Source organism: Artibeus jamaicensis, unplaced genomic scaffold, assembly GCF_021234435.1.
Source record: "Artibeus jamaicensis isolate MK-2021 breed Jamaican fruit bat unplaced genomic scaffold, CSHL_Jam_final contig_558, whole genome shotgun sequence".
NCBI lineage: Eukaryota > Metazoa > Chordata > Mammalia > Chiroptera > Phyllostomidae > Artibeus > Artibeus jamaicensis.
Window position 1 is genome coordinate 6,751,039 of NW_026521886.1, and position 144,179 is coordinate 6,895,217.

At 41.4% G+C, this 144,179-nt stretch overlaps 1 protein-coding gene across 3 annotated transcripts; it reads left to right on the top strand.

The window, feature by feature from the left end:
* Window positions 1-8,523: 8,523 nt before the first annotated feature.
* Window positions 8,524-85,380, top strand: KLF15 (KLF transcription factor 15). 3 transcript variants are annotated; one of them, XM_053670242.1, is made up of 4 exons: window positions 8,524-8,740; window positions 13,193-14,287; window positions 72,780-72,847; window positions 85,047-85,380. In XM_053670242.1, exons 2-3 carry the CDS (start codon window positions 13,218-13,220, stop codon window positions 72,838-72,840), a joined length of 1,131 nt encoding a protein of 376 aa, XP_053526217.1. In that variant the 5' UTR covers window positions 8,524-8,740; window positions 13,193-13,217; the 3' UTR covers window positions 72,841-72,847; window positions 85,047-85,380. The 3 variants fall into 3 exon arrangements, with proteins under 3 accessions (XP_053526217.1, XP_036992896.2, XP_036992895.2); XM_037137001.2 differs by lacking the exons at window positions 72,780-72,847; window positions 85,047-85,380 and adding exons at window positions 12,197-12,254; window positions 21,168-22,417; XM_037137000.2 differs by lacking the exons at window positions 72,780-72,847; window positions 85,047-85,380 and adding an exon at window positions 21,168-22,416.
* Window positions 85,381-144,179: the final 58,799 nt, after the last annotated feature.

Consider the following 144,179-nt stretch of genomic DNA (forward strand, 5'->3'; position numbering starts at 1 on the left):
GGGAGGAGGGCAATAAAAGGGAGGAAAACAAATGAGAAAACTGTAATAACAATCAATAAAATATACTTTAAAAATAAAAAAATTAAAGTCTATTATGTGTGATATAACTGTTGCTACCTCAGCTTTCTTTTTATTTCAATTTGCGTAAAATCTTTTTTCATTGCTTTACTTTTTTTTGTGTCTTGTGATCTGAAGAGCATCTCTTGTAGGCAGCAAATGTAAGGGTCTTGTTTTCTTATCCATTCAGCCACTCTGTCTTTTGACTGGACCACTTAATCCATTTACATTTAAAGTAATTATTGATGGGTAGGTAGTTATCACCATTTTATTTTTCATATTTTTTATTTCTTCTTCCTTCCCCCTCCCCTCTCTTCATCCCTTCTCTCCCTCCCCCACTCTTCCCCTCCTCTCTCTCCTTCTCCTTCTTTCTCTTCTTCATCTTCTCTTCTTCCTCCTCTTCCTCTTTTAAGAAGTCCCCTTATAATTTCTTGTAATACTGGTTTAGTAGTGATGAACTCCTTTAGTGTTCTTGTCTATAACTTTTAAGGCTCTTTTGTATGCATGATGTCATAGATAGAACCAGGGATGAAATTAATTTGAAAGTAAAATATGTTAGAAGTTTTTACCACAGAAGAGAAATGTTTCTTTTTCTTCACCATCTCTGTTTTGTAGAGCACTGCTTGACTTCTTTCTCTTCTTGGTAAGGAATTCCAGTAACAGATTCTCCCCAATATATTGGAGAGTTTTTTCTTTGTAGGTATGGCCTGTATAAATGTTGTGTCTAGATGTTCAGATGCACCTTCATCTACTTAGGCTACCAGTGTCTTTAATCACTTATTTATTTACTCAACACAAGTTTACGGAGTCCCTACTATATTTCAGGTACTATGCAAGAAGGACAGGCATGTGACACCTGATCTGTCTAGCCTAGAGGTAGGAAATTAGGTTTGTATGAGACTATGTCCCCTCAAAAGTTAAGTATGAGATGATTTCTGAAGGATGAATAGAAGTAACTGGGCCAAGATGAGGGGGCTGGAAAGAGAAGGAAAATGAATCTGATAGGCAGCATCCTATACAAAGACAGTCCCTGGAAACTAGCATGGGAGTGTTCCACGTCCTCTTTTTCAGGAGAACTACTCTTCTAATTTCTCCAGTGACCAATTTCTTTAACCTGTCTGGGTTGGATTCCTCAGCCCTATTTAATTTCTCTTAAGTTAGACTCTGTTTGCTTGAAGTCTTTCAGAAATTCATTAATTTAACAATTGAGCAATTACTGTGTGCTTGGTGCTGGAGGTGGAAGGGAGCAAATGAACATAAATAAGTGCTTTGGTGGAGCTTACATTCCATTGGATAAGAGCAAAAATCAAATAAATTAAAATGTAAAATATATAATACATTAACAGAGAATAAGCACAAAAAGGAAAGTTGAACAGGTTAGGGACGTAGGAAAGACTAGTGAAAGTGTTAACATTTCAATTGGGTGGTTGAAGCGGGGCTTCCTGAGAAAGTAATGTCTGCTGTGAAACAAAATTCAACTAGATATTCTGTCATAAAAAGTATTTATTCAGGCCCTGGCTGATGTGGCTCAGTGGATTGAGTGATGGCCTGTGAACCAAAGGGTAGAGGTTCAACTCCCAGTCAGGGCACATGACTGGATTGTAGGCCAGGTCCCTGGTTGAGGGTGTGTGAGAGGCAACCACATATTGATGTTTCTCTCTCTCTCTTTCTCCCTCCCTTCCTTTCTGTCTAAAAATAAATAAAATAGTTGTTTAAAAAGTACTTTTTAGGAAAAAGAAAGGATTGCAATCTAGTACATGTAGATATAAGCTATGTGTACAATGTTGGATGAATTACTTCATAGAGGGAAAGAGGGAGTTTAGGGGAGGGGCTGTTACAACTAAAGAGCTCTGTTGTACACATGAGTTCTTCCTGTAGGACTCTCACAATGATATAGGTGTGATAGCTCTTCCTATGGCCCTTCCTGGTTTCTGTCCAGGTTAAGGTCTTTATATTAATTTTCCCCTTTTTGATCAAGATCTTTCTCTGAAAGCAATGCTGGTCAATAGTCAGTTCTTCTGATTTTAGCAGATTTTTGTCCCATGTCCAGAAGGACCTCTTCTGGATGTCATGTCTTATGTTGGAGGGAAGGTGCATTAATTGAAAACAACTCATCTCCAGGATTAATTAATGAGCAACAGATGCAGAGCTTAAAAAGAATACAATGCAAAATTTAAAACAACATAATAAACAGTTTAAATGGTGATTCTAAACCTGGAGCTCAAACCTGTAGGTAGTAAAATAAAGGTCATTATTGGACAGATCAAAGTTCTTGATGTCATATCCAATAACCAGAAAAGTTTTCCCTTTCATATTAAATTAGGAAATGTAAACAAGGATATTTTTCTTCCAAGAAAGAGAGAGAACTAAAGTAAGAAGCAACAGTAAAGAAAAGATTTAGTTGTTTTGGGAAAGCTCCAGTTGTTTTGGGAAAGCTATCTCTTCCACTAACCATCTGCTTCAATTTTTGACAGCTTTAATTTCAGATTACAAGTCTGTGTTAAATTTCAGTGAGATTTTGCTTGCTTCTTTAAATGTGACACATGTATCAAGAGTCTATCCCTGAAGTTTAGCAGTCAACAGTACCTAACTGGAGCCCTTCCAGCAAGGCTGGAGGGAATAATAATATGATAATAATAATAATTATTATTATTAATATCTCTTCCACTCAAAAGAGGTGAATCTGAGATTTAAAAGGACCAGTTGCAATGCTTTTGGCCATGGTATTTAGAGGGTTGCTGTAAATTTTGTCAATTGAATCTGAATAATGCAGTTAGTATGTATGAGTAAACCTGAGACTGAGGATCATAAGCACAGTGAAAATGTAACACTGGCCACGCAGCACAAACTTGTCAAAGTTGACTTGTAAAATGGGTTGCTCCTTTGCTATGGAGTTTGTTAGGGGTTCCTCTGGGAGGGATAATCTTTTCTAACAGAACTTTAGCCACAGAAGAGGCCTGTATACAGGGATATCTTCAGTCCAATGAGAACACATACAGATCATGACTAAAACATTTATTTCCATGAGACAGAGGAAGCTGTATGAAATTCATTTATCAAACCTTGAATGGTCCTGGTGTCATGCAAATATGCTTCCCTTTGTTGTGGAATGTTAAAGAATGCACTGCGTAAATCAGTAAAGAACTTACTTCTAATTGGGATGGATGTTAGTGTATAAGGGTTAGGAAAACAGAGTTTTAAGGAATAATAATGTGATTTATTGCTGTGAAGTAAACTTTCACACTCCTTTCTTTGGCTTTCTCACAGGTAAAATGAGAGTGTTAAAGGGACAGAATTAATATATTATATGTTTTATACTTAGAAGAGCCTCTTTACCTATGGGATATTGATCAATTCTGGGCAGGGGTTTTGAAAAATCTATTTGAATCTTGATAGGAGATGGTGTGGTAGTACACTATGGATTTTGCCAATACCAGTTGAAGATTTTGTTCATAAAAAGGAAACAGCTGATCCATTAAGGACAACTGATTGATGCTCCCAAATTCAGCGATAGCATCCCCAAAGGTGGAATAAATAAAAGATGTTGAAAAGTTATTTAGTTCACCTGAGTGGCTATTTGAATAGCTACTGTCAAATTCTGGTTTTTTTCTTCCTTATGGGAGAAAGAGATTCAGAGTGAAACTTCTCTAGGAAGTCTTGGCCTAATAATGATTAGGGCATAAAAACCAAGGAGATAATATCTCTCAAAGTGCCTAAACAAGGAGGGATAGGTTCAGAGACAGAAACCTGTTAAAGTTTATTTGAAATCCCTATTATTTGAACTGTTTTAGTACTCCAAGGCAGGGGCTGGTGTCATAAGGACAAAAACAGATTCATTACCAATTTGAGGAAAAGTTTCTCCAAAATGACTAAGAGGGAGGATTGGGAAAAGCCTGTTGTTCCATGAAGCCCCATCATTGGGGATTAGGACACCTTTGGAAGCCTGGAGAGAAGACTGAGCATGCCTGAAGTGCTGAAATTTGCCATAATCCCTTTCTCAATGTCCTTGCTTTTGGCGATGATAGCAGAAGCTAGGGGATTTTTGGTTTCATATAGGAGCCTTCATATGCCAGGGCTAAAAAGTAAACATCCTCCTAATCTTACTTTTAGATGAACTGTGTAGAGTATGAGTAAACTGACTGGCCAAATTAACCAAATCTTGGGCGAACATGGTTTCCTATTTAGTTCTGGTCCTTTTAACTAAAAAGGAAAGGTATGAGTTCAGCCCCTTCATAAACAAAGGCTTTTTGAAGGTACTCAAGTGAAATTGACATCTGAAGGAAGACCAGAATTTTCCTTATAAATGATCTGAAATCAAGTATAATAACCATGAACAGACTTGTTAGATTTTTGTAAGCAAGTCTGAATTTTGCTCCAACCAACAGACTTTTAAAAAGCTACTGTAATTGCTTGGAAAATGCTTGAGCGAGTCCTGTAGCTTCTTTCCAAAAAGCAGAGGCTTGTTATTCTAAACCCCTCCCAGGATGTTCTCATTGGGCAGTTTTTGTCCAATACCAAGGCTGGCCTTCATCAGCTAACATATGAATTAGCTGATATAAATCAGAAAACCCAGGCTGATAGGTCTGAATAACTATATCAAACTCCTCAACAAATCTGTGAGCAACCTCAATTACCTCAGGAAATTCTTTAACAATGGCTTTCAATTCAGCTTTAGTCCAGGGGACATATGAAACTTGAGGTATATTAGGATCCTCACAGGGCTTAACTTTAAAAGGACAGGTACTGATATGTAGAGAAAGAGGAAATCAAAGAAAGTTCAGAGGAAGGCAACACCAGAGGCAAGGCAGGGAAGGCAGTTAGCTTGAAACAAAAGAGGTTGGGGGAAGGGCAAGACAGCACTGAAAGTGAAGATCATGGTGGTGAAGATGGCTTTGGAAACCATCTTTTCTCTCTTTAAAAGTTTAGTAGTTCCAGTTAATTCTATAAGTTTATTTTTCAAAGAGGCAACCTCAGATTCTTGGTACCATTTGGAAGCCTCAAAATACCACTTGGGACAAGTATTCCTTTCATCTTTGCTGGTTTTAATGATAATATTGTCTAATTAGGTTTTAAGAAAAGTAAGTGTGGGAATCTCAAAAATTATCCATGGTGGCCATTGATATTCTGAATGACTTTTGGTCAGATATGCTTATTTAGTTAGACAAAGAATGTAGAGTGGCCATGGCTTTTAAACGGGATTTCAACAGGAGTCTCTGGAGTATATTATCTAAATACTTAGATAACTGAGATCCCATTTTCCAGAGACTTCTCTTAGAGCAAGGGCCCCAAACAGCTTGAGTAGCTTGAGCAACCTGCAGATTAGACACTGGCCAGTCTAACTCTAGAACACCCTGATTGCAGAGGTGTCAGGCCAAAATTAAAAAGCCAGTTGTAGTAGAACAGTCTGATCTCAAGATAAGTCAAAGACTGATGAGACACAGCTTCCATTGGAGCAGTCTGGCTCTAAACTGAATCAGACCAGAACCTAGCCTGTTTCTGTGGAAACAACTCGGTTTCAGGTGGAATCTGTCAGAAAGCTAATGCAGTTCAGGAAAGCAGCCTGTTGCCTCTAGGGAGTCAGGCCAAAGTGTCAGCTGAGCTCACAAATGAGCAAATAAAACAAAACAAACAGACAAACAAAGACCTTTAACAACAACAACAAAAACCCCTCTAAAGAGTCCCAGAGAGCTTCAGAATGCAAAATCAGAAGCCAGGTTCCAGCAGACCAAGCCTAATCCTCAAACCCAGAGAGAAGTGAGCCAAAGTGGTTCTGTGGGGCACCAGCTCCTGTTTGCTCACCTGCCCTGAAAGCTGTCAAGGTTAATGCTCTGGGATCTCCCCAAAAGGTTGACCATGAAACAAAATTTGACTAGGTACTCTTGTCACCAAAAGGATTTATTCAGGAAAAAGAAAGGATTGCAGTCTAGTACCCATAGACATGATAAGCCATGTGTACAAAGATGGAGGAATTACTTTATAGAGGGGGAAAGGGAGTTTAGGGGAGAGGCTGTTAAAACCATAGAGCTCTTGTAAACATAGAGTTCTTCCTGTAGGACTCTCACGATGACAGGTGTGATAGCTCTTCTCATGGCCCTTCCTGACTTCTGTCCAGGTTAAGGTCTCTGTCATAAATTTTAACAGTTAATTTAACATTTAACAAAATCCTGAAGGAGGTGATAGAGCCATGTAGTTTGTGGGGAAGACTATATAGTCAGGTAGAACAAGTGCAAAGACCCTGAGTTGGGATTGTGTCTGGTATGTTTAAGGCACCACAAGGTGGCCAGTGTGGCTGAAGTGATGTGAACAAAGGAGGAGAGGAGTAGAGGGTATGGTCAAAGATGTTAAGGGGGAGCAGACCTGTAGGTACAGCATTGCAGGCTGTGGTGAGGTGGGAGCCACTGAAATGTTTTGAGTCAAGAAGGGACATGATCTGACTCAGGTTTTAACAGGAGCATCTTGGTTGTTCTTCAGGCCCCGCCCCCACCCCCAGTTTCATTAAGATATATTTGATATACATCCCTGTATCAGTAAGATATATAATATAATGATCTGACTTACATATATCATAAAATGATTACCACAATAAATTATCATTCATCCTCTCATAGTTATAATAAAAAGCAACAAAGCAAAAAACCCCACAATTTTTTCCTTGTGATAAAAACTCTTAGAATTTAACATTCCTATACAGCAGTGTTAGCTGTAGCCATGCTGTTGTTTATTACATCCCTATACTTATGTATGTTATATCTGGAAGTTTGTACCTTTTGTCCAATTTCCTCTAATCCCTCTCCACCCAACCCTGATTTGTGGTAGCCACAAATATAATCCTTTTTCCCTATGAGTTTGCTTATTGTTTTTTTTAGATTCCACATATAAGTAAGATAATTCAATATTTATCTTTCTCTGATCCTTATTTTTGACTGACCATGTGACAGATTCCTTGTGTGCTGAAGTTGCTATAAATGTCTTTGTTTCCAAGCTTCTTCTGACATTTTGGTGCGGTTTTCATTCAGGGGGTGGGGAACATTGGACTGGAGAGTGTGTTAGGAGTGGAAGGATGGATAGTATGCAGGCAGATGGATAAATGCTGTGAGTGTGCTGGGTTCCTACCTTCACAGAGACAAGATAAGGAGTCACTGAACCATCCACACCTCTGCATAAAAACTGTTGAAGTCCACCTGTTCTGCCAATGCCAGCCAGGGCTGTCACATAGGTGGAGATAGTGCAGAGCATCTCATCACCATCCTCATCCTCACACACGAGTCTCTTCTAAACCGGGGTTAAGCCTGGGTTTGGGTCCTGGTGCCAGCAGGAGCTGCATTCTGGCACTGAGAAGGTGCACAGGGCAGGCCCCAGGATCCAGGGGATCACTGGGGGCATAGCCCCCAGCATTCTAGAGTCCTAGCTATGAGTTCCTGAGTTCCATCTTTAGCAATGATCTCAGGGAGGGGGAGGAGAGGGCTCTCCACCTCCCAGGCCTGAAGGGGAAAGGACGTGAGCTCTCTGCCTGTGTCTCGGGGTTGTCTGGAAGATGCCCTCCTTGCCTCACCCTCTTTTCTCTCCTTACGAGCTGTGTGACCCGGAGTGGAAATTTTGACTTCTCAGAGTCTGTTTCTTCATCTGTAAAATGCTTGGCTGAGGATCCAACAGCAGTGTGGGTTAAAGTGCATAACCCTCAGCTCATATGTTTCTCTGGGGTAAGTCACCCTGAGCCTCCCTCTTCCTATCTCTGAATTGAATGCAAATGCCTCCCGGGATTGCTGCAGACTACAGAAGACTGTGCAGCACGATGCTCAGTTTTCAGTAAAATGCCCCAGAGACGGGTGTCACAGATTTGACGCAGGGACCAGCGGACTTCCTCGCCTCAAATTTCTCAGACAGGTCTAGTGGCAGTGCAGCAAGCTAGCAATTTACCGGGGTAACTGATTCCTCAGCAGAACTGTACCGTATCTCTCCAACAATACGCTCTCCAAAGGCAGGTGCCCTACTTTATCTGGCGCTCAACGTGGAGACGCTGTGGCCAGTCCTGGGCTGCTGGTGGGAGTGGGGTAGAGGGCAGGCCTGGCTAGGGCTCAGGGCTGCCCCCGTCCCCAGTGCTCCCCTCGGCCGCCCTACTCCGTGCAGACGGCACTTCCGGGCTCTCTGGGGGTTCTGGCAGGTCCCGAGGCCTGTCTCACCTTCTCACTGGGGGACTAAGGTTTAGAAGCCGACCCCCGCGGACTCTGCGAGTCCACCGCTAGGGCTGGGGAGCCGGGATGTGCCCTGCGGGGGACGAGCGCCGGACGCACAGCTGCGGAGCTTGCAGGGCAGGTGACTCGGAACGCCAGGCGCGCCGCGGCACTGGGCCCCGCCAGCAGCCAGGGGTGGGGCCGGAGGCGGGGCCGGGGCGCGTGACGCTCCACGCGGGCCAATCGCGCGCGCGCCCGAGGCCGAGCCTCCTTCGAGCCTTCTCAGCGCCTGCGGCGTCACGTGAACGGAGGGGAGTGAGAGCCCAGCAGGCAGCGCCAAGCTAAGTGGTCCGCTGCGGCTACTCGCGAGTCAGCGGGCGAGTGAGAGTCCGATCGGCGGCTCGGCCCGCGGCTGCCGCCAGACCCGGAGCCAGACCGTTGCCCTCAGCTCAGCCCACTGGGCCTCAGGACCGCCGGGGCCTGGTCACCGGCCCGGCGTGAGCCAAGTTCAGGTGGGAGAGGCGCAGCGAGGCCGGACGGCCGCGTGGATTCGGCCCCAGGCATTCAGGGTGCTGACCGGGACGGGGAGGGGGGGCCCTGGCCCGCTTCTGGGCGTATGGCCGGGCGCCCGCGCCCTTGTCCCAGGCTCCGCCAGAGCGTCCGGGGAGATGTCGGAGGAGCCGACTGACCCTCCGCGCCGGCCGTGGGGGTCGGACAATCTGGAGGGAGAGTGACTCCCAGTTGCCCACGGCAATTTTCCGGCTCAGGTTCGGGGCACCGCCTCGGCGCCTGGCCCCTCGGGTCTGCTCTCGCCTTAGAGGCCTGCCCTTCCATATGGCGGGCACTCAGTGGGGCCTGGCCAGAGGACGGGGTAGGCGGACGTACGGGCCGCCCGGGCGGGGGAGGCGGGGGATGGGGGGCCTGAGGCGGAGGGGTTACTGTCGGTCAGCAGCCGCGGCCTGCTAGGGTGGGAGCGCGGGCCGAGGGCGTGGTGCCCAGGGGGCAGCGCTCGGAGGCTGTGTCCAGGGGTCTGATCGGGCTCCCCAACCTCTTCCTTTCCCACACACATTCACACACGCAAACACTCGCGTGCGCGCGCGCACGGGTACCCACGCTGTCTCCACGCGCGTGTACGTCGCAGGCACACTCCCACACAGGCACACCGGCTGCGGTGCACCACGCCCGCACACATACAGTCACACGATAAGAATTCACACCCCATCTTGTACACTCACACTTTCACACATCTCTTAACTCTGACTCCCCACTCAGTCTCCTGGCCAGTTCAACATTTGCAGAGCAATGGCCGAGGAATGGCGATGGGGGGGGGCAGATTTGAGGCCACCCGCACCCTCCCTGGGTCCTGTCCCCTCTCCGCTGTTATATTCCCTATGGAACCCCTGCCCGACACCCTCCTCCACAACACACACACCTCTCCCTCCAACACTCTTGGGCAAAGAACTGTTTTCTCACCCAATCTCGGAGTGGGAGGGGGGTGACAAAATTACCAAATGCCTGAATCCCTCAAATCATCTCCCTCGTTAAGGATGGGGTGGCTTGTGGGGCCACCCTACAGGTGACAGGATGGGGAGGAGGGGGAGGAAGGCTCAGGGGCTCTTGGTCCTGCTGGCTGGTCGGGTAGCAGGGACTCTTATTTTGAAGGGCGGCCCCCTCCTGTCACCCCCGTGATTTGCACGCTGACCCAATGGCAAGCCCTTGGCCAGCGCTGGGCTTGTTATCAATTACATGTTGTTCCTGCAGCCACTGTGTCCCCGGGAGGATAAACAGCAGGCCTGGCGGGGCAGGGGGGAGTGGATGGGGGGGCCGGAGTCCGGGTTACTCGCCTGGACAGTGCCCGGAACAGTGCGTCCCCTCCCCCTGCAAGCATACTGCACCCCTGGCCTCCCTGGCCATGCCACGTGCTGCTGTGTTTTAGCTGCTAGAGCTCCACTCTGGCGTACCCTCTCTGGACATCTCCTAGGGCAGGTTCAGAAAGTCCCTTCTAGTCTCTAAGTGCCACAGGGTCCAGCCCAGGCTGCTGAGCCCTTCATTTATGACCGTGCTGCTGATTGACCCTGGTGGTTCTACAACAGGTCTCATTCTATCCCCCAGAACCCTCCTTCCCCCACTTCATGGCTCCCTACAGTAGCACCTTTCCCTCACTCAGTCAGCGAAGTTTGTCAGGTCCTGTTCTAGTGGACTGAACAGTCAGAGAAGCTTATATTCTGGTGGGGAGGTATAAGATAGTTTCCCACCATGGCAACTTCTAATAACAATATAATGTGGAATGATGTAATGGTGAATGGGGGGGGGGTCCCCAATCAGGAGTGACTTCTGAGCTGAGATGGAAATAAGTAGGGTACTTTTACTTGGAGTGCCCGGGGGAAGAGGAATCCACAAAGAATCCTCAGCCAGGGTAGTGGCCTGAGGCCCATGAAGCTGGTGAGCTTGGTGCACAGCTAGTGTGGAGTGGAGCAGGTGGAGGTGAGATATGGCAAAGATGAGCAGGGTCTGGGTGCTGGGTGCTGGGAGGAGGCTGAGTCACATTTCTTTGGGAAACTGTTGAAGGTTTCCTCCCACCCCACCCTACTGCACTTACTTATTTCCCTCACCTTTTCTTTTTATATCATTTCATCTGTGAATTTCTCAGTTTATATCTGGAAAAGCAGGGCCTCATTTAAAAAGAATGTACCAACTTCGATACCATCATCACGCTTAAAAATATTAACAGTAATTCCTTAATATTATGGAATATTCAGTTGGTGATCACATTTCAGGGGAGAATTTTAAGTGGTCAGGAACATGGTCTGATCTGCCCTTTCCCACCTGTCATTGCCTCATCCCAGGTTCCAGGAAGGCTGGAGTCCCCTGGATTCCTTAACATCACAGCAGAGGGTCAGAAAGACCATATGTTCCCCCCCCCCTTTGGAGGCTAATCCTAATGACTGATATTGACTAGCCCTGTGTGCATGCCACCCCTATAGTAACTGCTCAGCATATATTAGTTCATTGGACTCAAAACAGTCTGGGAACTAGGCACAATTGGCAGCATCCCCAGTAGACTAAGACAGACACAGAGACATTGTGCCACTTGCCGAAAATCATTCACTCTGCTGATGTTGCAGATAGGAGCGGAGCCCCTGCTCAGAGAGTGGGTGACAGGTAAGGAAAGTCTAGGGTCAGATATGGGTCTTGCCTGGCTTCATTAGCCTTTGCATTATTTGGTGCTTTTATTCCTTCTTAGCACCTGATTTGGTGAATAGTGTGTATTTTAAAACACCTGGTTTTAAGTTCTTAACTGAGTTTTTCAACCAAAAGCCAAATGTCCTGGAAAAACTGCCCAGGAATACAGACTTGTCAAGGGTATCCACCTTGCCTTGTTTCCTGGAGCTCTGTGAAGCTTCCTAGATTAGTGGGGAACTAAGGCCAAAGGTCCTGGGATTATTGGGGGTATGGAGCAGATGGGGAAACTGAGATTTGGGGAGAGCCAGGACTTCCTCAAGGTCATAGCTGTTGATAACTGGCCCTGAAAGCTCTCTGCCCGGGGCTGGGCCTCTTGAATATTGGGCAGTGCTGGGTGCTAGTCCCAGTTGTGGTCCTGGAGACAAAGCATGGGGGTGGGTGCAGAGGCAATGCTAGGCAGCAGGGAATCTATGGCTTCAGGTGCAGAATATCCCCAACTTCACTCAACACCTAGTCATGGCTACTGGGTCCTCACAGGTAGCTCTGTCACAGACTGACACTGTTGACTCTCCTTGGACACCAGACCTAGCATGGCTTTCAGAGGACACAGCTTTCCCCTCTCCTTTCTGTTGACATTTTCTGATCTCTTCCTTGGCACCAGCTGCCACACTGGAAACTGGGGACGCAGAAGCCACTCTACAGTCCAGCCTGCCATCATGAAAAGTATGATCTAGTTGGGACACAGGAATTAGCTGAGTCTTTCTGAGTTTGTGACTACTCCATAGGTGCAGGCCAATGGGGTCTTCTCTACAGGCTCACTAGATGGTTGTGAAGTCACATGAGGTAAGATCTGTCCCAGTGTTTTGGGTCCACCTGTGCTCCTCTGAGTTCTCCCAGTGGGTAGGACCTTGTTCTCCTGGTGGTAGAGCCTCAGTAAAATGTCTGATTTTTCAGGCCTGTCCCTCCTCTCTCCTTTCATAGAGGAAGAAGCAGCCAAGCTCAGAGGGGTCTGAGAGCTGGAGGGTAGATAAGCCGCCTGCTTCAGATGAGGAAATGGGTGGCGAAGGCTAGCATAATGGGTGTTTAATTCCTTGTCACAAACTAGACTTGCCTAATTAAAATACAGACTGTCCAGTTGAATTTCAGATGTAATATTTTAATTAAGTCCCATCTAATATTTGAGATATACTTACATTAAAAATTCAGAGTTGTTCATTTTTTTAAATCTGAAATTCAAACTTAACTGGGCAGCTTGTATTTTAATTTGCTTAGTCTGGCAAACCTACCTAAGCCCCAACAACAGAAGGGTCAAAGGGCAAATGGTCATTCTTCTTCCCCCTCCAGTGACTCAACAGGAATGAAGCTGAGGTCAGATTCCTTAGAAATGCAGCACCTCTGATAACTGGACAGGGTTTCCCAAACTTGGCTGTTCTGAGGTCCAGAGAACCCCCTCACATACCCACTTTCTTGCTCACATGCACTCATACTTATTAATAGACATACATGTTCTTTCCCAGAATTGTTCTGGAAAATCTGTTTGAAAGCAAAAGTGCCCCAGGTTGTGCAATGGGCTTAGAGAGCACTCTTGTAAACAGGTGGTGCAATTTCAGAAAACACTCTTGGAGACAGAGTTATCCCAGGGTGTGGATGGAGGCAGGATGCAGGCATTTGGCAATGGGCGATGGTAGGCAGGATGGTGGTGGTGGTGGGGGTACAGGCCCACAAGGTGGCAGGCGAGTTTGCTGTCCTCCTGATTCGCCCTTCATTGTTCCTCTCCACAGCCACCAGTGACACGGCCAGGTCAGCATGGTGGACCACTTGCTTCCAGTGGATGAGAACTTCTCATTGCCAAAGTGCCCAGTTGGTTATCTGGGAGATAGGCTGGTAGGCAGGAGGGCGTACCATGTGCTGCCCTCGCCCCTCTCAGAAGATGACAGCGATGCCTCTAGCCTCTGCTCTTGTGCCAGCCCTGACTCACAAACCCTGTGCTCCTGCTACAGCAGTGGCCCAGGCACTGAAGGCCAGGACAACATTTTAGACTTCTTGCTATCCCAGGCTACACTGGGCAGTGGTGGCAGCGGTGGCATTGGGGCCAGCAGTGGTCCTGTGGCCTGGGAGGCCTGGCGAAGAGCACCAGCACCTGTGAAGGGAGAGCATTTCTGTTTCCCGGAGTTTCCTGTGGGTGACCCTGATGATGTCCCAAGGCCCTTCCAGCCCACCCTGGAGGAGATTGAAGAGTTTCTGGAGGAGAACATGGAGCTGGGAGTCAAGGAGGCCCCAGAAAGCAACAAGGACCCAGAGGCCTGCAGTCAGTTCTCAGCTGGGCCACACAGGAGCCACCTCCATTCTGGGTCTGGGAGAGAACGCTGTGCTCCCCAACCAGCTGGTGCCAGTGTGGGTGACACTCAGGGCCCAGGTGGGGGGCCTGTACCCGATGGCCCCATCCCCTTGCTGCTGCAGATTCAGCCTGTGCAGGTGAAGCAGGAATCAGGCACAGAGCCCTCCTCCCCTGGACAGGCCCTGGAGAGTGTGAAGGTAGCCCAGCTCCTGGTCAACATCCAGGGGCAGACCTTTGCACTCCTGCCCCAGGTGGTGCCCTCCTCGAACTTGAACATGTCCTCCAAGTTCGTGCGCATCGCCCCTGTGCCCATTGCTGCCAAGCCCATTGGGTCAGGACCCCTGGGGCCTGGTCCCACCAGCCTCCTCATGGGCCAGAAGTTTCCCAAGAACCCGGCGGCAGAACTCATCAAAATGCACAAATGTACTTTCCCTGGCTGCAGCAAGATGTATACCAAAAGCAGCCACCTCAAGGCCCACCTGCGACGGCACACAGGGGAGAAGCCCTTTGCCTGTACCTGGCCAGGCTGTGGCTGGAGGTCAGTATAGTGGGTTACAAGCTGGGTGGTGAACACTGCTCCTTATCTCTATTCCTTTGGGTGTGTAGCCAAGGCTGAGTTCTTCACCATTAGGTAAGACTGATGGGGAAGGGGTTATGGGTAGGGAGGGGGCAGAGCTAGAGCTAGCATGGCTGCTCAAAGATTTTCTTATTCCTCATGATCATTGAAGCCAGAAAACAACTGGTCTCCAAGCAAGGTTGCTGGATCTTGTTCTGAGAGTGAGGAGGCCGAACCAGGGCAGATGGGCTTTCATACTCATAACGCGGACAGTTGAGAGTGATAGGGCTTGGGCTATGTGCCAGAGGGATTTCAGCTGTGTATGTATGGCTCCCTCTGCCTCTCAGTACCCCAAAGGATAAGTACTACCTTTACTCCCATATTACTGCTGAGCAAATTGAGGTTCAAATCAGCTAAATAACTTGCCCAAGGTCATGCAGCTTTGTAAATGGGATTTGAACCCAAGGAGTGGTTATCAGAGTAGTCACATCCTGAAAATGCTGTTTCCCAACCAGAGGGACCAGCTTTGCTTATAGCCACCTCTGGTCACTTGGGCTGGGTCCAGCCCTTCCTCCCCCAGGGGACCTAAAGGTATGTTAGAGAACCCACAATGGCCAACCACAAGGGAGGACCCAGCTGGGTGTGCTGACCCAAAGGTAGAAGACTAACTTCCAGGTTATACTGCATGTGGTACAGTGGGAGAAACCAACTCTCAAAAGACATGGCTCTTTTCAGGGTTATCCATCACTCAGGCAGCATAGCTGGATGGGACCCAACAGATTTCCCTCCCCTGGGCCCCAGGTGCCACTCACCTTCTTTAGGAGAGTATGTCTACTTTCTCCTGAAAAGTAGGTAGCCAGCCAGGAGCTCAACCAGGAGCTTGAATGCTTAGGGGTGCCACAGCTGGAGTTTCCCCAGTTTAGGATGCCCACCCCACTGGAATCTGACTGACATACCTGGGAAGGTGGATGTGCTACTGGCACATCCCTGGACTTTACTGCTGTGGCTGATGCTACATGTGTGAGTGTGTGAGAGAGTGATGTGGCATGCTCATCTTTGTGCAGAACTGGATCTTACAAGTGGACATGTGTATGCGCCTTGGCTTTTCTCATGTGTGTCTCTGCATGCTGCATGCCCATATGTATCTGCGCACATTGTTTATGTGTACATCCATGTTGGTGTGGCACACAGGAAACAGTTTGCAGCTTTTGTTTTTATGACCAGACTTTTGTCTGAGAGCTTGTGAAAGTTGGTCCTGGGGTGGAAGGTGCTACTCCTGGAGTCCTGGCTAGAGGAGGACAGGAGTTGGGACTGGAATGTTTGATGTGATGCTAGCAACCCCTTCCCATAGGTTGCAGAGCTGACCAGGGAAGGGGCTTGTCCCAACAGTGTCTTGGGTTATGGAGGCCCTTCCTGTGGGCACCCCCCACCCACAATGTCCCAAAGGCGCCAATCAGAAGACCCACAGGGCTTCTCTGGTAGCCCATGCTCCAAACACACAGCCCTAGGTGTCAGTGCTGGTGTTGCGTGCCTCTCTGAGCCTTGTGCCACAGTCTGTCAAGTAGGCCCTCGGGTAACAGGTGCACTTGCAGGGCAGCTTGTGAGGCCTGATGCTATAGCATGTATGCAGTGTTGGGTAGTCAGAGCTTGGGGCAGGGAGGAGGCCAGAGACATGGGGCTTCAGAAGCAGGTGCTGTACTGCAGAAGAGAAAGGCATTGAGATGCCTTGTGTTGAGGGCAGCTGGCTGCAGTGGTTGGAAGCCCCAGCCCTGGTCAGTCTCCAACTTGCTGTGTTCCCTTGGGGTGGTCCTCCTGCCCAGGCCTCAGTTTCCTCATCTGTAAAGTGGAGGGCCTGCTCATTACTTGAGGTTCAGGGGTGCTCAGCAGCACCCCCTTCTTATTGGTAGTATTGTCACTTTCATACAAGGCCAGAGTCTGAGAAGGGAAGGTTTTCTGCTTGGCCTTCATTCAGGAGGTACCCCAGCTCAGAGGTACCCCAAGACTTACATGGATTCCTCTTGGATACATTCTCTTGGTGGGGAGCAGGGCTAGAAAGAGGTTGGGCAGCTTGGCCGAAAACTGGTCTGACTCTCATGATGGGCTTATCTTCCTGGGAAGCATCCCCTGGCTGCTGCTGACTGTTGGCAAGTGGCCCATCCAGTTGAGATAGGGCTAGTTGGGGTCACAGAGAAGAAGGGTGCAGTCTTTGGTGAAGGCTGCCTAATTGGCCCACTCCCCCAGGAAGAGGCGATCTGCCTTTTTCAGGCTGTCTCAGAAAGCAGATAGTACCCTCAGCCCAAAGTACATCTGGAGAGGCAGATCTCAGCCCCACACAGTCCTTATGGGGTAGTAAGTTCCTCATGGCAGGAAGCGAGCAAACAAGAGTGGGAGTTATGGAGGGAATTCAGTTCTGTCTAAACCTTGGCATTGGTCATCTTACTCAGAATTCACTTGATGGGGGAAGCCGTGGTGGGTGCCTGGCATGGTCAGGTCCCTGGGGAGTTGACCCTGGATTCATCCCTGCCTCCAGCCACTTCTAGGGCTTCAAAGGGCATTCTTAGCTTCTCCTAAGGTCCCCCAGAGTAGAGTCTGGCCTTGCAGCATACACACATGGCAGAGGCACTGGGAACCAAGAGTGCCTGCTTCTTGGGAGGGCTGTGTCTCGGAGGATTTGAGAGTCCCCAGTTGGTCTTCAGTAATTCTGATGCCCTGGGGATGTACACAAGACATGTCTGTCCCTTATACATGGTCATAGCCTTCAAACAAGGGTCAGTTGTAGCAGTCAGGTAGAGAAACAGACCTGGCTTGAGGCAGTTTGGTCTAGACAAGGCAGGAGAAATAATGATAATGATGATGAGGTATCATGTATATTAACCACTTAGTGTATGCTAGACACTCTTCTAAGGTTCTCAGAACTGGAATCCCCTCCACAAAGTAACCTTGGTTGTATACCTCCTGCCATGGGGAACTCATTACCTCCTGCCATGGGGAACTCATTACCTCACGAGGCTACTCTGGCCTTTATGTGTACTTTGGTGCATTTAAGCTTCTATTTGAACTCTCATTCTGGTCCATAGGCCTACACTTCTGCCTGCTGACCTCTCCTTTGCAAGGAAGGCTCCCACCTGGACCTCGGCCCTCTCTGTGCCTTCTGTCTCCAATGCTTTTCTCTCAGTGGCACTATAGTTGGTCTTATGATGGTCTCTGCTTTGTTCTGCATGTCACAAACATTAGCTCACTGAGTCCTCACAATAGCCTTGGAACATATAAGCACCAATCTGCATTTTACAAAGGGGGAAATGGAGGCTCAGAAAGCTTTCAGGGACAGAGCTAGTGAGTGTGGTTCTGGGTCCATCCCAAGGCAGTGTCTCAGCCCCACCCTGACCTACAAATGGTATGGGAGGCATGTCTCTCCCGCCTGGAGACACCTGCAGCCATGGGCTGGCTTTCCCCTCATTTTTTCTCTCTCTCTGCACCTGGTATAATGGCTACTGTCTTCTCTCTGCCACAATGCCATCAGCTCTTTCAGGTGTTAATGCCATAGTTGAGGGAAAAAGAGCAAACAGCAGCAGCAGTGATGATAATAGTAGCTCCTTATCTGTGTTAGACACTGCTCTGAATGCACCAAATACAGTAACTCATGTAATGCTCCAAACAATTCCATGAGGTATATATCAATATGTTGTCCCTATTTTACAAAGGAGGAAATGAGGCACAGAGCATTTAAGTAATTTCTCCATGGTCACACAACTAGTAAGTTGCAGAGTCAGGAAATCACCTTGGGTTGTCTGTTCCTAATCCCCCATCCCCAGACTGAGGACCTCGCTCCAGCCCCCTATGCAAGTTTCCAATGAGGTGTGGCCTGCTAGAGTATTGACAGGACCTCCACCTGCAGCTGGCCTTCAGGATGGCACCCCTGCACTCTTGCCTGCCTCCCCATGTGGGGGGCACCGCACCCCAAGGCTGCCTCTCTTCTTCCTGCTGGCCCTGGTAAGCAGTTTTCTCTTCCTCTTACCAGGCTGGTTATGGACCTGGCACTGTGTCCTGTGCCCTACTCCGTGTACCTATGTGTGATGAACAGTCTCTCCTTGCACCCCTCTCCCTGTTGTCACTTGCCCAGGTAGTCAGCTCCCACTTCCTTCTACTCTTGGTCCTAAATCCAGTATTCCCTGTTCTTTTTGTGGTGTGGTTCTGGCTGGCACCCTTGACAGGGCTGAAATGAAACTTTCCCTATTCTGAGCTAACTGGGAAGTGGCTGTTTGCCTGCCTTCCTAGAAGTTTCCTTGCTTCACTCTGAGACACAGGTCTTCTTTGTCCCCTGCAGCAGAACATCCTGTTCCAGAATGGTGAAGCAGTTCTGTCCAGAAAGAATCCCTTCCTGATACAGCTAGTATGAATATTAATAACTTTCAGCAGCCCTGTGTGATAGGTACTGTTGTCATTCCCAGCAGACACAGAAGGCCCAGAAAAGGAGAATTACAGGCCTGAGGCCATAGAGCCAGGAGGTAACAGGGATAGGAGTCAAGCCCAGTGGTCTGGCTGCTGGCCTGCTTTCTTGGCCTGTGTCACTGTTAACTCTACTTGATAAGGCATTTTCTGACCCCATCCCTGCAGTTAACAGAATGTCCGAGTGTGGTTGAACAGGTTGTGCACTACACAACTCTAGGGGGTGTCATTGTCATTCAGATCCTTGAGATCTAACTTTGCAATCATAGCTTTCTGGCTGATGGAAGGGATGCCTTTTCACTAAGGTGCTCTGTGTGCTAGTGGCGGTGCTGATGTTATAAGCTGCTCAGAAGAGTTACCTGGACCTCTTTGCTTCCCTGACCTGTACCTCAGCAACACAAATGAGGGGTAACCACCCCCACACTCCAGGCCTCATCTCCACAACACAAATCAGGGGTAACCACCCCCACACTCCAGGCCTCTCTAGTCTCAGTTTCCTCATCTGGCAAATGGGCTGGGTGGTCTTCCTTTATTCTGAAAATATGCAGAGAGCACTGCTGTGTGCCCCCCACAGTTGGTGCTCAGGGATGGGGATAGAAGAAACCTGGTCATGCTCTAGGGGCAGGGCCCTGTGCACCAGGGGTGGCCGAGCCAGGTTGAGGCACTTGTCTTCCCAGTCTCTGGGCCCAGCTGCCCATCTGTGCTTAGGTTCTCCTGCTGCCCACCTGAGGCTTCCTCAGGACTTGTGCTGGTGGGTCCTCCTGCAACTTGGCAGGCTGAGGGATCAAGGCTTCCACCCATAGGGTCAGGCCAGAGATAGGCCATCACCCCCAACTCATTGGCAGGGTTGAGGATGGCTGTTCTGAAACACCACCTAACCTACCTCTCACTTTGTTGCCCCAGGTCCAGGACTGGGGCTATTGGGCCTGGCATTTCTGTGTGTGCATGTGTGCATGCATGTGTTCACACACCCCCATGCAATGTGTGCATGTGCACACATGTGTGTGCAGCTCTGGAGTGGTCAACATGCATATGCGTGTGAGTGTACATGCACGCACATGGCATACACATCTTGTGACGTGTGTGGCATGGCACACACATGCACGTGTGTGTGCATGGATATACTAGGGCTTGAGATCACTGTCCTCATGATAGCTCTTCACCCTCCTGTAGGGTGCCCACTCTTTCGTGTAAATGCACTGATAGGGCAGTTGCCATGCAACCATGTAGACATGTCTTTTCTCATGGAGCTAGCTGATGGTCTAGTGGCACAGACTGACATTTATCACAAAGTAGAAAATGAATTTAATATTGTAACAACTGTGGCTGGGGTTGGGAACGAGAGGTACATTGTGCTGTAAGAGCCTAAAATGATGTAGTCCTGGAGGGTTTTCCTGAGGAAGTGACATTTGAACTGGGCTCTAAGAGAGGGAGCAAGGAGAAGAAGGGAAGGACGAGTATTCTGGATAGAGAGAACAGTATGTGTACTTGTCCTGTGGCAAGGGAACAAAGACAGGTCAGTGTAGGTGGAGCACAGAGAAGGAGAATATGTGTGTTTGGAGAGTGGAGTCTCATTGCCAGGACCAGGGAAGAACCTCAAGTCCCTAAAGTCAGTGACAGCTGAGCCCTGTGGTCCACCTTAGTCCTCTCCCATTAGCAGCTGCTCCTTCCCAGTGGCCTCTGGGCTATGTGAGCATTTACCCCAGGCAGGCTGGGGCCCAGAGAGGGAAGTGGCAGGAGAATTATTTAAACTCTCAGAAGTATCTTACAGGGGTATAGTTTTATTTGGGGACATCTTAAGGGGCCCAGCTTTCAGGAAAACAGGGTCTAGCAGTGGGGTGGGGCTGTTTAATGGAAGCAAGAGAAAGGAGCCAGGAACTCCCTACTGAGCTGGGGGAAGAGACATCTCTCCCCTGCCTCACTTTCTTCTCTAGATGGGCTTCCCTGTGAAGACATCCACAGAAGCCCCAAGTTCTGGTCTAAGGAGAGAGCATGAGGCACAGCCTCAGTCAGGGCAAGGTGATCCCACAGCACACTGGAGGGGGTAGGTTTTTGGGTTGGGAGTGTGGAGAGTAAGTCAGATCTCTGGTAGACTTGAAAGCCTGTCCCAATACTTAATAGCCCCTCTTAGGCCCAGGTTCATGACAATGGCCTGCTGTGCTGGCAGAGCCTTTTGTTTGCAATTCTTGCCATCCTGGAGGGCCTGTAGGGACTTAAGACAGTGGATTTTCACCAGTGAATTCAGAAGCACTTGGGTAGCTGAAGCACTGCAAGGGGCCACCGAGCCCAGTTGGTGGAGCCCTGGGGAACCCCTGCTAGCTTGGATGTGTGTGTGTGTGTGTGTGTGTGTGTGTGTGTGTAGGGAGGGGGTCAGGTGCAGGCCAGCTTGGCCTTGCTGACTGCTGTGTCCCTGTAGGTTCTCTCGCTCAGATGAACTGTCTCGGCACCGGCGTTCACACTCAGGCGTGAAACCCTACCAGTGTCCCGTGTGTGAGAAGAAGTTTGCACGGAGCGACCACCTGTCCAAGCACATCAAGGTGCACCGCTTCCCCCGGAGCAGCCGCTCAGTACGCACGGCCAACTGACCCCCGCCCCCACCCCCATCCACCCACACAACCATCACCACTGCCGCACACCCTGGCCCCATCGCTGGGATCTCCCAGCTATTTTGTAGCAATAATTTATTTGCCTCCTTCAGAGGAATTTGACAATGTTACCAACCCAGGAGCATGGATTGGTATGGGAAGAGGGGGTTGGTCTGGGAGGCAGGAACCAAGAGTCCCTCCACCTGTTGCCTTTCCTGGGGAGACCCAGCTCCTGACCTGGAGGCCGGCCTTTGTGCCTTTGCGCCTTCGTGCCTTCCTGCACTGCTGCACAGGCCTCTGTTGCAGCGTCTGGGGGCCTGGCCCTTCTCCCACTGGGCTCTCTGCCTGGGCTAGGGCCAATACTTTATTGCCCAGGAAGATGAAATGTTCAGTTTTGAAATGTCAGTTCCCACAGGGAGCCACACTGGGAAAAAGGAAGTAGGTCAAATGTCCTGGGCTGCACTGTGACATGCAGGTGGCTTTGTCCCAAGATCCTTCGCTCAGCCTGACCACCACGGTATGGGTGAGGCTGTTTGGGGTCCAGGACCTGACCTCCTGGAGGCTGTAGGATTGGGGTGAAAAGTCCCTTCTTTGGGGGGCTGACAGTGCATGTGCTTTAGCTGAATGTACAGGGCAGCCAGATAGATACAGGTTAGCCCCAGAGCATCTGTACCCAGTATGGCTCATCCCCTCGTCCTGCTTCCAGACAGTAGCCTCTAGGGTCACCTTTCCAGAGGAGAGGGGAATAGGCTGCAGAGCATGTAGAAGAAGCAGATAGAACCCCCAATCCTGACTTAGAAATGCATTCCTTATTTTGTCTAGAAATTAATATAAAATGAACTAGCTTGTTTTGATAGGTTTATTTCTCATCCTATGAATGTATGTAAATAAACTGTACATAGGTACATCTACATAAAATCTTTTAATAACATCAGCATTTGTGTAAATTTGAAATTTTAAAAATCTATAAAGCTAGTGTACATATGTTATAATTATGTATATTTTCTTTGGTCCTTCATAAAAATATATTTACTTTGCCAATAAAAAGGAAAAAGAACTCAGTAACTTGATGATATTTATGCACTGTTTCTTTCTGCTGTGCCAGGAAACAGGAGTGATTCTGGGGGCCAAGTTTTAGGGCACCTTAAGGATTGTACCTAGAGGGATACAGAGGCACCTTTGGGGTCAAGCCCTTGGCCCAGTGGTGCAGGGTTTCCACACAGCTCCACGTTTGGGCTGGTTGTTGGTTTTCTACTTATTCCATTTTCCTGGGGGGCCAGGAGATTCCTCTCCTCTTCTCTGTACAATGGCAAATCCAAACCCTATCTCAGCATCACTTATGGGAAGCCACTGCAGGCCAAGCCAGGCCCGCAGGGGTCACTACTCCTCTAATTTACTGTTGGAGACTCTTGCTTGGCAGTTTACAGTTTCTACCCACTGGGCAGTCCATCAAGCCTTTATTGCATACCCACCGTTTGTACTGTGCACAGGTAGGGGACAAATCATTTCCCCTTCTGGACTCCCCTAGGAAATGGCATATTACTTTGCACACACATGGGTGGTAGTAAATGATTAGGAGACTTGACCAGTCAGAGGGCTGGTGTGTGGAGTTCAGCCACCACGTCCATCCTCCCCAGCTGCTCAGAGCTCTGGGGAGACAAAGCTTCCCAAACTCCTCTAGATACTTGAGGTCTCTGAATACTCATACAGTTGGAGTTTGGATACATTTTGGCAGGCTGGGATTGGAGGTGGTGGGGACCAGAGAAGAAGGAAAGGCCATGAGCTAGCGAGGTAGGTAGGGAAGGCCAGATTCTGTGGCCACAGTTCTTCTGTCATGTAAATTGGGAGGCGAGAACTTTCCAGAGGTGAACATCTATCTAGGACACTGATGCAAATTAGGGGAAATGTGTCTCAGTGACACCCTCAGAGACTAGCCCTGGGTCTGGGGAAAGGACTCGTCCTGTGACCTTTGCCTTTTGCTCCTGATCAGATATACCCTCTGCAGGCAAATATTCTCTGGGGAAGTGAGACATTGATTTTCAGGCACATTAACGGAGCCTTTCTTCATCCATAAACAAGCAATGCAGCCCAGATAACAGGGACACCAGAAATCAGGACAGTCACTTTGGAGGAGCCTATGTGTGCACGAACCTACTATATGGGGCACTGACCCAGGACCTCACTCTCCTCATCTTAGGGGATGTCTCCAACAGCCTACTTACTCCAAGCTGGTCGTATGTGATGGGTTGGTTTAAGTCATTGCCCTTAGTCTGGCTCCAGACTCACATGATGTATGTGTTGGCACTCTTGTCATGCACCTTTCCTGGGTGAGCAGCACAGCAGCATGAACAAGGCATGGAGGGAAGGGGGCTGCCTCTTGACCTTCACTCCCCCTACTTTGGGTGGGTTTCTTAAACCTCTCTAGGTTTCAGCTGTTTCACCCTACAGAAAGGGAGTGAAAAGTCCTCAAGTCACACCATGGTGGGGAAGGGTAAGTCAGAGTGTGTGTGTGACTTTGAACAGTAACAAGGACTATTTCCAGATTGTGAACCTGCCTCCAGGCTGCATGGAGAGCCTGGGGAGGCAGGACTTCTGGTCTTGTGCAGCAGCCAGTGCCACTTCATTGTGACCCACGGGAGCACTCGGAATTCTGTTGAGACTCCTAGCTTACCTCCTGCCTCTGGGAGACTCCCATGCTACCACTTTTGTCACTGGAAGAGGAGTATTGGTCTTGGTCTGCCAGCCAAGAAGCAGATGGAGATGTGAGCCAATGTGCCCACAATTGTTTGTAGTAGGGGAGCAGTCTGGAAGCTTTAACCCCAAGGCACCCCACCTTGCATGATATTCCTTTCCAAAGGCACACAGAATGGGAGAAATACTATTTAATGAGCACTGTACCAGGCAGAGTACTGGTTGGCCTGCTATAACAAAGAACCCCCACAACACTGTCACTCACATAATGTAGAATGTTTTTTTTCTCTATTTAAACATCCTGAAAGTAAGCAGTCTAGGCTAATATGGTGGCAGTCTAGTGCAGGGCACCTGGGCTTCTCTCTGGTTGCCTTCCATACCCTAGGGTATTGGTCCAAGATGGCTCACCAGGGTACTGGGCCAGTCTGGGGAAAGCCAGTGAGGGGACATGTGTTCTCTTCCTCTCTGCAAGGTCAGGGGCTGGAACTTCCACAGTCCTGTCCACCCATGTCCCATTGGCCAGAACTTAGTCACATAGTCTCATCTGCTACAAGGAAAGCTGGAAAATGTAGTCTTAATCTGGAGGTAATGGGCACAGCTAAAATTCGGGAGTTCTATCATAGTAGAAAGGAGGGGAGAGTAGATATTGAGTTTTCACTGCAAGCACAACTGCCGTGGTCTGGTACCAAGCCTGGTGCCATGCACACAGCTTTCTGTTTACTTCTCAAATCCTGGAAATTGGCCCCTTCTCTGCAGTGTGCATAAGTCATAGTAGAGTAGGTGGGTTCAGCCTATCCATGGCTCTATCCACATTCTCAGAGTGGGTGTCATCAACAGGTGTGGAACCAACTATCAGGCTTCCAGTGACAGTAAGGTATCATGAAGGGAAATCCTGTGGGGATAGAGGAGCTCTGATGCTTTGGTTGACAAGCCAAGGCTGCATATGACAGAATCCTGACTCATAGGGATGAAAGTAAACTAAACAAAATCCTTAGAAAGTCACCATTGTCTACCCTTCAACAGGATCCAGAATCTCTAAAGTGTCATGGAGATTAAGGGGACAGAGGGCTTCTAGAGACCTATAACTTCTTTAAAAAAATATTTATTTACTCACTCTTAGAGAGAGGGGAAGGGAGTGAGAAAGTGAGGGAGAGAAACATTAATCAGTTGCCTCTCACACATCCACAACTGGGGATCTGGCCCACAACCCAGGCATGGGCCCTTATTGGGAATCAAACCAGCAACCCTTAGGTTAACAGACCTGTGCTCAATCCATTGAGACACACCAGCCAGTGCTGGAAACTACCTTTTTTTAATGCTCCATTGGTTCCAAGTATCAAAGGCCCAGGCAGTAGGCATAGGGAGAAACTGTTGGGAATGGGCAGTTAACTTATGCAGCTGTTGATGAGAGTTTTGGAACATTACACAAGAGGACCAAACATGGGGACAAAGTTCTTTCTGTAACAAATACCAAGTCTGAACAGACCTTGCTTTATTTGAAATTAGGTAAAGATGACAACTACCACTGGGCCCCTTACAAGATTGCAGGTAGAGGCAAAGTGAAAAGCATTCAGAAGACACTAAGAAAGGGCACACCTCAGCGACCCACTGCAGGACCGAAAAAAGCATCTTTGGGAATTTCCTGTTATTTTGGAGGCCACAAAGGGGACCATGGCTCAAATAAAAGAGAAACAGGATGAGGTACAGAGAGAGTTGGAAAGGATGAGGAAGTATCACAAGGGAACAAAAACTGCAACAGCAGAATTAAAATCTGCCTTGGAGAGAGCAAGAAGGGGAAGGTAGGGCAGGCTTCTGATGGCTGCCATGGAGTACAAATTCATGTGGCTCCCAGAACCCAGTGAGGAAGGAAAGATGAAAATGGGATAGACAGGTACAGAGGACTGGAAACATAAAACCAGGGGCTAGATACTGGGGGTTCTGTATAAGACTCTGGAACAAATAGCATATGTACTAATACTGTAGATTATATATAACATAATATGTAACATATAAAAATATTTTAATATATAACATATAGCATACTGGTATGTAACATAATATACCAATATTTAACACAACATACTAATATGCAACATGTATAAAATATATGAGTATGTGACATATAACTAATATGGAACATAACATACTAATGCAAAATGTATATAAATATAATTATATATAATTAAATAATATATAACCATATACACACACGAGGTAAGTGGAGGACTGGGAAAATACCTTATCTGTGGAGGGAGGAGAGCATAGCAGATGGGTTTTGGAGGCAGAAGCTTGGAATTGAGCCTACATGAGCCCTGTTGGCCTCTCTGAACCTCAGGACACTTATGTGAAACCAGTGTGACTACATTGATTGCCCAGGCTGTGTGAGAGGAAGTAAGTTAGCATATTTCAAATAGCAAACCCAGTGCATGAGGAACAAGAGGCCACAAGCGATGAGGCAGGAAGGAGAAAAATGCAAAAACCAAAGAGCCTTCTGCTGAAGAACTACATCTAAGATAAAGACAAGGAAGCCCAGAGGCAGCCCACACCTCCTAAGGTTAGGCCTAGGTAGAAAGGGACAACCGGGGACCTTGCAAGAAGGAACCCCTGATGGAGTGAGGTCTAGAACCTAAGAACATGTGAACTTTACGCCATCATTGGTCCTTTCCCATCTCGGCTCATTTGCTCTAATTCTGGGGAGTCCTAAAGATGTGAGGACACACTGGCATCACCATCTTCACCTGTTTCCAATGTCTGGTTCTTGAGCCAGACACTCTGAGCTGAGGTAATATTTACATAATATAATTATAATTACATCTATACTAATAGAGAACATAAAATATGTAACATATACTAATTATAATACAATAATATATAGCTATAGCTAAATAAACTATGTACACACATTTAGAGTTTAAATTATACAACTATGTTATATACTGTTATTTATAATTTATTTTTAAAAATATTTTATTTATTAATTTATAAAGGGAGGAAGAGAGGGAGAGAAACATCAATATACGAGAGAAACATCCATTGGTTGCCTCTTTTAAGCACTCTGACCAGGGACCTGACCCCACAACCCAAGCATGTGTCCTGCCTGGGAATTGAACCCATGACCTTTCACTTTGCAGAATGATGCCTAGCCAACCAAGCCACATTGGTCAGAGCTGTTATTTATAATTTAAATAATAAAACTATATTGTATATACTGTAAGTAAAGGCTATAACTATACCTAACCACTACCTTCTGTACCTACCCAGGGACTTTCTTTTTGTGCCTGTCCCTTCTATCACCTTGCAAGCATCTCCCTCTTCATCTTGAAACTTCAAATTCCATGCCTCTTTAAATACACAGGAGAATTAAAGCCAGACTCCATGGCTGACATAACCTCTCCCTGCCTCAATTTCCTTATCTGTACAGGATGATAATGATACCTTCCTCATAAGGTCAGTGTGTCACTAAATGAGTGAGCATATGAAATACTCTTAAAATAGCATGTGGCAGGCAGTAAAAGCTATTATTGTTGGTGGTAATTTTATTACTACCCATTGTTACTTGAGCACTCCCTCAGTATCCCCACTCCTTTCACCTCAAGAAGTGTAATAAGACATTTCTGTTAATGAACACAGTACTCTTCCAACAGACATTTGACCAGGTCATTCTGTAGCACCTGGACATCTTGCTGGCAGATGATTCTCTTCAAGGGCAAGCCAATTCCCTCTACAAAAGGATTGCAGCATCTTCTCAGTGTTATTCACAGATCATTAAATACTTAATAATAAGGAGAACTAAAAGTCAGTACAGGGTGGGACAAAAGTACGTTTACAGGTGTGAGTACACAAAACACAATTTATTCTTGTGTTATTATTTATTAATTATTATATTATTTTCCCTATAAACAACTGTAAACATACTTTTACCCTACACTCTATGTTCAAGCCACTGTTGACTAAGTGTCAGGCAATAAACAAGATAAACTGGGTTGGAAACTATAATGGCTTTAAAAGGCTATATATGCCTCAAAGGTTTTATTTGCATTATTTCCTAGCTAGGAAGCTAGCCATTGGACTGTCTCATTCAGTACCTGGTACCTGGGAATTCTACCTGAGACCAAATTTGCTACCACTGTCACTCTTTCCACACACTTTCAAGAGTTGCAGGCCTTGTGGCCCATAAAAAAGACACCGAAATGTGGTATTAGAATAGACAAAGGCAAGTAACTCATGAAACAGGAAAAGGATGCTAGAAAAGGATCCAAGAATACTTGGGAGTTTGATGTAAGGTATATGTCACACATGGCAATGGGACAACTGGTTATTCATGACAAAACAGGAAAGAAAGAGCATTACCTCACACCATACACACAAAATCATTCTCGACTAAAGAGCCAACCATACACACTTGATTATTAAGGTGCAAGAAATAAAACAGAATCCATGATGGAAATGATAGAAATGTTTGACACCAACATTTAAAACTTTTACTTAAGAATAGACATGAAGCTCTGGCCAGTGTAGCTCAGTTGGAGTATCATCCCACACACTGAAAGTTTGTAGGTTTGATTTGAGGTCAGGATTGTGGGTTCAATCCTTGGTTGGGGTGAGTAGGGGAGGCAACCTATTGATGTTTCTCTCTCACATACATGTTTATCTCTCTGTCCCCCTCCCTTCTTCTCTCTCTTTAAGAGCAATGAAGAAAAAAAAAGAATAGACATGGATAAAGTTAGAAGGACAAGCAGTAGACATGGAAGGAAATGTATGAGTTAACAAGCCAAATATATCTGAAATGCATAGAACTATTCTATAAAGTAGTGACTAAAGATAAAAATCCCAATAGAAAAATGGGTAATGGATATAGACTAGTAACTTACAGAAAAAGAAATGCAATGGCAAATAAGTCCATGAGAAGATGTTTGACCTTGGAAATATACATGAATATAAAAATAACAATGGATTCTATTTATGCTGGCTAGATTGAAAAATATGTAAAAGATTGATTTAATCCAACATGAGATAATCGCAGCTGTCATCATTGCTGATGGCAACACAATTGTTTTTCAAAGGATAATTTGAAAGAATTTATCAAAATTTAAAATTTGCCTGTTCTTTGATCCAGCAAGCCCACCATTAAAAATCTGTGTGTAAAGATGTGTACAGATTGAAGGGGCTTTATCAAGATGGCAGGAGAGTGAATGGAAGCCACACTAACCTCCTCCTAGAACCAATCTGGAATTACAACTAAATTGTAGAGAAATCATCCAGAATAAACAACTGAACAATAATGAGGGAGAAATCTTATAACCTTAGACAGAAAAATCAGCTTCAGCACAACCTGACCTGTAAGGAATGCAGTGGAGACTTGAGAAGGCTGGCTAGTCACCTATAGATGGCAGTGCTGGAGGGATAATTGAGTGACTGGTTAGATCCCCTGGGCAGAGTGGTGTCTAAACCCTAAGCTGGAACCCCCACCCTAGAACACCAGAGCCCAACAAGTACACAGATAACAACCAGCATCAAAAAGCAGCAGGTATGCTCTTTGCCAGAGACAGATGTCTCTAGATGCAAAGAGCTGTGTAAAAAGCCAACACACAAATTTTCATTTGCAGCCACTTACTCTGGGCTCTGGGTTAAAATAACCACATTCTCTCTCCATCTTCAGCAATCTTTGCTAGTTGGTTGTGGGTAGGGTAGTTGTTGTTGCACTTATTCAATTTTATCTCTAGATCTTCACTAATTTTGTATTTCAGATCTCAAATTTTACTGGTCCCCTCTCCTACTCCATTTTCCATCCCAAATTTTTTATTTTACCCTGTGTTGGCCTGTTTTTTATTTTTTCCTTCTCTTTTGCTTTCATCCTACCCTTTTATTTATTCTCCATTTTTTCTTCTTTCTTTTTCTTTTCATCTCAAATTTTAACTTTTCCCTGTATTAGCCTGGTTTTGTTTCTTACTCTTAGTATTCCTTCTCCCTCTATCATTTCAAAATCACTTCCCATTTCTCTGGACATCTCTTAAGCTTTTCTTTCTTTCTTTTTTTCCCTCTTATTCTCATACCACCTATATTAATTTTAGCTCACTTGCTGTTCGTTGATAGTACTGTGGTGGATCTTTTGCTCCAAACTGGCTCCTATATTTTTATTACTTATTTATTTCTTTTCCTTCCTTTTTCTTTCTCTCTCTTACTTTATTTTATTTTATGTTATTTTAGTTTCTGTTTAAACATAATATTACATGCATCCCTCCTTATACTCCATTCCACATTCTTCATTCCCATTTTTATTCACAAGGTAAATTGTACTTTCTCTCTTCTCATTGTTCTGAATCCCAACTCTTTATTAGTGCTCTTCCTTTTACCCTCTCAAAATCATTTTTCTTTCAGTAGGTCATCTCATATCTGCTCTCCTTTCTTATACTAGTTTGAATCTCTTTAAACCCATATTAATACTGGTTCATTGTTATTAATAGTGGAATTGCAGGGGAGAGTTATATTTTCAGGTGTGGGTGTGTTTCCTGGTCTTTGTGGTTTTGTTCTGGCAGCACCTGTACAACAGCATACAAGACATGGTGGGCAGAGTGACCCTCAGTCAACTAGCTGAAGGGAAGGACCCACCAAGGAAAGACTCAACAACAATTAAAACCCAATTACATCCAGAGAGCCAATATAAGTGACATAAAGGGCATCCCAAGGTTATCAGATTTAGGAGATAAAGGAGACTGCACTACTGAATTTCACAGGTCTCCTATCACAAAAGTTCACACCACAAACTGAGGAAGTCAAAACAAGTCAATGTAAAAAGAGAAGCAAACAAGAATCTCAGAAATAATGGAAAGACAAAGAAACAACCCCCAGTTGAAAGGAAAGGAGTTATCCTCAAAAAGAGTGCTAAATGAAATAGAGCCAAGTCAGCTATAAGGTATTGAGATTTAAAAAAAAAAACAGTTATAAGAAAGCTCAATTAGCTCTATGAGAATAACCAAAAACTACAGGGAAACTATGAGGAACTTTTTGCAAACTACATCAGCATGAAAAAGGACATAGAAACTATCAATAAGGGCCAAGAGGAAATGAAGGATACAATTTCTGAACTGAAGAACAGTAGAAGAAATCAAAAGCAGATTAGATGAAACAGAAGATAGAATCAGCAGGCTGGAGGACAAGGTAGGAAAAGAAAACTCCCAAAAAGAGTAAGGAAAGGAGAAGAGGCTCAGAAAGAATGAAGAGGGGTTAAGGGAATTGCAGGAGAACAAGAAACATAATAATATCCATATAATAGGGATACCAGAAGGAGAAGAAGAGGAGCAAGGGATAGAAAACCTGTTTGTAAAAGTAATGATGGGAAAATTCCCTAATTTGATGAGAGAAAAGTAACACAAGTCCAGGAAGCACTGAGGGTCCCAGTCAACAGAAATTAAAAGAGGCTCATTTCAAGACACATCAGAATTAAAATGGCAAAATTCAAAGACAAAAAGAGAATCTTAAATGCAGGAAGGGAGAAACAGAAAGTAATATACCAGGGAGCCCCGATAAGGCTAGCAGCTGACTTCTCAATAGAAACATTACAAGCCACAAGGGAATGGCAAGAAATATTCCAAGTAATGAAAAACAAAGGCCTGCAACTGAGATTACTCTATCCAGCAAATCTCTCAATTAAAATGGAAGGCAAAATAAGAAGTTTCCCAGATAAAAGAAGGCTGAAAGAATACACCTCCACCAAACAAGCACTGCAAGATATGCTAAAGGGCCTGCTTTAAGAAGAGGAAGAAAAACATTGAGAGAGAGAGAGAAGAACACAGACACAAAGGTGGTAAAAGATACAGAACATACGTTTCAGAAATTTATATGGAACCATAAATTACCCCAAATAGCCACAGCAATTTTGAGAAAGAAGAACAAAGTAGGAGGGACCATAATACCTGACTTCAAACTATATTACTGTGACCAAAACAGTCTAGAACTGGCATAAGAACAGACACATAGATCAGTGGAACAGAACAGAGAGCCCAGAAATAAACTCATGTCCCTATGCTCAATTAATATTTGACAAAGGTGGCAGAAGCATAAAAGAGAGTAAAATAGTCTTTTCAACAAATGGTGTTGGGAGATCTGGACAGCTACATGTGAAAAAATGAAACTTAACCACCAACTTACACCATAGAGAAAAATAAATTCGAGATGGTTAAATGGCTTAAATATAAATTGTGATACCATAAAAGTCCTGGAGGAGAACATAGGCTAGAAAACCTCAGTTATTCCATGTAGCAATATTTTTATTGATATGTCCCCCTAGAGCAAGGGATATAAAGGAATGAATAAACAAATGTTACTTCATTAAAATAAAAAGCTTCTGCATGACTAAAGAAAACATCAGCAAAAATGAAAAGGGAACCAACCATAGGGAAAATATATTTGCCATTGATACCTCGAACAAGGATTTGGTCTCTAAAATATGTAAAGAATTCACACGACTCTACTCCTGGAAGACAAACAATTCAATTTAAAAACAGGGCAAAGGCTGGTTGGTGTGGCTCAGTGGATTGAGTGCCAGCCTGGGAACCAGTGTTGCCAGTTCAATTTCCAGTCAAGGCACATGCCTGGTTTGCAGGCCAGGTCCCCAGTGGGGGACATGTGAGAGGTAACCACACATTGATATTTCTCTCCCTCTATTTCTCCTTCCCCTGTCTCTAAATAAACAAACAAACAAACAAATAAATAAATAAAATATTTTTTAAAAATGGGCAAATGAACTGAACAGACACTTCTTCAAGGAGGACATACAAAGGGCCCAGAAACATATGAAAGGATTCTTAGCATCACTAGCCATCAGAGAGATGCAGATTAAAACCACAATGAGATACCTCTTCTCACCAGTCAGAATGGCCTTCGTAAACAAATCAACAAACAAGTGCTGGCGAGGTTGTGGAGAAAAGGGGATCCTAGTGCACTGTTGGGAATGCAGACTGGTGCAGCCATTTTGGAAAACAGTATGAAATTTCTTTAGAAAACTAAAAATGAAACTTTCTTTTGAGCTGGTATCTCCACTGCTGGGATTATATTCTAAGAATCCTGAAACACCAATTCAAAAGAACCTATGCACCCCAATGTTTATAGCAGCACACTTTACAATAGCTATATGTGGCAATGTAGCTAAACAGCCAAAGTGCCCATCAGTAAATGAGTGGATCCAAAAACTATGGTACATTTACACAATGGACTACTATTCAATAGAAAGAAAGGAGCTCCTACCCTTCACCACAGCATGGGTGGAACTGGAGAGCATTATGCTAAGTGAAATAAGCTAGGGGGTGAAAGACAAATGCCATATGATTTCATCTATAAGTGGAACCTTATCAACAAAACAAATAAGCAAGCAAAATATAATCAGAGACATTGAAGTGAAAAACAAACTGATAGTGACCAGAGGGGAGAGAAAGGGATAATGGGGGAAAGAGGGGAGAGGTCATCAAGGAACATGTATAAAGAATACATGGACAAAGCCAAATGGGGGTAGGATTGAGGATGGGAGGTCAGGATGGGTGGGCCATGGGTGAGTTGTAGGAGGGAAATGTAGACAACTGTATGTTAACAACAATAAGAAAAGAAAAAATATCAATTTGGATTTTTTCTTCATTGCTGAATCCTCTGAACTTAAGACACTCAAGAAATACTTTTCCATGAACAAGGAGATTGTTTCTGCCTTCTCCTTCTCAAGTTTCTACTATACTGATAGTGAATTTTTAAAGAAGTTCCTGGAGGGCTGGCATTGTCTCACAGCACTCTAGTAAGCAATTTTGACCTCACTGTATCCCATACCCATGCCCACATCCTCCCCACAGCCCCTCATAGCCTTCAACTTACACCTGCCCCAAGATCAGAAGCCTGCCCTCAGGGCCCATTCAGTGGCTCAGTGGTCTGGGCATAAAGGGACCAGTTGAGACTATTAAACTCTGTTTACCTACTGCAGTAATGGAATAAAATAAACAATAATTTTTTGAAATTGAAAAGAAAAAAATAGAGAAAAGTTTACTCTTTAGTTTACTGGCAGTCTTAGTTATATAAAATTTACAGTTTATGTAAAAATTATTCATAACACTTTAATTTAAAAAATTATCTTTTGCACACAGGATGAAAGGCTTGGTTAAGGTGGTGGAATAGAATGCAGGTGTTAATAGCCTTGACACTCACAGAACCTATAGAGCTACAGTGGGATTATGGGAGAGAGTGCAGGCCATAGAGCTGCAAAGTGAAAGAAATCCATGAAGTAAGGTTTTCTGCTTTATCAGCAAAAATATACCTAAACTCTAATCATTCTTCCTCACCTACCAGAGTCCAAGTTGCTCATGACCTCTTGCCTGGATTATTGTAGAAGCTTCTACTACTCTCCCTGCTCTGGAGTCACCTACACAGTGCAACAGAAAGATCCAGATACTCTCTCTGATAGTGTCCTGCTTGTGCTTTGAACCCTTGGGGGAAAATGGGGACTCCCTATTTTACTCAGAGAAAAAGGAAGACCTCATAAGGCCCTACAGCAGTTGCCTTCCCCTATGACTTCACCAATTACCACTTGTAGTTCAGTGGGTTCCTTCCATCCTACTCTGCTGTTCTGAGAAAATGCCAGATAGATCCCACTACATGGGCTTTGCACTGGCTGTTCCCACCACCTGAAACACTCTTCTATCAGATATCCCATAGTTCTTTCCTCTTTTCCTTCAAGTATGACTCAGATATTACTGCATAGCAGAGGGTGCTAGTTAATGGTTTGTCCTACTTTCATTTCCTAATCTTGATAAATTTAACCCCCTAGCTATGTAATGTGTTAACATTAGGAAGTTGGTAGAAGGGCATTCCAGAACCCTCTGTACTGTCTTTGCAACTCTAATAAATCTAAAGTTATTTCAAAATAAAACATTTAAAAACAAACTTTGCATCTGCCAACACTCCCCACTCTCCTCCTCTTCTCGTTCTTTCTCAGTAACACTCACTATCTCCTTTACCAACAATATCTAGTTTCATTGTTCAGTGTGTGATCTGTCTTTGTTCCCTAGACAGTGCTCTATGAAGACAGGGTTTGCTATAAACCCAGATCCAGGAATAAATAGCATCATAATAATCTCTAAATTCTAGTTTCTGAGCACCACAATTTATTTAACCAATTCTCCATTAACAAATTTTTTAGATTGTTGCTTAATGTCTACTGTCATAAATAATGCTATGAAGTACAACAGAATGACACATATATCTGTACACATGGATTTTTAGTGGTGTATTTGCTGGGTAAAAGAGTAGGTATGTTTTAAATTTTGGTAACTTTTGCCAATTATTATCAAAAAATAATTGTTATGGGAACATAATTTACTAATTTATTTGGTCAAGTATCTGCTTTTCCCCACTAAAACATAAACTCTTTGGAAATAGGGGTTTTTCCTATTTTGTTTGGTGCTGTAAACCCAGCTTCCAGAACAAATATTTGTTGAGCAAATGACATGGGTAAGGTAAGACCTAGCACTAAAATTGATGACATAAGATATAAAGATTTTAAAAAATTATTTAATTATTTTTCAAGTACAGTTTTCTGTCTATTACTCCCATCCCAGCCCACCCTGCCCCGTGCTCCCCACCTCCCTCCCATTTCCACCCCCCTTAGTTGTAAAGATTTAAGTATATTATTTAAAGTTATGAAGGTAATGTGGTTGGTAGAACAATGAGCTCCACAAAAATCTCACATCCTGAATCCAGAACCTGAGAGTGTGTTCCCACAAATGGCAAGAGGAATTCTGCAGTTGTAATTAAGAATGTTTAAAATTTTTTATTCAATTACAGTTGACATTCAATATTATATTAGTTTCAGGTGTACAACATAGTGCTTTGACATTTATATAACTTACCAAGTGCCCCCCATTTAAGTCTTGCAACCCATGACACCATACAAAGTGATTACTTTATTGAGTATATTCCCTGTGCTGTAGTTGTAACTTACATCCCCACAACTATTATGTAAATACCAATTTGTACTTTTTTTTAGAGAGAGAGAGAGAGGAAGGGAGGGAAAAAGACAGAGAAAAACATTGATGTGAGGAATATTCATCGGTTGCCTTTCATAAGCACCCCAAATGACAATCAAACCTGCAACCCAGGCATGTGCCCTGACCAGAAATCAAACTGTTGACCTTTTGCTTTGTAGGATGACACCCAACCAACTGAGCCACACCAGTCAGGACCCAATTTATACTTCCCAATTCCTCCACCTTTTCACTTAGTCCCCCAATCCTCATACCCTCTGGCAACCATCAGTTTGTTCTCTGTATATACAAATATGTTCCTGTTTTGTCTGTATGTTTATTTTGTTTTTTAGATTCCACATATACATGAAATCATCTGGCATTTGTTTTTCTATGTCTGGCCTATTTCACTTAGCATAATACCCTATAATTTGATTCATGTTGTTGCAAATGGTAAGATTTCACTCTTTTTTTATGGCTAATGTTCCATTGTCTACATGTACCACATATTCTTTATCCATTTGTCTTTTAATAGGAGCATTTAATTCATTTACATTTAAATTAATTGTTGATAACTATTTAGTTGTTGGCATTTCATTAGTTGTTTTCTGATTGTTTGCAGTTCTTCTCTGTTCCTTTCTTACTCTATTGCTCTCTTTTGTATTTTGATGACCTTCTGTGTGCTGTGTTTGTATTCCTTCCTCTATTTCTTGTATATCTCTTATATATTTTTGGTTTATGGTTACCATGTGCTTCATATATACAAAGCTATGTTTATAGCAGTCTACTTTAAGTTGATGGTTGCTGAAGTTCAAACACATTCTATAATCACTACCATTTTTACTTCCCCCATATTTGTTTTTGTCATTATTTTTTACTTCTTTTTTTGTGTGTGTGTCCTTTAACTTACCACTGTAATTACACACAATCTTCCTACTTTTTCTCTTTTAACCATTTTACTAGTTTATGTATTCATTTATCCACTGCTTTTATCATTGAGAATTTTTTTTCAATATTTTCTTATACATATTTTGATTTTTTCCTTTTTCTTAAAGAAGTCCCTTTAACATTTCTTGTAATACTGGTTTGGTAGCAATGAATTCCTTTAACTTATTCTTGTCTTGGAAACCCTTCATCATCTTTTGATTTTAAGTGATAATCTTACTGTGTTGAGTAGTCTTGGTTTTAGGTACTTGCTTTTCATCACTTTGGATATTTCATGCCAATTCCTTCTGGCCTGCAAATTTTCTGTTGAGAAATCAGCGGACAGTCTTATGGGAGCTGCTTTGTAGGTAATTAACTGCTTTCATCTTGCTGCTTTTAAGATTCTCTCCTTATTCTTATCTTTTGGTGTTTTAATTGTGTGTCTTATTGTGGGTTACTTTTGGTTATATTGTTTGGGACTCTCTCTGCTTCCTGGAATTGTGGGTTTATTTACATTGCCAGGTTAGGGAAATTTTCCATTGTTATTTATTGAAATCAGTTTTCAATCCCTTGCTCTCCCTCTTCTTCTTCTGACACCCACATGATGTGAATGTTGGTAAGCTTGAAGTTGTTCCAGAGTTTCCTTAAAATGTCCTTATTTTTAATTTTTTATATTTTTTCTGTTTTCATTGGGTGTTTTCTACTACCTTGTCTTTCAAATATATGATTGGACCCTTTGCTTCATCTAATCTGCTGTTGATTTTTTCAAGTGTATTTTTCATTTTAGTTATTTATTCTTTATTTCTGACTTTTTTATGGGTTCTATGTCATTTTTTATGTTTCCTATCTCTTTGTGAAAGTACTCGTTGAGTTGATCTATTCTTCCCCTATGTTTTTTGAGTCCTTATAACCACTATTTGAACTTTGTATCTGGTAGATTGCTTGCCTCCATTTTGTTTAGTATTTTTTATCTTGTTAGTTTCATTTGGGGCATGTTTCCTTGTCATTTTGGCTGCCTCCCTGTGTTTGTTTCCATGTAGTAGGTAGATCTGCTACATCTCCCAGTCTTGGCAGGATAGCCTTATGTAGTAGGTGTCTTTTGGGGCCCAGTTGTGCAGTCTGCCTGGTCACCTGCACCAGGTGTCCCAAGAATGTTTCTTGTGTGCATTGTGTGTGCCCTCCTTTTGCAGTTGAGTCTTGATTGCTGTTGGTGTGTCAGTGGGTGGGACTGACTTTTAGGCTGACTGACTGTGAGGACTGGCTATTATTATAGCAGGCAAGCTGATCCCACAGAATGGATTACCTTTAGTGTGGCTCTGGTGCCTGCTGAGTCTGCCATTTGGATGTGTTATTTGTGGTGGTAATTGGGTGGCACTCTGATGAGATCTGAAGCAGCCACTGAGTATGTTGGTACTGGGGGCTTTGGGGAGGGACTTTGGTGTAGGCCAAGATCAGCCACTCCCTGTGTCTTGCCCAGGGCCATCTGGTAGGAGCTACAAAGTGATCTGAAGTTCGTAGCTGCTTGTGCTGGCCTTAGAGTCATGTGGAAAAGGTTATGCTGAGAACTGAGGCTGGCTTCCACTAGTGCCAGGCTTGGGGCTATTTAGCAAGATGTATAGGGCACACCAAGGCCAGCAGATGCTTGTTTGGAGCTTATGGGACTTTGAGAGATTTTAGTCTTCAGTATAGACCAAGGCTGGCTGCTTGTGAGAAAACAGCCACTAAAAAAGGTTCAAGCTGGTGCTCAAGTTAGGTAGGGTAGAGGTCTCAGGGAATCATAAGGGTGGGGTGAGAGTGGTATTAGCCTGGCTTGATGGAGACTCAGATTTGATGCCTGCCTACACCTTCAGGCTGGGTGGAAGAAGGGCTCATCTAAGGCATAATTATGCCTATCACCACTTCTGTCCCAGTGAAAGCTGCCCCTCCAGCCCTCACCCTGAAGCCAGATAATGCAGTTCTTCCCCATATGTTCCCGGTCCTTTTTTAGCTGCTGTCCCTTCACTGGAGCTTAGGGTGAGTACTTGTGAGTAAGTGAGTCTGTGATCAGACCCTTTAAGAGGACGCCTGGGTCTAGAGCAGCCCTCCATCTCAGCTGAACAGAGTCCTCGCTGGTTCTCCCAGTCAGTTTTGAGGACTCTGGCATTGAAGCTGTACACTGAGGAGCCTGGTATAGGCTGGGATCACCTTGCTCCTTAGTGGGAACCTTTATAGCTGAGCTATCCCTTCCAGTTCTTAACTGCTACATGTGGTTGTGAGTCCAACTTTTCTTACATCTCTGCGCCCCCCCCCACCCGGTCTCCATATGGTTTCTTCTTTATAATTTAGTTATAAGAGTTTTGTTGAGCTAATCTTCAGATGGTTCTCAAGGATGACTGTTCTATAATTTAGTTGTGGTTTTAATGTGGTCATAGGAGGAGGCAAGTACAGCATTTACCTACTCTGTCATCTTGACCAGAAGTCCTTAAGAATTTTGATCTGGGAAGTTGATCCTTGATTATCTGGTGGGCTCAGTGTCATCACAGGTGTCTTCTTCAGAGTGTCAGAAGGAGGTGTGATAATGGAGGCAGAGGTCAGAGAGAAAGAGATTGGAAGATGCTATGCTGAGGGCTCTGAAGATGGAGAAAGGGCCACAAGCCAAGACCTGCAGGGGGCCTCTAGAAGCTGGAAAAGGCAAGGGATTCTGTCCTAGAGCCTACAAAGGAACACTGTCCTGCTTACAATGTAATTCTAGGACTCTGACTTCCAGAACTATAAGAGAATTAACTAGTGTTGCTGTAAGACACCATATTTATGGTAATTTGTTACCAGCAATAGGAATCAGTCCAGGTACTGATAGAAAATGTTAGTGTTAAACCTGATTTGTATAAGGGATGAAATGTTAGTGTTAAATGTTAGTGTTAAACCTGATTTGTATAAGGGATGGAATGGAAAGGGGAGCAAGGGATGATAGCTGAAGACACATCTCTTTTTAATGGAACCAGGCACAGGTTATTTCACATTTCCACTACAGAATTATCAGAAGGATTAAAATCATATAGTTAAAAGAGATTGTCCCTGGACAAGGGCTGGAGGAGATGGCAGAGATGTCACTAGCCCCCATTTGCTTTTTGTTGTGCATAGACTGGTTTTCATGGGCATATCTCACTTCTGTAAATTCATTTCAAAACCAGCTTTTGCACCAGTGCTACAAAGATATGCATTGTGTGCTCTTAGTAATACAATTATGGGAGCTTGATGGCTGTGGAACAAACAGGAGGCAGATCCAGGCAGACCCAGGGAAGAACATCATACGTGGGTTCCCAACAGCAGGCAGAAAACCCAGGGCCAGATGCAGGTATGTGTGTGGCAAAGCAGAGATGTGCAGCCAGGCTGACACTCCTCCTCTCTCTCCTGGAGACTGTGGGTGACTTCCATCTCCACCCGGGACCAAGAGACCAGAGCTCATGCCAGACCCTAGCAGCATGTGGCGTACCTGGCCCTGGGATACCTGGGTGTTCATCAGGGAACATTCTGGAATTTATGCATGCATGTTTTATACACCTCCTTTATGCATTCTAGATCTCTGTGCATGCTGGGCATAACTTTGGCTAGGGAAGGAGGCCATAATACTTTTGGGCCTCAGCATCCCAGACGTGACTTCTTGAGTGTGTCCCTGCCCCTCAGAGGCCTCAGTTTCCTCATATGTCAACTGAGGGGATTTGAAAAAGGCCCTTGTCAATACAAGCTTTAGGTTCTTAGGGGGTCAAATGGAGATGATTGCTCTGTGGATCTGCCTTCCAATGGGTATGGAAGGACTCATTTCTCACCTTGGAAATGTAAAGATGCAGACTGAGGCTCTGCCATAGATCCTGTTATTTCTGGCTGTCACCTCATGAGACAAGTTCCCCCTTGAGTCTTAGTTTACTCACTTGCTCAATGGGGTACTAATAATACCTTCCGGCCTTTGTTGTAGAGTGGAGGGCCAAATGATGGTATTGCAGTTCTGCCAAAGTGCACCAGAGGTCTGTGTGAGCAAAGTAGGCCAGGTGCCCACCCATCACAACTCAAGTACTTGAGTGCTATTTGATTATATTCCAGATTTCATCAGAGTCTCTTCTTCTCCAAACTCCATTTCCAGCCGAGTTGAGAAAGACCAAGGAAAGTGACCCCAAAGGACATCTCTGGCTTTTCCCCAAGATTACTTGAAAAAAAGGTCCCAGCCTTCACTGGGTAACTTTTGGGAGTCAAGGGGACTTCTCTCTAGGCCTTTTCTGGAGGGTTCCAGTACAATGCTGTGTGCATGTGTGTGCATATATCTGCCTGTGTGTGCAGTGCTTATATATATATATATATATCTGTGTATTTGTGTTGCAACCGGGTGATTTTATGTGTACACAGGCATACATATTCATCTGTGTGTGGGCACTCATGGTTGCACTAAGAGTACATACATACAGGTACATGTGAGGGTTCATGGGGTCTCCCCACCCCAGCCTTCACTCATCTTCAGCCACTTTACCCATACGGTCACTCCATACCTTCTTGTGCTTCTCCTGATGCTATCTTCCTGGTCTGCTATAACTCTGATTCTTCCTTCAGTTCCGCTTCAGATGTGTCCCCTTCTCTGAGAGGCCTTCTGTGATCTCCCCAGCCATCAGCCATGCCTTTTTCTGTGCTTTCTGGCATACCATGCTTCATTGATGATCAGGCTGCTTGCAGGTGTATCAGAAGAGGTTATTATCTTATATACTGGGACTAGAAGTCCTCCAAGGGAGATAAATGTCTTTGTTTGGGAAAAATCTTGATAAGTCCATAGTGTAAAAGGTGAAGGCATAGTTGTGATCAGAACCCAAATCATTAAAATCAAATAAAATACTCTTGGAACTCAATAATAGGTAAAAAACACTTGATTAAAAAATGGGCCAAAGACTTAAACAAAGAAACACATAAAAATAAGTATTTAAAAAGATGTTAACATTATATGTCATCTGGAAAATATAATTTAAACAATTGAGATACCACAACCCGCCTGTTGTCCAGACACTGACAACACCAACTGCTGGAGAGGATGTGGAGCAATAGGAACTCTCATTCACTGCTGATGGAATACAAAATGGTATAGTCACTTTAGAAGACAGTTGGTAGTTTCTTAAAAAACTAAATGCATTCATACTATGTAATATAATATTAGCACTCTTTGGTATTTCCCCAAATGAGGTGAAAACTCATGTCTGCTCAAAAACCTGCACATGGATGTTGATAGCTGCTTTATTAATAATTGCTCAAACTTGGAAGCAAACAAAATGTCTTTCAGTAGGTGAATGGACAAACAAACTAGTTCATCCAGGCAATGGAAGAGTAGTCAATGTTAAAAAGAAGTAAGACATTGAGCCATGAAAAAAGAGAAAGGAAACTTAAATACATATCACTAAGTGAAAGAAACCTGTCTGAAAAGCTATAGATTATATGATTCCAATTATATGACACTCTGAAATAGGTAAAACTATGGAGACAAGAAGCAAATAGTGGTTGCCAGGGGTAGAAGCAGAGGAAGAGGTGAATAGGTAGACCACAGAGGATCTTTAAGGCAGTGAAACTACTGTGTATGGAACTTTAATCACGATACATGTCATACATTTGTCCAAATCCACAGCGTATACAACACAGAGAGTGAACCCTAATGTAAACTATGGACTCTGATAATAATGTGTCAGTATAGGTTCATTAACTTTAAAAAATCTACTCCTCTGGTGGGGGATGTTGATAATAGAGGAGGTTGTGTGTATATGGGGAACAAGGGATTAGAGGAATACTTATATTTTCTGCTCAAATTTGGTGTTAATTTAAAATTACTGTGAAAAGAAAGCTTATTAATTAAAAAACAGTAAAACAAAAGGTGAGTCATGTCTTAGGAGGGGGTTACTAAAACCATCTCAGAAAGTGAAATACCAATTATCCAATATTACTTTTGAAAGTTTTTTAAGTCATCCATAAAGAACAGTGTGCCATGTGTACTGGCCACACTGGACACTGAAATCCCCTTTCTCCATATGCCCATCATAGACACATTTCTTTTCACAGTGACTCAGCTCACACTTGCATTCAGAGGCAACTTATTTTGTATGGTAAATACATGTAAAGACTAGGATCACCATCAATGAGGCTGGGAACTCTTGCTGTGTGAATTGGGGTCAAGCAGGGGAAGAGGATGTTTAAGACACATGAAATGTAATGAGGGCAGGAGTTATCCCATACAATTTAAATTAATAAATATTTTCTCCCTCACTTTTTGTTAAAGTATAAATAAAAGGCATGTATGAGGTGAGTGCAGGTGGTAGTAAAGCTGCCTGGCATGAGCAAATGAGATGAATTGGGGGGAACACCCCCTCAATGGAAGGACAGAGAGGATAGGGTAAGAGCAGAAAGGCTAAAAAAAAAAAAAAAGGCAAAGTTTGGGAAGATAAGCTGTTTTTCATATGTCTGCTTTGGAGCTGTGAACAAAAGAGCCAGCTGGCCCGGAATCAGGTACTCAGAGCACAGGGTGACCAAATTTGTCACCTAAATCTCCAGCATTTGGTGACCAGAATAATGCATTTTCCTGGGAAATTTGTAGACATCTTTGGGAGGGATTTAGATATCTATGAGACATAGAACCAAGGTTGAAGAACCAAAGTTAATTAGATCTCATAGCATAAGGTAGTCCCAGGTGACATCTAATCTACCCACTTTTATATTTGGTACTTATGGTGCTGCTTTTGATGTTGACTTAATGAGTTTGTTGCCGCACAGAAAAGGTAGGAAGGAGAATTGAGTGAAACCTAGAGGATGTCCTAGTACTTACATATGTTATGGTAAAATTTAGTGGAAGACCACTAGGGAATCAGATCCCTGAGTTATGACATTAAGACATTTCTGTAGTGCTGACTAAAAGTAAAGGAAGGGAAGATGGAAATCATGATTAGCAGCTATGGTGTCATGGTAAGTTGTTGATATGAGAATATAGCCCATATTTGCATTTCTTTCTTTGGTTAGGCCATGGGTATATTTGTATAGTTTAACTAACAGCCCTTTTCTTTATTATTTCTTTGTCTCATTGATGTGTGTGGATGCTTTCTGGTATAAATTTTATGATGTGTCCATAGGTTCAGCATGTTGAGGTGGGATCATAACAACCATAGGAGAAGCAGCCATCAACCAGAATTTGGTGTTGGAGCTAGCTGTAGTCACTGAGGAGACCAACTGAGTGTGTTGTTCTGTCAAAAGGAATGGACTGTTGTAAACATTCTGTCTTTGGCTGCCCAACATCTTTCTTCCTTACCTGGTTGAGGGATCTTATTTTGGGTGCTACTTGTTCACCCTGACCCCTGTCAGGTTATAGTTTTGTAGCCTATTTTTTTTGCCTGCCCTGAACCTTGAATATGGAGCAACATAAAAAGAAGGGAAGGAGCCTTATAATTTACTGTGGTGGTTTTAATGACATGACTTGTGGTGACAGGGGCACAACTCATAGCAGTATTGGTGCTGGTTTCCAGGGCTCATCAGCAGTGGCATCAAGGACCAACAAATTTCTCCATGTGGTGTGGTTTTCATTGTGACTCTGCCCATGGTTCTTGCCCATTGGTCTGAGCCAGGTTCTCTGATAGATCCAGTGAGCTATCCTGGATCTTTCTAATAAAATGATTTTTCTGCTTAAGTCAGAGTCAGTTTATTGATTGTGAACAAGAATCTTGATCAATGCAGTCTGTCTGTCAAGTTGTCCTTCAGTCTGCTTGTCTGCCTGTCGGAGCTCTCCCATGTTCCACTCCTTCCTAGGTAGTGGGTGTCAACACATGAAACAACACCTGGAAAGGCTTGGTCTTGTGTAGGGACAGTCCAGCTGGGTAGGGGGACTGTTCAGTTTTAACTGTTTATCCCATTGTCTTCCAGGCTTCCCTCTACATACACACATCCTATTCTTAGAAGGCCTTGACCCTCTGTGGCTCCCCCAAGTTCCCCAAACCTTTAGTCTCTCTTATTAGTCTTCCTGATCTCAGTTATCTCCCCAGCTCTGAGTCCAAAGAAATCTCCCACACCTTCAGGTGACAACAGGAGGAGAAATTCAAAGGGAGGAGCTAGAGCTATAGGAGAAATTGATGGAGCAATATTTCCAATTTAAGAGAATTAGGAATGCTGAGAGGATTGCATGACAGGGCTCCTTCCAGTGATGCCCTCACCACTCAATAGTACATAATCTGGGCTTTGCCAATAGCCTACTCCTCTCTCCTCATGTTCATGTGTACAGGGCCATTTCCACATTGTGATTTTGTTCTGTTTTACCTATTTCAAATACTTTCACAAATGCTTTAGCCTGGGTTTTCCCCCAAAGCTGGTTCTTAGATAAGGATTTGGGTACAAATAATTTATTTGGGTACCAGAAAATATTGGTAGGGAAGTGGGAAGTGATAGAAAGAGATATCACATGGGCAACTGGGGCTCAAACCTTCTTAGGGCCTTCAGAAAGAGGGCATGAACATGCCTCTGACTCATCTCACAGGGGGATGAAGACACTGGCTCTCTTCCTCTAGTAGTGAGGGTCACTTCATGGACATTCATCCTGTGGCACTTTTGCCTGCCCCACCTTATAGACAACATGTGCTGCTGTGGCTCTGAATGTCTACAGACAGAAAGATGCAGAGAGCCACTGACAGGTAGGGACTATCTGCAGGTGATTTCTGGTTCATGTGTGATAGTGCCTGATTCACTATCCAAGAATAAAATATCAGGAATTCTTGCTAGACTCCTATTGAACACTTATGTGTATATGCTACATTAACTCCCTTAATCTTCACAACAGTCCTATGAGATATGGATGACTATGGTTGTACCCCTTTCATAAATGAAGAGACTGGGAGGTTAAATGACTTGCCCAGGGTCACCATTTCAATCATTTATTGTTGTATGATAAACTATCCTTAAACTTGGTGACTTGAAGCAACAATGTTTTAATCACCTCTCGTGACTCAGTGTTGACACAGCTGGCTGAGGAAGCATCCTGCAGTCTGTCTTTGGCTTCTTGACATTATGGCTACATCCTAAGTGTGAAAGGTCCTCCACAGGCTTCAGCTAGAACTGGCATTGTACCATTTCCACCCTTCTATTGGTGGAACTAAGTCAGTGGCCAGCCCAGAGTCAAGGGTGTGGCTCATTAAGGGTCATCTTTGGAAACAAATCACCACAGTCCACAGTGGAAGACAGCATCAAGATTCCAGCCATGCTGTCCAGCTCCACAGCTCCTGCTCAGGACATTTCTCTCATGGTTTCACTGTACCCACAGTGTCATCAAGAAAATACTGTAGATAGCGGAGGACAGCCTGAATGATATATGGAAGGGTTGTGATTGTTTACATGTGTCCTGCCAAGGAAACCTCTTGGAGTAGGTCAGATGATGGCCACCCCCAAAAGTATGTCTGTGTCCTAAGCCCCAGAACCTGGGAATGTGACCTAACTTGTAAGATGTAATTAAGGAGTTAAGGTTCTTTAAGTGAGATCAGCTTATATTATCCAGGTGGGTCCTAAATACAATGACAAGTGGCCTTTTGGAGACAGAAGAGGAGACAGAGAAAAGAAGATGGCCATAGATTGGGATACTGAAATGCTGAGGAACACCTGGAGCCATGAGAGGCTGGAGGAGGCAGGAAGGACCCTCCACCTTGATCTTGAACTTCTGACTCCAGGATGTGAAGGAATACCTTTCTGTTGCTGTATGCCACTCAGTTTGGGGTACCACCCTAGGAAACAGATACATTCACATATCCCTTCAAATGAAGGGTCTAGGTCAAAGTGAATTGACTTGTCTAGCTTGTGAATGTCTTAGGCCTTCTCAAGGCTTCCCAGGGCATTCTGTGGTGGCTCCTCTAATCCTGTTCAGTCCCTTTTTGACACTGGGCATTTCTGACTTTGAATTTCTGAGTGGGATGTTGGGGCAGGGAGAGCTTATGAATAGCCTCTTGCCCCAACACCTTTTTGCTCCCCATTTCCCACTTTTTGGATTGTGCTGGAGCATGGCTTTCCCTGTAAAGGGTCAGACAGCAGATATTTAAGATTTAATGACTCCATGGACATATATGGTCTCTGCTACAATTTTTTTCTCCTCCTCTTCCTTTCACATCCTTTAAAAATGTAAAATCATTCTTGCACACAAACAAATACTGGCTGGGTTTGGCCCTTGAGAGTAGTTTGCCAACACCTGTCCCAGAATTTAAAGAACATTTTCTTATCTTATTTAGAGTATCCTTCCTCGCTTACCAGAGATCTGGAATCAACTAATGGTTTGTCATCAGGAGTATCCTGTGTTGTCACCCCTCTTTCCCAGATAAGAGCATTTTCCTTTCTGAAATAGTGACATTTTTTCTAACTCATAAAATCATGGTTTTTTATTCAGAAATGATACAGCAAAGGGTGGTGTTGGCAAAAGAATGTCAAAGAATAGCTTACAAAACCACATTTTATAAAATGATTTGGAATCAGACAGGCTTAGGTTCTGAGGAGGCATGGTGGGTGTTGGCTATAGGGAGACCATGGGGGCATGGCTGGGATGCCCAGCTTATCTCCTGGCCCTTTCCCAGGGTTTTGTCTCTGGCTCTGGCCCAGATGGAAATCAGTATTTATTGCTGAGCTGGACCATAAATGGCTCTGGGCCCCGCTAGAGTGACTCTGGAAAATGTAAACTTCAGAACTCAGGTGGCTAGGAGGAGCACAGAGGTCAGAGGTAGAATGAGGCAGGAGGTCCCTGTTGAATGGGACAAATGTGTGTGGTAGCTCTGAGTCTAAGGACACCATAGTGTCACAGTGAAGGTCATTCTGGATGGTATTCCATTCTCCCCATGTGGGCAGTGAAGCTCTGTCAGGCACCCTGGGTGGAACTTAGCTGTGCTAGGGAGTTCAGCTGGACACTTGCACAATATTTTTACTGATGGTGGCAGCATTTCCAACCTTCAGTATGTGCTTCTTGGTGATGTGGCTGCTGCTCCTCCCATCAAAGGGGGTTCCATTCCCCACCCCCACCCTCCGAATCTGGCTGTGATGGCAGCCTTGCTGCTTTTGTTCCCACCCTCTTGGGAGCCTGAGACCACCTTGTGAGGAATCCTGGGCAGGCCTTGCTGAGGCTGAGAGTCCTTGAAGATAATAGCACCAGCCACCAAGCATGGGCATGATGCTGCCTGACACCTAAAATCAGCAAGCTTAAGAGCAAGATAGAAAGTGTTTGAGGTGTTGTTGGCCATTTGTGGTTTCTGTCCAACTGCATCTGTCCAAAAGCATCTATGTATAATATATATAAACAAATGTGCCTGCCGAGCCACCTAACTGAGACCACAAGTATAGAAAGGGAGGAACCCTGCCAGCAAAATCAATCTGTGAGAGCACTAAAGACTGGGATACCTGACAGGAGCTCTGACAGGTGCTGGCATCTATAACACACTTGATTCTCATGCCAAATGCTGCAAGAAGGGGGCTGGAAGGAGCTGCAGAACTGGGGACTACCTCGTGGGCCCAAACTAGCCAGTGACAGGAATGCCACCTCCCATTCTTCAGGAATGGATGGAACACAGAATGTACATAAAACATGAATCCAAGCAAGGGAGGAGGGGGTCAACCCAATTATTTACTGTTGATATGGAACTGGTTGGACTAGCTGCTGCCCCACATTTGAACTGGTTGATAAGCAACAGAATGGGGACTGGGCCACCTTCTTTGCTTACTACTCCAGTCCCCTTAGTAAACAGGAAGGGGGCTTGATAAACACTGAACAGGTAATAGCTTGGGCTGAGAGGAGGGGGCGATTGCATGTACCTATACATTTATTCCTTGTCCACTGCCCTTGGACCTGCCTGACCTTCCCACAGGTTACTGAAAGTAAGGAAAATTAAGGTAGAGCTCTGGGAGAGAAAGGCATCAGAGGATATGGGCTTTTCTACTCAAGGGGTGCTTGGGGTTGTTCTTCCACCAGAGGAGGGGTGGAAAATACATGCTGTGGTCAAGAGTGTGACTGAGGGCAAGAGAAAGCTGTATTGTTCAAACTAAGGTTCAGGGTTCTTTCCCTCCCCATGCCTCAAGTTGAGTTGATGGGAGAGTATAGAAGTTTGGGATTTCACAAGGAGAAAGGAATGCATGGGAACCTTGGGCTGTCAAAGCCCAGGAGCTTGGATGAAATGCCTCCAGCTCCTTCCCAGGATCTAACTTGCACCTGCTTGTATATGGTGGAGCTTGTGCATCCTCATGGAAGAAGACTGTTGGCTTTGGAAGAGGGCAAGGAGGAGGGAACATGCCAAGGCTTCTTCCCTTCAAAGGCCTCTTGGCCTGGGCTAAGCTTCTGGTGTCTGGGGAGGGGTTCATTTCTAGTGTGGGTGAGATTCTGGAGCAACTATGAACCTGTATATCAGGCACCGTGAAGATGTGGGCAATGCAAGCTGTTGTGAGGGTCATGGCACAGAGTGGCACAGGGCCTGTGTTATTTTGTTATAGCAGCCTGAGCTGAGTAAGACAATTTGCCTCCTTCCTGCCTTCCACAGATGTTGATCTCCAGGGCAGCACACATCCTGCATAGTGACTTCCATCTGAGTCTACTTCTGCTAAGATTAAATTATGCCTGAGAGCAGAAAGTCAGCTGGAAAGTGACCCAGCCCAGCCAGGCTCTTCCCCTCCTCATGTTTGGGACCTCAATGTGGGGATTGATATGCTGGGCCACCAACTTGTAGTTGACCAGCTTGTCTTCAGGCTGGAACCAAAGAGCAGGAACAGAACTACTGAGGCCTGGGAGACACAACCTGTCAGGATGAAAAGCAAACTGGGGAATCTTGTCAAGTCCACTGTTGGGCTTGTCACTGGCAACTGGGAAAGTAAGTGAGTAAAGCTGATGGATAGGAGAAATACTCCTAATGGGGGCACTGGCCAGCAGGAGACAGAACCCAGGCTCCAGCAACAGGCCCTTCTCAGCTCCAGTTGATTGAGGCCATATTGCCAGACCTTCCAATTGTTAACAAAAGATAAAGACACTGACTTTTATGCAAAAAGTCAACTTTAAATGTTGGTCTATTTCTCAAAAACAAGTAAGCAAAGCCTATGGACAGCTGAGTCTTCTGTCTGTGCTGCCATCAGTGGCCCAGTTCAGCAATGAGGCAATGACAGAAATCACTCAGTGACTGGGCTGAGTCCTGGAATGGCTCTTTAAAGATGCACTCTAGAAGTTTTCCTATGACCATCACCATACTTATTTCTCTCACTCCTTTAAAATGGCAGCCACATTTCCAGTTCAATGAGCTAAATTACCTCCTGATGTCCAACTTCTTTGCTGGTGCCCAGTCAGCCTCTGAAAAGGAATCTCTATGGGCTCTGTTGGATGTTGGTCTCCAAAGCCCATGAGTGGAGGCTGGAAAGGGCTAAGAGTTCCATTGTGAATACTGGGGAGAAGAAGCCTGTTTCTTGGAAGGATGGGGGTGTAGAGTTCCTTTTGGGAAGGAGAGTGTGTGGAACAAACCTTTGGTTGAGAGTCTGGCCAGGACTTAAAGTCTGGATGGACACTAGTCAGGGCTCTGGATTTGGTGCTACTTAAGGGAGTTTGTTTCCCTTGCATCTGTAATGAAAATGGAAAATCACAAGAATTACATATTCTGTTAGGAGTATCTTGGGGTATGAGGAAAGAGATGACAAAATGCTGAAGAAATTCAAGTAAATCTAAATAAGCAGCAGAGAAATTGCTGTGCATGAGGCAAAACAGGGAGATAGCTTTAATGTGTGAGGAAGTGATGAGAGGAAAGAGAAAATAAAGGAGGGGCCCATGAGCCAGCCAGAGAGATGGTCTAAGACTTGGCTACGGGGGAGAGTGGTGTGGGACTGGGCTGCAGGAACAAAAGTCTGCAGAGAAACCATGGAAGGAGGAGGCCGAAGAGGCTTTTTATAGTCAGCCATACCACTGATGGTGGTAGCTGTTTGTCTTTAAGGCAAATGTCCTCTTCCTGTTCCTCTCCCACTCTCTTAGTCATTCCTGGTGCTTTAATAAAATACCATAAACCTGGTGAATTATGACCATCAGAAATTTATTTTCACAGTTCTGGAGGTTGGGAATCCAACAGTGCTAGTCTGGTTGGGTTTTGGAGAGGGCCCATTTCCTGACTTGCACCTTATTGTCCTCCCATTGTGTCCTCCCATTGTGCAAAGAGAGAGAGAGAGAATTAGTTCTCTAGCTTCTTTTTGTTAGACACTAATCTCCTTCAGGAGAGCTTCTCTCTCATGAACTCATCACCTCCCCAAAGTCTCACCTTCTAATACCATCATCCTGAGGATTAGATTGTAACATATAATTTTGGTGGGGGTGGGGGTGGGGGAGTGGATGGGATGCAAACACTAGGTTTATAGCACTCTCAGAGCTTCAGGACACTGGACTTCACACAGGTTGTTTGTGTGTGTGTGTGCACACATGCTCTGTATACATGTGTGCGTATATTATTTAATGTATTCATGTATATGCATGCAATTGTGCATGTGTGCTTGTATATGCATGTGTGTACATGTGTGTGTCTGCACTATGTGTTCAGTGTTTATGTATGCATGTATATATTCTTGTGTGTATGTGTGTGTTAAAAATCGACAATTTAATGCCAAGTGAGAAGCCAAGGTTTCTATAAGACCACAGACCCAAGGGAGCTTGCTAAGACCCTACAGCAGGGCATAGGGTAAGGTTCTACCAGTCAGCATCTGGGTTGTACATTTATTTTCAAGGAGCAAGTATTTTGAGGGTTGAGGAAACTGATGTAGTATGATTTTTTTTTCTTCAGTGTGATTCCTAAGCAATATTCATCAGGATTTATACTCATAGGCTTCAAAGGGGTGTAAGGTCTATAGAATTGTAGTTGGTCTTTTGAAAGAAAGTGTGACCCTGGGTCAGGGGGAAACACCTCTGGAGCTCTTTGATGCCTCAAATAACCAGCCTCCTAAGCCTTTTGACTCCCAAAGTACAAAACATGAGAAGGAAGTTTCTTCTGAAACTGCATGAATACCTGAGACCTCCTGAGCATAAGAGTTTAAAGAACAAAAGGTATAGGGCTGCATCTTATGTAGCAGTTACCATCTTATTCAGTGAGTGCAGAAAAAAAGTATGTATGATGAAGTCTGTACAGAAGAAGTCCAGCTACTGTAATATGAGAACAACGTGACATCAATATAACCTAGCAGCCAAGGAGAGTGCATTGTAATGCACATGTGTGAACAATGATGACTTCACTTTACTAGTCAGTGGGGGCAGTAGACTCCATGAGTGAGCATGTGTACTGTGTGACCACTGCATTCAGAATGACTGAGCAAGTAGAGCAATGAATCTGAGTCAATTTTGTAATTTAACTTCAACATTACTTTATGGAAACTATTCAGATGATTCAGAAGGCTTTCAGGGATGATGCAATGAGTGCAGTGCAAATAAAGTGTGGCACAAACAGTTCAAAGATGGTTGAGAATCTGTTGAAAGTGACTCATGTTCTGGAAGACCTGCAACAAGCAGAACACCTGAGAATGTTGAATATGAATGGGCTGCAATCAACAAAGATTGGTGACTGACAGTGTGAGAACTAGAAGCTGATCTAGGGATTCCAAAAACTACTGTGCCTGAGATTTTGACATAGGATCTTGGCATGAAATGCGTTGTGGCAAAATTTGTTCCACGGCCTCTGCTACTGGAGCAGAAGGAACATTGTGCTGCAGTTGCTAATGACTTGATTCGAACCCCTACAAATGAGCCAGATTTCCTCAAGAAGATTATAACTGGAGATGAATGGTTCAGAAACAAAGGCCTAGCCATTCCAAAGGAAGTTGCCTGGTTCTCCATGTGCTAAGAGGGCTCAGCAAAGTCACAGTAAGATCAAGACCATGTTAACTGTGTTCTTTGATTGGGAAGGTATTGACCATCATGAATTCACTCCTTCAGGCCACACAATGAATGAGTACTACCTCAATGCTCTTCATCAGCTGAGAGATGCAATACAGCAAAAATGGCCACAAGTATGGGCAACTGGTGATTGGCAGCTTTATCATGACAACATGCCTGCTCATGCATCACATCTTGTGCAGAGTTTTTTGTGAAACATCAAATCACCCAGGTGACTTAGCCTCCTGCAGCCCAATTTGGTGTCCTGAGACTTCTGGCTTTCCCCCAAACTGAAATTACCTTTGAAAGGGAAGAGATTTCAGACCATGAAGAGATTCAGGAAAATATATAGGGGCTGCTGATGGTGATTCCAAGGATTTAGCAGAGTTTTGAACAGTAAAAGAGACACCGAAAGGACTGCATGAGGACCCAAGGTGCCTTCTTTTAAGAGAACTGAGACATCATTGTTCTATGTACAATGTTTTTTGTATGTTGTATCTTCTTCAATAAATAGCTCTATTTGTCATAATATATGGCTGGATACTTTCTGGGCAGACTTTGTGTAGTCAGTTATCCATGAAAATCTCTTCAGCCACTCATAAAATACAAATGCCTTGATTTCTACATACAATTCTTTTTTTAGCCTTTTCTTCTATACTTTTATTTATTTATTTTACTGTTGTTCAAGTACAGTTATCTGCATTTTCCCCCTACCACTCCCCCACCACCCCAGTCATCCCTACCTACCTCCCCTGATTCCACCCCCATTGGTTTTGTTGGTTTTGTCCAACAATTCTGATCAATAACTCCCTTGTACACTGAAGTTTGAGAATCACAAAAATAGCCTAAGAAAGACATTTCTCTCCTCTTCTTTTTTCTCTTCCTAAACCCCCTTACAAGTAAGTGTCTACATTAAAATGTCTGGGCTTTCAAATCTTTGCCCTTTATTTTTATTATTCTTTTAAAAGATTTTATTTACTTATTTTTAGAGAGGGGAAGGGAGGGAGAAAGTGAGGGAGAGAAACATCAATGTGTGGTTGCCTTTTGCATGCCCCCTGCTGGGGACCTGGCCTGCAACCCAGGCATGTGCCTGACTGAGAATCCAGTTGGCAACCTTTCAGTTCACATCCTGGCATGCAGTCCACTGAGGCACACCAGCCACAGCACAAGTCTTTGCCTTTTAAATACCTATAATCCCTATTGTATGGGGCAGACATTGATTGTTTGCCCAATCCAACAGCTATACCCACTTTGTCCTTTGTCTGCCTTCCATGAAAGAAGCTAGAGGAGCAGGGAGTCACTTTCCCAGCCTTCTTTCCTTGTAGTAGGGGTGGCTATGTACTGGAGTACGGAGTTGAGAAGTGTGAAAGGGGCTCCTGGAAGGCTTTTTCTTCCTTGATAAAAGACAGATGACTCTTTTTTTTTTTTTTGCCTTGAACACAGATGCGATGCTTGGATCTGTGGCAGCCATATTAGAATCTTGAGGTACTGAGTATGAGAACAAAGAGACAACATGTGAAAGAGGGCAAAGCACATTCGTGAAAAGAGTTGGGTTCTTGATAGTATTTCTGCATCATGGACCAACTCTGAGATTCATCTGCCTTTGTAATTCTTGTTTTCTTTTTTTTTTTTTTTTTGATTTGTTAGAATTGGGTTCAGATATAAGTAACAGGGAGCCCAAACTAAGCACGATAAACAAAAATAAAACTTTAATTAAAAAATTTAACATACATTTATTAAAATAAAAAGATTTAGATGGAAATATTCCACAGATTGCAAAGACCAGGTTAAACATGTGACTTTTATTTTGTGTTGTAAGATGGCTGCTTTAGCTCCAGCCATCACATTTGGTTTCAGACAGCAGGACAGAGAAAAGTAGAGGAGATGAACAGGTCTTCACTCTGTAACAAAACTTCCTGGACATTGCAAACACCACTTTCATTTCAGTAAATTTGCCAGAACTTAGTCACGTGACCAAACAGTACTTGGGGAACTGAGAAATGTAATGTATTCAACTATAGAACTCTGTGAGTTCTACACTGAGAAGGGAAGAGAGAATAAGATATTGGGGAATGACTAGCAAAGTCAGTTTCATGAGTAAATGGTAAATAGTGTAGGCATACTCAGATTTTCTGTTACTTGCAGCTACTACTATTCTTAGCTTACACTCAATGAATAGAAAGACAGAAATTTTAAAAGCATTTCTTAGATTTCTTTTCCAACCAAGATGGAGTAACAGGACCTAATTTACCCTACTACATGAAATAATTACAAATACAGACAAAATGTAAAAAACAATGGTATTCAAGACACTGAATATCAAGTCACTAAGAACAGTGATCCCTGAAAGATGAGAGATAAATGAAATAAAGACAGCTTACTGCCTTGAGAGAGTTTCTGAGCAGTGATGAAAGGAAGCACTCTGACAGAGGGCCACACAAAGGATAACCTCGAGGATTGGCAGAAGGTCTTTCCCCAGTACTCAGTAGTAAACTTGTCAGTGCATGCATGCTAGGAAACTAAAGCCAGGGGGAGAACCAAAAGAAAGGAGTAGAGGGAACAGTGCCTGGTGCTCATAAGGGTCTGTGATTAGTGCCTATTTCTACCAACCAGACTGGAAAGCCTAACAATTCATGGAGCATTAGATTCCATACTCAGAGTGGCCTTGTTTCAGTAAAGTAAATGCTGCTTTTGTACCATTTAACAAATCTGAAATGATCAAACTGTTTCCAAGTAAATTAACTCAATAACAACAAAAATTGAGAAAAATTTTAGAATACAATGATAGGTAGCAATAACATGAAGAAGTTCATGATGCCTGGTACCCAGTAAAAGACTATCAGGTATTTAAAAAAGAAAAACTGTTGGCCAATCAAAATTAATCCAGAACTGACACAGATAATAAAATAATTAGGTCAGGGTATTAAAACAATTATACGGTTGACTCTTGAACAATATGGGTTTGAACAGCACAGGGCCACTTATACTTAGATTTTTTTTTTCAATAAATATGTTGGAAAATTTTTTGGAAACTTGAAAAACTTCCAGACAAACTATTAACCTAGAAATACATTTATAAAATAAAAAGAAAAGTTAGGTATGTCATGAATGCATAAAATATATGTAAATACTAGTCTATTTTATCATTTGCTACTATAAATATAAATAAACTGATATTAAAAAGTTAAAATTTATTAAAACTATGCACACAGACATTTATAGACCATACATAGGGCCATATAGTTGAGAGAAATGTAAACAGATGTAAAGATACAGTTTTCAGATGCCGGGAAGATGTTGACAGAGTAGGATGGAGTGGATTCTAGCTCCCATACTCATGGGTGAAAATCCTGGCAGATCTATAGAGAAGCAGTGCGCTAAACCATTGTTTATACAGCATTTATGAAATTAAAAGAACAGAGATTGTGACGGACTCTGAAACACCAGACAGTGGCAGGTCAGTGGGGTCTCGGGACCGGAGTAAAGACAAAGTGGCGGTGGGGGCCGGAGCCCCTGGCCAGGCAGCCCGTGTGATGCTTCTACGGTCAGGGTCCAGAGCCATCGGTTTGAGACCAGCACTAGAGGTGTCTGCCACAGGAGCCTGGGCACCCAGCAGCCCCAGTGGCCACCAGCGCGGGCCAGCAGCTACCCCGTTCCCCATATAAACAAAGCTGGACAACACCGGGCAGAGACCTGTCTGCTTGCCCGCTTGCATTATCAGGGAGGGTTACAAAGACAGGGGGCCATGTTCAACTGCAGACTCTGTGGTCGTCAGCCTGGGAGAATTGAGAGGCACATTGTCCTCACTGGTCTTGCTGGGGACTGGGCTGGACTGAGAGGCAGGCTGTCTGGAGAGGTTTTGTTTTTTTTTTTTTTTGAAAGTGGACTGAGGTGTTTTCCTGCCAGGGCAGCTTGGCTTGCTTCCCACTCAGCCTTGCAGCGAGTCAGGGGGAAAGCTGAGGCATTTGAGTCCCTGCCATAGGACTGGGAAGCACCCTACTGGTTTGGTTTCTCGGGTCCCAGACAGCCTGGCTGGCCTGCACAGGCGCAGAAGCCTCTGAGTCCCTGCCACAGGATTGGGAAGGACCCTACCAGAACCCAGGGGACCGAAGCAGTTTGGCAAGTGTGCAGGTGCCCACACCCCAGTCTGGTAGCCTGGCTGGTGCTCGCACTTGCGCCGGCATCCCAGCCCACAGAGAGATCCTGCTGCAACCAGAAAAACCAGTATGGACAGTTTGAAACCAACAAGGGAAGAGCTATTTTGTTGTTGTTATTATTATTTCCTCCCTTTTTTTAGTAACTTGTTTTTGCGTTTGTTTAGTAATCTTATATATTTTTTAATTTTATTATTGCTTTATCTTTCTATGCTTTGTTCCTCTCCTTTCTTTTTCCCTGTTTTAGTCCTTTGTCCTTTCTTCTCAAACTTATCACTTTTGCCTCCCTTCTCCTGCCTTTTTGTTTGTTTGTTGCTTTGTTTTCTTTTACCCACAAGAGACACAAACAAATGGGAACTGTGAAAGGACCAGAGTGGGACCCAAAGAGGAGGCATCTCAACAGTAGACAGAGAGGGAAATTTCACTTTCCTATAGCAGAGAAGCCACGAGGTGTTGCATATTTTGTTCATTATTCTCACTTCTTTTATATTTTAATAGTATCTCTGTATTCCTTCTCTTTCTGTATAGGCTTCTTAGTCTTGAGTGGTTATATTGTATTATTAGACAGGCTCCCCCTGTTCTTTCCTCCACAGTGCTTTGATAATAACCCTCTACACTCCACGCCACTTGTTTTCTTTTAGCACACTACCTAAAACTTTATACCCCCTACTCACACAGATCACATAGAGTTTGTTATATGATTGCTGCTCCAATATTAGTGTAAATAATAGCTGATCCATACAACAGTAAATACTTCACAACACAACTCCCAGATCTTAGCCCATTGTACAGGTCCCTGAATTCTATTACTGTAGTGATTAACTCTATTTGCTCAGACACTATACCTATTTACTGTTCCTTACTCTCACCTTACCTCAAAATCTGACCATCTGCAACCTCACTGCTTTCTAGTTCCAACTAACAAGCCTTCTCTTCCCAATAAGAGGCTTATCATTTGTCCATCCTTTTGTAAAAGTCACAAGTTTGGTTGAAGAATATGGGTAAGGGACTTCCGCCAAGATAGAGGCATAGGTGGATATGCGGTGCCTTCTCACACAACCAAGTTTAGAGACAACTTAATATTAGTAACAGAAAACACAGTCAGAACACAGAAAATTGAACTTTTCGGAAGTCTGTTAACAACAAATTCTTCAGCCTGACTGGTAAGGGGCGAAACCAGCAGCTGGTAGAGTGGGGCTGCACAGGAAAACTCGGTCAGACAGACTCAGGCGCGCGGAATCCAGGCACAGGGTTGGACCTAGTGAGCGACCTAGCAAGCGACCAAGCTAGCAACCACTGGGAAACAGCGAGGGAGAATGGCTGCGGGTTGACTGTGGTCGTGCATTGGTGCGCAGATAGACAAGCGAGGGATTGGGTGATTGGACCGGAACCCAGCCGGCCCCCGCCCCCATGTGGCAAGCAGCAGGAGGGCACTGCCATTTCCCTGCTCTGACACCACCTTCACATACAGCGTCAAAACCCAGTGACTCTGAGTAGCCCGACCCAGGTGAACCACCTAAGCCTCTGCTCCTCACCCAGCAGCAAGAAACAGCAGAGGGTACCCCCATTTCCCTGCTCTGACCCCGCCCCCACATACAACTTCACAAACCAGCGACCTGGTAGTCCAAGGCTCTGCTCCTCACACTTAAATGGTGCGAACAGACCAAAACTGGCGCAAGAAGATCTCAAAGCCCCAGAGCCTATAAATCTAAGTGATGAAGAAATAGCAAAACTCTCAGGCGCACAGTTTAAAACACTGGTGATCAGGATGCTCACAAAACTGGTGGATTATAGCCACAAATTAGATAAATATATGAAGGCGAAATAAACTGAAATGAATGGAATTGCACAGGAAACCAATAGCAATGAAAAGGAAACTGGGACTCAAATCAGTGGAGTGGACAAGAAGAAAGCAAATAATGGCCAAACAGAAAAGAGTCAAGAAGCAAGAATTCAAAGAAATGAGGAGAGTCTTAGGAACCTCCAGGATATCTTTAAATGCTCCAACATCCGAATTATAGGGGTACCAGAAGGGGGAAAGGAACAGCCACGAGTGGAAAACTTATTTGAACAAATAATAAAGGAGAACTTCCCCAATCTGGCAAAGGAAATAGACTTCCAGAAAATCCAGGAAGCTCTGAGAGTCCCAAAGAAGTTGGACCCAAGAAGGAACACACCAAGGCACAGCATCATTACATTAGCCAAAATTAAAATGAAGGAGAAAATCCTAGAAGCAGCAAGAGCTAAGGGGACAGTCACCTACAAAGGAGTACCCATCAGACTGTCAGCAGATTTCTCAAAAGAGACCTTACAGGCAAGAAGGGGCTGGAAAGAGGTATTCCAAGTCATGAAATCCAAAGACCTACAACCAAGATTGCTCTATCCAGCAAAATTTTCATTTAGAATGGAAGGACAGATAAAGTGCTTCTCAGATAAGATCAAATTCAAGGAGTTCATCATCACCAAGCCCTTATTGTATGAAATGTTAAAGGGACTTATCTAAGAAAAAGAAGTTAAAGAAACATGAACAGTGAAAGGACAACAAACTCACAGTTATTAACAACCACACCTAAAGAAAAGCAAACTAAAAGGACAGTTAGATCAGGAGTAGAAACATAGAAATGAAGATCTCAAGGAGGGTTAGCAGCAGGGGAGTGGGAGGAGGAGAAGGGGGGAGAAGGTAAAGAAAATAAATAGCATAGACAGTAGATAGAAAATAGATGAGGAGGGGCAAGAATAGCATGGGAAATATAGAATCTAAAGAACTTGAGACACGTGGACATAAACTAAAGGGGGGTAATGGTGGGGACAGGGGGGTAGGGTGGAGGGGAATGAAGTGGGGGAATAGAACAACTGTAACAGCATAATCAATACAAAAATTTTTAAAAAAAGAAGAATATGGGTAACACTACATATAGCCTAAAGATTGCCCATCTCCTCTCTACCAGCTGTGACTGTAAATATCATAAAATACTCTTCTGCTGTCATAAACCATTTTGCCTCCCCCTCCAACCGATTACACATACACAAAAAAAAGGAGTAGGTGGAAAAAAAGAACATCAGGATACCTGAGTCTGCACCACTGAAATTCACAAGTATTATACCACAGGAGTTCACACCATAAACTCAGGGAGTCAGAACAGATCAATTTTAGAAGCTGAGGCTAACAAGAAGAGTCTCACAAACAATGGGAAGATAAAGAAACCATCCCCAAATGAAAGAAAAAGCAGAGGCTTTAGAAAGAATGTAGATGAAATAGAGGCTAATCAAATATCAGATAGTGAATTCAAAGCACTGGTTATCATGAAGTTCAAAGAGCTCACAATGAGCTACCAGAAACTACAGGAGAGCTACAATGATTTCACCGCAAACTATATCAACATGAAAAAGGAAATAGAAACTATCAGCAAGGGACAAGAGGAAATGAAGAATACAATTTATGAATAGAAGAACACAGTAGAAAGTTTCAAAAGTGGAATTGTTGTGGCAGAGGATCGAATTAGCGAGTTGAAGGAAAAAGTAGGAAACATCTCACATAAAGAGCAGGAACATGAAAAGAAGCTCAGAAAGAATGAAGAGGGATTAAGAGAAATGCAAGACAATATGAAACGTAATAATATCCAAATAATAGGAATAGAAGAAGAAGAAGAAGAAGAAGAAGAAGAAGAAGAAGAAGAAGAAGAAGAAGAGGAGGAGGAAGGAGGAGGAGGAGAAGGGATAGAAAACATATTTGAGGGACTTCCGCCAAGATGGAGGCATAGGTGGATGTGCCGTGCCTTCTCACACAACCAAGATTAGAGAAAACTAAATATTAGCAACAGAAAACACAGCCAGAACACAGAAAATTGAACTTTTCGGAACTCCGTTAACAACAAATTCATCAGCCTGACCGGTAAGGGGCGAAACCAGCAGCTGGCGGAGCAGGGTTGCACAGGAGGACTCGGCCAGATACACTCAGGCCTGCGGAATCCAGGCGCAGGGTCAGACCTAGTGAGCGACCCAGCGAGCAACCAGGTGAGCGACTGCAGGGGAGACAGCCGGGCCTGGGGCTGCGTGTTGACTGAGGTCGCGCAGTTGTGCGAGGGTGGACAGGCGAGGGAGTGAGCAGTTGGACCGGGCCAGCAGGTCCCCACGGCAAGCGGCAGTGGAGGGTGCCACCATTTCCCTGCTCTGACCCCACCTCCAAATACAGCGTCATAACCCAGCGACTCTGAGCGGCCCGGCCCAGGTGAACCACCTAAGGCATTGCTCCTCCGCACCCAGCTGTGTGGAGTGGCAAAGGGGGTCGCCATTTCCCCGCTCTGACCACGCCCCCACATGCAGCGTCACAACCCAGCGACCTGGGAATCCAAGGCGCCGCTTCTTAAAGGGCCCGAACAGACCAAGAATGGCGCAGGAGGATCTCAGAGCCCCAGAGCCAATAAATCTAAGCGATGAAGAAATAGCAAAACTCACAGATGCACAGTTTAAAACATTGGTGATCAGGATCCTCACAGAACTGGTTGATTATACCGACAAATTAGACAAATATATGAAGGCGAAACTAATTGAAATGAATGGAATTGCACAGGAAACCTATAGCAATGAAAAGGAAATTGGGACTCCAACCAATGGAGTGGACCAGAAGAAAGCAAATAATGGCCAAACAGAAAAGAGTCAAGAAGCAAGAATTCAAAGAAATGAGGAGAGTCTTAGGAACCTCCAGGACATCTTTAAAGGCTCCAACATCCGAATTATACGGGTACCAGAAAGGGGAAAGGCACAGCTACCAGTGGAAAACTTATTTGAACAAATAATAAAGGAGAATTTCCCCAATCTGGCAAAGAAAATAGACTTCCAGGAAATCCAGGAAGCTCAGAGAGTACCAAAGAAGTTGGACCCAAGATGGAACACACCAAGGCACATCAGAATTACATCAGCCAAGATTAAAATGAAGGAGAGAATCCTAGAAGCAGCAAGAGATAAGGGGACAGTCACCTACAAAGGAGTCCCCAAAGAGACCTTACAGGCAAGAAGGGGCTGGAGAGAGGTATTCCAAGTCATGAAATCTAAAGACGTACAACCAAGATTGCTCTATCCAGCAAAACTTTCATTTAAAATGGAAGGACAGATAAGGTGCTTCTCAGATAAGATCAAATTCAAGGAGTTCATCATCACCAAGCCCTTATTATATGAAATGTTAAAGGGACTTATCTAAGAAAAAGAAGTTAAAGAAACATGAACAGTGAAAGGACAACAAACTCACAGTTATTAACAACCACACCTAAAACGAAAGCAAACAAAAAGGACAGCTAGATCAGGAGTGGAAACATAGAAATGAAGATCTCAAGGAGGGTTAGCAACAGGGGAGTGGGAGGAGGAGAAGGGGGGAGAAGGTACAGAAAATAAGTAGCGTAGACAGTAGATAGAAAATAGATGGGGGGGCAAGAATAGCATGGGAAATATAGAATCTAAAGGACTTGAGACACATGGTCATAAACTAAAGGGGGGGTGATGGTGGGGATGGGGGGTAGGGTGGAGGGGAATAAAGGGGGAATAGAACAACTGTAACAGCATAATCAATTTAAAAATTTAAAAAAATTGTTAAAATGGAAAAAAAAAGAAAACATATTTGAAAGAGTCATGAGAGAAAATTTCCCTAATTTCATGAGAGAAAAAGTCACACAAATCCAGGAATCACAGAGTCCCAATCAAGAGGAACCCAAAGAGGCCCACTTCAAGACACATCATCATTAAAATGGAAAAATTCTAAGACAAAGAGAGAATCTTAAAGGCAGCAAGGGAGAAAAAAGAAATAACATACAAGGGAGCCCCAATAATGTTAGCTACTGACTTCTCAATGAAAACATTCCAAGCAAGAAGAGAATGGCAAGAAATATTCCAAGTAATGAGAACCAGAGGCCTACAACCAAGGCTACTTTACCCAGCAAGTCTCTCAATCAAGATAGAAGGCCAAATAAGGAGCTTCCAAGACAAAAGAAGTCTAAAAGAATATGCCTCCACCAAACCAGCTCTACAAGAAATACTAAAAGGATTGCTTCAAGGAAAGGAAGGAAAAGTGAGAGACAGAGAGGAACACTGGTACAAAAATGGCAATGAATAAGTACCTATCAATAATAACCTTAAATGTAAATGGATTAAATGCTCCAATCAAAAGACACAGAATAGATCAATGGATAAGAAAGCATGACCCTCACATATACTGCCTACAAGAGACCCACCTCAGGACAAAAGATCATCACAGACTAAAAGTGAAGGGCCTGAAACAAATTTTTCAAACAAACGGACAAGAAAAAAAGCTGGGGTAGCAATTCTCATATCAGACAAAATAGACTTCAAAAAGAGGGCAATAAAGAGTAACCCATAAGGTCACTTCATAATACTCAAGGGAAGAATCCACCAAGAAGACATTAACATCATAAATATATATGCACCAAACATAGGAGCACCCAAATATATCAAGGAAATCTTAGAGGACTTCAAGAAAGATATTGACAGCAACACAATTATAGTAGGGGATTTTAACACCTCACTATCAAAAATGGACAGATCTTCCAAACAAAATATCAACAAAGATATTGTGGCATTAAATAACACCCTAGATGAAATGGACTTAACTGATATATATAGAGCCCTTCATCCCAAAGAAGCTAAATACACATTCTTTTCAAATGCACATGGGACATTTTCAAAAATAGACCACATGACAGGACACAAAACGAGCCTCAAAAAATTCAAGAAAATTGAAATTATACCAAGCATCTTCTCTAACCACCAGGGACTGAAGTTGGAAACCACCCCAAAGGAAAAAACCCCAAAGTGCCCCAAATTATGGAGACTGAATGGTATGCTATTAAACAACGAATGGGTCAAGAATGAAATTAGAGAAGAAATCAAAAAGTTTTTGGAAGCAAATGAAAACAAACTTACAACAACCTAAAACTTATGGGACACAGTGAAGGCAGTCCTGAAAGGGAAGTTCATAGCAATACAGGCCTATCTAAAGAAAATAGAAACATTTCAAATAAACAACCCAACCCTACACCTGCAAGAACTCAAGCAACAACATCAAAGACAGCCCAGAGCAAGCAGAAGGAAGCAAATAACCAAGTAGAGCAAAACTAAATGACACAGAGACTAAAAGCACAATTCTAAGGATCAATAAATCCAGGAGTTGGTTCTTTGAGAAGATAAACAAAATAGACAAGCCTTTAAGTAGGCTCATCAAGAAAAGAAGAGAGAGGACACAAATAGACACAATCAGAAATGAAAGAGGAGAGATTACAACTGATACCACAGAAATAGAAGGGATTGTAAGAAATTACTATGAAGAACTGTATGCCAAGAAATTTGAAAACCTAGGAGAAATGGACACATTTCTAGAAAAATACAATCTTCCAAAACTCAATAAAAAAGAAGCAGAAAATCTGAACACACGAATAACAGCAAAAGAAATTGAAGCAGTAATCAAAAAACTCCCATCACAAAAAGCCCTGGACCAGATGCTTTCATAGGAGAATTCTACAAAGCATTTAAGGAAGAGCTAACCCCTATTCTCCACAGACTATTCCAAAAAATCCAGAAGGATGGAAAACTCCCAAACTCCTTTTATGAAGCCAGCATCATCCTAATTCCAAAACCAGACAGAGACACAACAGAGAAAGAGAACTTCAGGCCAATATCACTGATGAACATAGGCACTAAAATTCTCAACAAAATATTGGCAAATCCCATCCAACAATATATCAAAAAGATCATACACCATGATCAAGTGGGATTCATCCCATGGATGCAAGGACGGTTCAACATTTGCAAATCAGTAAATGTAATACATCACATAAACAAAAGCAAAGACAAAAACCACATGATCATATCAATAGATGCTGAAAAAGCTTTGATAAGGTACAGCATCCATTTATCATAAAAACACTCAGCAAAGTGGGAATGGAGGGAGCATTCCCCAATATAATAAAGGCCGTATATGAGAGACCTACATCCAGCATCATATGCAATTGGCAAAAACTAAAAGCTTTTCCACTAATATAAGGAACAAGACAAGGATGTCCACTTTCACCAATTCTATTCAATATAGTTTTGGAAGTTTTAGCCACAGTGATCAGGCAAGAAAAGGAAATACAAGGTATCCAAATAGGAAAGGAGGAAACAAAACTGTCACTGTTTGCAGATGACATGATAGTGTACATGGAAAATCCTATAGACTCTCCCCAAAAACTGCTTGAACTAATAAATGAATTTGTCATATCAGTGGGATACAAGGTCAATATCCAGAAATCAAAGGCATTTTTATATACTAACAATAAATCAGCAGAAGGAGAAATCAAGAAAAAAATATCATTTGATACAGCAAAAAGAAAAAGAAAATATCTGGGAATAAACCTAACTAAGGAGGTAAAAGACCTGTATGCAGAAGACTACATAGCACTTAAGAAAGAAATCAGGGAACACACTAACAAATGGAAACATATACCATGTTCATGGATTGGGAGAATTAACATCATCAAAATGTCCATACTACCCAAAGCAATATACAGATTCAATGCAATACCTATTAAAGTACCAATGGCATATTTCACAGACATAGAACAAACACTTCAAAAATTTATATGGAACCATAAATGACCCCAAATAGCAGCTGCAACTTTAAGAAAGAAGAACAAAGTAGGAGGGATCACAATACCTGATATCAAACTGTATTACAAGGCCACTGTAATCAAAACAGCCTGGTGCTGGCATAAAAACAGGCACATAGACCAATGGAACAGAACAGAGAGCCCAGAAATAAACCCAACTCTCTGTAGTCGATTAATATTTGACAAAGGGGACAGTAACATAAAGTGGAGTAAAGATAGCCTCTTCAAGAAATGGTGTTGGGAGAACTGGACAGCTACGTGCAAAAAAATGAAACTTGAGCACAGACTTACACCATACACCTAAATAAATTCAAGGTGCATAAAAGACTTAAATATAAGCCAGGACACCATTAAAGTCCTAGAGGAGAACATTGGCAGGAAAATGTCAGATATTTCATGCAGCAACATTTTTACTGATATATCCCCTAGAGCAAGAAATATAAAGGAAAAAATAAACAAATGGGATCTCATCAAAATAAAAAGCTTCTGCATGGATAAAGAAAACAGTATTAAATTAAAAAGACAGCATTTAATTAAAAAAACAGTATTTAATTAAAAATTAAATATGTGTGAGAAAACATTTTTGTCAATGATATATCAGACAAAGGTTTAATCTCCAAAATATACAAAGAACTTACATGACTCCACTCTAAGAACACAACCAACACAATTAAAAAATGGGAAAATGATTTGAACAGACAATTCTCCAAGGAGGACATACAGAATATCCAGAGACACATGAACAGATGTTCAATATCGTTAGCTATCAGAGAGATGCAAATTAAAACCACAATGAGATACCACTTTACACCAGTCAGGATGGCTATCATAAACAAAGCAACAAACAACAAATGTTGGAGAGGTTGTGGGGAAAAGGGGTCCTTAGTTCACTGTTGGTGGGATTGCAGACTAATACAACCATTATGAAAAACAGTATGGAATTTTCTCAGAAAAATAAAAATCGACCTGCCTTTTGACCCAGCAATTCCACTGCTAGGATTATACCCCAAGAATCCTAAAACATCAATTTCAAAGAACCTATGCACCACAATGTTCATAGCAGCACAATTTACAATAGCCAAGAGTTGGAAGCAACCTAGGTGCCCATCAGTAAATGAATGGATCCAAAAATTGTGGTATATATACACCATGGAATTTTATGCAGCAGAGAGAAAGAAGGAGCTACTACCTTTTGCAACAACATGGATGGAACTGGAAAGCATTATGCTGAGTGAAATAGGCCAGGCATTGAAGGACAAATACCATATGATCTCACCTTTGACAGGAAGCTAAAGAATAAAACAAATAAGCAAATAGAATAAAAACAAAGACACTGAAATAGAGAACAAGTGGGCAGCGACCAGAGGGGAGAGGGAAGGGAACTTAAGGGGAAAAAGGGGGAGGGATTTTGAGGAACAAGTATGAATGACACAGAGATGAGGACTTGGGGGGGGAATGGGAGGGAGGGGGGAGACCGGGCGGGGGGGGGGGGGAAGAGGGAAAAAAATGTACTTGAAAAGTAACCAAATAAAATTATAAAAAAAAAAAAAAAAAAAAAAGACTTATTCAGTACCTACCATGTGAGTCACTATGCTAGGCTTTGGAAAAAAATAAAATTTTGTAAGTAATTCTATCAAATATTATCAGATTAAATACTCAATTTTTTATCTCTACATTAGTTATGAATGTTCCAATAAATGTTTCAAATAAAAAAAAAATATCAAAGAACCTATGCATCACAATGTTCATAGCAGCACAATTTACAATAGCCAAGAGTTGAAAGCAACCTAGGTGCCCATCAGTAAATGAATGGATGAATAAAATGTGGTACATATACACAATGGAATTCTATGCAGCAGAGAGAAAGAAGGAGCTACTACCTTTTGCAACAACATGGATGGAACTGAAAAGCATTATGCTGAGTGAAATAGGCCAGGTGCTGAAAGACAAATACCATATGATCTCACCTTTAACAGGAAGCTAAACAACAAAACAAACAAGCAAGCAGAATAAAAACAAAGACACTGAAATAGAGAACAAGGGGACAGAGACCAGAGGGGAGAAGGAAGGGAAGTTAAGGGGAAAAAGGGGGATGGATTTGGAAGAACAAATAGGAAGGACACAGGGACAAGAACTAAGGGGGTTGCAAATGGGAGGGAGGTAGGGAGCAAGGGGCGGGGGAGGCTGGGTTGGGAGAAATAGGCAAAAAACTGTACTTGAAAAATAACTAAATAAAATTAAAAAAAATCAAAACAAAAAAAGATACAGTTTTCAATCATAACTACATAAAATAATGCAATCTATACTGCTGGAATAATTGTGTAGTCACCTTCTGTTACTATTACAGTGAGCTTGAGTGCTGTGAGAATCCCCGTAAAACATTGTATGACACCAATCATTTCTAGGAGAGCAGTTCACCTCTCTAGTAAATTTGATATGGAAATAAATGTGATCTCTAGAAGTTCTCACATATTTTTCATCATGTTAAGTGCAATACTATAAACCTTGAATACTATGGGACCCATATAAAATGCAACCAGTGGTGCTGGAATCAGAGAAAAGTCATGATGTTATGAGAAAAAGTTGCATTGCTTGGTATGCATAGAGACTAAGGTCTGCAGCTGTGGTTGCCCTCCATTTCAAGATAAATGATGGAAGGAACTGGAGAGCATTATTCTAAGTGAAATAAGCCAGGCAGTGAAAGACAAATACCATATGATCTCACCTATAAGTGGAACTTAATCAATAAAACAAGCAAGCAAAATATAACCAGAGACATTGACATAAAGAACAAACTGACAGTAACCAGAGGTTGAGGGGGGTGGTAATAGGGGAAAGAAGGGGAAGAGTTGTCAAGGAATATTTACAAAGGACCCATGGACAAAGCCAAAGGGGGGTAGGGTTGGCTGTGGGAGGTAAAGAGTGGGGTGGGGGTGGAAAAATGGAGACAACTAAATTTGAACAACAGTAAAAAAAAAAAGCTTAAAAAGAAAGAAAGGTAAATGAATCCAAGGGAAGCACCACGTTAAAAAAAAGAAAAGAAAATTCATGAAGCTGTCACTGTAGCTACATTACCAGGTGAAAAAACCTTGCACTCTTTGTAAAATAACTTTTTATCTCATATTGAAAATGCAGCTCTTATGTGGGTGCAGGATTGCTATAAGTGATGTATAACTATAGATTCTAATGTGATTCAAGAAAAAGTGAAGTCATTATATGACAAGTTAAAACAAAAGGAAGAGGAAGGGTTTACAACTGGAGAATTCAATGCCAATAAAGAATAGTTTGATAATTTTAGAAAGAGGTTTGGCTTAAAAACATCAAGATAACAGGAGGAACAGCTTTTGCTGACCAGAAGGCAGCAGATGAGTTTCTAGGTGCCATTAAGAAAATTGTTGAGAAGAAAAGTAATCTGTCTGAACAGGTTTTTAATTCAGATGGAAGTGCCCTATTCTGGAAAAAAAAATGCCAGTAAGGATATTTTTTACTGAAGAAAAAAATGAGCATCAAGATTTAAGGCACAAAAGGGATAGGCTAACCCTACTGTTTTGTGCAAATGAAATTGGGTTTATGATCAAGACCATTCCTATCTATAAAGCTGCTAATCCCTGAGCTTTTAAGGGAAAAGACAAACACCCACTGCCAGCCTTTTGTTTGTACAACAAGAAGGCCTGGACAATGAGAACGCTTTTTCTGAATTGGTTCCACTGATGCATTGTCCCTGAAGTCAAGAGTACCTTGCTAGTAAGGGACTGCCTTTTAAAAAAAATTGTTGTTCAAATACAATTTTCTTCATTTTCACTGCACCACACCCCCCTGCCCCTACCCATCACCACCTCCCACCCTAGAACCTATTGCCTTTGACTTTGTCTATGTGTCCTTCATATATATGTTCCTTGATGGCTCTTCTCCTATTTTCTGCTGTTATCCCTCTTCCCCCTCCCCTCTGGTTACTGTCAGTTTGTTCTTTATTTCAAAGTGTCTGGTTATATTTTTCTTTCTTGTTTGTTTTGATGATTAGGTTCCACTTATAGGTGAGATCATAGGGTATTTGTGTTTCACTGCCTGGACTATTTCACTTAGCATAATGCTCTCCAGTTCCATCCGTGCTGTAAAGGACCTGAAAAGGGACTGTCTTTTAAAATACTTTTGATGTTGGATAATGCCTGTGGCCATCCAGAATCCCATGAGTTTGACACTGAGGTAATCAAAGTGGTCTACTTGCCCTGAGCACTTCTCTAATTCAGCCTCTAGATCAGGGGGTCATAAGGACCTTTAAGTCTCAATACACACATTACTCTACAGAACAGGTTGTCAATGCTGTGGAAGAGAACTTTGACAGAGAGAACATAATGAAATTCTGGGAGAAATAAATCATTGCATATTCCATCATTATAGAAAAAGCCATTGAAGCCATCAAGCATGAAACAACAAATTCCTGCTGGAGAAAACTGTGCCCAGATATACATGGATTCACAGGATTTACAACAGAACCAATCAGTGAAATCATAAAAGAGACTGTGGTTGTGGCAAGAAAAAAGTTGGGGAGGGGTGAAGGGTTTCCAGGTATGGGTCTTGGAGAAGTTCAAGAGTTAACTGACACCATGCCAGAGGAATTAACAGAAGACAACTTGATGGAGATGCGTGCTTCCTAACTAGTACCAGATGATGAGGAAGAAGATGTGGAAGAAGCAGCGATAGAAAACAAATTGACATTAGACAATCTGGCAGAAGTGTTTTAATTATTCAAGACTGTTTTTGACTTATTTTATGAAATTGATCCTTCTATAATACAAGCACTGTAACTAAAACAAATTGTGGAAGAAGGATTGGATGCTGTATAGAAACATTCTTAGAGAAACAAAAAAAATGTCTGACAGAACTTTTCCATAAAGTTATACTCAGTAACTGCCTCTCCTGCTTTCCTTCCTCCTCCCCCACCTCTTCCACCTTTGCCACTCTGGAAAGAGCAAGACCAACTCCTCCTTTTCCTCCTTCCCCTCTGCCTACTCAGTGTGAAGATGATAATAATGAGGACCTTTATGATGATTTGTTTAATGATGAATAGTAAATAACAATCATGCCATACAGGTAGTAAACTTATCTGTTGTATATGCATATGTGTTCATGTGAAAATCTAATAGCTGTACAGCAAGAACTGTATGAGACATTTTTTTTCATTATATTATTGCCTACATATTTACCATATAGAACATCATGTGTAAAACTTGCACTGAAGTGGATAGGATATTCTTTTTTTGTTATCAATGTTTTATTTTTTATAATATATTTTATTGATTATGCCATTACAGTTGTCCCATTTCCCCCCTTCATTCCCCTCCAACCTGCACATCCCCTCCCCTCCACATTATGCCCCTTTAGTTAATGTTCTTTAGCTTCTGCATTTTCCACACTACTCTTTCCCTCCCCCTGTCTATTTTCTCCCCACCGTCTATGCTATTTATTCTCTGTATCTTCTCCCCTTCTCTCCTCCTCCCACTCCCCTGTTGCTAACCCTACATGTGATCTCCATTTCTGTGGCTCCACTCCTGTGCTAGCTGTCTGCTTAGTTTGCTTTTGTTTTAGGTGTAGTTGTTAATAACTGTGAGTTTGTTGTCCTTTCACTGTTCATATTTTTTAAACTTCTTTTTCTTAGATAAGTCCCTTTAATATTTCATATAATAAGGGCTTGGTGATGATGAACTCCTTGAATTTGAGCTTATCCAAGAAGCACTTTAACTGTCTTTCCACTTTAAATGAAAGCTTTGCTGGATAGAGCAATCTTGGATGTAGGTCCTTCCCTTTCATGACTTGGAATACTTTGTTCCAGCCCCTTCTTGCCTGTAAGGTCTCTTTTGAGAAATCAGCTGACAGTCTGATGGGAACCCGTTTGTAGGTGACTGTCCCCTTATCTCTTGCTGCTTCTAGGATTCTCTCCTTCATTATAATCTTGGCTAATGTAATGATGATGTGCCTTGGTGTGTTCCTTCTTGGGTCCAACTTCTTTGGGACTCTCTGAGCTTCCTGGATTTTCTGGAAGTCTATTTCCTTTGCCAGATTGGGGAAGTTCTCCTTTATTATTTGTTCAAATAAGTTTTCCATTCATGGCTGTTCCTCTTCCCCTTCTGGTACCCCTATAATTCAGATGTTGGAACGTTTAAAGATATCCTGGAGGTTCCTAAGCCTCTCCTCATTTTGTTGAATTCTCGTTTCTTCATCCTTTTCTGTTTGGTCATTTTTTTCTTCCTTCTGGTCCACTCCCTTGATTTGAGTCCCGGTTTCCTTTCCATCAGTATTGGTTCCCTGTGTGTTTTCCTTCATTTCACTTAGTGTAGCCTTCATTTGTTCATTTATTTCACAACCAAAATTAACCAGTTTTGTGAGCATCCTGATCACCAGTGTTATGAACTGTGGATCTGATAGGTTGGCTATCTCTTGGTCACTGAGAAGTATTGGCTCTGGGACTTTGATTTGTTCTTCCATTTGAGCCACAACTTTTTGGTCTGGTCATGCCTGTTATGTATGAGGAGTGGGCCTTAGGTGTTCACTAGGGTGGGGCAATACAGTTGCAGGGTTGTGATACTGTATGTGGTGGCAGGGTCAGAGAAGAAATAATGGAGCTTGCTCTCCTTGTATTTGTCTCTTTCACTGCCTCCCACAAGCAAATTGGGCCCTTCTGGTGCTGGTTCCCAGGTGAGTGGGCTTGTGTATATTCTAGGACCCTGTGGGTCTCTCCAACGAACTCCCCCATGAGGCCAGGAGTCTCTCCCAGCACCTCAGCCCCCACAAGTGTTTTCAATTGGTGCTTTTAGGCTTTATTTCCCAATGCTGGGGCCCTGGGCTGTGTGGTCTGTCTTGCTGCTCATTTTTTGCCTGGTTTATCTGTGTCTCTATGCGTGACCAGCAGCCTTGTGCACCTCACTGGATCTGCTCGTTTCCTCCCCACACCTGGGGTCTGCTAGCTCCACGCTGCCTGTGCGCCCAGGTCTCCCAGCCATCACTTTTTCCTGCCTTGACCCCTCTCTGCTGGCCACCAACTCCACCCCTCTTACTGGTTTGGGCCAATAGTTGGACTTCCATACAGTTCAATTTTCTGTGTGTTCTGGTTGCATTTTTGTTTCTAAATCTTTGTTGTCCTTAATTTTGGTTATGCAAGGAAACACAGTATTTCCACCTATGCCTCCATCTTGGCCAGAAGTCCACATATTCTCATATAAGCACAAGGTAAGTGATATTTAATATAAAATTGTAATGTGGCAGTTTTCTTACTGCCTTATAGTCTTGCTTTCTAATAGTTATATTACTCTATAATGTACTCCTCTCTCTCATAATTGGAGAAACTGCATATCAGCCTATCACCAAAGGTATGTGTTTTAAAAAAAATGTAGTAATGTTTCAGTACTGTATTGTGATCATGACTGTAATATTGTATGTCATAAAATTTGTATAACAACTTATTCATTACTGTATAGGCTAGGCTATCATGAAGTAATCATATCCATTATAGTAGGCTATCATAAAGCAATCATATTTCAGCTTCTTTGTTATTGCTAAATGTTTATACCTATAAATAAATACAAATGTATTTTTGACATTACATTTTCATTTTCATGTCTAGTGTTAGTAATGCTTATAACATCTATGGTGTTTGCATCATATAAAGCATTGTTGATGTAGGTAATGACAGATGACTTATCTTGTAAGCAGAAGACATAAACTTGTGGTATCAATAAATACAGTATAGTACTGTAACTAACTTCTTTATAAATTTCTTAATAACATTTTCTTTTTTCTAGCTTACTTTATTGTAAGAATACAGAGTATAATACATATAACATACAAATTTTATTTAATTAATTATTTATATTATTGATAAGGTTTCCAGTCAATAGTAGGCTATTAGTTGTTAAGTTTTGGGGAACTCAAAAGTTATGCATGAATTTTTGATTCTGTGTGGGTCAGCTCATATTGTTCAAGGGTCAACTTTAATTGTATTGTATATGTGCAGAAGTTAAAGTAGAGACTCAAATCAAACTTTTTTTAATTTAAATTTTTTATTGATTATACCATTACAGTTGTTCTATTCCCCCCTTCATTCCCCTCCACCCTACCCCCCTTCCCCCACCATTACCCCCCTTTAGTTTATGACCATGTGTCTCAAGTTCTTCAGATTCTATATTTCCCATACTATTCTTGCCCCCCATCTATTTTCTGTCTACCATCTATGCTACTTATTTTCTGTACTTTCTCCCCCCTTCTCCTCCTCCCACTCCCCTGTTGCTAACCCTCCATGAGATCTTCATTTCTATGTTTCCACTCCTGATCTAGCTGTCCTTTTAGTTTGCTTTTGTTTTAGGTGTAGTTGTTAATAACTGTGAGTTTGTTGTCCTTTTACTGTTCATGTTTTTTAACTTCTTTTTCTTAGATAAGTCCCCTTAACGTTTCATATAATAAGGGCTTGGTGATGATGAACTTCTTGAATTTGATCTTATCTGAGAAGCACTTTATCTGTCCTTCCATTCTAAATGAAAGTTTTGCTGGATAGAGTAATCTTGGTTGTAGGTCTTTGGATTTCATGACTTGGAATACCTCTTTCCAGCCCCTTCTTGCCTGTAAGGTCTCTTTTGAGAAATCAGCTGACAGTCTGATGGGAACCTGTTTGTAGGTGACTGTCCCCTTATCTCTTGCTGCTTCTAGGATTCTCTCCTTCATTATAATTTTGGCTAATGTAATGATGATGTGCCTTGGTGTGTTCCTTCTTGGGTCCAACTTCTTTGGGACTCTCTGAGCTTCCTGGATTTCCTGGAAGTCTATTTTCTTTGCCAGATTGGGGAAATTCTCCTTTATTATTTGTCCTAATAAGTTTTCCATTCATGGCTGTTCCTCTTCCCCTTCTGGTACCCTATAATTCAGATGTTGGAGCATTTAAAGATGTCCTAGAGGTTCCTAAGTCTCTCCTCATTTCTTTGAATTCTTGCTTCTTGACTCTTTTCTGTTTGGCCATTATTTGCTTTCTTCTTGTCCCCTCCACTGATTTGAGTCCCAGTTTCCTTTTCATCGCTATTGGTGTCCTGTGCAATTCCATTCATTTCCATTAGTTTCGCCTTCATATGTTTCTCCAATTTGTGGCTATAATCAACCAGATCTGTCAGCATCCTGATCAGCAGTGTTTTGAAGTGTGCGTCTGAGAATTTTGCTATTTCTTCATCACTTAGATTTATAGGCTCTGGGGCTTTGAGATCTTCTTGAGCCATTTTTGGTTTGTTTGTGCCCATTAAGTATGAGGAGTGGAGCCTTGGACTCCCAGGTCACTGGGTTGTGATGCTGTATGTGGAGGCGGGGTCAGAGCGGGGAAATGGTGGCCCCCTCTGCTGCTGCTAGCTGCTGAGGCCTGCTGGGTCTCGTCTAACCACCCACTCCCTGGCTGGTTTATCTGTGCACAAATGCGCGACCACAGTCAAATCTCGGCCCTGCTCCCTCACTGGTTCCCTGCAGTCGTTCGCTGGGTCGCTCACTAGGTCCACCCATTGCAATCCTGTGCCTGGGTTCTGCACGCCTGAGTCTGTCTGACTGAGTTTTCCTGTGTAACCCTGCTCCAACAGCTGCTGGTTTCACCCCTCTTACCGGTCAGGCTGAAGAATTTGTTGTTATCAGACTTCCGAAAAGTTCAATTTTCTGTGTTCTGGCTGTGTTTTCTGTGCTGATATTTAGTTGACTCTAAACTTGGTTGTGTGAGAAAGCAAGGCATCTCCACCTATGCCTTCATCTTGGCGGAAGTCCTCAAATCAAACTTTTAGGGATGAAAACTACAATGTCAGATAAAAATATAATTAGTGACAAAATTAGGCTTTGCAGAAGAAAAGATTAGTGAACTTGAAGATATGGTAATAGAAATCATGTAAAATTAAAGACAGAGATAAAAAAATAATAAAGTAAATGACTAGTGTATCAGTAAGCTATGAGAAACTTCAATTGGTATAATAAATGTATGATTAATGTTCCCAAATGGGAAGTAGGACAATAAAGAAAAGATATTTGAAAGAGTAATGACTGAAAAATTTCATAATGTGATATAAACTATAAAACCATATGCAAAAATATCAATAAACCTCAAGTAGAAGAAACATGAAGAAAATGACACCAGGGTACATCAAATTGCATAAATCAGTTATGAAAAAAATTCTTAAAAGGAGCCAGAGAAAAAAGACATGTTCATACACAGGAATAAAGGTAAGAATAATCATTTTCTGTTGGAAACAATGCAATTAACAGTACATTGGACATGCATCTTCTAAACACAGGAACAATAGAGGGAGGGCTGCTACTCTAAAACTAACTAAAAACAAAGGCAAAATAAAGAAAAAATTATATTTACAAAAGTTGAAAAAATCAGTCCCCATTGAAATTACACTATTATACAAAGGAATGAAGAAGACTGGAAATAGTAACTACATAAAAATATCAATTTTTAAAATCATTTAAATTTCCTTAAAAGCTAATTGATAATTTTAACATAAGTTTACAATATAAATATAAGTAAAGTGTACGAGAAAAGTAGCATAAAATTCAGCAGGGGAGAAATGGAAGTAAATTATTAGGAAGTTCTTCCATATAACTGAAGTGGCATAATATCCCTTGAAATAAACTAAGAAAAGTGATATGTACTAAAAATCCTAGAGCTATGACTAAAAGAACAAAATGATGAGTTGTAATTAATAAGCCAACAAAAGAGATAAAATAAAATAATAAAAATATTGAATTAAACAAAAATAAATAAACAGATAAAACAAATAAAAAACAAGTAGCAAGATGCTAGATTTAAACATACCATATCAATAAATACATTCAATGCAAATTATCTTAACATGCTAATTAAAAGATGGAGGTTTCCAGATTGGATAACAAAGCATGGTTCAATTATATGTTACCTTAAAAAAATATATTTCAAAAATATAGTTGCAAATAGGTAAAAATCAAAAGGATGGGAAAATATATACCATGCTAACACAAGAAAAAAGAAATATGAAGTAGCTATAGTAATGTAGATTTCAGAACCACAAATATTACCAGGAATAAAAGAGGTCAATTCAACAAGAAGAAATAATCTTAAACATTTGTGCACCTAATAACAGAACATCAAAATACATGAGGCAGAAACTGATAGAAATTCAAGGAGACATAGATAAATTTACAATCACAATCTAACATTTTTAATGCCCCAATCTCAATAATTGACAGAATAAGTAGAAAAAATCAGCAACAATAAAGTTTAAGTAACACTATCCACAAAGTTAATTTCATATATATAGAACATTCAACCCAATAGTGGCAAATACACACCATTTTATAGTGTATGTGGGACAAGATAGACCATATTCTGAGCTATAAAATCTGCGAAATACCTGGAGAATTCACTAGCATCTGAGAAATAAATAGCACATGGTCCAAGGAAGAAATTAAACGAAAAAGTACAGTCTTCCGAACTGAATAAAAATGAAAATGTAACATTTTAACAGTTGTGGAGTATTAGTAAAGCAGTACGTGGAGGTAAATTTACAACACTGAATATTTATATTAGAAAAGAAGAATTGTTTCAAATCAATGTCCTTAGTTTTCACCTTAAGAAACTAGGAAAAGAAGAGCAAATTAAACACAAAGGAAGCAGAATAAAGGAAGTACAAAGGATCAGTTTAGAAATAATATAGATAATTAATTTAAAAAGTCAATGAACCCAAAAGCTGATTCTTTAAGAAGATTAATATCACAAAATGTGCTTTGTAGGGATTCCCAGAGAAATAGAACAAATAGGAGACAATCTATACCTGTACATATCTATATCTATATCTATATCTATATCTATATCTATATCTATATCTATCATCTATATCTATACCTATGTGTTTGTCATGTCTGCAAAATCCCTCACATCATCATCTAGGTTGGTGTTTGAGGTGTGTGTATACTATAAAATGACCACTATTACTTCTTCTGTCTTTGAGAGATAATATCTCTTATGGCCTATCCTGACTGGAAACATACGAGAAATGGGATACTAGGGAGTATAGATTAGTCTAGCCCAGATGACATATCAAAAGCCATCACAAATAAGTAGGTTTTATCTCAGGACTGCAAGGATTGATAATTTGAAAAATATCAATCAATGCAATTCACTATATTAATAGATTACATGAGAAAATCCATACTATCTCCTCAGTAGAGACAGGAAAACCACTTATAAAAAATTACATCCATTCTGATAAAAAATAATATTAGAAAACTAGGAATAAAGGGAAGTTTCTCAAGCCTACAGATGATATCATGTTTAATGGTGAAATACTGAATTATTTTTCTTAAGGTCAGCAATAAGACGGCATATTCACTTTCACCACTTCTTTTTTTAAACTATATTTTACTGATTATGCTATTACAGTTGTCCCATTTTTTCCCCTTTATTCCTTGCCACCCTGTACTCTCCCTTCCACCAGCATTCCCACACCTTAGTTCATGTACATGGGTCATACATATAAGTTCTTTGGCTTCTTCATTTCCTTATACTGTTCTTAACCACCCCCTGTCTGTTTTGTACTTACCGTTTGTGCTTCTTATTCCCTGTACCTTTTTCCCTATTTTCCCCCTCCCTCTCCCTGCTGATAACCATTCATGTGATCTCCATTTCTGTGATTCTGTTCCTGTTCTAGTTGTTTGCTTTTTTGTGTGTTTTTTCCCTAGGTTCAGTTGTTGATAATTGTGTGTTGTTTGTCATTTTACTGCTCATAGTTTTGATCTTCTTTTTCTTAGATAAGTCCCTTTAACATTTCATATAATAGAACTTGGTGATGATGAAATCCTTTAACTTGACCTTATCTGGGAAGCACTTTATCTGCCCCCGCTACTCTAAATGATAGCTTTGCTTGATAAAGTAATTTTGGATGTAAGTCCTTGCCTTTCATGACTTTGAATAGTTCTTTCCAGCCCCTTGTTGCCTGTAAGGTTTCTTTGACAAATCAGCTGACAGTCTTACAAGCACTCCTTTGTAGGTAACTATCTCATTTTCCCTTGCTGCTTTTAAGATTCTCTTCTTATTTTTAATCTTGGGTAATGTAATTAGGATGTGCTTTGGTGTGTTCCTCCTTGGGTCCAACTTCTTTGGGACACTATGAGCTTCCTGGACTTCCCGGAAGTCTATTTGCTTCACCAGATTGGAGAAGTTCTCCTTCATTATTTTAAGTAAGTATCAATTTCTTGCTTTTCCTGTTCTCCTTCTGGCACCCTATGATTCAGATGTTGGAACATTTAAAGTCATTCCAGAAGTTTCTGTCTCCTCATTGTCTTGAATTCTTCTTTCTTCATGCTGTTCTGGTTGAATATTTGTTTCTTCCTTTTGTTCCAAATCATTGACTAGAGTCCCAGTTTCCTTCCCTTCACTGTTGGTTCCTGTACATTTTCCTTTATTTCACTTTTCATGGCCCTCACTTTTTCCTTTATTTTGTCATCATACTCTACCAATTCTGTGGGCATCTTGATTACTAGTGTTTTGAACTGTGCATCTGTTAGGTTGGTTATCTCTTCATCAGTTAGTTGTATTTTTTTCTGGAGATTTGATCTGTTCTTTCATTTAGACCATTTTATTGTCTGTCTCAATGTGCCTGTTACATAGTAAGGAGCAGAGCCTTAGGTACTCACCAGGGCAGGGAAACCCACATCGTATCATTGTGGCTCTGTAAGTGGGGGAAGGGTTTTAGAGGGAACAATGCTGCTTGTTCAGCCCTCTGCCAGCTTTCAGTTAATCTGCCATTACTCACAGGCAAATTGGGCCCTTCTAGTGCTGATGCCCAGGTGGGTGGTTTTGTGTAAGCTCTAGGATCCTGTGGGTCTCTCCAACTAACTATCCTGTGGGGGTGGGAGTTTCTCTTGCAGCCTCAATCCCTACAGGTATTTTTTAGTCAGAGGTTTTGAGTCTTTTTTTGCCCTTACACTGGAACCCTGGGTTGTGTGGACAGCCTTGCTCCCCAGTTGTTCCTCCCAGTTAATCCACATGCAAATGTGGGACTGCCTGGTCCTCCAGCCCCACCTGGCTGGTGAATCCTCTCCACCCAGCTGCCCATCTCCAGCCCTCCTACCAGTCTCGATGAATGTTTCTTTAACTCCTTAGTTGTCAGATCCATACAATTTCATTTTTTGGCAGTTCAGTTTATTTTTGTTTTTCAATTTGTTGTTGTCCTTTTGGTTGTGTAAGGAAGCAAAGTATATCTATCTACCTATGCCTCCATCTTGGCCAGAAGTCCTTATCACTTCTATTCCATATTGTACTGAGGTTGTATTTAGCTCAATAAAGCAAGAATAAGACACAAAATTCATCAAGATTGGAAAAGAAGAAGTAAAACCATCTTTATTTGCAGATGCTATGGTTGCCTACATGGAAAATCCAATGGAATCTACAGAAAAGGTAGAACTAGTAAGTGAGTTTTGTAAGATAACAAGATACAAGATCAATTTACAAAAAGCAATTTCTCTATTCTAGCAACGATCAAAAACTGAAATAAAAAGTCAAAACCATTTAAAGTAGAACAAAAATATTAAACAGGAATAAAAGTCTCAGTCCTATAGGCTAAAAACTACAAAACATTTTTAGGAAAGTCAAAGAATACCTAAATAAATAGAGATTCTTTGCTCATTGGTTGGGAGACTAAACTTTGTTAGAATGTGAACTGTACCCAAACTAATCTATAGATTCCATGCAAAATCAATCAAATTCCCAGCAGACTTGTTCATAGAAGTTGACTAGTTGAGTCTAACATTTCATCCAGAAATGCAAAAGAATAAGAATAGTTTAAGTAACTTAAAAAAATGAAATTGTAGGACTACAGTCACCTGATTTCAAGTATTTCATGTACTCATTTTCTATCCTCATATCTTCCTTGGTGAAATAGCTGTTCAAATCTTTGTCCATATTCCTTTCAAGACATTTGTTTTTTATTATTGAATTTTGTGCAGAGGAGCAATGTTGAGGACATCTGTCCAAACCTGCCATATGACTGGTAGAAAGATATTGGTAGCTCTGGGCCTGTCATATGGGCATCCTGGTAGTCACCAGCCAAGAGGACAGGCCTATCCCTACTATGGGACAATGAAATATGCAGAGCAGCTGAAAGTCCTGACCAGAGGCCAGCCAGAGCTTTGGTTAAGGTGACTTTAGTAGTTAGAGAAAAGCAAACAAAAAAGAAAAAGGAGGGGCTTGGGAGTCAAATGACCCCCTTGTTTTTCTTCCCACCACAGCTAGTTACTCCTGAAAGTGGGGCCACCCTGTTATAATATATCCCTTGGCAGGATGGAGGACAAACTTACTGTAGCCAGAGTTTCTAGGTCCCCAGATCTGTGTTTAATACATAACAAGAAGGCCAGCTCATCATGGGGTCCCAGCTTAGCACAGGGACCTGTGCTTCTGGGACCAGCTTCTGAGGCCCAATGCTGCCCCAGCAGGCCACCACAGCTGGGAGCACATAACAACCCTACTTGTTTGCACAGGCTTTAAGAAAGTATTACACATGGATGGCTTAAACAACAGACATTTCTTTTCTCAAAGTTCTGGAGGCTAGAACTCTGAGATCAAGGTGTTTATCCCCTTGGCTTGTAGATGGTCATCTCCCTGTGTCCTAACATGATGGTCCTTACTCTGTACCTGTTTGTGTCCTAATCTCTTCTTCCTATAAAGAAACACCAAATAGATTAATTTATGGGCCCATCCTAATGACCTCATTTTAACTTTATTACCTCTTAAAAGAACCTATCCCCAAATACAGTAACATTCTGAGGTGCTGGAAAGTGGGGCTTCAAAATATAAAATCTGAGAGGACACATTGTAGCCCTATAACTCCTACCAGCACTGACTGGTTTTAGCTAATCCTGCCTGATCCTCTCAACACTCCCTAAAAGACAAAAAAGTAGTTTACACTCTGCCTATCAGGGAACCCATTTGGAACATTTGCTGGATCTGCCTGAGATCATGTGCCCTGGTTGTGCGCAGAGAGCCTTCCCAGCACTGTGCCTCAGTATGAACTCTGGGGCTCAAGTATTCCTCATCACTCTTCTGATTGCTCCATGATAATGGGGTAGGACTTGCCCCAGACAGAAATCACAACATACAACTATATTGCATCTTAATATAGAGTAAACTGGATTGCACACATATAAAAGGACTCAAATTTCTGTGAAACCTATTGTTAAACAAAAACTTTCATGGCCAAAAGCTTTTCTAAAAGAAAAGGCTCATTGACCCGTATGCTAGCCCCAAAAGGACTGGACTCTGAGAATTCAGTGTATAACACCAGCAGCTTGATGAGATGGGAAGACAAGATGTCTGCTGGACAGATGACAGACACTTTTATGAAAACAGTTTGGAAAAGAAAGATGTAAGTTGTTTTGAAAAAACTTAACTGGCTAAAGGTAAAAGATGAAGTGGGGCTAGTTCTGGGATAGATGTATAGTCCTTAAGGAAGAAGTATTTGCTCCTTTGGATTGGTAGGAAATAGTGAGGAAAGTTCATGCATAAGCAAGAAATGAAGCACCTGGTGGTTGGTGACACCTGACTATTCTCTTCAGATAATCACAGAAATAGCCACCTAGAAGTTCTTTGAGAGTTCCAACATACACTCAGCAATGAAAGCAGTCTTTTGTTGGTTTTTGTCCTACAGTTGTTAACTGATTAACCTCTTTTGTCTCTTCCTTCCACCCTTCAGCCTGCTGTAACTTAATTCAGAGCATCTCAGATTTTTTTTTCTTGTCACTATCATGTGATAAAATGTAACATTTTAAAATAGTGAGGTGAGAATAAATTAAAAAGTGGTGTTAGGTAAATAGGCTTATCATTTACAAGAGAATTAAATTGCCTACTTTACATCATGCTTTCCATCAAAATAGAATCAAGCTTGACTAAGTATGAAAATTAATAAAGCCATTAAATGCCATACTATAAAAAATTAAGTGACTCTTTTAATACATATAAAACAGAGCAGACCTTTATAAGGATAACACTAAGGTCAGAAAACAAAAATGAAAACATTGCTATGACTAATTATGCTAAGTGAAATAAGCCACTCAGAGAAAGACAAATATCATATGATTTCATTCATATGTAGAATCTAATGAACAAACTGAATTAACAAGGAAAATAGAGATAGATTCATAGATAGAGAGCAGAATGACAGCTAAGGGCAGGGGGAGTTGAGTGGGGAAGGGATTGAGCAAAAAGGAAAAAGGACTCATGGACATGGACAACAGCATGGTGATTATGGGGAAGGGGGAGTGTAAGGGGACTAAAAAGTAATGGAAAACATATAATACAAAATTTTAGAAATTCAGCTTAAGATTAATCACCACAAAGAAAGTGGGTAAACAAAAAAATCCATCAGAAAAACTAAATGTTCAGAAAGTTAATACCCTTAGTATATAAAGGGTTTTTACAAACCAGTAAACAAAAAGATGAGCATCCCCTAAAAATGGGCAATAATGGCAACCAAATTTTACTAATTGAGGTGTCAACCCCCCTTAATGGATTTATCTGGATTCTTCTCAGAACAAGGTTTTGAAGTAGGTGCTACATTTTCTACACTTTAGAGATAAGGAACCAGAAGTTTAGAGAATATAATTTATCTCCCCCAGGACCATTAAAGTCACCCTCAGGAATGGCAGAACCAGGGTCTCAGCCTCAGATCTGCAGGGCAGTAACCTCTGCGCTGCAAGTTGTTCATAGAAAACCAAGAAAGGGCAAATATCTAAATTGCTAAGAAATATGAAACTTTGATATTCAGTGCAAATTAACTGTGAATTTGTACAAATTTAACACACATTAAAAAAAAACAGTAAGATCTTTAAAGCCCCATGAGGCTGACAAACACAAGAGTGGTAAAGCTGTGAGGAAATGGAAGCCTCGGTGACTGTTGGTGACCATGTGAAGCTGACAACATTTCTGGATAGGAGGAGAGAGTGAGGGGGAAGTAGATGCTGATCAGCCCATGGGCACAAGAAACACATGGGCAACTTTTTACCAAACCTATTCCAGTATTAATTTTCAGAGCAGGGCATAGGCCTTGGCCTGGATTTGGTTCCAAGACTTGCCTCTCACTAGATATGTGGCCTTGGGGGTATAGAAGCTGAAGTTTCTTTGTTCAGTTCTTTAACCTTTAGGGGAATAATAATAGTATCTGGTCTTGCCATGGCTGGATAGCTGAGTTGGTTAGAGCATCATCCCAATACACCAAGGTTGTGGGTTCAGCTCTTGGTCAAGGTTCTTAGAATGCATAAACAAGTGGAAAAACAAACTGATGCCTTTCTCCCTCTCTCTCTCTCTCCCCTCCATATCCCTTGCTCTCTCTCTCTGCAGTCAGTAAGAATATATATCTTCAAAAATAATATCTGCTTTTAAAGTTCTAAGGATTAACTGAGCTATAGAAAAACCTAAGCTATTGTTATTGTCTTCTTTTCCTCCCTTGCTTTATTTTTATTGTATTTTTCCATTACCATTTATCTTCCTTTCAGGAAAATTCCAATTAACAGATGTAAAAGAAATGAAACATAAAAAAATCACCATTAGAATGTTGTAGTAGTAACTGCCTCAGGCAAGATCCATTGATAGGTATTAAAATTAGTGAGTAAAAGTTTAAGTAGAAACAGGATATCTGCAGAATCTCAAAGTGTCTCCCCTGACATGTTTAGTAATTATAAAGTAGACAATAATAAGTTTATAGTGAAGAGTCCAGGCCAAATAACACCTTATCTAGGAATTAAGGTTAACATCACGGTTATGAAACACAGTGCCATGACATACTTTCTAATAGGACATACCAAAAAAACACCTCAGCTCTGTGGTCTTGCTAAAGAATAACACCTCTTGCTAAATAATCACTGAAAATGCATAGGTTCTTTGAAATTGATGTTTGAGGATTCTTAGGATATAATCCCAGCAGTGGAATTGCTGGGTCAAAAGGCAGGTCAATTCTTATTTTTCTGAGAAAATTCCATACTGCTTTCCATAATGGTTGTACCAGTCTGCAATCCCACCAACAGTGAACTAAGGACCCCTTTCCCCCACAACCTCTCCAACATTTGTTGTTTGTTGTTTTGTTTATGATAGCCATTCTGACTGGTGTAAAGTGGTATCTCATTGTGGTTTTAATTTGCATCTCTCTGATAGCTAACGATATTGAGCATCTCTTCATGTGTCTCTGGATATTCTGTATGTGCTCCTTGGAGAAGTGTTTGTTCAAGTCCTTTTCCCATTTTTTAATTGGGTTAGATGTCTTCTTAGAGTGGAGTCCTGTAAGTTCTTTGTATATTTTGGAGATTAAACCTTTGTCTGAGGTATTGTTGGCAAATATGTTTTCCCATACAGTTGGTTGTCTTGCTAATTTAATACTGTTTTCTTTAGCCATGCAGCATAGCAGCACAATTCACAATAGCCAAGAGCTGGAAGAAACCTAGGTGCCCGTCAGTAAATGAATGGATCAAAAAATTGTGGTACATATACACAATGGAATTCTATGCAGCAGAGAGAAAGAAGGAGCTCCTACCCTTTGCAAAAACATGGATGGAACTGGAAAGCATTATGCTGAGTGAAATAAGCCAGGGGTTGAAAGACAAATACTGTATGATCTCACCTTTAACAGGAAGCTAAACAACAAAACAAACAAGCAAGCAGAATAAAAACAAAGACACTGAAATAGAGAACAAGGGGACAGTGACCAGAGGGGAGAGGGAAGGGAATTTAAGGGGGAGAAAGGGGAGAGATTTGGAGAAGCAAATATGAAGGACACAGGGATGAGAACTGGGGGGGGGGGTAGAAATGGGAGGGAAGTGGGGAGCACAAGGTGGGGGGGTGCTGGGATGGGAGAAACAGGCAAAAAACTGTACTTGAAAAATAACTAAATAAAATTATTAAGAAAAAAAAGAATCACTGAAAATACATCAGTTTCAGTCCAATCATAATAAATCATTTTCAGACCAAATTGTGGGACATTTTAGACTAAGAAAGCAACACTCTTTACAGGCATCCTGAAAGGCAAGGAAGGGTTGAGGAACAGACACAGATTGGAGGAAACTAAGGAGTCATGACAACCAAATGCAATGGGGGATTCTGGATGGGATATTGGAACAGAAAGACACTACTGGGAAACTGGTGAAATCCAAATAAAGCCTGTAGTCCACATAATAGGACAGTGGCTGTGATCATGTGTTAGCTTTGATAAATATTCCATGATTGTGGGAGATGTTAATATGATGGGGAGGCTAGGTGAAGGGTGTGTAAGGAACTCTCTGTACTGGTCTTGCAAATTCTTCTGTAAGTCTAACATTATCTGGAATAAAACTTTTTAAAAACATGAGTTTACAGTTAGAAATAAGTAGTGGGTATGGGTGTGAATAATTATATGTGCTCAGTGGCCCTTGCTTATTACTCTTCCCCAGGTGTCCACCCAGATTGTTCTGGGCCTCAGTGCCAGAGGGACAGGCACAGTGGTTAATATGGTCATAAAGTCACACATTGTTCATGATCTTCATTGGGAAGGGTCTGTGTGAGTCTATGGGTGATGGTGGTTCTGAACAAGAATTAGCATTTAAAATCTGATGATCAACAGCACATCTGAAATTGGGCCTCTCTCCAAATGTCCAGGTCCTATGGTCACCAGATGTGGGGCTTACACAAGAGACAGGAATATCTGACCTGTTCAGAAATAATGGCTGAGGAGGCCTGTTGAATGTAACTTGACTGTCTTACTCTGACATAACAAAATACCCCAGACTGGTTGGCTTAATTTAACATTGATTCCTCACAGTTCTGGAGGATGGAAGTCTAAGATAGAGGTAATGGCAGAATAAATTCCTGGGGAAAGCCTGGTCTCTGGTTTATAGACAGTGACCTTCTTGTTGTGTCCTCACATAGAGGACAGAAACCTATCAAGCTCTCGTCTCCATGATCTCATCTGAATCTAATCACCTCCCAAAAGTCTCATCTCTAAATACCATCAAATTGAGAGTTGGGGCTTCAACATATACATTTCAGGAGCATACAATTCAGTCCAAAGCACTGGCCATAGTGGATCTCCTTGACCCCACCACCCCAAGCTCTTTATCTGTCCTTCCTCATCTTGGAAATCAGCCCCCAAAAGAGAAGTAATCTTTGAATCTTTTGTTTCCTTCATTCTCCTCTGTTAGAACTGCTTCCAAAATCTACCCTCAACTTATCACTTTCTCTTCCTCTGCCCACACTACCTCTGCCCCTCCATTGTCTATTTTCCATCCAGCAGATAATTAAACCTCTTAAACCATCTATCAGGTTAGCTCACTCCTTGCTGAGAACCCTCCAATGCTTCTCCACCTGCACTCTTCATCAGGGCCCCCGTGGTCCTGCTTATTCCAACCACCCCAGCCTTTCCCCTCCTTTTGTGTGTACAGACCTGTGTACCCCTTTAGAGATGCCGCCCCATTGCCTGGGCCAAAAGAACCCACTCTTTTCTCAGGCTGTTTCCCTCATTGTCTCATCTTATTTGCTTATGGTCTTTATCCCTGCCTAAAATTGTCTTGTTCGTTGATTCCTGAATTTGCCAACCTTGGTCTTCTAGAACATCTGCCCAGGACAGGACAGATTGCATGAGTCTGCTTGTTTCCTGTTGTCATCTCCTGGGTCTAAAATAGGGCCTGGCATACAGGAAACACCTGGTAAATCAATTAATCATTTAGCTGTTATCTTTCTTTGATTCCCCCCTCTTGTAGGGCACAGCAGCAGTCTGGCAAGTCCCCAGTGGGTTTCTGGAGTAGGAAGATTCTACTAGCAATGTGTCGACCCTGTGGCTAACCTGTAAGGGAAACCACATGCACCTTATGCAGGGTCACTTTGGGGCCCCTAATCCCTTCATACAGAACTCTTACCACCTGTAATGAACAGTTCAATTTTGGAGCAGAGACCTCAGCCCTGCACTTCCAGGGAGCCAAGCATGGTGAGTCATCGACTGACTTTGGACCTGGTTTGACCATGGTCATGAAAGTCTGAAGAAGAAGAAACAACAAACTGGGAGAGCTGCAGACATGGGCTTCCTTCCCTACTGTGTGCAGTATTTCTGCCATGGTTTGGGACATTCAAGATCCTGCATTTGCAGTTTACTTATAAGCTTTGACAAGTTAAAATAATACTCTAATTTTTCTCAAGATCCTGTTTCAGTTCTTTTTGATACTGGCACACTTCCTTCCATTCTACCCCTCATTATTTATTCTGTGTGGTCTCCTCTGCTTTTTCTTTTTTTCCTCTTTAACTTATCTTCCTACTTTGTTCTGAGTGTTTCTCAAAAGTCTCTTCCTTTACATGGTGTCAGTTCAATGTTCACAGCTTCTGGGGATTATCTACATGGGTGAATCTTTTGTGTGTTTCATATTTTTGCTCTCATTTTAAAAAATCACGGCCTGGGCTTATTTTAAAACTTCCTTTTATTTCTTCTATGGTAGGTTTTAGCCATCAGATAAACTCTCATGGTGTTCTGAGTAGGGAAGCCACTGGAAGGGGCTGCAAATGCTGCTCCTTTCCTTGAGGAAGCTTTGTCAGGGTGAGAAGCAACATGTCCCTCCACTTTTTAGAACCTTTTAATTTAACTTCCTTTTCTTTGTAGTTATTGCTAAGATTCTTGGGGGTTGTGGGGAAAAAGTTCCAGATACAGCAATTGGTCATCCTCCCAGATACAGCAATTGATCATCCTCCCTGAAGTCAGTGGCCATTAACAAAGTAACACTGGGTAGGGAGAAAAGTAAAGTTTTGTTCTTGTTTTTTAAAAAAATTGTAGAGATACAGAATGGGAGAACTGTAAGAATGTGATGAGGCCAATCTCATATAACAATTTTGAAGTAGTTCTATCAAATGGCTACATTAAATTATAAAAATAGTGTATATTTTTAAGTTACCAAGTAACATGGGAGACATCACTACTGCTTTCTCCCAGAACCCCCTGTGCTATACCTGGCAGGAAGGGCTTCTCTGAGCTAACTTGGTGATTTCTTTTCCAAAGTGGAAAGTACCATGGCCTGTGAGACATCAAGATAAAAGTTAGAGAGATGTTGTCATACCTTAGAAGGAAGAAATACTTCCTAAGCCTGGCAATAATGCTGAAACAAATAAAGCAGAAGTTTGATTGATATGACTACATAAAATGGCAGATGATAAACTAAAAGAAATACTTAAAAGTCAGTAAAAATAGACTTCCAGCCAAGATGGAGGCATAGGTGGAAACACTGTGCCTCCTCCCACAACCAAGTTTAAAGACAACAAAGTTTTAGTAACAAAAACACAACCAAAACACAGAAAACTTAACTGCATGGAAGTCTGACAACAATAAACCATTCAGCCAGACTGGTAAACTGGGCAAAGGAATGAGCCATGGGGCAGACCACGCAAACCAGGGCCTCAGCAATGGGAACTAAAGACTAAAAGCACCAACTGGAAAACCTTTTAGGGTCAAGGTGCTGGGAGAGGCTCCCAGGCTTGCAGAGAGTTTGTTGGAGAAACCCGCAGGGTCCTGGAGGGTGCACAAGCCCACACAACTGGGAACCAGCACCAGAAAGGCCCAGCTTGCTTGATGGAAGCAACAGAGGGGACCGAAATCTGAGAGAGAGCAGAAGAGACGCCATTGCCCCTCTCTGACCCCACCCCCCGCATACAGTGTCACAACCCAGAGACTGGGTTGCCCCACTTTGGTGAACACCTAAGGCTCCGCCTCTCATACATAACAGGTGCAAACAGACCAAAACATTATGGCTCAAGAAGAAAAATAGCTCAAAGCCCCAGAGCCAATACTTCTCAGTGACCAAAAGCCAACCTATCAGATGCACAGTTCATAACACTGATGATCAGGATGCTCACAGAACTGGTTGATTTTAGTCACAAATTAGAGGAACAAATGAAGGCTACACTAAGTGAAATGAAGGAAAACACACAGGGAACCAATAGTGATGGAAAGGAAACTGAGACTCAAATCAAGAGAGTGGACCAGAAGGAAGAAAAAAATGACCAAACAGAAAAGGATGAAGAAATGAGAATTCAACAAAATGAGGAGAGGCTTAGGAACATCCAGGACATCTTTAAATGTTCCAACATCTGAATTATAGGGGTACCAGAAGGGGAAGAGGAACAGCCATGAATGGAAAACTTATTTGAACAAATAATAAAGGAGATCTTCCCCAATCTGGCAAAGGAAATAGACTTCCATGAAATCCAGGAAGCTCAGAGAGTCCCAAAGAAGTTGGACCCAAGAAGGAACACACCAAGGCACATCATAATTACATTAGCCAAGATTAGCCCTAGAAGCAGCAAGAGATAAGGGGACAGTCACCTACAAAGGAGTTCCCATCAGACTGTCAGTTGATTTCTCAAGAGACCTTAGAGGCAAGAAGGGGCTGGAAAGAAGTATTCCAAGTCATGAAAGGGAAGGACCTACATCCAAGATTGCTCTATCCAGCAAACCTTTCATTTAGAATGGAAAGGCAGATAAAGTGATTCCCAGATAAGGTAAAGTTCAAGGAGTTCATCATCACCAAGCTCTTATTATATGAAATATTAAAGGGACTTATCTAAGAAAAAGAAGATAAAAATATGAACAGTGGAAGGACAGCAAACTCACAGTTACTAACAACCACACCTAAAACAAAAGCAAACTAAGAGGACAGCTAGAACAGGAGCAGAACCATAGAAATGAAGATCACATGGAGGGTTAGCAACAGGGGAGTGGGAGGAGGAGAAGGGGGGAGAAGGTACAGAGAATAAGTAGCATAGATGGTAGGTAGAAAATAGGGGGAGGGCAAGAATAGTATGGGAAATATAGAATCTAAAGAACTTGTGACACATGGACATAAACTAAAGGGGGGGAAATGGTGGGGAAAGGGATGTTAAGGGTGGAGGGGAATGAAGGGGGGGATGGGACAACTGTAATAGCATAATCAATAAAATATATTTTTAAAAAAGAAAAAAGTCAGTAAAAATAAGCAAAAGGAAAAAAGCAGCACTCTAATAGAAAAATGAGCTAACAGTATATATACCTTAGAAATTATTTTTATTGAGATGTAATTGACATATATTAGTTTCAGGTATATAACATGATTCATTATTTGTATATGTTACAAGATGTTTAGAAATAATTTTAAAAGAATAAAAGGTATTAAAACTACAATGAGATACCACTTCACACTGGTCACACTGGCCATCATAAACAAATCAACAAACAAGTGCTGGCAAGGCTGCGGAGAAAAGGGAACCCTAGTGTACTATTGGTGTGAATACAGGCTGGTGTGGCAACTGTGGAAAACAGTATGGAATTTCCTCAGAAAATGAAAAATGGAGTTACCTTTTTACCTGGCATTCCCACAGCTGGGATACCTTAAGAATCCTGAAACACTAATTCAAAAGAACCTATGCACCCCAATGTTCATAGCAGCCTTATGTACAATAGCCAAGTGGTAGAAGCAGCCTAAGTGTCCATTGCTAAATGAGTGGATCAGAAAGCTGTAGATATTTACACAACAGAATACTATGCCACAGAAAGAAAGGAAGCAAGAGCTCCTACCCTTTGTGACAGATGGATGGATCTGGAGAGTATTATGCTAAGTGAAATAAGCCAGGTGGTAAAAGACAAATACCATATGATCTCACCTATAAGAGGAAACTAATGAGCAAAATAGAACTGGAGACATGGAAACACGGAACAGACTAAAAGTGACCAGAGGGTAAGGGACAGGGGGACAATGAGGAAAAGAAGGGCAAAGGTCACGTCAAGGAACTTGTGTGAAGGACCCATAGACAAAGACAATGGGGAGAAGGATTGAATATGGAAGCTGGGTGGTATGTAGGACAGGGGAGAGTAATGGAGAAAATTCAAACTACTGTAATTAAGTAATAATAAAAAGTTATATATAGACCCTCAACCGATATCATACACATAGTAAACAAAGGCTCTAAATCTGATTTAAAAAAAAGGAAAGAATGAAAGGCCCTAATGGGCCTAGAAGGGACAGACAAGCTTTCTTAGCTCCAGGGTTGGGGTGGAGGTACTTGTGATAGTTTCATTTGTGCAGGCCCCTGGGAACTGAGTTTGTCCTTGTGCATCAAAATGTTCATGTGCTTTCCCTGTAGCCCAGCAATCCGCCCTAGGGGAAAATTTAGTCTAAGGGTTTATTATAGGGAAGCTTATAGTAGCAGAGCTTAGAAGAGTAAAGTAGAAAGAAATTCAAATTTCAGTTACAAAAAGAAAAATAAAGTAACTTAGGCATCTATAGAAAGAATATTTCGACATGCTATAGACCTGACATCATTAATCAGTGCTTGTGTTAATAGAAAAAAACAGGCTGTAAAACCACAGGTAGAATATGGCCATAATGAAACAAATAGGTGAGAACTAGTGTCTTCTATTAAGTTTATTTTCTTGATTAGGAGTGATTCAACATATTTTCATGTTTAGTTACCCCATTTACTTGTTTCCCTGTGAATTGCTTGTTTGACCCTTACCCATTTTTCAATTACCTATTTTCTTACTGATTTGTAAGATATGTATATGCAACATAGGTATTAACCATTTGCACATTAAATCTATAGTAAGCAGTTTCTTTGTCTACAATTAGTCTTTTAGTTTCTTTAAGGCATCATTCATTTAGTTGTTACATACACAGATATGCCAGTCATTTTCTTTCTGTTTCTAGCCTTGCTTTCTTATTTACTAAAGCCTCCTTCACTATGTAATTTTAAAAATATTTGTGCATATTTTTTTCTAAAACTTTTTCATGTTTAGCTCTTTAATACATCTGGAATTTATTTTTGCAAATGGTGTGAAGAAGAGTCTAATATTATTGGTTTCAAAAAGGCTTAAGTGGCTGCTAGTTAAAATGGCAGAGTAGGTAACTTCTGTGCTTGCATCCTCCCATGACCATATAAAAATATAACTAAATTATAGAACACTCAACCTGGAAAAACATCTAAAGACTATCTAGTGGAACTTCTATAACTAAGAATATAAAGAAGAAGCCACATTGAGACCAGTAGGAGGAGTGGAGCTGTGAAAAGGGCTAGTCCCATACCCACTGTGTGGCAGTTGAGAATCAGGAAGCATATATCAGCTACAGAGGTTCCCCCTGAGGATTGAAGGGTCCCAGCCCAATATTGGGCTCCCCAGTCCAGGTCTCCAGTGCTGGGAAGATAAGTCATTATAATATCTGGCTGTGAAAATCAGCAGGGATTTCATCAGGGTGAGACAAAGGGCTGCTAAAAACCCAGGCATCATTTTAAAGGGCCTGCAAACAGACTCACTCACTCACTCACTCACTCACTCACTCACTTACTCACTTACAAACACACTAAACACCAGCAGAGGGTCAGCAGCTTTAAAAGTGCCAGAGACATATGGGGAGGAATTGAATCTTGGGCCTTCGGGGATGGGGTCACTATTGTTTTTATGTTGAGTCCTTCTTCCTCCTGGCTTACAGGTTTAGACTGGCTCCAAATCTGAACCTGCATTAACCTGAGAACCCTGCTTTCCTCACCCTGGTGACCCCTTGAGGCTTGTTCCACCATGGTGCCATGGAGGGCTTCTTGAAACCCAGCCATCTTACTAAAGAGCTCATGCATAGACTCACTCATTCACAAATACTTACCCTAAGCATCAGCAAGGGGACAGCAACCCAAAAGTTACCAGAGACATACTGGAGGAAAGGAAATATGTGGCTTCAGGGCAAGTACTGTCACTGTCCCTGTGTGAAGTTCACCCCTTCCCTTTCCTACCCCCCAAACAGCCTGTAGATGCAAACAGACTCCAAATCTGAATTGAATTAACCTGTTTAACACTGCTTACCCAACCCTGGTGAACCCCTGAGGTTTGCTGCACCTAACTTGCACACTGCTCCTGGCCCTTTCAGTGGCTATGACTAATGGGCAGCCAGACTTGGCACTTGCTGCAAACTTTCTTTAAAACTCTCCATGGTCTGTAGCCACCAGGAAGGTGACAGCTGTCCTCAGTGTGCCCTATGTCTCTTTCTAAGTGGCCCAGGTCCAGTGCTGGTGGCAGCCAGACTTGGGTCACAGTGTGGACTCTCATCATGGCATAGTTCTTCTTGTGCACCTCTAGGCCAAGCAGGGGCAGCTACCAATTGCATATTGATTTGTAGCCCCTACTAGGTTTCCCTGGGTTGAGTACAGGCAGTTGCTAAACTCAGCCTATATGAAAGTACCTCCCAAAAGGAACCAGAAGCCACATTTTGTGGTCAGCTTCAGACTACAACAGAGCGCCACCCTATTAGATCCACAAATGGCACACCCAAAGGATAGTCTCACAGACACCAAAACCCTGCTGGGGCAAATATCACTCCATAGGGTCAGCACCCACTGTGTTTGTGACCAATCCTCACAGCCAGTCAGCCTGAGCATCAAGCCAACAAACTGATATGCCAATGAGAAACAAGGCTCTGTTACAACAGGAGGGCACACACAACCCACACAAGGACACTCTTGGAACACTCAGCTCAAGTAACCAGGAGACTGCACCACGAAGCTTCACCAGACACTGACTACATAAGGCCACCCTGCCAATACTGGAAGACATAACAGATCTACTCAGTACATAGAGACAAACACAGTGAGGCAGCCAAAGTGAAGAGACAAAGAAACATGTCCCAAATTAAAGAACAGGAGGAAACTCCAGGGGGAAAAAAACCTATAGACAAAATGGAGGCAAGCAATGTACGAGACACAGATTTCAAAACACTGGTAATAAGGATGCTTAATGAACTTAGGTGAAGACTAGACCAACTAAGTTAGAATTCTCACAAATAGATTGGAAACAAAAATGACACAGAAACCACTCAAAAGATCCATTAAGAAATGAAAAATACAATAACTGAAATGAAGACTATACTAGAAGGAATCAACAGCAGATTAGGTGAAGAAGAGGACTAGGTCAGTGATTGAGAAGACTAGGTAGCAAAGAATTGCCCATCAGAGAAGAAAAATATTTTTATAAATGAGAACAGTTTAAAGTACCTCTGGAACAACATTATGTATAACAACATTTACATCATAGGGTTACCAGAAGGAGAAGAGAAAAACAGAGGGGTTGAGAACCTATTTGAAGGAATAATGACTGGAAACTTTCCTAAGCTGGTAAAGGAAAAAGACACATAAGTCCAGGAAGCAAAAGGAGTCCCAAACAAGCTGAATCCAAAGAGGCCCACACCAAGACACATCAGAATGAAAATGCTACAGGCTGAGACAAGGGGAAATCTTAAAAGTAACAAGAAGAAAGAAGTTAGTTACTTTCAAGGGTGCTCCCATAAGATTACCATCTCATTTGTCAGTAGAAACATTTCAGGCCAGAAGGGATTGGCAGAAAATATTCAAAGTGATGGAAAACAAGGACCTACAACTAAGACTACTCTACCCAGAAAGGCTATCATTTAAAATCAAAGGACAGATAAAGAGCTTCCCAGACAGAGAAAGGCTAAAAGGAGTTCATTACCACCAAACCAGTATTATAAGAAACATTAAAGGGACTTCTTTAAGAAGGAAAAAATAACAAATATAAATAATAAAATAATAACTACATAGTTATTAATATTCATTTTAATGTAAATGGATTAAATGCCTCAGTCAAGAGACATAGGGTGGCTGAATGGATAAGAAGACTAGACCTATATATATATGCTGCCTAAAAGATACCCACTTCAGATTGAAAGAGACACACAGAGATTACAAGTAAAGGGATTGAAAAAAAATTTCATACAAATGCTGAGGTACCAATACTATATCAGACAAAATAGACTTTAAAACAAGGGCTATAACAAGAGACAAAGAAGGACACTACAGAAAGATGAAAAGGTCAACCCCCCCAAAAATATAACCCTTGAAAATATTTATGCACCCAATGTGGGAGCATATAAATTTATAAAGCAAATATTGATGGACATAAAGGGAGAGAATGACAGTAATACAATAATAGTAGGGAGCTTTTGTACTCTATTGACATCAATGGATAGATCATTCAGACAGAAAATCAATAAGGAACTAGCAGCCTTAAATGACATATTAAACCTGATGGAATTAATTAATATTTGTAGGACATTTTACATCAAAGCAGCAAAATATACATTCTTTACAGTGGCACATTTTCCAGGGTAGACCACAAGCTATGCCACAAAAGAAATCTTACTAAATTTAAGAAAATTTACATCATATCAAGCATCTTCTCTAATCACAATGGTATGATTCTAGAAATCAAGTACAAGAAGAAAACTGAAAAGCACAGAAACATGGAGGCTAAATAACATGCTACCAATCAATGAATGGGTTAACAATTATATCAAGAAAGAAATAAAAAAATACCTTGAGACAAATGAAAACAAAAACCCCAAATCTATGGGAATCTCATATTAAGGAGCCAGTATTACCTTGATTTGAAAACCAAAGACATATGAACTTTGAAAAAGAAGGTACCCACTATGATGAGTTCTTGGTGGCTAACAGGGTTCAAATTAAAAACAAAAACAAAAAAAACAGAACCTACCAGCCATTTCTACACAGGGGCCTCTCATGCAAATTGCACTTCAGGGAGAAACTTCTACTGAACTGCCTGTCTCCACACCAAACTGCCTGACTGCACTGCGTTTCTCCCATCAGAGCCAGCCCTTATAAAGAAGTTTGTAGAATCTTATTTTGATTCTACAAAATAAGAATCAAAAGACTCTTTGATAAGAGTTTGATAAGACTGAGGCTTTTTCCCATTCAATTGAAGCTGAGCAGTTCTGACCAACCAGAGTGGTTCTATTCTGACTAGTCAGGGTAGTGCCTTTTGGATCAATTAAGCTGTGAGCATCTGAAGTCTTCATTTGCATATAAATAGACCAATCAAGGACCCGGTGTGGGGACTTCTGTCTATATATGCCAGCTCCCCTATGGCTCTGGGAGTGTACTTTCTCTACCTACTGAAGACTGAAGACTGTGCTATTCTGGCTGAGGGGAAACACAGCAGATATACTGCCAGAGAAGACCAGTGCAGGCCAAAGTAGACTGGTATAGAATGGAGCAGACCAAAACACATTATTGAAGAGCAGACTGCTAAAGAGCATAGAAGAGCTGTCTAGCAGATGGGCCTGGCCCCAGGGCTGCCTCACAGATGTGCTGTTTTCACAGCTGTGATGTATTAAAACTCAGATGTTCCACAGCCATGCTATTTTTCACAGCTGTGCTGTATTATAATTGAGATGCTTTGCACTAAATAAATTTTCCTTCTTCACTGCACCTTAAATAGGAGATTCCTGTTGGTATTGAATTAGTGACAATGACTATTGGTTGACAGACATTACAAGAGAAGAAAATTATAGACCAATATCTCTGATGAACATGGATGCAAAATATCCTCAATAAAATATTGGTAAACCATATTCAGCAATACATAAAAAGATCATATGCCATTATCAAGTGAGGTTTATTCCATGGATGCAAATCAGTTTAATTACTGTGAATGACACCACATAAAAAAGTAAAGGACAAAAACTGTATGATCGTATCAACAGATGCAGAAGAAGCATATGACAAAATTCAGCATGCATTTATGACTAAAACTCTCAGAAAATATAGGGCTAGAGGGAACATACCTCAACATAATAAAGAACTTATATGACACACCCACAGCTAACATTATGCTCAATTGGGAAAAGCTAAATGTGTTTTCTATACATAAAGAACAAGTCAGGCTGTCCTCTTTCACCACTTTTATTCAACATTGTATTAGAAGTCTTAGACACAGCAATTAGACAAGGAAAAAAAATAAAAGGCATCCAAATTGGAAAGGAAGAACTAAAACTGTCATTATTTGCAAATGACATGATGCTATATGGAAAGAACCCTAAAGATCCTACCAAAAAAAACTATTAGAACTGATAAATGAATTTAGCAAAGTAGCAGGGTAGAAAATTGGTATTCAGAAATCGGTTACATTTTTATATACAGTGAACTATCAGAAAGAGAAATTAAGTAAACAATGCAATTTACAAGTATGTCAAAATAAGATGCCTAGCAATTAATTTAACTAAGAATGTAAACAATCTGTAGTAGGCCCTGGCTTGTGTGTCTCAGTGGGTTGAGTACTAGCTCATGAAGGAAAGGATCACTGGTTTGATTCCTAGTTAGGGCATGCAGCTGGGTTGCAGGCCAGGTCCCCATTTGGGGGCATGCAAGAGGCAAACACATGTTGATGTTTATCTTCCTCTCTTCCCCTCTCTCTAAAAATAAATTAATAAAATCTTTTAAAAAACATGTGTAATAAAAAAATAGTAAGATGTTAAAGGAGGAAATTGAAGAAGATTTAAATAAGTGGAAGTACGTCTGTAACTGAACACAACAGAAGTTCAGCTACCTGACACAACGAAAGCCAAACTTGTGAAGCAGGTGCTGGTGCCAGAGGAAAGAAATTTTGTTCAGTTTTGTGAAACATGGGAGAATAGTGGACTCCTGTCTCAAAGACCATCTCATCTCCCTGATCAAGCCTGAGGTTCTTATAGGGATAGAGAGATGAACAATTTTTTTTCCTAATCAATTATTTTTCTAGCTTTTGTGTACTCAGAGTTATCGATTCATATTTCTAGCATTTTGTGTGTGCAGTGTAAAAAACTCCCTACAGCCATTTTGGCCAATGGGAGAGACTCTCTGATGCTCTGACAGACTGTCTATGATAACATGTATTATGCTCATGCATAGGAAGAACTAACATTCTTAAAATGTCTATACTACCCAAATCAATCTACAGATTCAATGCAATCCCTATCAAAATACCAATGACATTTTTCACAGGGCTAGAAAAAATGATCCTAAAATTTATATACAATCACAATAGACCCTGAATAGTCTCAGCAATCTTGAGAAAGAAGAACAAAGTTGGAGATTATGTTACCTGATATCAAACCATGCTACAAGGTTATAATAGTCAAAATGGCATGATACTAGCATAAAAACAGGCTCATGGATCAATAGAACAGAATAGAGATCCCAGAATTAAACCATACCAGTATGGTCAATTAATTTATGACAAAGTAGGCAAAAATATGCAATAGGGTAAAAACAATCTCTTCAATAAATGGTGCTGGGAAAACTGAAAAGATACATACAAAAATGAAACTAGAACAATTTCTTATACCACATACAAGAATAACCTCAAAATAAATTAAAGACTTACATGTAAGACCTGAAACCACAAAACCCTTAAGAGAAGAGACAGGCAGTAAACTTTCTGGCATTTCTCTTAGTAATATATGTTTTTACATATCTCCTTAGACAAGGGAAACAAAAAATAAATCAATGGGACTACACCAAACTAAAAATTTTTGAATAAGAAAGGAAATCATCAACAAAACAAGAAACAATCTACTGATTGGAAGAAGCTTTCTGCCAACAACACATCTGGTTAGGGGTTCATATCCAAAATTTATAAAGTACTCATACAACTTAATACCAAAAATAAACCCCCAAACAAACAACCCAATTAAAATCTGGGCAGACAACCTGAAAAGACAGTTCTCCAAAGAGGATATAAAGATAGACAATAGATGTATGAAGAGATGATCAATATCACTAATCATCATAGAAAACCAAATTAAAATCACAATGGGATATCACCTCACACCTGTCAGAATGACTGTCATCAAAAAATCAACAACCAAACAGACACATAGACTAATAAAATAGAATAGAGAGCCCAGAAGTAAACCTACGTCTCTATGGTCAATTAATATCTGACTAAGGGGGCAGAAGCATAAAATGGAGTAAAAATAGCCTCTTCAACAAATGGTGTTGAGAAATCTGGACAGCTACATGCAAAAAAATAAAACTTGACAATCAACTTACACCATACACAAAAATAAATTCAAGGTGGATAAAAGACTTAAATATGAGTTGTGACACCATAAAATTCCTAGAGGAGAACATAGGCAGGAAAATCACAGCTATTCCATTCAGCAGTGTGTTCACTGATAATGTCCCCTAAAGCAAGGGACATAAACAAAAGAATAAACCAATGGTACCTCATTAAAATAAAAAGCTTCTGCAGAGCTAACGAAAATAGCATTAAAATGAAAAGAGAATCAATTATATGTGAAAACATATTTGCAAATGCTTCCTCGGACAGGTGATACCACTTCAGGAAGGCAAACAACCCAATTACAAAATGGGGACTGCCAGGGAAGATGGTGATGGAGTAGGACGAGCGGATTCCACTTCTCCCTACACATGGGAGAAAAACCTGGCTGATCTATGGAGGAACAAACAGCCAACAGTACCTCAGCATATTTGAAAATCAGAGACCAGGAATTGTAGCAGACACTGGAAAATCAGATGGTAAGGAGATGGCTGCAGGATAATAAGGTTCCAGGGACCAGCACAAAGACAGGGGCAGTGGCAGCCTCCCTGCTCAGTGCTCTGTTCTGGGTCTACCACAGATTCCTTGGGAGTGACGGGCCTGCCACAGAGTCCTTAGGAGAGAGCTGGGTCAACTGCTCCCTCCCTCCCCGGCCAAGCAGGGTTTGAGCAGCACCGGGAGAGACCTGGTTGGTTGAAGTTATGGAGAAGGGAATAAGGACAAAGAGGCAAACACAAGGGCCACGATCACCTGTGGAGTCTGTGGTCGCAGGCTTGGGAGAATTGAGAGGTGCAGTGTCAAGGTCTGACCCCGATAGTCACTGGTCTGACTGGATAATTGGGCTCTACTGAGCGGCAGGCTTGATTAGGAAGAATTTCTCAAAAAGTAAACTGTTTGAAGGATTCTCTTGCGACAGCTGCTTAGCCTACTCCCCACCCAGCCTGGCAGCGATCCCGAGCTAGGGCTGAAGGCCTTGCATTCCCCCATAGCACTGGGAAGCATTCGCGCCCAAACCCGCAGGACCCAGGCAGCCTGGCTGGGCATATGCGCCTGCACCTCAGCCCACAGCGATGACCCCCAGGGAAAGAGTGCTATGAAAAGGGCCTGAATCCCTTGGGTGGTGGGGAGAGGGGCCAGACTAGCTCTTAGGAGAGTGCTCACAGGACTGGCTGAGTACACATCAGGAAGGAAGAAAAGCTACACCAATCACCCCTCACCCTGCCACAGCCAGTGATACCAGAAAAACCAGTTTGGCCAGTTTGAAACCAACAAGAGATTTTTTAAAAATAATCTTTTATTTTTTAATTTTATTATTGTTTTATTTTTCAATACTTTTTTCTCTCTTTCCTTCTTTCTTGTTTTATTCCTTCTTCCTTTCTTTCCAAACATATCACTTCTTCCTCCCTTCTCCTGGCTTTTTTTTTTTCTTTTACCCACAAGTGAGACAAACAACTTGAAACTGAAAAAAGACCAGAGTTGGACCTGAAGAGGGGGCATCCCAAAAGTAGAAACAAAGAGACAAATTTCACTTGGCTATAGCAGAGAAGCTACAAGTTGCTGCATATTTGTATTATTATTTTTTCATTATTACATCTTTTATTTTAATAGTATCTTTGTATTCCTCCTCCTTCTGTATAGTCTTCCTTGCCTTGGCTGGTTATATTGTATCAGTTGACAGGATTCCCCTGTCCTCTCTTCCACAGTGTATTGCTAATTTACTATTCTTCACATCACTTGTGTTCCTTAGCACACTACTCAAAGTTCTATGCTCCCTATCCATGTTATCCAGATTACATAGATTCTGTCATATGATTGTTGCTCTAATATTATTGTAAATAATAGCTGTTCTATACAATTGGAAATATTTCACAACACATCTCCTAGATCTTAGGCCGCTTCACAGTTTCCTGAACTCTATTACTGTAGTGGTTAACTCTAGTATCTCACACTCTACACCTATTTACTATCCTTTACTCAAACCTTACCTCAGAATCTGACCTCCCACAACCTCACTGCATTCCAAATCCAACTCACAAGCCTTCCCTCCACAATAAGAGTCTTAGCTTCTGTCCATCCTTTTTTAAAAGTGGATAGTTGGGTTGAATATTACCGTTAACACTATACATAGCCTAAAGATCGCCTATCTCTTCTCTGCCAGCTGCTACTGTAAATATCAGAATACTCTCCTGCTGTCATAAACCATTTAGCTTCCCCCTCCAACTGATCACACACACAACAAAGAGTAGGTTGAAGTGGTGAACACCAGGATATCTAATGGAAGAGGAAACCCAACAACAAAGGAACCACCAACAGATAACAACAGAAAAAGGTGAAGGAGAGAGTAGAAACCACACAAACCTCAATGCGAACCTATCTGGAAATACAACTAAATAGTGGAGAAACTACCCAGTAAAAGCAGCTGAAAAAGAGCAAAAGCGAATCCTCGAAATCTTGTACACATGGAAGAACTAGCTTCAACACAACCTGCCCTCACCAGTACAACAAATTAAAACAGGTGGTGGACAGAGGGACCATCAGTTAACCAGCTATTAGGAAGGACCCACAAAAGAAAGACCCCCAAAACCCAAACCCAAAACAAACACAAAGCCAACATAAAGGACATCCCAAGTCCAGTGAACTTGGGGGATCAAGGAGACTACACTACTGAATATCACAGGTATTATACCACAGAAGTTCACACCATAAGCCCAGGAAGCATGGACAAATCAATTTAAGAATGGGAAGCTAACAAGAAGAGTCTCACAAACAATAAGAAGACAAAAAAACAATCCCCAAATGAAAGGAAAGGAGGAAGTCTCAAAAAGAATGCTACATGATATAGAGGAAGGCCAATTATCAGATATTGAATTCAAAGGACTAGTTATCAGGAAGTTCAAAGAGGTCACAATGAGCTAACAGAAACTACAGGAGAACTACAATGAACTCACTGAAAGCTATATCAACAAGTAAAAGGAAATAGAAATTATCAGCAAGGGCCAAGAGCAAATGAAGAATACAAATTCTGAACTGTAGAACACAGTCGAAAAATTAAAAAGCAGGATTAATGAAGCAGAAGATCAAATCAGCGAGTTGGAGGATAAAGTAGAAAAAAATTCCCAGAAAGAACAAGAAAAGAAAAAGAGGCTCAGAGACAATGAAGAGGGATTAAGAGAAGTGCAAGACAATATGAAACATGATAATATCCGAATAATAGGAATACCAGAAGGAGAAGAGGAAGAGCAAGCAATAGAAAACCTATTTGAAAAAGTAATGATGGAGTCCTGAGAGGGAAGTTTATAGCAATACAGGCCTACCTAAAGAAGACAGAAACATTTCAAACAAACAACCTAACCCTACGCCTCCAAGAACTCGAGGAACAACAACAAAGACAGCCCAGAGCAAGCAGAAGGAAGGAAATAACCAAGATTAGAGCAGAATTAAATGACATAGAAACTAAAAGCACAATTTTAAGGATCAATGAATCCAGGAGTTGGTTTTTTGAGAAGATAAACAAAATAGATAAGCCTTTAAGTAGGCTCATCAAGAAAAGAAGAGAGAGGACTCAAATAAACACAATCAGAAATGAAAAAGGAGAGATTACAACTGATACCACAGAAATAGAAGGGATTGTAAGAAATTACTATGAAGAACTGTATGCCAAGAAATTTGAAAACCTTGGGGAAATGGACACATTTCTAGAAAAATACAATCTTCCAAAACTCAGTGAAAAAGAAGCAGAAAATCTAAATATACCAATAACAGCAAAAGAAATTGAAGCAGTAATCAAAAAACTCCCATCATACAAAAGCCCTGGACCAGGTGGTTTTACAGGAGAATTCTACAAAGCATTTAAGGAAGAGCTAACCCCTATTCTCCACAGACTATTCCAAAAAATCCAGAAGGATGGAAAACTCCCAAATTCTTTTTATGAAGCCAGCATCATCTTAATTCCAAAACCACATAGAGACACAACAAAGAAAGAAAACTTAAGGCCAATATCCCTGATGAACATAGATGCTAAAATCTTCAACAAAATATTGGCAAATCGCATCCAACAATATATCAAAAAGATCATACACCAAGACCAAGTGGGATTCATCCCAGGGATGCAAGGATGGTTCAATATTCGCAAATCAGTAAATGTAATACATCACATAAACAAAAGCAAAGACAAAAATCACACGATCATATCAATAGATGCAGAAAAAGGTTTTGATAAGGTACAGCACCCACTCATGATAAAAACACTCAGCAAAGTGGTAATAGAGGGAGCATTTCTCAATATAATAAAGGCCATATATGAGAGCCCTATGGCCAACATCATTCTCAATGGGCAAAAGCTGAAAGCTTTTCCACTAAGATCAGGAACAAGACAAGGATGTTTTTCACCACTTCTATTCAACACAGTATTAGAAGTTTTAGCCACAGTAATCAAGAAGCAAAGGAAATAAAAGGCATCCACATAGGAAAGGAGGAAACAAAACTGTCACTGTTTGCAGATGACATGGTAGTGCACATGGAAAATCCTATAGACTCCTCCCAAAAACTGCTCAAACTAATAAATTAACTGGGAAAAACAGTGGGATACAAAGTGCATATCTAGAAACCAAAAGCATTTTTGTATCCTAACAATGAATCAACAGAAGCAGAAATCAAGAAAAAAAATCCCATTTGATATGGAAGAAAGAAACCAAGGAAGACACAAGCAAATGGAAACATATACCGTGTTCATGAATTGGAAGAATTAACATCATCAAAATGTCCATACTACCCAAAGCAATTTACAGATTCAATGCAAAACCTATTAAAGTACCAATGACATATTTCAGAGACATAGAACAAACACTTCAAAATTTATATGGAACAATAAACGACCCCAAATAGCAGCTGCAATTTTGAGAAAGAAAAGCAAAGTAGGAGGGATCACAATACCTGATACCAAAGTATATAACAAGGCCACTGTAATCAAAACAGCCTGGTACTGGCATAAAAACAGGCACATGGACCAATGGAACAGAACAGAGAGCCCAGAAATCAACCCAACTCTCTACAGTCAATTAATATTCGACAAAGGGGGCAGTAACATAAAATGGAGTAAAGATAGCCTCTTCAACAAATGGTGTTGGGAGAAGTGGACAGCTACGTGCAAAAAAATGAAACTTGAGTGCCAGCTTACACCATACATGAAAATAAATTCAAGGTGGATAAAAGACTTAAATATGAGCCACGACACCATTAAAGTTCTAGAGGAGAACATTGGCAGGAAAATGTCAGATATTTCACGCAGCAACATTTTTACTGATATGTCCCCTAGAGCATGGGACATGAAGGAAAGAATAAACAAATGGGATCTGATCAAAATGAAAAGCTTCTGCACAGCTAAAGAAAACAGTATTAAAATGAAAGCAGAACCAACTGTATGGGAAAACATATTTGCCAATGATACCTTAGACAATAGATTGAACTCCAAAATAAACAAAAAACCACACTAAGAAGACAAGTAACCCATTTAAAAAGTGGGCAAAGGACTTGAAAAGACACTTCTCCAAGGAGGACATACAGGATATCCAGAGACACATGAAAAGATGCTCAATATCGCTAGCTATCAGACAGATGCAAATTAAAACCACAATGAGATACCACTTTGCACTGGTCAGAATGGCCATCATAAACAAATCAACAAACAATATGTGTTGGAGATTTTGTGGGGAAAAAGGGATCCTAGTTCATTGTTGGTGGGATTGCATACTGGTACAACCACTACGGAAAACAGTATGGAATTTTCTCAGAAAACTAAAAATGAATCTGCCTTTTGACCTAACAATTCCACTGCTAGGATTATATCCTAAGAACCCTGAAACACCAATCCAAAATAACCTATGAACCCCAATGTTCATTGGAGCACAATTTACAATAGCCAAGAGTTGGAAGCAACTTAGGTGCCAAGCAGTAAATGAATGGATAAAAAAACTATGATACATTTACACAATGGAATTTTATGCAGCAGAAAGAAAGAAGGAGCTCCCACCCTTTGCAACAGCATGGATGAAACTGGAAAGCATTATGCTGAGTGAAATAAGCCAGGTGGTGAAAGACAAATACTGTATGATATCACCTTTAACAGGAACCTAAACAACCAAGCAAACAAGCAAGCAAAATATAAGCAAAGACACTGAAATAGAGAACAGGGGGACAGCAACCAGAAAAGAGAGGGGAGGAAATTTCAGGGGAAAAGGGACAAAATTTACAGAAACTAGTATAAAGGACACATAGACAAAAACTAGGGAGGGTGGAAATGGGAGGGAGGTGGAGAGCAATGGGGGGTGCTGGGATGGGAATAAAAGTCAGAAAACTGGACTTGAACAACAAATAAATAAACAAACAAACAAAAATAAAAAAAATAAAAATTGGCAAAGGACCTGTATAGACATTTCTCTAGGGAGGCCATTCAGGGCCTCCAGAGACGTATGAAAAGATGCTCAGCATCACTAAATATCACAGAGAAGTAAATTAAAACCACGTTGAGGTACCACTTTATACCAGTGAGAATGGCTGTCATAACAAAATCAACAAACAACAAGGTCTGGTGTGGTTGTTGAGAAGAGGGAACCCTAGCATACTGCTGGTGGGAATGTAGACTGGTGCAGTCATTGTGGAAAGCAGTACAGATTTTCCTAAAAACACTAAATATGGAACTGCCTCTTTACCTGGCGATTCCACTGCTGGGACTACACCCTAAGAATCCTGAAACACCAATTCAGAAGAACCTATGCACACCAATGTTCATGGCAGTATTATTTACAATAGCCAAGTGCTGGAAGCAACCTAAATGCCCACCAGTAAATTAGTGGATTAAAAAAAAAACTTGTATTTTTACACTATGGAATACTATGCAGCAGAAAGAAAGAGGGAGCTCCTACCCTTTATGACAGCATGGATGGAAGTAGGGAGTATTATGCCAAGTGAAATAAGCCTGGTGGTGAAAGACAAATACCATATGATCTCATCTATAAGTGGAACCTAGTCAACAAAACAAACAACAAGGCAAAGTATAACCAGAGACTTTGAAATAAAGAATAAACTGACAGTAACCATAGAGGAAGGGGGAGAAATATAGTAGGGGATAATAGAGGAATGGTATGAAGGAACATGATAAAGGACACATGGACAAAATTAGTAGGTTTGAGGGTGGGGATGGGTTGGGCAGGCGGGCATGGTGGGATAAAAATGGAGACAACTGTACTTGAACAACAATAAAAAAATCAACAACCGACAAGTGTTGGTGAGGTTGTGGAGAAAAGGGAACCCTTCTCCAGTGTTGGTGGGATTGCAAATTTGGACAGCCACTATGGAAAATGGTATGGATGTTTATCAAAAAATTAAAAAAGGAACTGCCTTCTTAACCAGAAATTTCAAGTTTGGGTATCTGTCTGAAGAAATTGAGAACACTAATTCAAAAAGATATATGTACTTCTATGTTCATTGCAGTGTGTATTAAAATAGCCAATATATGGAAGTAACTTAACTATCCATCAATGGATGATTAGATAAAGAAGATATGGTACATATATGCAATGGAATATTACCCAGCCATTAAAAGGAATGAAATCTAACCATTTGTGACAATAATGATGGACCTATATGTTATTATGCTCAGTGAAATTAGTTAGACATAGAAAGACAAATACCATATAATTTCACTTACATGTGGAATTTAAAGAACAAAATAAACTTACAAACAAAACAGAAAGAGACTGAGATATAGAGAACAAGCTAATGATTTTCAGATGGGAGGGAAGTTCAGGGGCTGGGTGAAAAAGGTGAATGGAATCAGATCTCCAAATTGGTAGTTAGGAAATAGTCACTGGATGTAATGTGAAGCATGGGGAATATAGTCAGTAATGTAATAACTATGTATAGTTCCAGGTGCATACTAGACTTACTGGTGGATCACTTCATAAATTACATGAATGTATAACCACTATGCTGAAAACCTGAAGCTAATATAAAATAACATTAAGGGAGAAGGAAGACGGTGGACGAATGAATGGAAGTCACACTGACCTGCTCCCAGGACCAATCTAGAATTACAGCTCAGTTGTGGAGAAACCACCTAGAACAACTGAGCAATAGCCAGAGAGAAGGATCTAACTTCTGACATTACCAGTCTGGTAAGGAGTGTGGTAGAGACTCAAAAGGGCTGGCTGGGTTCCCACATGCCGCAGTATTGGTACAATAATTAAGCAGCTGGTTGGATCCCCCAAAGAAGATTGGGGTCTAAACCCTAAGCTAGGATTGCCAGCCTAGAACACTAGAGCCTAAAAAGTACACAGATAACAACCAATGGTGAAAAGCAGCAGGGTTGCTCTCTGCCAGAGACAGATGCTGAAGACGCAAGGACTGGTTAAAGGGCCAACACACAAATTTTCAACTGCAGCCACTTACCCAGGGCTCCGGCAAAGACGGAGCAGAGTGGGCTGGAGACGCCTGAGAAGAGATAGTGACAGAAGCCTTGGGGAGAGAACAGAGAGTACAGAGTCATCCCCCAGAGCGCAGCAGCCTTTGTGCTCAGTCACCAGTAGCCTGAGGGAAAACAATTGCCCTAACCCAGGAGGATCTCTGTCCTGGCCCTTTGGTGCTTAAGCTTCACTGCTGAGTCCTAGTGACCAGATGAACAACTGAAGGAGATAGCCAGAGACAGTAGATCACTGGCAAAGGTGGACAGAGTGGACCAGATAGACTTGAGAAGAGACTGGGGATGGAGGCTTTGTGAAGAGACCTGAGAAAGTAGCCACTGGAATCAGTACTGAGCAACCTTCATACGCAGCAATCATTCTGCTCAAGCAGACCACTTCCCTCCAAGCAGCAGTAGCCGAAGGGAAAAAAATAGGCCTCACCCAAGGAAGAGTTCAGCTCTGCCCTACTGTGATTAAACGCGACTACTGAATGCTGAGTGACCACATTAACAACTGAAGGAGACAGCCAGTGACAGCAGATCACTGAACATATTGAACAGACTGCCTAAGGTCAGATGGGGTCAACATCTGACACCACTAAAGGCAGATCCAGAAAGAAAAAAAACCCTGGTAATTATAAGAGGCTACTGAGACAAAAGCCACTGTGGTGTTCTTCATGATTTGTGATATTTTCTTTCCTGCATAGCTTTATAACATTCATTTCTTGTCCAGCAAGTTTGTATATAAGTCACTAGATTTTATATTATAGTGTATTTCAATTCACATATTTTGCTTCTCCCTACTCAGCCCATTTTATCTTCTTTCCTTGCCATATTCTCATTTCAAATTTGGTTTTCTCTCTAGCTACAACTTGTTTCCATTTCACACTCTTACTATTTTTCCCCTATCCAGACACTCAAAATGAATTCTCTTGTCAAGGGTAATTTTACATCCTTTTTCTCAGCTCCTAAAATACCTGTGTTCTCTCCATACCTATAACAAAATTTGCTAGTTGGTATGAGTAGGGTAGATGTTGCAATGTTTTTTCAAGGTTATCTCTAGAGCTTCACTAATTCTGTATTTCAAATAACAAATTTTACTGGACTCCTCTCCTACCCTTTTTTTTTAACTCAAATTTTAATTCTGCCATCTTAGCCTGTTTTTTTTCTTTTTCTTTTTCATCTTTTTTCTATATCTCTTTCACCATGCCCTTTTATTTTTCTTTATGGTCCTTTTTTCCTTCTCCTTTACATCCCAAATTTTAATTTTTCCCTCAGTCTAGTTTTTGTTCCTCAGCTCTTAGTATTCCCTTCTCCCTCTGTCATTACAAAATCACTTCCAATTCCTCTAAACTTCTCCTAGACTTTTCTTTGTTTCTTTTTGGCCCTCTTATTCCCATACCACCTATTTAATTTTAGCTTGTTTGTTGTTGATAGTACTCTGGTGGATCTTTCTCTCCAATTTGGCCCCTATTTTTTTAAATTTTTTTTATTGATTATGCTGTTACAGTTGTTTTATTCCCCCTTTCATTCCCCTCCACCCTACCCCTCCCATCCCCACCATTACCCCCCCCCTTTAGTTTATGATCATGTGTCTCAAGTCCTTTAGATTCTATATTTCCCATGCTATTCTTGCCCCCCCCCATCTATTTTCTATCTACTGCCTATGCTACTTATTTTCTGTACCTTCTCCCCCCTTCTCCTCCTCCCACTCCCCTGTTGCTAACCCTCCTTGAGATCTTCATTTCTATGTTTCCACTCCTGATCTAGCTGTCCTTTTAGTTTGCTTTCGTTTTAGGTGTGGTTGTTAATAACTGTGAGTTTGTTGTCCTGTCACTGTTCATGTTTCTTTAACTTCTGTTTCTTAGATAAGTCCCTTTAACATTTCATATAATAAGGACTTGGTGATGATGAACTCCTTGAATTTGATCTTATCTGAGAAGCACCTTATCTGTCCTTCCGTTCTAAATGAAAGTTTTGCTGGGTAGAGCAATCTTGGTTGTAGGTCTTTAGATTTCATGACTTGGAATATTTCTTTCCAGCCCCTTCTTGCCTGTAAGGTCTCTTTTGAGAAATCTGCTGACAGCCTGATGGGGACTCCTTTGTAGGTGATTGTCCCCTTAGCTCTTGTTGCTTCCAGGATTCTTTCCTTCATTTTAATTTTGGCTAATGTAATTATGATGTGCCTTGGTGTGTTTCTTCTTGAGTCCAACTTTTTTGGTACTCTCTGAGCTTCTTGGATTTCTTGGAAGTCTATTTCCTTTGCCAGATTGGGGAAATTTTCTTTTATTATTTGTTCAAATAGTTTTTCCACTGGTGGTTGTGCCTTTCCCCCTTCTGGTACCCCTATAATTCGGATATTGGAGCGTTTATAGATGTCCTGGAGGTTCCTAAGCTTCTCCTCATTTTTCTGAATTCTTATTTCTTCATTCCTTTCTGTTTGATGATTTTTTTCTTCTTCCTTCTGGTCCACTCCATTGATTTGAGTCCCAGTTTTTTTTTCATCTCTATGGTTTTCCTGTGGAATTCCATTCATTTCCCTTAATTTAGCCTTCATATGTTTCTCTAATTTGTGGCTATAGTCCACCAGATCTGTGAGGAAGCTGATGACCAGTGTTTTAAACTGTGCGTCTGAGAGATTTGCTATTTCTTCGTCACTTAGATTTATCTGTGGGGCTTTGAGGTCTTCCTGCGACATTTTTGGTCTGTTCTGGCCCTTTAAGTGGGAGGAGCGGCGCCTTGGATTCCCAGGTCGCTGGGTTGTGACGCTGTATGTGGGGGCGTGGTCAGAGCGGGGAAATGGCAATGGCCCCGCCACCGGTCTCACTCCCTCACCCGTGTGCAGCCATGCAACCTCAGTCAACTCGCTGCCACCGCCTCCCCACTGACTCCTCCGTAGTCGCTCACCCGGTGGGCCGCTCGGTTGTTCACTAGGTCCAATCATGGGTTTGGAACCCGTGCGACGGGATTCGCGCGTCTGGATTCCGCGCCCGGGTCGACTCCTTTGTAACTCCTCACCCGACGCCGGTTTCGCCCCTTACCAGTCGGGCCGAAGAATTTGTTGTTAGCGGACTTCCGAAAAGTTCAGTTTTCCGTGTTCTGGTTGTGTTTTCTGATGCTAATATTTAGTTGTCCCTAAACTTGGTTGTGTGAGGAGGCAGGCACATCCACCTTAAACCTCCATCTTGGCGGAAGAATGTTTCATGGTTTTGATTGTGGTTTTGTTAGGCAGCACCTGCACAACAGCACATAAGACATGGTGGGCAGAGTGACCCTCAGTGAACTAGCTGGAGAAAGAGCCACAAAGGAAAGACCCAACAACAATCAAAACGCAATTACATGCAGAGAACCAACATAAAAGTCTAAAGGGCTTCCCAAGAACATCAAGTTCAGGTAATCAAGAAGACTGCACCACTCAATCTTACAGAGCTCCCACCATAAAAGTTGACACCACAAAGTCACAAAGTCAAAACAGATCAACCTAAGAAACTGAAGCAAACAACGAGAGTCTCCCCTAACATGGGGAAACAAAGAAACAACCCTCAATTGAAAGGAAAGGTGGAATCTCCAGACAGAGTGCTAAATGAAATAAAGGCAAGTCAACTATCAGGTACTGAGTTCAAAACAATGGCAATAAGGAAGCTCAATGAACTCAGTGCAAATTACCAAAACTACAGAGAATTTACAAGGAACTTACTGCAAACTATATCAGCATAAAAAAGGACATAGAAACAATAAACAAAGACCAAGAAAAAACAAAGAATACAATTTCTGAATTGAAGAACACAGTAGAAGGAATCAAAAGCAGGCTCAATGAAGCAGAGGATTGAATCAGTGAGTTGGAGGACAGAGTAGAAAAAAAACTACCAAAAAGAGCAAGAAAAAGAAAAAAGACTGAAAAAGAATGAAGAGGGGTTAAGGGAACTGTAGGACCACATGAAAGGGAATACTATGCATATTATAGGGATACCAGAAGGAGAAGAAGAGGATCAAGGGATAGAAAAATAGTTTAAAAAAACTAATCATAGAAAACTAACCTAATTTGATGAGCAAAAAGATGCAAAAGTCCAGGAAGGAGATAGGGTCCCTTTCAAGAGGAACCCAAAGAGGCCCATTGTAAGGCACATCATACTTAAAATGGCAAAATTTATAGACAAAGAGGGAATCTTCAAGGCAGTAAGGGAGAAACAGGAAATAACATACAAGGGAGCCCCAATAAGGCTGGCAGCTGACTTCTCAACAGAAATATTACAAGCCAGAATGAAATGGCAAAAAATATTCCAAGTAATGAAAATAAAAGGCCTACAACAATGACTACTCTAGCCAACAAGGCTCTCAAATAAAATGGAAGGCCAAATAAGGAGATTCCCAGACAAAAGAAGTCTAAAAGAATACACCTCCACCAAACCAGCACTTCAAGATATGCTAAAGGGAATACTTTAAGAAGAGGAAGAAAAATGGTGAGAGAGAAAGGAGCAAAAGGTGCAAAGGGAGTAAAGTGACAATAAATAAGTACCTATCAATAATAACTTTAAATGTAAATGGTTAAATGTTCCAATCAAAAGACATAGGGTAGCTGAATTGATAAGAAAATATGACCCAGACATATGTTGCTTACAAAAGACCCATATCAGAACAAAACACTTACACAGATGAAAAATGAAGGGCTGGAAAAAATATTCCATGAAACAGACAGAAAAAAAACCCCACAAAAAATGCCAGGGTAGCAATACTTATATCTGACAAAATAGACTTCAAACTAAGGCCATAAAAAGAGACCTAGAAGGACATTTCATAATTCTCAAGGGAAGAATTTATCAAAAACATAAAACATTATTAACATATATTCACCCAACACAGGGGCATCCATATATATAAGGAAAATTTTGGAGGACTACAAGAAAGATATAGGCAGCAGCACAATTATACTAGGAGATTTTAACACCCCATTGTCAAAAATGCACAGATCTTCCAAATAAAATATCAAGGATATTGTGTCATTGAACACTGCCCTAGATCAAATGGACTTAACTGATATATATAGAACCTTTCATCCCAAAGAAGCAAAATACATGTTATTTTCTAATACACATAAAATACTTTCAAAGATAGACCACATGATAAGACACAAAGCAAGCCTCAACAGATTCAAGAAAATTGACATCGCAGCAAACATCTTCTCAGACACCAAAGGCCTAAAATTAAAAAGCAAACTCAAGAAAAAAAACCTCAAAAACATTGAAATTCATGGAGATTGAATAGCATGCTATTAAACAATGAATAGACCAATAATTACATCAAGGAAAAAGTAAAAAAGTTTTGGAGAACAAATGAAAATGAACTCACAACTTTCCAAAACTTATAAGACACAGCCAAAGTATTCCTGACAGTGAAGTTTGTAGCAATACAGGCATATCTAAAATGATAGAAACATTCCAAATAAACAACCTAACCCTACATCTACAAGAACTAGAGGAATAACAACAAACAAAGCCCAGAGCAAGTAATAGAAAGGAAACAACCAAGATCAGAGAAAAATTAAACAACATAGAGACCAAAGGATCAATAAATCCAGGAGCAGGTTCTCTAAAAAGATAAACAAAATTGACAAGACTTTAAGCAGACTTATCAAGGAAAAAAGAGAGAGGACCCAAATAAACACAATCACAAATGGAAGAGGGGAGATTACAACTGACACCACAGAAATACAAATGATTGGAAGAAACCACTATAAAGAACTATATGCCAAGAAATTTGAAAACCTAGGTGAAATGGACAAATTTCTAGAAAAAATATAATCTTCCAAAACTCAATGATGAAGAAGCAGAAAGCCTGAACAGAACAGACCAATAACACCAAATGAAATTGAAGCAGTAATAAAAAAAACCCCTGACACACAAAAGCACTGGACCAGATTATTTCACAGGAGAATTCTCAAAGCATTTAAAGAATAGCTAACCTCTGTCATTCACAGACTATTCCAAAAAATCCAAAAGGATGGAAGACTCCCAAACTCTTTTTATGAAGCTAATATCATCCTATCATGAAACCAGATAAAGACACAACAAAGAAAAAAATGTCATACCAATATCACTGATGAATATAGACACTAAAATCCTCAACTAAATATTGGCAAACCGCATCCAACAATACATTAAAAAGATCATACACCATGACCAAGTGGGATTCATCCCAGAATACAAGGATAGTACAATATTCAAAAATCAATAAATGTAATACATCACATAAACAAAATCAAAGACAAAAATCACATGATCATATGAAGAGAAGTGGAAAAACAGTTGATAGGGTTCAGCACCCATTTATGATCAAAACACTCAGCAAAATGGGAACAGAGGGAGCATACTTCAACATGATAAAGGCCATGTGTGAGAGACCTTATGCTCAATGGGCAAACATCATATTCAATGGATAAAAACTGAAAGTTTTTCCACTAAGATCAGGAACAAGACAAGGATATCCACTTTCACCACTTCTATTCAACATAGTATTGGAAGTCCTAGCCACAGCGATAAGACAAGAAGAAGAAATAAAAGACATACAAATTTGAAAGGAGGAAGTAAAACTCATTGTTTGCAGATGACATGATACTCTACATAGACAACTCTACAAACTCCACCAAAAAACTACTCAAACTAATAAGTTAATTTGGCAAAACAGCAAGATACAAAGTCAGTATTCAGAAATCAAGGGCATTTTTCTACACCAACAATGAAATATCAGAAACAGAAATCAGGGGAAAAAATCCCATTTGCTCTAGCAATAAGAAAAATTAAGTACCTAGAAATAAACCTAACCAAGGAGGTAAAATATCTGTACTCAGAAAACTACACAACACTTATGAAAGAAATTAAGGGAGACACAAATAAATGGAAGCACATACTGTGTTCATAGACTAGAGGAATTAACATCATCAAAAGGTCCATACTACCCAAAGCAATTTATACATTCAATGCAATCCCTACAAAAATACCAAGGACATATTCCACAGATAGAACAAACAGTTCAAAAATTTATATGGAACCATAAATGACCTTGAACACCTGCAGTAGTTTTGAGAAAGAAGAACAAAATAGGTGGGGTCACTGTACCTGACTTCAGACTATATTACAAGGTCATGGTAATCAAAACAGTCTGGCACTGGCATAAGAACAGATACATAGATCAATGGAACAGAATAGAGAGCTCAGAAATAAACCCATGTTTCTATGGTCAAGTAATATTTGACAAAGAGAGTAGAAGCATAAGATGGAGTAAAAATAGCCTCTTCAACAAATGGTGTTGACAGATCTGGACAGCTACGTGCAAAAAAATAAAACTCGACAACCAACTTACACCACACACAAAAATAAACTCACGATGGATAAAATACTTAAATATTAGTCCTCATACCATAAAAGTCCTAGAGGAAAACATAGGCAGGAATATCTCAGGTATTCCATACAGCAATATTTTCACCAATAAGTCCTCTAGAGCAAGGAACATTAAGGAAGGAATACATAAATGGGTTTTCATCAAAATAAAAAACTTTTGGGACTTCCACCAAGGTGGAGGCATAGGTGGAGATGCCGTGCTTTCTCACACAACCAAGTTTAGAGACAATAAAATATTAGCAACAGAAAACATAGCCAGAACACAGAAAATTGAACTTTTTGGAATTCCGATAAAAACGAATTCTTCAGCCTGACCAGTAAGAGGGGTGAAACCAGCGGCTAGCGGAGCAGGGTTGCACAGGAAAACTCGGTCAGACAGACTCAGGCACACGGATCCCAGGCGTGGTTTTGCAACTGCCAACCCAGTGAGCCACCTAGTGAGCGCGACCTAGTGACCACAACCCAGTGAGCGACCAGCGGATCCCGTGAGGGTGAAGGGCGCTGCAGGTTGACTATGCTGGAGCATTTCTGCACAGATAGACCGGCAAGGGAGTGGGCAGTGAGACGGGACCAATTGGGTCCCAGCAACGGGAGGCAGCAGAGAAGGCCGGCACTTCCCAGCTTTGACCCCGCCCCACATACAGTGTCACAACCCAGTGACCTGAGTGACCCTACCCTGGTGAACACCTAAGGCTTCACTCCTCACCCAGTGGTGGGAAGCAGGAGAGGGGGACACCATCTCCCCACTCTGACCCCACCACCACATACAGTGTCACAACCCAGCAACCCCACCCTGGAGGTCCTGCCCCACCCCTAAGGCTCTGCTCCTCATACTTAATGGCCACAAACAGACCAAAAATGGCTCAAGAAGATCTCAAAGCCCCATAGCCCATAAATCTAAGTGATGAAGAAATAGCAAAACTTTCAGATGCACAGTTAAAAACACTGATGATCAGGATGCTCACAGAACTGGTTGATTATAGCCACAAATTAGAGGAACATATGAAGGCTAAACTAATTGAAATGAATGGCAATATACAGGAAACCAATAGTAGTGGAAAGGAAACTGGGACTCAAATCAAAGGAGTGGACCAGAAGGAGGATAAAAATGACCAACCAGAAAAGAATGAAGAAGCAAGAATTCCAAAAAAATGAGGAGAGACTTAGGAACCTCCAGGACATCTTAAAATGCTCCAACATCTGAATTATAGGGGTGCCAGAAGGGGAAAAGGAACAGCTACCAGTGGAAAACTTATTTGAACAAATAATAAAGGAGAATTTCCCTAACCTGGCAAAGGAAATAGACTTCCAGGAAATCCAGGAAGCTCAGAGAGTCCTAAAGAAGTTGGATCCAGGAAGGGACACACCAAGGCACATCATAGTTACATTAGCCAAGATTAAAATAAAAGAGAGAATCCTAGAAGCAGCAAGAGATAAGAGGACAGTCACCTACAAAGGAGTTCCCATCAGACTGTCAGATGATTTCTCAAAAGAGACCTTACAGGCAAGAAAGGGCTGGAAAAAAGTATTCCAAGTCATGAAATCCAAAGACCTACAACCAAGATTACTCTATCCAGCAAAACTTTCATTTAGAATGGAAGGACAGATAAAGTGCTTTTCAGATAAGATGAAACTTAAGGTGTTCATCATCACCAAGCCCTTATTATATGAAATGTTAAAGGGACTTACCTAGGAAAAAGAAGATAAAAGATATGAACAGTAAAAGGACAGCAAACGCACAGTTATTAACAACCACATCTAAAACAAAGGCAAGCTAAAAGGACAGCTAGATCAGGAGCAGAACCATAGAAATTGAGATCTCATGGAGGGTTAGCAACAGGGGAGTGGGAGGAGAAGGGGGAGAAGGTACAGAAAATAAGTAGCATAGACGGTAGGGAGAAAATAGATAGGGGGAGGGCAAGAATAGTATGGGAAATATAGAATCCAAAGAACTTGAGGCACATGGTCATAAACTAAAGGGGGGGGAATGGTAGGGGTGGGGGGTGCAGGATGGAGGGGGATGAAGGGGGGAATAGAACAACTGTAATGGCATAATCAATAAAATAAAAATTAAAAAAAAAGAAAAAATAAATAACTTTTGCATGGCAAAAAGGCATCAGGAAAATGAAAAGAGAACCACTGTATGGGAAAATATATTTGCCAATGATACCTCAGACAAGGGTTTGATCTCCAAAATATATAAAGAACTCACGTGACTCCACACCAGGAAGACAGACAATCCAATTTACAAATGAGCAAAGGACATGAACAGACACTTCTCCAAGGAGGACATAAAGAGGGCTCGAAGACATGTGAATGGATGCTCAGCATAACTAGCCATCAAAGAGATGCAAATTAAAACCACAATGATAGACTTCCACCAAGATGGAGGCATAGGTGGAAACATTGTGCCTTCTTGCACAACCAAGTTTAAAAACAACAAAGTTTTAGCAACAAAAACGCAGCCAAACCACAGAAAATTGAACTACGTGGAAGTCTGACAACAACGAACCATTCAGCCTAACCGGTAACAGGGGCAGAGCCAGCAGTGGAGCAGGGTCAGGCAGGAAAGATCAACTGGACTGACCTGGGTGCATGACCTGGACACATGACCAGGGCGAGAACCAGGCACGCAAGCAGCCATGGTGGATCCCAAGTGTAAAGTAGCAGTGGGCGGACCCACTGAGAGCTGACCGAGGTCACACATTCCAGCACAGATAAACCAGCAAAGAAGCGAGCAGTGAGACAAACCACACAGGCCCCAGTGGCGGGAAGCAGCAGAGGGGACTGCTATTGTCCCTCTCTGACCCCGCCCCCACATACAGCCTCACAAACCAGCAACCTGGGTGGCCCTGCCCTGGTGAACATCTAAGGCTCTGATCCTCATACATAACAGGCAAGAAAAGAGCAAAACATTATGGCTCAAGAAGACCTCAAGGCTCCAGAGCCCATAACTCTAAGCCATGAAGAAATAGCAAAACTTTCAGATGCACAGTTCAAAACACTGGTGATCAAGATGCTCACAGAACTGGTTGATTTTAGTCACAAATTAGAGGAACACATGAAGGCTAAACTAATTGAAATGAATGGCAATGCACAGGAAACCAATAGTAATGGAAAGGAAACTGGGACTCAAATCAAAGGAGTGGACCAGAAGGAGGATAAAAATGATCAACCAGAAAAGAATGAAGAAACAAGAATTCCAAAAAATGAGGAGCTGCTTAGGAACCTCCAGGACATCTTTAAATGTTCCAACATCCAAATCATAGGGGTACAAGAAGGAGAAGAGGAACAGTCAAGCAGAAACCTTATTTGAAAAAATAATGAAGAACAACTTCCCCAATCTGGCAAAGGCAATAGATTTCCAGGGAGCCCAGGAAGCTCAGAGTCCCAAAGAAGTTGGACCCAAAGAAGAACATACCAAGGCACATCATAATTATATTAGCCATGATTAAAATGAAGGAGAGAATCCTAGAAGCAGCAAGAGCTAAGGGGACAGTCACCTACACAGGAATCCCCATCAGACTGTCAGCAGATTTCTCAAGAGACCTTATAGGCAAGAAGGGGCTGGAAAAAAGTATTCCAAGTCATGAAAGGGAAGGACCTACAATCAAGATTGATCTATCCAGCAAAGCTTTCATTTAGAGTGGAAGGGCAGATAAAGTGCTTCTCAGATAAGATTAAATTCAAGGAGTTCATCATCACCAAGCCCTTATTATATGAAATGTTAAAGGGACTTGTCTAAGAAAAAGAAGATAAAAAATATGAACAGTGAAAGGACAGCAAACTCACAGTTATTAAGAACCACACCTAAAAGAAAAGCAAACTAAGAGGACAGCTAGATCAGGAGCAGAACCATAGAAATGAAGATCTCATGGAGGGTTAGCAACAGGGGAATGGGAGAAGGAAAAGGGGGGGAAGGTACAGAAAATAAGTAGCATAGATAGTAGGTAGAAAATAGATAAGGGGAGGGCAAAAATAGTAGATAGAATCTAAGAAACTTGAGGCACAGGGTCATAAACTAAAAGGGGGGACTGGTGTGGGAGGTGTGTGCAGGATGGAGGGAAATGAAGGGGGGGAATAGAACAATTGGAATGGCATAATCAAAAAATATATTTAAAAAATAATCATTAAAAAATCTACAATGAGATACCACTTGACATTGGTCACAACGGCCATCATAAACAAATCAACAATGAGTGTGTGGTGGGTTGTGGAGAAAAGGGACCCCTAGTGCACTGTTGATGGTAGTACAAAGTGGCGCAGCCTTTGTGGAAAGGTATGGAGTTTCCTCAAGAAACTGAAAATGAAATTGCCTTTTGACCTGGCAATTTAACTTCTGGGATTATACCTTAAGAATCCTGAAACACCAATTCAAAAGAACCTATACACCCCAATGTTCACAGCGGGGCAATTGACAATAAACAAGTGCTGGAAGCAACCTTTGTGCCCATCAGTAAATCAGTGTATCAGTAAACTGTGGTACATTTGCACAATGGAACTAGGTAGCGGAAAGAAAGGAGCTTCCTATCCTCTTGTGTCAATATGGATGGACCTGGAGATCATTATGTTAAATCATACAAGCCATACAGTGAAAGATAAATACCATATGATCTCACTGATAAGTGGAATCTAATTAACCAAACAAACAAGCAAGAAAATATAACCAGAGGCATTGAAATTATCAACAACCTGGCAGTAACCACAGCAGAGGGGAGAGGGAAATAACATGGGAATGAAGGGAAAGGGTCATTAATGAACATGTATAAAGGACCCATGTATAAAGCCAAAGGGGGTAGGATTGAGGGTGGGATGTGGTATTGGGTAAGGCATGGAAAACTGGTAGTGGGAAATGGAGAAAATCATATTCAAACATCAATTAAAAATTAAAAATTAAATTAAATTAAATTGAAACATTAAACAAACAAAAAAACCTGAAAAAATAAAATAACATTGTATCTCAACTGTAATTGAAATTTAAAAAGTAGAGTGTTTTTCCCAATGTATTTGTTGATCTTTCATTTTTTCATCTCTGGCTGAAATGTTGCCCTTGTAGCATAGTACTTTTCCACATAAACATAAGTCTGTTTTTGAATTTTATGTATTAAATATCAAAGTGTTTGGGAGGCTTTTCAAAATGCCTAATATATTCTTTTTTTCTTCACATTTTTTATTGTTTTTCAGGTACAGTTATCTCCATTTTTCCTCCATCACTACCCCCTGCCCTAACCATCCCCATTTCCCACCCTCAAACCTACCCCCCTTTGGTTTGTCCATGTGGCCTTTATACATGCTCCTTGATGACCCTCCCCACTTTCCCCCCATTATCTCCTCCCACCTCTCCTCTGGTTACTGTCAGTTTGTTGTTAATTTCCATGTCTGTGGTTATATTTTGCTTGCTTATTTGTTTTGTTGTTGGTTCTACTTATAGATGAGATCATATGGTATTTATCTTTCACCACCTCATGAGGTGCCTGATATATTCTTAAGTATTTTCTCATTCAGATGTACTTTCAAATCAGCTCAAGTTTTAGTGTCCTGTTGGGACTTGGTTGAAAATGGACTGAATTTATAGATTTTTCAAGCAGAAAAAAAAGCTATTTAAATTTTGTGGAAAAAGGTTTAAATGGTCTGTTTTTAGATTGTGTCAAGATATGTTCCTCCATGCAAAGGTGTCATGTCCATAAGCCTTTGGATCAAGCTGGGGGTGTGTTAGTAGCATGATCAGTTTTCTGGTCTAGCATTGACTGCTTGTCTAGTACTATGTACTGTGATCCCCTTGTTCTGTCCAGCAGGAAGGAGACCACTTGCAAAATGTAATCTCCAATCCTCCTCAGTATGATGAAGGAGGACAATGACAATTTAGCCAGTGGAAAAGGCTGGGTGTTGGGTGGGGTTAGTATGGACATTGCTGGGGAGTGAGGGCTGACCAAAAGAAGAGCCACTGTGGCTGGACTTCTGGATTGCTCCCTCTGCATGGCTTCCACCCAAGTTCTCAGTCTAATCCTTTGGTCCTCCCTGTACACACAGGGCTAAGGAAGGAGAGGATGCACCAGCATACATAGGATTTAGCCTTGGAATCTGCCCACAGCCATTACTCAACTTGAGTTGGTCTTGTTTTTTGAAGAAATATTTATTTATGTCTTTACATGTACACATATAAATTCAAACCCACCTACCTGAAGATCAGTTGCTTTCATGTTACTTTTTTGTCATTTGCTATGTCTCTACAGATTGATTTCTTAATATTTATTACAATCAACTTACTTTTAACCATTCAAATATCACTTTCAGCCTCATTTTAAGCAATCATACCTATGAAAGCATGGATTTGACATGCCAGCTTTGTTTCTGTATACATTAAATAAGAAAATAACTATTCAAATATGACACGGTTATTCATTTGCCACCTCAAATCATTTTTTCCCACCATTGGTGGGCAAAATACTAGCAGAGAGCTACCAGTATTGGCCATATACTGGCAGAGATATGCCAAGGACCATGTGCTTTGGTGTTTGCCCTGTCTGCCTTTGTATCAATTTCTAGAATGACTTAGAGGAAGGAATTTTTGCTTTAAGGTGTCACTCTCCTCTCGTGGAAATAAGAAGCAGACTCAGTGCTGCAGTTGTTAGGGTAATAACTCATTCCATTGTGTCCAGGGGCCTGTGAGCTCCTTTTCAGAAGATTCTCATCCAGAGAATCTCCTAGTGATAGAGTCTTAAGTGGGAAATATGGGTTCTGGAGTAGTCTAGAGTTCACTTTGGTTTTTGACCAGGAATGTTCCTATTTTTGTAGCTCCTTGGTTTCCATACTGGAGGGCTGGGAATAAGCCAGATGAAGTTTGAAATGAAGAAAGCATACACAACAGCTTGCTGGTTGGTGAGACTAGACCTGTCTCACCAGAACATGAATCCTTTGCAGCTGAGTGGTGGCCCAGAAAGGGTTGGGACTTTTCAGAACATTTCCTCTCGGACACCTGGAGAGCTGGGGACTCTAGTACCTCTGCCTGTCAGCCTGAGTTCACGGGAACTTTTTCTGTCCCCAGGCCTGATCTTGAGAGCTAGCCTCAAGATAAGGAAGTGAGTGAGCTGGGTGCTCACCTTTCCCTCACCCTAAGAAGAGAAAACAGGGATGTAACAGAGAAAGACTACTTAGAATCCTGTAGCCAGCAAGGCGTTCAGGCCTTCCTGGCCCTCCTACACTGGGCTTGGAGACTAAGATTCTGACCATAGCCTCCTGCCACTAACCAGAGGGGGCAGCCTCCTGTCCCCTCTGGTACTCTAGACTGACAATGGTCACTGCCACAACTATATGAGGGAGACTAATACTATTGGAAATATGCCATAGGTACCACACAAAATAGGCCAGAGATAATTTTTTAAATGTACAATATAGATTATAGAATGATAAATTAATGCACTTAAAAATTTTATAAAGCACCCTGGCTGGAGTGGCTCAGTGGATTGAACACAGGCCTGTGAACCAAAGTGTTGCTGGTTTGATTCCCAGTTGGGGGACATGCCTGGGTTGCAGGCCAGATTTCCAGTAGGGGGTACATGAGAGGCAACCACACATAGATGTTTCTGTCTCTTTCTTTCTCCTTCCCTTCCCCTCTGTCTAAAAAAATAAATAAATTTTAAAATCTCATGAGCAAGGGATTATTTTCAAGGAAAATGTCAAGTAGCAAAAGTGTCAAGATATACAAAAGATAGCACAGGAGAAGAAATCTCACTTAGATATAAGTCTCAACTGAAATATTATCAAAGCAAATGTAGCAGAACATGGGAAGAATCCACCATGACAAAAAAGAGTTTATCTGAGGGATGTAGGTATGAATCAACATTACAGAATCAGTTAAATGAATTCATTGGATTATTAGGCAAAATTAGAATTTATCACCTCAAAAGATGCCCAAGAGGTTATTTTGTACAACTTAATACCATCTTTAGTATAAAATACATTTGCTGATTAGGAATTTTAAAATTCTTTAATAAAACAGAGAATTTTATCAGAAAAACATAGAACTACACTTTCAGGGAAATGCTCAAGTGGAGTCATAAATGCCTTTGAGAATCTGATGGAAAATTTAGACATTATTCCCACCAAAATAAACACATGTACATACAGTTTGCAGGTTTTCAAGGGTTTTATGGGCTGTTTGAATCATATATGTGTACCTTTGGTTATCTATGGATCCTAGCTTAAGGTCCCTAAATCACAAAGGGTTTTAGCCAGGATAACACATATGAGTTATACATTCAGTTCTGGATATGAATCTGGATCAGAAAGGATGACGTAAAACTATCTCTATTTGCATATTACATGATCTTATGTATAGAAAAACCCTAAGAAATTCACTAAAAATCTATTAGAACTAATATATAAGTTGCACAGTTGCATAATGTTACAGAATGCAAGATGAATACACAAAAAATTATTGTGTTTATACTTTCAATGAGCAATAAGAAAACAAAACTGTAAAAAATAATTCCATTTATAAACCAACTATGTGGAAAAACATATTTGCCAATGATACCTCAAACAAGGGTTTGATCTTCAAAATATATAAAGAACTCACATGACTCCACTCCAGGGAGACAAAAACCCAATTGAAAAATGGGCAAAAGACTTGACCAGACACTTCTTCAAGGAGAACATACAGAAGGCCCAGAGGCATATGAAAAGATGTTCAGCATCACTAGCCATCAGAGAGATGCAAATCAAAACCACAATAAGATGCCACTTCACACTGGTGAAAATGGCCATCATAAACAAATTACCAAACAAGTGTTGGAGAGGCTGGGAATTCTAGTGCACTGTTGGTGGGAATGCAGACTGGTGCAGCCACTGTGGAAAACAGTATGGAATTTCCTCAGAAAACTAAAGATGGAACTGACTTTGGACCCTGCAATTCTATTGCTGGGATTATATCCTAAGATCCCTGAAACACTAATCCAAAAGAACCTATGCACCCCAATGTTCATAGCAACACAATTTATAATAGCCAAGTGCTTCTAAGCGCCCATCAGTAAATGAGTGGATCCAAAAACTATGGTACATTTACACAATGGAATACTATTCAATAGAAAGGAGCTCCTATCCTCTGCAACAGCATGGATGGAACTGGAGAGCATTATGCTAAGTGAAATAAGCCAGGTGGTAAGGGGCAAATACCATATGATCTCACCTTTAACTGGAATATAATCAACAAAAGAAAAAAGCAAACAAAATATAACCAGAGACAATGAAATTAAGAACAATCTAACAATAACCAGAGGGGACGGGGGAAGGGATAGTGGGGGGAAGGGTTTTCAGGAACAACTATAAAGGATACATGGACAAAACCAAAGGGGAAGGGCTGAAGCAAGGGAGTGAGGTAGGTTTGGCTGGGGTTGGGGGGAAAATGCAGACAACTGTAACTGAACAACAATAAAATAATTTTTAAAATAATTCAATTTATAATAATATCAAAAAGAATAAAATACTTAGGCCAACAGTAAACAAAAGAAGTGTGAAACTTACACTGTGAAGATTACAAAGCTTTACTGAAATTATAATTCAGCTTTACTGAATTATACATACTTCAGTATGTAACGTATGTAATTCTTTATATACTTAGACATTCTTTGTTCATGGATTAGAAGACTTTGTATGGTCAAGATAGCAATACTTCCCACATTGTTCTACTGATATAAGTCAGTCCCTGGATTCTTATAGAAATCGACAAGCTGATCCTAAAATTAATGTGGAATTCAAGTGGCTCAGAATAGGCAAAACAATGTTGAAAAAGAAAAAAGAGGATTCACACTTCCCAACTTAAAAACTTACAAACCTACAGTAAGTAAGACAGTGTGGTACTGGCATGAGGACAAACATGTAGACCAATGAATAGAATCAAGAGTCTGGAAACAAACCTGTGTATCTATGGTTACCTAATTTTCAACAAGAGTGCCAAATCAATTTAATGGGAAAGAACAATCTGTTCAACAAATGGTGCTGGGACAACTGGATAGCCTCATGCAAAACAATGCAGTTGGACCTTTATTTATATCATGCCATATTAATGAACTATAAGTGGATCAAAGACCTAAATGTAAGTGCCAAAAGTATGAAACCCTTAGAAGAAAATAGGAGTAAGTCTTCATGACCTTGGATTTGGCAATGGATTTTTAGATATAATACCAAAAAGCATAACCAACAATAATGACAACAAACTATATCATTGGACTTCATCAAAATTAAAAAAATATTTGTGCTTCAAAGGACACACTTAAAAAATTGTATGTTATTATTTATGCTATTTCAGTAGTCCCAATTTTTCCCTTTTCTCCCCTCCCCCATCCCTCCACACTCTCTCAGGCAATCCCCACACTTCTATTTATGTCCATGGGTCAGGCATATGTGTTCTTTGGCTACTTAATTTCCTATGCTGTACTTTGCATCCCCATGACTATTCTGTAATTACCAATTTGTACTTAATCACTTCACCTTTTTCCGGTCATCTCCCTGAACCCCTCTCATCTGACAACCATTGGAATGTTCTCTGTATGTACGATTCTGTTTCTGTTCTGCGTCTTTATTTTGTTATCTACTTATTTATTTTTTACAAGGTTTTAAAATTTTTTATTCAAGTACAGTTGTCTCCCTTGTCCCCCATCACCCTCCCTAACCTGACCCACTGCCACCTCCCACCCTCAATCCTACTCCCCTTTGGCTTTGCCATGAGTTCTTTATTCATGTTCCTTGATGACCCTTCCCCTTCTTTATCCTGTTATCCCCCTTTCCCCTCCCCTTTGGTTATTGACAGTTTGTTCTTTATTTCAATGTCTTTATTTTGTTTTTTAGATTCAATTTTTGATAGACATGTATTTATTGCCATTTTATTGTTCATATTTTTAACATTTTTTTTCCTTCTTCTTCCTCTTTTTCTTCTCCTCCCTCTTCTCCTCCTCCTTCTTCTCCTCCTCCTTCTTCTTAGAAGACCCTTTAACATTTTGTATTGTATTGCTTTGGTGGTGATCAGCTCCTTTGGTTTTTCTTGCCTGGGAAGCTCTTTATCTGTACTTCAATTCTAAATAATAACTGCTGGATAGAGTAATTTTGGTTGTAGGTTCTTGATTTTCATTACTTTGAATATTCTTACCAGTCCCTTCTAGACTTCAAAGTTTCTTTTGAGAAATCACCTAACAGTCTTATGGGAACCCCCTGTAGGTAACTAATTGAATTTCTCTTGTTACTTTTAAGATTCTCTCTTTGTATTTAACCATTGGCATTTTAATTATGATGTGTCTTGGTGTGATCCTGTTCGGGTTCATCTTGTTTGAAACTCTATTCTTCCTGGACTTGTATGTCTATTTCCTTCACCAAGTTAGGGAAGTTTTCTGTCATATTTTTCAATATATTTCAATTTCTTGCTTTCTCTAGTCTCTTTCCAGCATCCCCATAATGTAAATGTTGGTATGCTTGAAGTTGTCCTAGAAGCTCCTTACACTAACTTATTTTTTTAATTCTTTTTTCTTCTTGCTCTTCTGAGTGGTTGTTTTTTGCTTCCTTATATTCCAAATCCTGGTTTGATTCTTGGTTTTATCTACTCTACTGTTGATTCCCTGTAAATTGTTCTTTATTTCAGTTAGTGTATCCTTCATTTCTGACTGGATCCTTTTTATGCCATTGAGGTTCTCACTAAGTTCACTGAGCATTCTTATAATAAGTGTTTTGAATTCTGCATGTTATAGATTGCTTGTCTTCATTTTGTTTGTTTTTTCCTCTGGACTTTTGTTCTGTTCTTTAATTTGGACCATGTTACTTTGGAAGGCTCCCTGTGTTTGTTTATATGTATTAAATAGAGCTGCTACATCTCCCAGGTTCAGTAGAGTGGCGTAATATAGTAGATGTCCTTGAGGTCCAGTGGCATAGTTTACCCTACCACCCAAGCTGGGCGCTCAAGATGAACCCACCATGTGAGCTGTGTACATCCTTATATTATAGTTAAGCTTTCATTTTTGTTGGCACATCAAGATCAGCCACCACCTGTATTCTGTCTACAACCACCTGGCATAAGCTACAAAGTGATTTGCAGATGGTTGCTACTTATTCTGGGCTTGGTGTTGCTCCAGTGAGACCAAGCTATGAACCAAGGCCAGTTGCTACTATGCCTATACTGGGACAACTTAATAAGGAGTACAGGGTTTGGTGAAGCCAGATGCTGCTTATCTGAGAGCTTTTAGGAAAATCTGAAGCATGGCCCAAGACAAGCTATTCATATGGAAAATCCACTTCAAATAGCTTGAGTGGGCCCAAAAGTTGGGTGGAGTAGGGCCTCAGGGAATTACCAGGGTAGGGAAAACAGTATGAGCCAGGTTGATGAAGTCTCAGATATGGTGCCCCCCTGTCAGCTGTGACTCTGTTGGGGGATGGTTCCGAAAAGGAATAATGACCTCTGCTAGCACTTTTGTCTGGGAGAAAGCTGATCCCCAGATTTCGTCCTGATGTTAGACAATTCAGTACCTCCCTGTATGTTTTTCAGTCTGATACCTCCTCTATGCTGGAGCTCAAAGAGAGTGAGTCTGAATAAGTCAGTGCATGGTCTTTTAAGAAGCACTGTCTGGTACCCCAGAAGTGTCAGTCTTCCACAGCCTGTATCCCTACTGATTTTTACAGCCAGAAGTTAGGGGGATTTATCTTCCCAGCACTGGAACCCTGGGCTGGGGGGCCTGGTGTGGGTCTGGGAACCCTCTCTTCTGAGATATCCCTCCTGATTTTTGTCTACCATATGCAGGTGTGGGACCAGCACATTCTGTGTCTCCACCCCTCCTACCAGTCTCAATGTGGTTTTTTCTTTAATTATGTAGTTGTAGCACTTCCACTCTGCTTAATTTCTGATGGCTATGAATGATGGCTGATTTATAGTTTCATTGTAATTTTGATGTGGTTGTGCAAGGAGGTGAGCTGTGTTTACCTACATGGTCATCTTGACAGCCAATGGACACTCTTAAAAAATGAAAATACAACCTACAGAATGGAAGAAAATACTTAGAAAATCCTGTATTTGACAAAGAAACTGTTTGTAGAATGTATAAAGAACACTTACAGCTCAGTAACAAAGAGACAAATGACACAATTAAACATGGGCAAAAGATATTAATAAATATTTCTTCAGAGATGTACAAATGGTTCATAAGCACATGAAAAAAAGTTCAACATTTTTGGTCTTCAGTGAAATGAAAACCAATATCATAATGAGATACCACTTCACATTAGAATATCTCTAATAAAAGTCAGATAATAATAAGTGTTAGCAAAGATATGGAAAAATTGGAATCATCATAAAGTGCTGGTAAGAATGCCATAAGAGAAAGCCACTTTGGAAAACAGTCTGACAGTTTAACAAAAAGCTAAGTCAAAAGATTAAACACAGCTTACCATTTGGCTCAGCAATTCTATTTTCAAGAGAATTGACATATGTCCACATAAAAACATCTACACAAATGCTCTTAGCAGCATTATTTGTAATAGCCAAATGGTAGAGCAACTTAAATGCCAATTGAATGATGATAGCTGAATAAACAAAGTGTAGAATAAAATTTTATTTGACTGTGAAAAAGAATGAGGTACTGATAAATTCTATGCCAAGACTGAACCTAGAAAATATTATGTTAAGTGAAAGAAGGTAATCACAAAAGACAACATATTATGTGATTTAATTTATGTAAAAGACCCAGAACTGGTAAATATGTGCAGGCTGCAGATTAGTTATTGTCTAGGACTGGAGGTGGGTAATAGGTGGGGAGGAGGGTGGGTAAGAGCTAAAGGGTACAAAGTTTCTTATTGAGGAGATGAAAATGTTTTGAAATTAAATATGGTAATAACTGCACAACTTTGCAAATATACTAAAAACCACTGAATTGTACACTTGAAATTAGTGAATTGTATGATACATTAAATTCTATTTCAATAAAGCTGTTACTGCAAAAAATAAATCAAGTTTACAAACACCCATGTTAGGAAAACAACAAAATAAAAGTTAACAAAGGATATAAAAATGCCCTCAAAAAGCAGTGATATTCCTAGAAAAGGAGATGATATTTTATTTTTACTTTTTATTATTTTATTTTTTATTGTTGTTCAAGTACAGTTGTCTCCATTTTCACCCCACCACAGCCCCCACCCCACAAATCCTTGCCTCCCACCCTTGAACCTACCCCCTTTGGCTTTGTTCATGTGTCCTTTATAAATGTTCCTTTTAAAAAATATATTTTATTGATTGTGCCATTACAGTTGTGTTATTCCCCCCTTCATTTCCCTCCACCCTGCACACCCCTCCCATGCCAACCCCCCCTTTAGTTTATATCCATGTATCACAAGTTCTTTAGATTCTATATTTCCCATACTATTCTTGCCCTTCCCCTATCTATTTTCTACCTACTGTCTATGCTACTTATTTTCTGTACCTTCTCCCCCCTTCTCCTCCTCCCACTCCCCTGTTGCTAACCTTCCATGTGATCTCCATTTCTATGGTTCACTCCTGATCTAGCTGTCCTCTTAGTTTGCTTTTGTTTTAGGTGTGGTTGTTAATAACTGTGAGTTTGCTGTCCTTTCACTGTTCATCTTTTTAATCTTCTTTTTCTTAGATAAGTCCCTTTAATATTTCATATAATAAGGGCTTGGTGATGATGAACTCCTTGAATTTGATCTTATCCGAGAAGCACTTTAACTGTCTTTCCACTTTAAATGAAAGCTTTGCTGGATAGAGCAATCTTGGATGTAGGTCCTTCCCTTTCATGACTTGGAATACTTTTTTCCAGCCCCTTCTTGCTTGTAAGGTCTCTTTTGAGAAATCTGCTGACAGTCTGATGGGAACTCCTGTGTAGGTGACTGTCCCCTTATCTCTTGCTGCTTCTAGGATTCTCTCCTTCATTTTAATCTTGGCTAATGTAATTATGATGTGCCTTGGTGTGTTCCTCCTTGGGTCCAATTTCTTTGGGACTCTGTAAGCTTCCTGGACTTCCTGGAAGTGTATTTTCTTTGCCAGACCGGGGAAGTTCTCCTTTATTATTTGTTCAAATAAGGTTTTCACTTGTTACTCTTCCTCTTCCCCTTCTAGTACCCCTATAATTTGGATGTTGGAACATTTAAAGATGCTCTTTAAATGTTGGAGGTTCCTAAGCCTGGAGGTTCCTAAGCCTCTCCTCATTTTGTTGAATTCTTGCTTCTTCATTCTTTTCTGTTTGGTCATTTTTTTTCTTCTTTCTGGACCACTCCATTGATTTGAGTCCCAGATTTGTTTTCACCACTATTGGTTCCCTGTGCAATTTGCTTCATTTCAATTAATGTAGCCTTCATTTTTTCACCTAATTTGTGACTAAAATCAACCAGTTCATTGAGCATCCTGATCCCCAGTGTTTTGAACTGTGCATCTGAAAGTTTGGCTATCTCTTGGTTGCTTAGAATTATTGGTTCTGGGGCTTTTAGCTGTTCTTAAGCCATAATGTTTTGGTCTGTTTGCACCTGTTATGGATGAGGGGCAGAGCCTTAGGTGTTCACCAGGGTGGGGCCACCTGGGTTTTGACACTGTATGTGGGGGCGGGGTCAGAGAGGGGCCATGGCATCTGTTCTGCTCTCTTTCAAATTTCTGCCCCCTCTGCCACTTCCCACAAGCAAATTGGGCCTTTCTGGTGCTGGTTCCTGGGTGTGTGGGCTTGTGTACCCTCCAGGACCCTGTGGGTCTCTCCAACAAACTCTCCTGGCACCTCGACCCCAAAAATCTTTCCAATTGATTCTTTCAGACTCTAATTCCCATTGCTGGAGTCCTAGCCTGAGTGGTCTGTCTCACTGTTCGCTCCTTTGCTTGGTTTATCTGAGCTCAAATACGTGACTGTGGTCATCCAGCCACCCGGGGCCCTCACTGGGTTCTCTCGTTGCCACCCCATGCCTGGTATCCGCCAACTACTGCTTGCACTCCTTGGTCAGTCCACCAATCTTTTCTGCCTGACCCCACTCCCCCACTGACTCCGCCCCTCTTACTGGTCTGGCTGAATTGTTCATTGTTGTCAGACTTCTGTATAGTTCAATTTTCTGTGTTTTGGCTGTGTTTTTGTTACTAAAACTTTGTTGTCTTTAAACTTGGTTGTGAGAGGAGGCATAGGGTTTCCACCTATGCCTCTATCTTGGCCAGAAGTCTATAAATGTTGCTTAATGGACCTTCCCCTATTTTCCCCCATTATCTCTTTACCTCCTCCCCTCTGGTTACTCTCAGTTTGTTCTTTATTTCAATTTTTTTGGTTATATTTTGCTTGCTTGTTCGTTTTGTTGATTAGGTTCCAGTGACAGGTGATATCATATGGTATTTGTGTTTCACTGCCTGGCTTATTTTACTTAGCATAATGCTCTCCAATCACACACCCAATTACATCTGGTCTTGGAAGCTAAGCAGCATCAGCCTGGTTAGCACTTGGATAGGAGACAGGAGACAATATTTTAAAGGCAGTAATTTCTTTTTCTTTTTAATTCAATTTTATTTAGGTACTTTTCAAGTACATTTTTTTAATCTATTTCTCCCATCCCACCCCACCCCACCCCCGCCCGGTCTCCCCCCTCCTCCTCCCTCCCATTTCCCCCCCCCCAGTCCTCATCCCTGTGTCTTTCATACCTGTTCCTCAAAATCCCTCCCCCTTTCTCCCATTAAATTCCCTTCCCTCTCCCCTCTGGTCGCTGCCCACTTGTTCTCTATTTCAGTGTCTTTGTTTTTATTCTGTTTGCTTGTTTGTTTTATTCTTTAGCTTCCTGTTAAAGGTGAGATCATATGGTATTTCTCCTTCAATGCCTGGTCTATTTCACTCAGCATAATGCTTTCCAGTTCCATCCATGTTGTTGCAAAGGGTAGTAGCTCCTTCTTTCTCTCTGCAGCATAGAATTCCATTGTGTATATGTAGCACAATATTTTGATCCATTTGTTTACTGATGGGCACCTAGGTTGCTTCCAACTCTTGGCTATTGTAAATTGTGCTGCTATGAACATTGTGGTGCATAGGTTCTTTGAAACTGATGTTTTAGAATTCTTGGGGTATAATCCTAGCAGTGGAATTACTGGGTCAAAAGGCAGGTCAATTTTTATTTTCCTGAGAAAATTCCATACTGTTTTCCATAATTGTTGTACCAGTCTGCAATCCCACCAACAGTGAACTAAGGTCCCCTTTTCCCCACAACCTCTCCAACATTTGTTGTTTGTTGCTTTGTCTATTATAGCCATCCTGACTGGTGTAAAGTGGTATCTCATTGTGGTTTTAATTTGCATCTCTCTGATAGCTAACGATATTGAGCATCTCTTCATGTGTCTCGGAATGTTCTGTATGTCCTCCTTGGAGAAGTGTCTGTTCAAGTCCTTTTCCCATTTTTTAATTGGGCTCAGTGTCTTCCTAGAGTGGAGTCGTGTAAGTTCTTTGTATATTTTGGAGATTAAACCTTTGTCTGAGGTATCATTGGCAAATATGTTTTCCCATACAGTTGGTTGTCTTGCTAATTTAATACTGTTTTCTTTAGCCATGCAGAAGCTTTTTATTTTGATGAGATCCCATTTGTTTATTCTTTCCTTTATATCCCTTGCTCTAGGGGACATATCCGTAAAAATGTTGCTGCGTGGAATATCTGAGATTTTCTTGCCAATGTTCTCCTCTAGGACTTTAATGGTGTTATGACTTACATTTAAGTCTTTTATCCACCTTGAATTTATTTTGGTGTATGGTGTAAGTTGGTGCTCAAGTTTCATTTTTTTGCATGTAGCTGTCCAGTTCTCCCAACAACATTTGCTGAGGAGGCTATCTTTACTCCATTTTATGTTACTGCCCCCTTTGTCAAATATTAATTGACTGTAAGAGGGTTGGGTTGATTTCTGGGCTCTCTGTTCTGTTCCATTGGTCTATGTGCCTGTTTTTATGCCAGTACCAGGCTGTTTTGATTACAGTGGCCTTGTAATACAGTTTGATATCAGGTATTGTGATCCCCCCTACTTTGTTCTTCTTTCTCAAAAGAGCAGCTGCTATTCGGGGTCGTTTATGGTTCCATATAAATTTTCGAAGTGTTTGTTCTATGTCTGTGAAATATGCCATTGGTACTTTAATAGGTATTGCATTGAATCTGTATATTGCTTTGGGTAGTATGGACATTTTGATGATGTTAATTCTTCCAATCCATGAACAAGGTATATGTTTCCATTTGTTTGTGTCTTCCTTGATTTCGTTCTTCAGGGCTGTGTAGTTTTCTGCAGACAGGTTTTTTACCTCCTTAGTTAGGTTTATTCCCAGATATTTTATTTTTCTTTTTGCTATATCAAATGGGATTTTTCTCTTTATTTCTGCTTCTGCTGATTCACTGTTGGTATACAAAAATGCCTTTGATTTCTGGATATTGACTTTGTAACCAGCTGTTTTGCCAAACTCATTAATTAGTTTAAGCAGTTTTTGGGTAGAATCTATAGAATTTTCCATGTACACTGTCATGTCATCTGCAAACAGTGACAGTTTTGCTTCCTCCTTTCCTATTTGGATGCCTTTTATTTCCTTTTCCTGCCCAATCTCTGTGGCCAAAACTTCTAATACTATATTGAATAGAAGTGGTGAAAGTGGACATCCTTGTCTTGTTCCTGATCTTAGTGGAAAAGTTTTTAGTTTTTTCCCATTGATTATGATATTGGCTGTAGGTCTCTCATAAATGGCCTTTATTATATTGAGGAATGTTCCCTCTATTCCCACTTTGCTGAGTGTTTTTATCATAAATGGGTGTTGTACCTTATCAAAAGCTTTTTCTGCACCTGTTGATTAGATCATGTGATTTTTGTCTTTGCTTTTGTTTATGTGATGAATTACATTTACTGTTTTGCGAATGTTGAACCATCCTTGCATCCCTGGGATGAATCCCACTTGGTCATGGTGTATAATCTTTTGGATATATTGTTGGATGCGATTTGTTAATATTTTGTTGAGGATTTAGCGTCTATGTTCATGAGCGATATTGGCCTGAAGTTTTCTTTCTTTGTTGTATCTCTATCTGGTTTTGGATTTAGGATGATGCTGGCTTCATAAAAGGAGTTTGGGAGTTTTCCATCCTTCTGGATTTTTTGGAATAGTCTGTGAAGAATAGGGGTTAGCTCTTCCTTAAATGCTTTGTAGAATTCTCCTGTGAATCCATCTGGTCCAGGGCTTTTGTGTGATGGGAGTTTTTTTATTACTGCTTCAATTTCTTTTGCTGTTATTGGTCTATTCAGCTGTTCTACTTCTTTTTCATTGAGTTTTGGGAGATTATATTTTTCTAGAAATGTGTCTATTTCCCCTAGGTTCTCAAATTTCTTGGCATACAGTTCTTCATAGTAATTTCTTACAATCCTCTTTATTTCTGTGGTATCAGTTGTAATCTCTCCTCTTTCATTTCTGATTGTGTTTATTTATGTCCATTCCCTTCTTTACTTGATGAGCCTACTTAAAGGCTTGTCTATTTTGTTTATTTTTTCAAAGAACCAATTCCTGGATTCATTGATCTTTAGAATTGTACTTTTAGTCTCTATGTCATTTAGTTCTGCTGTGATCTTAGTTATTTCCTTCCTTCTACTTGCTTTGGGCTGTTTTTGTTGTTGTTCCTCGAGTTCTTACAGGCATAGAGTAAGTTCATTTGTTTGAAATGTTTCTGTTTTCTTTAGGTAGGCCTGTATTGCTATAAACTTCCCTTTCAGGACTGCCTTCGCTGTGTCCCATAAGTTTTGGGTTGTTGTGAGATCATTTTCATTTGTTTCCAGAAATGTTTTGATTTCTTCCCTAATTTCATTCTTGACCCATTCATTGTTTAATAGCATACCATTCAGTCTCCATGATTTTAGGTGTTTTGGGTTTTTTCCTTTGGGGTTGGTTTCCAGTTTTAGTCCCTTGTGGTCAGAGAAGATGCTTGGTATGATTTCAATATTCTTGAATTTGTTGAGGCTCATTTTGTGTCCTATCATGTGGTCTATCTTTGAGAATGTTCCATGTGCATTTGAAAAGAATGTGTATTTAGTTTCTTCGCGGTGAAGAGCTCTGTATATATCAGTTAGGTCCATTCCATCAAGGGTGTTGTTCAATGCCGCAGTGTCTTTGTTGATGTTTTATTTGGAAGATTTGTCCATTTTTGATAGTGGGGTGTTAAAATCCCTTAGTATAATTGTGTTGCTGTCAATATCTTTCTTGAAGTCCTCCAAGATTTTCTTGATATATTTCGGTGCCCCTATGTTTGGTGCATATATATTTATGATGTTAATATCTTCTTGGTGGATTCTTCCCTTGAGTTTTATGAATTGACCTTCTGGGTCTCTCTTTATGGCCCTTTTTTTGAAGTCTATTTTGTCTGATATGAGAATTGCTACCCCAGCTTCTTTTTCTTGTCCATTTGCTTGGAAAACTGGTTTCCAGCCTTTCACTTTTAGTCTGTGATGGTCTTTTGTCCTAAGATGGGTCTCTCATCATATGTGTGGGTCATACTTTCTTATCCATGACGCTATTCTGTGTCTTTTGATTGTAGCATTTAATCCATTTACATTTAAGGTTATTATTGATAGGTACTTATTCATTGCCATTTTTGTACCTGTGTTCCTCTCTGTCAGTCTCTTTTCCTTCCTTTCCTTAAAGCAGACCTTTTAGTATTTCTTGTAGAGCTGGTTTGGTGGCAGCAAATTCTTTTAGACTTCTTTTGTCTTGGAAGCTCTTTATTTGGCCCTCTATCTTGATTGAGAGACTTGCTGGGTAAAGTAGCCTTGGTTGTAATCCTCTGTTTCTCATTACTTGGAATAATTCTTGCCATTGTCTTCTTGCTTGGAGTGTTTCCATTGAGAAGTCAGTAGCTAACCTTATTGGGGCTCCCTTGTATGTTACTTCTTTTTTCTCCCTTGCTACCTTTAAGATTCTCTCTTTGTCTTGGAATTTTGCCATTTTGATGATGATGTGTCTTGAAGTGGGCCTCTTTGGGTTCCTCTTGAATGGGACTCTGTGTGATTCCTGGATTTGTGTGACTTTTTCTTTTGTCAAATTAGGGAAATTTTCTCTCATTACTCTTTCAAATATGTTTTCTATCCCTTGTCCTTCTTCTTCTCCTTCTGGTATTCCTATTATTTGGATATTATTACGTTTCATATTGTCTTGCATTTCTCTTAATCCCTCTTCATTCTTTCTGAGCCTCTTTTCCCTTTCCTGTTCTTTCTGTGAGATGCTTTCTACTTTGTCCTCCAATTCACTAATCCGATCTTCTGTTTCATCCACCCTATTTTTAATGCTTTCCACTGTGTTTTTTAATTCAGAAATTGTATTCTTCATTTCCTCTTGTCCCTTGCTAATAATTTCCATTTCCTTTTTCATGTTGATACAGTTCACAGTGAGATCATTGTAGTTTCTGGTAGCTGATTGTGAGCTCTTTGAACTTCTTGATAACCAGTGCTTTGAATTCAGTATCTGATAGTTGACTTGCCTCTATTTCATCTAACATTCTTTCTGAGGATTCCTTCTTTCCTTTCATTTGGGGATTGTTTCTTTGTCTTCACATTGTTTGTGAGACTCTTCTTGTTAGCCTCAGCTTCTTAGATTAATCTGTTTTGACACCCTGGGTTTATGGTGTGAACTTTTGTGGTGGAATGCCTGTGAATTTCAGTGATGCAGCCTCTTTTGGTTATCCTGTTGTTCTCTGCTTCCACCTACTCAAATATGCAGCAACTTTTGGCTTCTCTCCTACAACAATGTGCAATTTGTGTCCCTGACTCTGCTATTGGGAGGCCTCTTCTATGGGTCCAGCTCTGGTCTTTTCATATTTTCAAGTTGATTGTGACTCTTGTGGGTAAAAGAAAGAAATGATAAGGAAAGAAATAAAAGGAAGAAAGAAAAAAATGGTAGGGGAATGGAAGAAAGAGCAATAAGTTTAGAAAGAAAAGAAAAAGAAATAAAACAGAAAATCCAGGAAAAGAGGACAAACGTATGGAAAGATGAAACAGTAATAAAGTTTAAAAGAAATAACCGATTACTTTAAAAAAGCAAAAAGATAAAGAAAAGGAATGGAGAAGGAAGAAAGGGAAAAAAAAGAAAGAATAAAAATAAAATAAAGTAAAAAAAAACCCCAAAAACAAAAAACGCACAAACAAAAATAATCTCTCAAAAACAACATCAGAAAAGGAAATGTCACTTGTTGGCTTCAAACTAGCTGAACCGGTTTTTCTGGTTGCAGTTGGCTGAGGGTCGATTGTTGTGATTTTTTCAGCCAGCCCCTCTCAGGATCCAGACACTTGGCGCCTCTCCCCAGCTCCCTACATTGTGGAACTAGGATTTCCTCACAGCGCTCCCCTCCCAGGGGTTACCATCATAGGCTGGTTTGCTGTGTTTGCAGGCACCTGCACCGGCCTAGTTGCCTGGTTCCCTCGGGATTGAGCACAGACCTGCCCTCGTTCTGTTGGGAAGCCCCAGGCCCTCTGCCCAATCCTGGGCTCGCTGCCAAGCTGGGTGTGAAGCAGACCAGGCTGCCGTGTCTACTGGATTCAGAGCCCCAGGCTGCACCTCTGAGTTCTCTTGGGCTGGCAACCACAGAGTCCTTGGTTGGGGCCCTTTGTCCTCAGCACCCTCTCCACAAACTCTATCACCCCTGGCCCCCCACCTTGCTTGGCCAGAAAGGGAGGGGGTTGAGGGTCTCAGCTCTTTTCCCAGGACCCCTCAGTGCCCGGGGCTTCCAGATAGTCTGAGTGGGGTGGACTGGAAGCCGGGAGCCGATCTGAGGACTGGGCGCCGATCTAGAAACTCTGTGTGCACGTCATGGCACGCTGCGTGGTGTGTATCCCTTCTGCTCCTGTGTTTGTCTGGGTCCCCTGGCCAACCTCTGGCAAAAAAAAAACCTAGGGATGGAGCAGCACCACACCGGGCGCTGGACCCAGAACTGTGTGCAGGCTGAAATCTCCTCTGCTCCCCTCTGGTTGGGTCTCTTGGCTGGTCAGGGCCCAAAAATCCTAGGGAGGGAGCTTTCCAGGCGCTGAACATTGGCCTAGGTGCCCTCAGGCACTTGCCCAGACACACTGGGTGTGGAGCGACTAGTTCCCCAAATTGCTCGCAGGCTGAAATTTCTTCCACACCTCTTTGCCTGGGCCACTCGGCCTGCCTGGCAGAAAAATCCCAGGGAGGGAGCCGTCCGGGCACTGAATGCTGTCTCAGGCGCCGTTAGGCACTCTCCCAGACACAGTTCCCACCAGGCGCTGGACCTCCAAGCTATGCACAGGCTGAAATCACCTCTGCTCCCCTCTGGTTGGGTTACTTGGCAGGCCCCCGGCCCAAAAACCCTAGGGAGGGAGCCGTCTGGGCGCTGAAGGCTGTCCCATGAGCCATTGGGCTCTCGCCACTGGGTGCTGGTTCCCCTACCCTGCACCGGCTGTTTCTCCCTGCTCCATCCCAAAAACTACTGTACCGCTGCTGTCTCCCTACCGTCTGGTTCCTCCGTGACCGATGAGGTTTCTGGTCTCTTATTTTCATATATGCTTGGCAACTGCTGGCTTGCTGGCCTCACCTCCTCCAATCGGATAGGTTTCTCTCTCTTTTGTACTAGGAACTGGTATCTGCTCCGTCCTAGTCCACCGCCATCTTGAACCCCCCCCCCCCCCCCCAAAGGCAGTAATTTAAGTCAATCTACAAATACATTTTGGCCACATTCAAAATTCTAATGGAATTTTTTCAAATTTTAAAAACTGACTCTAAATTTCTTCAGAAGAAATAAATGTTTGAGAATGGCCTAGATGTTTCTGAAATAAAAAAGGGCAATGGGAATTATCTGTCAGATATAATAATCTATTTGAAAGATACAGGGATTAAAAGCACCCTGACAGATGCAAGAAAAGGCAGATAGAAAAAATGAGCAAAAACATGGAAACAAGAACCAGCCTTGTGAATTCCTGAGCCTATAGTAGATGATCAAAGTGGCATTGCAAATCAAGGAAATTGATTATGTAATCAATGATATTGGAGTCAATGAGCCATAAATCCTAAAATTTAGATGTATTCCAAGAGAATTAAATATTAAGATGTGAAAATAAAACCTTAAAGGAACTGGAAGAAAACATAGGAAACTAATTCTACAAACTTGACTTGGGGAAGACTATTCTCAGCCAGCTGAAAAGCAAAAGTTGGATGGATTTGTCCACATGAAAAATAAAATTTCCACAGTACAAAAGGCCTCACAATAAAGTTAAATGTTGAAATGAAAAACAGTTTAATAATTTTGATATTTTCAGATATTTTAAGATCTAGAATTTATAAGGTACTCTTAAATTCAATAGGAAAAATATACCCTTTAAATATCATCTGTTTAAAAATGATATCTTTGTCATTATGGGATTAAAAAAATAAATTTGAAAGATTTTCAGTAGGCATGTACTGTTTACTTTGGAACAGGATGTGAAGATATGGGGCCAATGTGAATGCTCATGGTAAGGGATCTTAGCAGAGGAGAATCACATAGCCCTATGAGGACAAGATGGTTCTTAGATATGGCTCAGTTTCAGGTTCTTTTATTCATTCATTCATTCACAGATTTAATTAATTTATTTTTTAGAGAAAAGGAAAGAGAGGGAGAGAAACATTAATAGGTTGCCTTGTGCATGCCCCCAACCAGGGATCTGACCTACAACCCAGGCATGTGCCCTAACCAGGAACTGGAATTGAACTGACACCTTTTCGGTTTAGGGGATGACACCTAACCCATTGAGCTATACCAGTCAAGACCTTTTCAGGTTCTTTTAAACACTGATTCATTTGATTAAGCATTATGTAGTAAAATTCAAATCAAGTGAGCCTACACCAGAGGCCAGTTCTGAATCATTCTATGATAACTACCATCTATCATAGCTAACAGTGATGTCTGTTACCTTCAGTGGACAACTGGAGTGTATCCAGAGTCCTGGGGGTCCTAGTGCTCACCTCTGTCCTGGGTGGCTTCAGGAATCTCCAGCTGATTTCCCCTGGCCCTGTAGCTCCCACATTCTACTTTACACACAATGACCAAGGGTGAGCTTTTTAAAATGCAACTCAGATCAGGGTACTCAAGAACCTAAACATCATAACAGCTTTCATTGCACTTTTGCACTTAGAGGAGAGTACCACTTGCTCTTTGAAATGACCCTGCCCACTACCTGGTATCCACATTTTGGCCACACTGTTCTTTGCTTCCTTCTTTTCACCTGGCCCTCAGATTTCAGGTTAATGCTTTTTCTTCAGAGATGCTCTTCTTCCATTTTCTCCCAGGAATAAGAACTGGAGGTCCACATGGAGTACTACACAATGAGAGTAGTACTCCTTCAGTGAGGAGAAGGGCAACAAATGGTTCTAGGGGATACTCCTGAAACCTTTTAAGAAAATCTTTAGTTTCCAGCCTCAGGGAGTGCACTGCCCCATGGGAGTGCTGGTCTGTCTGGTTCTGTGGAGCAAGTCAGCACTCTTTGCTCTCTTCCCCATGCTTAATTTCAGCATGGAATTTCAGCTGTGTCAGGGATAACCCATAGTCCCCTAACTGCATTTCTGATGTCCACAAAGGTCTGAAAATGGAAATACAGCTCATAACTGTTTTCCAGAAAACCCTCAACTGACCTGAACTCATGTAGTGGCCAAACTTGATGTAAACTGACTAAAACCATTTATTTATCTTGATTTATCCTACTTGGTATGAATATTCATGATCATGACCATAGGAATGTTAATGTATTTGATTATGAGGTTCCACCTTAAACCCTGGACAGAGATACACAATTTAGAGTATATGCACCATTGTACCTTCTAAAACAAGACATAATCTAAATTCAGAAACCATCTGGCCTCAGTGATGTCAGGTACACCTGATCACTGCTTCTATCTTCCATATTCCAAAAGGTTGCCATCTGTTGTCTACCAACAGCTCTTTTCCCCCTAATCCCAATGATCTTGGGTGGGATGCATTTTTCTTTTGAGAGACAAACGCATGAATTCAATGTCACATTTTATAGACTGTGTTACTTATAATTTAGAAGGAAAGAGAAGGAGAGAGAGAGAAGATGACAAGCCAAATGTTAACATGGCAAAATGTTAACAATGGGTAACTCTGGGTAAAGAATAAATGGGTATTTATTAGGCTATTCTTATTCTTGCAATTTCTCTATAACTTTGAAATTATTTCTACATAAATGTTCATCCATGTCCCTTATTATTTCTGCCTGTCCCTCAGCATCTCCCACTTAACCTTAGCTTATTATTATCATTTATAACTTGTTTCATAGATTCCCAAGTTTTCTAGAATTTAATTGAGATTGCTTCACCAATGCTTTCTGAAATTCACATTTGGTTTTTATAGGTCATTTCAATAAATATGCTCTGCCCCTGTGAGTGTAGTTCTTTGACAACTTTTTAAATTTCTTCAACCTTCAATCATCTCTGTTTTTTGCAGAAGCCCCATTTCCCTCATGTATCAATTAAATGAGGAGAGAGCCACCTGGCCTGGTGCTTTTTGGCACACAGAGTGAATGGGCTCTCTATCTTCTCCCTCTGACTCTTTAGAGGAAGGTTACTTGAGCAATCTATCTCTTGCCAACTTCCTTGTGGCTAGGTATAATCTTTACTTTCATGGGTCTCTGCTGTCCTGAGGGTGGGACTTTCTGATACTGTAGTCTGGCTGTCCTATAAGGGAATAAGTGTATGTTTGCAGCTTTCAGCAATCTGTAGGTCTTCCTTTGCCAGAAGGACAACTATAATCCAAGACACAAGGCTTCTATATGTCCTGGCTCCATGTGTATATCATTTGACACTTGTCAAAAGGCTCTTCCAAATGCTGGCTAGTGCTGGAGATGGAGCATAGGCATAGGGGAGGGGAAAGGAGTGAAATAGCTGGCTGTTCCACAAACCGTGCTGACACACTGGGGCTCATAGAGGTTCTGATGGGCCATTGAACAACAGTTTTAATTTTCAGCCGTGTTGAAATTTTGCTTGTTTTACAGCATTGACTCTGCAATGTCTGGGTAGGGAGATTGTATCATGAGCCGCTGAATTTTATACTAGCATTAAATTGTATTTATTTTAAAACACGAAAAAAAACTCCCACGTAACATTCAGAAAAGAGGAAGGAAGGAAGGAAGGAAGGAAGGAAGGAAGGAAGGAAGGAAGGAAGGAAGGAAGGAAGGGAGAGAATGAAACAAAGAAGTATGAGAGAGAGGAGAAAAAAAGGGTAAGGGAAGAAAAGAAAAAGAGTAGGTGGAGGCTGCTTGGGAACAGAAAGATTGGGTGACCAGGCTATAGATATTTTTTAAAAAAACTGTATATGTAACCAGATTCCTCTCTTTAGGGTCATCTTCAACCTTCCTTGCTTAAATACTGTCTGCACTTCCCATTACTTCTATGGTTAACATGGCATTCAAGTTTTTCTAATCTGGTTTCACCCCACAGTGAAGGAAATTCTAGTTTACTACTGGACAATATCTAACCAGACCATTGGAGGGTGGTCACCATCCCCCATAGGGGTGGGACGAGAAGCAGGGCATTGGTACCATCCTCTCACTGATGGAGTGCCTCAAATCCTGGTGAAGCGACCATGGAGTTTTAGAGTTTTAAACTTCACATGTTTAGAGGTGACCTCTTGGAATACAGCATGTCAGAGTCAGGGCAGAATAAAGTGGCAAAACCAATCCAGGGTATTTATGCACCATAATCATATGAGACAGCAGTCAGGATAGGAGATGCAGAAAGAATGAAAGTTTATGTCTATAGAATGCTGACTCTGTGTCAGGGATGTGTGTACTTTGCATTATGAGTTCATTAAATGCTTATAACTTCTGTGAGTGAGGGCTATTTGTGACTTCATTTCATATGAGAGGAAGCTGAAGTATAGTCAATGATCCTTGAGATGAGCACTCTCATCATTCCTGTTGCATACCTAGGCAAATAGAGGTGCAGAGAGATTCAATGCCTTGCCTAGGAAGATGAGCAGGGATTTGAATTCACATCTGAATTAGAGCCTGTGCCTCTAATTGCTTCCCTATTCAAGCCTCATTAGGGATCAAGGGATTCCCTTTAAAGATATTTCCCATAGCTGAGATGCCTTCATTCTTTACACACACACACACACACACACACACACACACACACACTTGTTTTTTTTTTTTAGACAGAGGGGAAGGGAGAGAGAAAAAGGGAGAGAAACGTCAATGTGTGGTTGCTTCCACGCACCCCCTACTGGGAACTTGGTCCACAACCCAGACATGTGCCCTGACTGGGAATTGAGTTGGACACCCTTTTGTTCTCAGGCTGGCACTCAATCCACTGAGCCACAGAAGCGGGGATGGGGGTCGGAGGAGTAGTCAGAGTCGCCTTCATTCTTATTCTCCACTTCCACTCTGTTGATAGCCCTCAGTCCTTCTAAAGTGACCCCTTTTCTCTCTTGCCCCAGCTCAAGCATTACCATTTTGTTCGCCTCTTTATGGGCATCCCTTAATCTCTCAATGCTTTCTACTGTTAGTCCTGAAATGCAATCCAGCAAAGCCCTTCATGGCTGGCTCTTGTCTAAAATAGCACCTCCCAAGTTGCAATCATTTCCCTAGTCAAGGTCATGGTTTTTGCCATGTACTTGAACTAGCTGTATTAGTATGTCATCCATCTTGTTCTTCAAACCAATTTCTTACTTAAATGTATTTACTTAAAATTAAATATAATAGCTCTCCCATAAATGGAAAACCAGTGATTTTCAAATAGATCTTAAAATAAATAGAAAACCATTAAAATTTAAAAGACCCATCCAAGACCCCCTAT

Bases quoted from the DNA above. Each gene is read 5' to 3' on its own strand.
- KLF15 (XM_037137001.2), top strand. From the start codon at position 13,218: ATGGTGGACCACTTGCTTCCAGTGGATGAGAACTTCTCATTGCCAAAG. The intron at 14,288-21,167 runs GTCAGTATAGTG...GTGTCCCTGTAG, and splicing joins TGGCCAGGCTGTGGCTGGAG to GTTCTCTCGCTCAGATGAAC.